This window comes from Rhipicephalus microplus, chromosome X (assembly GCF_043290135.1).
Source record: "Rhipicephalus microplus isolate Deutch F79 chromosome X, USDA_Rmic, whole genome shotgun sequence".
Classification (NCBI taxonomy): Eukaryota; Metazoa; Arthropoda; class Arachnida; order Ixodida; family Ixodidae; genus Rhipicephalus; species Rhipicephalus microplus.
Window position 1 is genome coordinate 511,874,578 of NC_134710.1, and position 144,179 is coordinate 512,018,756.

At 44.3% G+C, this 144,179-nt stretch overlaps 2 protein-coding genes across 2 annotated transcripts; one reads left to right on the forward strand and one right to left on the reverse strand.

Annotated features, from left to right (window-relative positions):
* The first annotated feature begins 22,924 nt into the window (after window positions 1–22,924).
* LOC142776780 (protein argonaute-4-like) lies at window positions 22,925–38,813 on the forward strand. The gene is made up of 7 exons (XM_075881139.1): window positions 22,925–23,487; window positions 31,541–32,344; window positions 32,884–33,446; window positions 35,020–35,689; window positions 36,090–36,317; window positions 36,953–37,290; window positions 38,715–38,813. The coding sequence occupies exons 1-6, from the start codon at window positions 23,308–23,310 to the stop codon at window positions 37,262–37,264; spliced, it is 2,757 nt and encodes a 918-aa protein (XP_075737254.1). The 5' UTR covers window positions 22,925–23,307; the 3' UTR covers window positions 37,265–37,290; window positions 38,715–38,813.
* A 13,582-nt stretch (window positions 38,814–52,395) lies between these two features.
* On the reverse strand, window positions 52,396–98,844 carry LOC142775572 (uncharacterized). The gene is made up of 4 exons (XM_075877029.1): window positions 98,497–98,844; window positions 93,302–93,613; window positions 88,188–88,413; window positions 52,396–52,550 (listed from the first exon to the last, which is right to left on the reverse strand). The coding sequence occupies exons 1-4, from the start codon at window positions 98,842–98,844 to the stop codon at window positions 52,396–52,398; spliced, it is 1,041 nt and encodes a 346-aa protein (XP_075733144.1).
* Between the last annotated feature and the right edge of the window lie 45,335 nt (window positions 98,845–144,179).

The window sequence follows — 144,179 nt, forward strand, 5'->3', positions numbered from 1 at the left end:
ACTCCTCAAAGAGTTTTGCCGTCATCCATGCTTTGGTGTTGCTGCGATAGATGACCCCTGATGGCAACCGGGTGCCTTTGAAACATCCAGGCTTCGTCGACTTTCCAATCACGAGGAGCGGAGTTTCGTCGGTTCCAGTCATGTTTACGCAAAACGCCGCTTATATTCTGTCTTTTGCATGCTTGCCGCCGGTGCACGTCTCGCCTTTCAACGCGAGCGTTTTGTCTGGTAGCAGCTTAAAGAATAGCACCGATTCATCCATATTAAAGATGTCATCAGGTGCGTAGTCTTCCAAGATGTTCTTCAGCTGACCATTTTGCCACTGCTCTACGCCATTCACGTCAGCAGCAGCACCTTCTCCCGAAACAGTCCTCGTGGTAAGGCCGTGCCTCGCCCTAAATCTGGCCAGCCAGCCATAGCTGCACACGAAGTTGTCATGGTTGAGCTGCGAGGCAAAAACCAGGGTCTTCTCCACAAGCAGGGGTCCGCTGATAGGCAGATTTTATTACCTTGCAGCTTTTAGCCACTTCACCAGCGCCTCCTCTACATCCGAAAACGCCGAACCGCGCAGCCGGCACCTTTTCGCAGTTGCAGCAGCACTGCCGAGCAACTTCTCTCTGGAATTCCAAATTCCACACACCGTGGTTAACGGCAAGTCCTTTTCGCGTGCCAGCGCCGATTTTTTCGTGCCACTTTCAATAGCACGAATTATGTCCAATTCCTCCTGTTTCAGCACTCGATGCTTTTGTTCCAGCTTCGGCATGACGCAAGTACGAAGCAGCACAAGCACACATACACAACACGTGAAAAACGACGCGAGAGCTGTACGGCACGGATCGACCAGAGAACACCTATGCACGGCGCCAAAGGAACAAAGAAAGCAAAGCAAGCGCGCACCGTGTTTGCGTGTTTGTGCAAAGCGCCATCGCATGGACAACACCAGAAGCCTAGCCGGCTGAGTGCTTCTTGTTGCAGAAAAATCCAAGAGATAGCGCTCACCAACACAGCCGCCATCATCATCGACACAAACAAGCGAGGCGTGTTTCGATCTCTGGGGCTTGCTGTTCTGTCGGGATGCCCAGTGGGGGACGACATGCCGCGGCGAGTGCGCAACGAAAATTGGAAAAACTACTTATTAACTGATACATACGCGATAAGCTGGTACGGCTTATGCGGATACAAAATGCACTATGATCAATGGCCGTCGAGTCGGGGAGTTGACTTCACTACTTTTAAAACGAAACTACTGTTTACGCGGGTACGGTTTAACGAGGTTTCACTGTACTTGCTATTTTGTTTCTGTGTCGTATGGGGAATGTCGTATATCATGGTTGTTCTAATGTGTCACTAGTGACATACTTCATTCGTCTGATGATTTCGTAATTTGTTATAATAGTTTAATCATTGTACTCATAATTTTTTTTACTGTCTACTGTGTCCGTGTGTTCCAAGTGAGCGGCGTTCTTATTTCAAGACCCCATCCTGAATAATGCGATTACTCAAATCGGCCTCGCACAGTCCCCCAACAAGAAGTATCGGAGTGAAGCGGCCACAGCAACTGTAATACTGCTGTTCTTTCTCTTTCTCTCCCTCTTTTGTGAGGGTAACTTTTGCTTGGCGTAGTTGGTGAGATACTGACGCTGCTAAACAAACCGGGTTTTGTGTGCGACTGTGTCGACGTCCTGAATACCAAGGAACCTAGAAATGAAGAGCTTTACTCTACTGAGCACAACGTCGCTGAACTTGGTGGTCATACATGAATGACCTTATATGGCTGGTCATGTATTATTTTCTATTGTTTTTACAGAAGTTGTTTGCATAACATGCACGAGCTTTTTACAACATGACTGTGTGCTACCCACAATGCGCTTGTGCTCCTGCAGGGAAAGGAGGACTGCCTTGAGGCCCTTCACTGAAAGTGACGAGTGCACCCTATTTTTTTTTCCTTATAAAATCAAAAAGATTTGACCGTTCTTAAAATAAAACTGTAGTCTACGGAAAACAGAGTTCTGTGTAGTTCAATACAAACTAGTCCACCAAGATTAAACCGTGTGTCGGCTGCATATGTGAATGGATTGTATTGTTTTGCAGGTGAGCCACATTGAAGCTGTGACGAAAGAAGAGGCCCGAGACTTTGTCGAAGACGACACAACGCATGGCTAATCCACGCACTGTCGGGCTTTATACATGCACTAAGTTATTTGGTTGTTGATTTCGTCAAGGGAAGCTGGTGCGCATTCAGAGAGCTCCTTGTACAGTTGTTTGTTTTGATAACACCTCCGAATCATGATTTACGTAAGCCATCATATCTTTTTTTGCAGAGTGCACCAATTCATCATGCTTCAAACCCGCATATATCAGGCTCTCAAGCGTAGAGAAATTAGTTCAATATATCATATAATTTTTTTATCATAATTCTCAGGATTTTATCATATTTCTGATGCATAAGCTGGCTTGACGGCTCTGCTTCACAAGTATGCTTTACTGGAGCCTTCATTTTTCGCAGTATGTAGCTTGACAGCGGGGGCGGGTGGTACATGACAAAATACAGTATGGGTGCGCCTCTGCAGCTACTTACGTGTAAATTACCGGCAGTCTTTTTCATGATCGTTCTTGGCGCGCTTCTTCGCACGCAGCATCGACGTAAGACTTGCATCTCCACACGGCAGCCCAACCAAGTGGGTGGAGAAAAAGTCCTTCTACACACAAGCATAATCATTACTCACTGATTTTAAGGTGGCAAAAGCACAAACGAAGACACGAGAGAGAGCGCCACTGACTGATTTATTTGCAGGAATACGCATGCATGTCAGCGCATGCACAGAGAACATTTTCGCATCCAGCGGTGGACGGATAATGCATGCTAAATTTTTGTCGCACAACACTATATGTAAGTATAGATCTGTCACTAACGCACAGGCCATCTTTTTTGTTGATATAAAAGGCTTATATCAGTTGTGTGGTTTGTCTTTCTTCTGATGAGGACCCGGACGTCACAAAAGCATGGTCTACAAGAGCTTCAAGTGCAGCTTCTAATATGCTTAGGCGAATTCGGGCTCCCTTATTCTTGCTCAAAATGCTCCCTGATACGCTCATTTACACATCTCCTAGTTTGTTCTTTGTAGGAGGAGCCACATGCGAGAGAAATCTCTTACACTACCCTTCGGCAAAGCTTGTGTAAGATAGCCCATGCTGAGATCGACATCCTCTTACATTGGCTGTCTCTTTTCGTATTTGAGGGCGAAGCCCTCCAAGGAGCTGAAAAGACGAGCAAAACGCGTTGTCTGCTCGCGACCTTCTTCAGCCTGGGGGCCAAAGGAGTACTGGAAGCCCCCCTTTTTTTTCATGTTCTGTTAGAATATTTCAACGACACCGTGCACGAGCGAACCAGGGAACCCATCTCCAGTACTAATTCGTCAGCGTGACGAATTAGTACTGGAGTGCATGTTATGGACACATTGCTTTCTGAGGCCAAATGCAAGACATAGTGATACAATACTCTGTTTTGATATCTTAGAAAGCCAGTAATCATATGGCAGAAGCGCCTTTGTATGCAGGGCGTAACCTCAACAGATCCGACTAGTATGTACAAAACTTGATATTCCAATCTGAAAACAGCAAGATGTTACTTTCAGCCAATTTACTACTGAATTCAAGCCTTTTCTATGTTGCCTGAATAGAGATAAAGCTTTGTCTACAGGCTTTGCGAAGTTCAGGCTTCAGTCCTAAAGTTAAAATGATAAAACAAAATTGGCAGATCCCACGTACAGTGGGGATTGATGATACGCAAAACACGAATGAGGAAGGTTGATATGTCACTTTAAAATCAGCACAATGTTAAGAGGAGGACGTAAATTATGAAACCCATATCATATGATTATCATGTTTGGACATGTCATTTACCTTTCTCGTCCATTCAAGTCACGTAATACCAAATTTGGCATATTTGGAGCTACCGAAAGGGCTGCGAGGGCGCTGAGCGTAGCATGTAGCTATGTTTTACATGACATGCATATCATGATTATCATATTTGGGCGTGTCATTTACCTTCGTCGTCTGTTTACGTAATGTGATACCAAATTTAGTACATGTGGAGTATAGTGAAATGGCCACGATTGGGCTATAAGCTTAGTGTGTAGTCATGTTCTACGTGACACGCCTGTCATGATTATCATGTTTGGACATTTCGTTTATCTTCGTTGTCCATTTACGTCGCATAATACTAAATTTGGTATATGTGAAGCTAGCGAAACGGCCGTGAGCGTATCATGAGCGTGGCCTGTCATGACATGCATGTCATGATTTCCACGTCACTTATGTTCGCCATGCAGTCATGTCACACCATACGAGTTTTGCAATATGTCATGTGAACAAAACCACCGCGAGAGCAGCAAGACCATGAAATGTAAATCTTGACATGTCATGATTTTTATGTTATGACTAGTCACTTATGCTCGTGAACAGTTATGTTATGCCGCACCAATTTTAATACTGATACCATTATTGAAACGGTCAGGACAGCTAAAAGTCGTAGGCGGCTAGATAGATTGATAGTTTCGCTCAATGTCGCCAAAGTTCGCTAAGAAATGCTTCGCATTTAAACCAATCGTCCACATATCTACAAACATTGTTAGTAGGCAGATGGTGATCAAGGACCTTGTGAAAGAAGGGTACAGCCATATCCATCCATCCATCCAATGTCACCCGAGGCGGCGATGCGCTGCGCCCAGACGGGAATCAACCGCGCGTGTGGGCAATGTGAAACATTTAAAATATATTTTGTTGCTTGTGCATGACGTTAAATGGCGACCGAGAAAATATGTTAATTAGCTTCTAAAAATACAGGATGTGCACGTTGGTGAGGCACTGAACTGAAATAGCGACAGGGTGCCGAAAGTGAGCGTGTGACGGCACTGAAAGCACTGAAACATGTTATCGATGTGAAGTGGTAGAAGTAGAGTGTACTAGAAGTGTTGAGTGGCGTGACCGCGCCTCGCCGCCTGATCCCTTCCGCGTGGCCTGCAGTGGCGGCACTGCAGTCGAATAGTACTGAAAGAGCCGCGTGCAAGAACTGATATGCGCTTCGGCTCCTCCGTCGTGATTTCTTGATGCAGATTTTTTTGCACCTGCCCATCATTCACGTCTAGCACATGATGCCATAGCCCTTGAAGTATGACACGCCCATCTACTGAACTTGAGTTCCATAAAGGCCCTTGTGAGAGATCGAAAATAATTCAGAAAGGGTGTGTCTTATTCTGATTTCTTCTCTCTGAACTCATTCTTCGTTGGTTAGGCGTCTACAATACTCAGAATAACTGAGCTGATTTATTGGAAGTTAGCTGTGCTCAGAAAGCTGTGAGAATAAAAAACAAATACTGTGTCACACGCACGCAGAACCAGAAAGCGACAAGGAAAGAGGGGAGAGGAAGGGAATCTGCACCCCATACACCTTGAAATGTTTTGTCAATTTAACTTTTCAGGGTATACTAAAATAGTTACAGGCATTTATAGCGACCACCAATCGCCAAAGTTATGCATTCTGCTGCACACCACACCCCTCAAAAAAAAATATTGTGTAGCCCTGCGCCAATAGTTTACAGTTGGCGAAACGGAACGTAGCGTGTTTCTAACAAATGCGCACTGTAGATTTGACCTTTTCGACAGTATTAGGTCTCAAAACTAGTTCAAGTGTAACATGGTCGGACGAGAAATGCACCGCCTAAAAAAAGTAGCTGTGCTAAGGTAGATTGACTATATATATATATATATATATATATATATATATATATATATATATATATATATATATATATATATATATATATCTATCTATATATATATATATATATATATATATATATATATACAGAGCATTAAACGCGTTATTCGAAGGTCGTAGGTTCGATTCCTGCTCACGGCAAGTTATCTTTTCACCCACTTTTCTTTCTTCTTATTTACATTACATTGGTGCTAACAACTTCCCCTATACATTCCTTGGCATTACTGTCTGTTTAATATGTAATAATTAATATTATTTAAGTTTAATATGTAACAAGCCTTTCGAAAAGCAATAATTATCTTCCACAACACTGGCATCATAAGTCGTCACCAATTAATGTTGTGACAACGTTACTTACTCTCGGGTTTCTCGTGAAACAGTCGAGCGTATGTAGGCTCATATGAGGAACACTGTGCTCTGGGTATCGAAGAGATTGCTGAGAAAACGAGCGCATGATTTAATCATAGTTTTGATACTTCTCCTCTTTTTGTAGTTCGCCAGTAGCCACCTATGATGTAACGCAGCTCAAAGCGCTGATTGAGTCAGGAGCTAGGCGGATCCGTGCAAATTTCGATTGACATTTTTTTTCTGGGTCGGCAGGCTCTTGAAACAGTGAATGTATCGACGCAATTTCGGCGTGCCTGCATATTCACTCGTGCACCATAGCGCGTAGCAGGTACGTCCTCTGATAAAGGCTCAGAAACGCATTAAACGCGCTGAAAATGCGCTATTACACGCTTTCGCAGGCTCAGGCGCGCGCGCTCCCAATGCAGACGCTCTTGCGATCTTTAGTATCATGTGACTACAGCGCCGCCGCTACTGTCACCCACCGGAGAATCAGCCGAGATGCGGCGCGGCCGCCTCGTTCACTCCACTTCCCGCTTCTAGTACACTGTAGTAGAAGAGCCGAACGATGAACTCAGTTGTGAGCCATTGCTTGCGACACCTTCCACGGTGAACCACCATTTCCTGAAGAACTAATCTGAATAAAGTCCCATCTTTCGGAACGTCAAACTCGGAGATAAGAGTCACGAGGGGTATCTGGATGAAACCCTTTCATTTTCTGCGCGCTAGTCATACAACGCATTTCCGAGTATAGTGACTCAAAATCTGTTTACGACAATGCATTTTTAATAACTGGTCGCGCGTCTCCCCCCCCCCCCCCCCAAAAAAAAGTATTTTAGTTCGCAAGCGCTCATAGAACATTGTTTCCCTTGGGCTGAAAACCTAGGTGACGCGCCTGAGCTTCAGGTACTTCCCCTTTTCACGGGAAGATGCTCGCTCCTTGTGGAGTGCCTTTGGGTGGCAAATGGGTTTGCAAAAAAAAAAAAACTTGTTTGCTTAATTGGTGAGGCTCGGACCGTGTTGTGCGCTGCCCAGTGTGACATATTTTTTTTTGAATGAGGAAACAATTAAGCTTTTTCAAGCTGTCACTGTGAAGCTTGTTGTAGCAAAACCACTTTGAAAAAGGGATCTCAAGGGCGTCTACAAATGCGAAGAGCTTCTCTGAAAGGCCTACCCATAGGTGTGCGCACGAAGGGGGCAAACGGGGCGGGTGCCCGCCACCCCCTTCTGGGGGGGCGCTAAATCTGCTCTATACATTGACTAGGCGGCGGGGCACTCTTTTATTCATCTAAAAGGGGGAAAACGCTGCCTCATACACTGAATTATAAGGGAGGAGGCGCCCTGCAATAAACCTCCAACCCCCCCCCCCCCCCCGAACAACAAGCAAGCACGCTTATGAGCCTATACCCCTTTCAATGCAGAAAATTTAGCCATTTACGGTGAGCTCGAAATGCCGGGAGATATGCCTCTCGTGAAAGTGCAGCTCGCCCACAGCCAAGTTTTCTTGGAGTAGTTGTCAGCGCGTGGGATCGCTCTCCGCCACCGCGCAGAGCTTCGTCCTTTGGAACGCCGAACAACCTGACTTGTAGCCTGTAGTGCACCACGAGACGAAGAAATGACATTGTTTTCGCGCCATGAGAGTGCATACAAAAGCATTGGTGCAAAAGTGCCACCGCCATGAAAAAAAAACGAGGACGAACGTGCCCGAAGGAACTGTCGGAAGCGTGCAAACAGCGTTGGATGGATGGATGGACGGATATGGCTGTACCCTTTAGATCGGGCGGTGGCTAACGTCACCAAGCCGTAATACTTAGTGAACCGAAAACTAGATTTATCTTTTTTTTACATTAAATAGCGAAGTTCAAGACTGGTACTTTGCAGTGAAGGGTTTAATTTTCACTCGTGCCTTGACTTTATCCACCAATCAGGTAACCTCCTTCGAGTTAATTCTACCCGCTTAAAGTCTATTTAGCCCTCCCGGTCCCTAAACTCCAGTGCTTTGAAAAACTCTGCGCCATCATCCTGAACTATAGGGTGAAGCCCTTTACAGAACATTATCGAGTGTTCGGCAGTTTCTTCTTCCTCTCCACACGCACTGCATACCGTGTCTGCCCCTTCGTATTTGGCCCGATATGTCTTTGTTCGCAATACTTCCGTCCTGGCCTCAAACAGTAGAGAACTACCCCGACTATTATCATAGATCCTTTTCTTGGCTATTTCCTGCTTAAGAGTTTGATAGATCTCTAGTGTGGACTTCTTAAGCATGCCAATTCTCCACATGTCGGTCTCAGCTTCCTTCACCGTTTTCTTAACCGATAATTCCTTTTGGTTTGGCCCCCTGCTGTTTTCCAAGTATTTACCAGTCAATTTTCTGGGTCGCTTCCTCCATTTTGTATCGACATTCTTTACGTACAAGTAGCTGAATATCTTCCTAGCCCAACGCTCTTCCCCCATTTTTCTCAATCGCTTCTCATGTTTTATCTTGCTGCTAGCTTCCCTGCCCTCAAATGATGTCCATCCCATATCACCTTGTACTCCCTGATTTGGTGTATTCCCGTGAGCTCCTAAGACAAGCCTACCTATTCCTCGTTGCTTAGTTTCTAATCTTGCTTGAACTTCTGATCTCATGCACAAGACCGCATTGCCGAACGTCAGACCAGGAACCATGACACCTTTCCATATTCCTCTCACAACATCATACCTATTGTAATTCCACAGTGCCCTGTTTTTCATTACCGCTGCATTCCTGTTAGCTTTTGTCGTCGCGTATATTTCGTGTTCCCTTAGGCACTTGGTCCCATTGCTTATCCATACGCCCAGATATTCGTATTTATCTGTTATCTCTAGCGTGACCTCCTGTATTCTAAGCTCACTACCTTCTTTGTCATTAAAATCATGACTGCTGATTTTTCCTTACTGAATCTGACATCTAACCTATCTCCCTCATTACCCCAGATGTCCAACAGATCTCCAAGCCTTCGTTGTTGTCGGCCATTAGCACTATAATGTCTGCGTACATCAATGCTGGTAGTGCCTGTTCAATGAGTTTTCCTTGTTTGACGAAAGAGAGGTTGAAGCCCAGACCACTTCCCTCTAATTTGGCCTCTAATCCGTGTAGGTTGTACCCATCGTGACGACTTAGCGTCCGAAACAACTTCGTAGTTTGCGTCACACACGCAGGGTAATACTTTATACGGACCGAAGTATCTGCTGAGCAACTTTTCGGAGAGGCCACGGCGACGAACAGCAGTCCAAACCCAAACTTGGTCTCCCGGACTGTAAGATACGTCATTGTGACGCATATTGTAACGTCGTGCATCGACCTGTTGCTGCTGACCAATGTGTAGCCGGGCGAGCTGGCGAGTTTCCTCGGCACGCTCTGCAAATTCTTCTGCGTCAGTTGTTAATTGATCGGCGCCTTCACAAGGAAGCATCGCATCCAGTATCGTCTGAACTTCGCGGCCGTAGAGAAGGCGAAACGGTGTAAATCGGGTTGTTGCTTTAACGGCGGTGTTATAAGCGAACGTCACATAAGGCAAAATGCGATCCGATCGCATTTGGCCTTATGCAACACAAAACATGGGCCATGTTTTGTGTTGGACGTCGATGTACATGGAGATCATGTTTGTGACTGTCTTATTTAGTCGCTCGGTTAAGCCACTGCTCTGCGGATGGTAAGCAGTCGTCGTTCGATGCCTAGTGTTACTTAGCCGAAAAACTTCATCCATAAGCTGTGCAGTGAACGCTGTTCCTCTGTCAGTTATCACTGTAGATGGAGCACCGTGGCGCAGAACAATGTGGTACATGAAGAACTGTACTACCAGAAGTTGTGGCTCGTGGTATCGCCTCTGTCTCAGCATTGCGGGTCAAATAATCAGTTGCAACAATAACCCATTTGTTGCCGTCGGACGATAAAGGAAATGGGCCGAGAATGTCCATGCCGACTTGGTCAAATGGCTTGTGGGGTGGATCAATTGGCTGAAGTAATCCAGCCGGCTTGCTTGGTGGCGACTTTCGACGATGGCATTCACGACAGCTTTTAACGTACTGCTTCACGCTTGCCGAGAGTCCGGGCCAGTAGTACGCCTCACTTACTCTGGCGAGCGTTCGCGAGTAACCTAGATGACCAGATGTGGGCTCGTCTTGACACGCGGAGAGGACTTCGTCCCTCCGCGTGTCTGTGTTTGTGGCTAGGAGATGTTTGTGTGGCTAGGAGTATCATACAGCTACGTGATGGCCGATCTCAACTGCTCGTTACAAATTTCAGCAACGAACACCGACACCTTTTTCGTGGCACTTCGTTAGCGTTTGCAGATGAATTAGGAACCGTTCGCATCTGCTTCTCGTCGGATGCAGTGGAGGCCGCCGATATGTCTCTAAACAACATCGATATTAATTCTAACTTCACACCAGAAAACCAGACAGCACTGCGAAAACTCTTGCTTGAATTCAAGCCATGCTTCGCTGTTTCCTCTAAGGTGCGCCAGACTTCGATCACTAGGCACAGAATCATCACTTACGACGACGCCCGCCCAGTACACCAACAACCTTACCACATGTCAGCGAAGGAACGAGAAGCCATTCGTACGCAAGTTCGAGAAATGCTTGACGACGGTATCATCGAGCCTTCCAACAGTGCGTGGTCCTCTCCGGTCGTCCTAGTCAAGAAGGAAGACGGAACGCTACGTTTTTGCGTCGATTACCGGAACCTGAACAGCGTGACTAAAAAAAACGTGTACCCGCTGCCACGCATCGACGACTCGTTAGACAGATTACGCCACGCCCAATATTTTTCCTCTTTGAATTTAAAAAGCGGGGCTGGCAGATTGAGGTTGACGAGCGAGACCGCGAAAAAACGGCCTTTGTTACCCCTGATAGCCGGTATGAATTTCGAGTCCTTCCTTTTAGTTTGTGCTCAGCGCCCGCAACTTTCCAGCGAATGATGGACACTGTGCTTACTGGTCTGAAGTGGCAAACTTGTCTCGTATACCTTGAGGATGTTGTCGTTTTTTCTGAAACCTTCCAGCAACATCTTCATCGCCTCAGGAGTGTGCTACAGGTTATTCAATCAGCAGATCTTACACTCAAACCGCAGAATTGTCACTTTGGTTATGAAGAGCTCAAAATCCTTGGCCATGTAGTCAACGCCAAAGGAGTCCGACCCGACCCAGACAAACTTGCCGCTGTAGCCGCGTTTCCGCATCCTACAGACAGAAAGACTATTCGGCGCTTTCTAGGCTTGTGCGCCAACTATCGACGATTTATTAGAGGGTTTTCGAAGATAGCGGAACCTTTGACTCGCCTTACACGCGACGACACGCCGTTTGTATAGGCTACCGAACAACAGGATGCTTTTGCCGAGCTACGACAGCGGATGCAGTCAGCTCCTGTTCTTGCGCATTTTGACGATGATGCTGACACAGAGGTGCACACTGACGCCAGTAACATCGGCCTCGGCGCAGTGCTCGTTCAGCATCAACACGGCAAGGAACGAGTCATAGCCTATGCCAGCCGCTCACTGTCCCGTACCGAGGTGAATTACACGAGCACAGAGAGAGTGTCTCGCAGTAGTGTGGGCGATCACCAAGTTTCGCCCGTACCTCTATGGTCGTCCATTTAAAGTGGTGACGGACCACAATGCCCTCTGCTGGTTGGTAAACATTCGTGATCCCTCTGGACGACTGGCCCGATGGAGCTTTCGTCTACAGGAATTTGATGTTACCATCGTATATAAGTCTGGACGGAAGCATGAAGACGCTGATACGCTGTCGCGTGCACCCACACCTTTAGTCAATCAAGAAGAATCAATAAGAATACCGAAGTGTTTATTACGCAACACTGACAAAGCGCAGCTATGAAAAAAATAAAGCGGTATGGTTTCGTATACGCATCGCTAAAAAAATCAGGGTAGAAGGAGGAGGAATAAACTTTATTTTTCAGAAAGGGGAGGGGGAATGGGTGAAACCAAGTTTGACGGGAGCTAGGTTGGGGACCAGAAGGCCGCAACACAAGCAGACCAGTCCGCCAGCTTGGCCTGTAGAAGCAAATACGGGCTTCTTAAGGTCCTCGCTTGGGCTTTCGCTGAGAGAGTCGGCTGCAGGAGCTCCTCGTGTGCAAGGTTGTTGGGGCAATCCCATAATACGTGGTCTCTTTCTGCATGTGCTATAGGCCGCAGTTGATAGACTTTTGTAGCTTTTCATCATTCATTATTGCGGCCGGCCTCCTCGGGCTGAGTATACAACGAGTCTGAGCCCTTCGCAGTGTAGCTACTTCAGTCTGGGTTAAGGTGTCATGTAGGGGTGGATAAAGCCTTCTTCATTCTCGGTGACGGCTGAGCCGGTCTCCATAGCTGGGCTTCACGTCATTCGGATTTGGTTCCTGCGATACTGCCCTGTTTAGGTTCCCTCGAGCTGTCTGGTGAGCGACCTCATTTTCCGCGTTACCACAGTGGCCCGAAACCCAAATGAGCTTCATTTGTTGTTGAGGTCTGGCGAATTTTGCAGTGTCGTTATATGTGTATACTCGGCAGCGCATGCCTTGATAGCCGACGTCCAATCCTACATAATAAATTTCGTGTCCTCAATGGTAGTTCCAATGGCAATCGCTGTTTTCTGCTACCTCAGTGTGGGAGCCGGCCTGAATGGTTTCTGTCCACATTGTGCGTCCAGAGCCATCAACTGCCGCAATAACATAATTCGTCCCGCCTGAGTGACGGACGTCCACATACGCTGCTGGTTTGTTATCCAGTGCTTTTATGAGTGCCTCCGCCCGCGCTTGCCGACGTCATTTCTTCAGACTACCATTGTTTTTGGGCAGCGGTAAGATTTTTATCTTAGCTCTGATTTAGTGTGGTCTCAGTGTGGGTCCAGTTAGTGGTTTTAAGTTTAGGAGCTTCAAGACGTCATGTCCTTGTCGAGTGCAGTATAGCCTTCATCATTGGGATGCTCGTTGTGCTTCAATTATTTCGGTTGCGGTGTTAAAGTTTACCTAGTTCCAAGAGTTTGCCGTTGCAGACCCAAGTGGGTAATCCTAAGGGCGCTCTGCAGACTGGCCTAATTAATATATCGACATTATTCATTGCGTTGCTCCTGAGGTACAAGAAGCGGCATGTGTTCGTTACCCAACAAATGAAGAAAGCCTGCACTAACTTGCAGGCTTGTTATTCTTGTAGACCACGCTTCCGTCCACTTATTCTTCTCAGGAGTCCGATGACTTGTCGCGAAGTGGTTCCCAAACAGAAATTGAGGGCCTTTAACTAAAATGACTTGGTGCTGCCACCTACCAGCGGCTCAGCGTTCTAAAAAAAAAACTTTCATTTCTTCACATTACGCAAAATGGCACCATACCTCCCGCAGTGCTTCCAGACAAATGACTACTCTTTTGAGGTCCTTTGCAGCAAAGCAGAGAGTTAAGCGGCAAATTTATTTTAGAGCCGAAGCTCCTTAGGCCGTGGGTCGTTCCCACTCTGTATGTAGAAACCACATCTAGATTAAGACTTGCTCAATAGATGGCGCTGCGTGTATATTTCCTTGGTAATAATATAATTAGGTGGCATTAGTGCTTTTCATAGCATATTCACGGAGTGAATGATGATGAGTGGGGCGAAGCGTCCGTCCGTCTATCCTTGTGTCCAACCGTCCATGCGTCCGTCCATTTGTGCTTCCATCCATCTGTCCGTCCATGCTTCTGTCCGTGCTTACGGCCATTTATGCGTACGCCAATCCGTCCATCCATGCGCCCGAGATGCTGTCCATCCGTACGTCTGTCTGTCCGCCCTTGCGCCCATGCATCCATCCATGCTTCCGTCAGTGCACAAGTCCATGCGCTCATCTGGACGCACGCAAGGATGGATGCACGGACGACCGCACGGACGGACGGACACTTCGCCTCACTCATATCGTCCTTCACTCGGCGAATATGCTGTGATTCTTGTTTTTTTTTCTTCTTTAAACTACTACCTCCGTCATCCTAGGGTCCATGGGTCGACCTCTCGTTGCAGACTGCTGAGTTGGCGTGTTAAAGAGCTATTGGCTCTTGTAATTTCTGTGCTGACTGGTGATTGGCTCACCTTCCTTCTTATTTTGTTGACATCGGGCCACGCGTCTTCGTGCTCTCGCACGCGACGTCTTCAACGTCGTCGTCATTTACACAACACCGCGCGTGCACTGAGTCATTTCTTCCTTTTTGTGACGCGCACTTTTTTAAGGCGCACACGTCAAACATGCACTACGTATCACCAACCCTCAGCTTTTCCGCAATGGCTATCAGCCGCTCCTTCTCTCCGTGCAGTCTGCCCCTCTCCCACCACAGCTTCACCTTTGCTCTCCTCTCATCTACCCTGCTTCTCTCTTTCCATGTCGCTACTCTTTCTCTACCACCCTAACCTCTCCCCCGCTTGGCTTTACCAACTGTCTCCCTCTCGCCAGGCTTTGCTCTCGCAGCTAGGCTGGAATGCCCTGACTACGGATGCAACTGAATTTAAAATTGACCTGACTTAGTGGTAGATTGCGGCCACATAATGAATGGGCAGACGTACAGTCGTCAGCAAGTTTAAGTAGAACACTCCGCGGCGTAGCCTGAACATATTTGACTGATGGCAGCCGCGAAGCGCTGAGCGTTGTCGCTGGACGAAATATCTCAGTATGCTTGATTAGTATGCCTTCATGTATTGTTAAACTCTCGGCAACAGAACCAAAAAAACTACATGGCGCTGGCTTCAATCAAACCATTTCAGGATACGTGGTGGAGTGTAGGGTAGCGAACGAGAAGCATCTGGTCGACCTCCTTGCATACCCTTCCAGTCAACCCTCCTCAAGTATACACTTTCCAAAACAAAAAAACACCGAGCGCTGAACATAGGATGCGGTCGATTCCCGTAGTGGAAAGAATTCCAATTATTAATAGTCGTAAGCTCCTGGTACAAAAATATGTGATATCAAAGTGGCGGTAAACTAAAGCACCCCGGATGGCTCTCTACCATGAACACATTTTCTCAATAAGGCGTTTTAAAAGCAATTAACTCTTCGAGTAAAGAATTGAGCACTGCAGGATCACACGCAAATGTCGAGTTGGCAAAAGTCTCCGACTTGGAAGTTACAACCGAAAGTTATTGGGAAGGCGATCCGACATTCGATGGGGCCACACCGCTATTTTTTCAACGTGTTTCAAATCTACTTCCGATAGCAGCTCCGACTTGCGTATTGCCTGTATAAACATACTAAAAAAGTTCGAAGTCCAAGGCAGGATAGAATCTCGAAGCGTCAAGAAATGCTCGCAACATGGAGTGTTCTTAAAGCCCCGAATTTAAGGATTTTTATTAGCATCGACATTTTCCAACACCTCCTGCGCCAACATGGCGACACTGCTAGTTTCGGTTCCTCATGCAGTTCCATGCCGGCACGCCCCCCCCCCCCCCCCCCACGCACACACACGAAAGCGCACGGCGTACCCCTTGGTTGTGGCAAGCCAATGAGGCTCGCACCTTGTGGTCACGTGATCAGTGCCGAACCAATTAACGAGCTCCACGAACAAAGCCAGCAGACGTTAGCAGGACAAAAAAGGGTGTCGGAGCTGGCAACGTTTAATTTGTGGCTGGCTGTTGTTACCAGGCGGTCTCGTCGTTAGTGGGCTCCGGCGTGTCGGCAGGTCTACCCTAACTACACCTGTGGGATTGGAGTGGCCACTCGATCTTCTGCCATCGCCAAGTGCACACGCACAGACGACGACGAAAAGCACCGGCTCACGTTTTCTCGGACAGCGTAGCCCGAGCCGTCGTACATTCGCACTACAAGTCTAGGAAGACGAACAGCATGACAACGAAAGATGCCGTGATGCGACCCCGCAGTGAGTGTCGTACATGTTCTCCTTTTTACGCGCTATCTTTCCTGTGTTTACATACAAGTTCCCCGCGCTATCTCTTTCGCGAGGGCCTTCTGTCTTTCGCAGAAGAGTTGGTCTAGTTAGTGGGCATTCATGTTCGCGACGGGGCATGCGAACACGAGAGAGAAGTCGAGAGCCCGAAAATGCTGTTTTGGTGCATCGACTTCACTCGCGTCCGTGTTCGAACGACGCCACCTTTTCAACTCTTTATCTGAAATCCCGCGGAAAAAATTTGGAAAGCGTAGCGCCCCTTGGAACCTGTTCTTCTTCGAAGGCAAAGCCCAGGTAACGTGCTGTAACACTTTCGCTCTCGCTTTCGATTCGTGTTCTGTTCAGAGAACTCCACTGACTGCTTTTCTTTTCAGAACTCAATTACCATACGCGACCGACACTCCGCAAGAAAGAAGGCGGTAGCCCGAGTGTTTGTTTTTTAAAGGAATGAAACGCACACAGCGTCTTCTTTTTCTTTCGCCGCGCGTGGCTTTATAGCCGTTCCATTTTGCGCTGCAGAGCTGTCACAAACAGTGTCGTGTTCTCGATCTATGCTAATCGCTTTTAATTGTTGAGGATTTACGTCTCGAAAACTACGATATGGTCAATCGTTCTTTTTTTTAGTTCGTTGTTTTGCTTGCGGAGTTTCGCTGATTTACCCTGTTTCAGGGAGTCTCGCTGGTTTTCGATGAGGAGGCGCGTCATTCATATAATTATGCGAACCAGGCGGCGCTTGCTGGTTAGGGATTTAGTCCTTCGTTGATATGATTAAGCATGATTGACTCGTAGGATGTTCTGCTGCCGTTTAGGTTTAATCGTTTGACGTCAGGTTCTATAGCTTTCTCGTTATTTTCTTTGTTTAGTTTCCCGCTTTCCGTGCAAGCGTTGCAAGGTAAACGTGTTCCGAGTTTTGCCTGTTCAGACGGGACTTGAGGTATATCGATCCTTTATTAGCATAGTTGCGCCAGTTTCCCACCTTACTAGTTAGTACGTGTTACCAGACCTGCTGGTGGGTTAGTTGCTTACTGGAGCCTGATGAGTTGGTTATTTTTGTCACGGTATACTGTGGTTCTTGCGCGTCATGTTATGGGCGGTTTGTCACGCAACTAGTTACACGCGGTCTTAACTCAATTACGGGAGTAGTTGCGTATAGTGTTAGGCGTGATTTCAGTCACGAGACCAGACCACTTGTTGCGCTTGGCGTTGCGCGTTTTTAATAACAGGACTATAGTTCTTGTTTGTAGTGTAACGTGACTTCAGTCACGGCCCGGCACTACATGCTGTGTAGTAATAATTGTTTTAGCTGCTTGACTGATTGCGCGTGGTGTTAAATTGGTAATGGGACTATAGTTGCTTGTAATGTTACGTGATATTTGTCTCGGGATTAGTTGTTGCCTGTGCTGTTACGTGATTTTAGTCACGACACTGTATGTTGCGCTTGGTGTTGTGCGATTTTGTTTATTTATTTATTTATCAATACTCTCTAGCGCACATAATTGCAGGGAGGGCATACATAATGCAAGTTGTAAGGAAATCAATAAATAAGATACAAAAAAGACAGAAAAGAAAACAGTTGAGTTCACAGAAACTCCTTAGCATGTACATATGATTCTATCATGTATAGACGATGTATAATAACCATGGATGACTCAGATGGTTCCGTTCTCTTATATTTTGGGGGAAGTGAGAATCAATTTGAATTACAAAAGTGTTCAATTAGTTTTTGTGAGGGCCTGTATCGTGTCAAGCTATAGCACGACTGAAAGAAACTAGCTTTGACGTGTCGATGTTTGTTACCACGAATTGATTGAAACAAAAAAGTGCCGCCATATCCATGAAGTGAATGATGATGAGTGGGCGAAGCTCCGGAGGTAAACCTGGTAAACCATGAATCCTGTGTACATTTTGCCCACTCGATTTTATTACATCGCTCCCCCTAGCGTACGTCGCCGCACTAAATCGAACGATTGCCTTCAAGCAATGACACGCGCCATATGTGACATCATTCCTATTTTATAAGATCTCGCGTCTTTCATCAACTACAAGTACCGCTTTCTAGTTTATAACATCTTGCATCTTTTCATCATCAGCTACAAGTACCACCATCTAGTAAACACTACAAGAACTAAATGAGAGGTGGCTACATTCAGGAGATGGTACCGCCATCTAGTGAACACTGCAAGAACTAAACTAGAGGTGGCTACATACAGCGGACGGTACCGCCATCTAGTGAACACTGCAAGAACTAAACTAGAGGTGGCTACATACAGGGGACGCACAGCCCACGCCCTAAGGAGCTTTGCCCCTAAAAAATGTTAGTCTTGCTTGTAGTGTTAATACATGAGCTATATTTAGTAACTCAGTGAGAGAATTCATTATCTTGTATTTATTAAAAAAACCTCGCTGCCTTTCTCTGCACCTCTTCAATCCTTGCGATGAGTTCCTTTGCATACGAAAAGCAAGCAATATATGCGTACTTCAACGCATGGTATAACAGGCATTTTGTATGCCAGCAGCTTTGCATCTGGTGCCAGATGAAGGCGTCTTCTTAAAAATTACAGCATTTCCACGGAGTGAATGATGATGAGTGGGGCGAAGCTTCGGACCATTTTATCGGTAAACCGTGAATCCTCCGCTCGTCTATCTGTCTGTTTGATTGATCGATATGTGGTCTGTCTGTCCGCCCGCCCATCTGTCTGCCTGTCTGTCTGTCTGTCTGTCTGTCTGTCCAACCGCCCATCTGTCGGTCTGTCTGTGTGTCCGTCTATCTGTCCACCCGTCCATCTGTCTGTCTGTCTGTCTGTCTGTCCACCCGCCCATCTGTCTGTCTGTCTGTGTGTCCGCCCATCTGTCTATCTGTCCACCCGTCCCTCTGTCTGTCTGTCTGTCTGTCTGTCTGTCTGTCTGTCTGTCTGTCTGTATTTGATTCAGTGATAATGGTTCACTGTGTTCACAGTCATTGGTTCTCGGAGGTGGTTCAGTGGCCATGGCTCATACGCAGTGCAGGGGAATAACCTTGTAGTCAAGGACTTTTTTTGATATCTATACGGAAAGTTTACGTTGTAGTTTTACCCAACTAAATGCATGCAACGATGACAACGAAGAACCCTCCATCCACGTGACCTCCCATTCGCTAGCCTGGGGCTGAATTTAACTATAGAAAAAATACTTTCCTTTGGTGCTTGCGATCTGGGCTTCAGCCACGAGAACGTTTTCTATACAGTTTGCAAGTACCTTAATGAAAGTAAAAGAATCAAGCTTTTAATTGCGTGATTAATATTTGTGCAAAAAAATTTTAACATACACAAGAGCACTGTTTAACCATGCTGATTCCTATTCAAGGTAATGAATAACTGTCTTATCTGAACGAGTGACAAACAACTATTGCACTCCTTTCATTCTGCCTAGGGTGTCTTTTCTTTTTTCTTTTTTTTTCTGGTGGGTGGTTTTAATATTAAAAATCTTACTTGAGTCATCGATTCTTGGCCGATCCCCCTCAGTGGGTACGAGCCATGGCTGTGGAATCATCATCATCATCATCACCACGTGATCATCCGTGCTCTCGTGGCGCTCTGCGGTGCCTTGTGTGATCGAGCGCGCGGTGCGTGGCTACGCCTCACGAGTGCCACTGAACAATAGAGCCGCTTTCCCATTGGCTGTAGCGTCTGCCCCAAAAGCACGCTTATCCCTTGGCGTTTTCCCATTGGTCGATCGCCCCCAACCCCACCCCTGGGTTGCGAGCATAAGTGCGTGGCTTGAGCCTCAGCCCAGTCCAAAAGGAGCTCGTTTGCAACCGGTGCCAGCAGGTCCCTCGCTGGCACGCTACACTCCACCGGCAGCCGCCCCCACCCACCGAACGGTCCCGAAGGCAGTTGTCCCCCTACCTTTCGTCGTAAATTGGCGTCGCAAACACGGTCTTTGATCCCGATGGAGGCCTTACTGCTTCAGAGACAGCCTCGTGGACGTGGCAGAGGTAAGCTCTTTTTGTTCGATGGCGATCCGCATTTGTTAGTGGTGTCTGGGACAGTCGGGGTTACTAGTACGAATGTTTACGAGGTCAAGACATTTCTCTGTATTTCCGATAGAGAAGAGCGGCGTATGCACTGTTGCGCTGTGACAAAAGGCGGCTTAGATTATCACGCTCACGTGAATTTTTCGCCGTCGCCATGACGTCTGCACAACGCTCCCGAGCGTCGTACGTTTGTGTGCGAGTGAGGGCATTGGAGATATGTGCATCGAGTTGAGGGAAAACGCGACGGTCGTGTATCGTTGCTAGAAAGACTCGCGATAGGTTCCGGAAGGGCGTGGTTAGGACAGGGACTGAGTCACTCGCTTTGATCGGCCGGGAGTGGTCGAGGCTTCCCAGCTTGCCGGGGATCGACAGAAGGCTACCATTCTGCGTGTGGCGTTTTCGCCTATGTTTGCTTAAAATCGATGGACAGCACGAAGGCAACTTGGACCGTGAAGGCGTATTCTCGATCGTATTGCGGTTTTCCGCGCCGCACGTTGCGTTATCGGGCGCCCAGTGCTTGACCCTCGGGTGCCACTCGACAATAGAGGCGCTTCCCCGTTGGCCGTAGCGTGTTCCATGAGGACGACCCCATTTACGGGGTGGTCTCCCATTGGGCGATATCCTCCGGGGTGCGAGTCTGAGTGAGTGGCTCGAGCTGCCGAACCCTGCCCAGATGGGGCCTAGTTAGCCAGATCCAGTTATACCAAAATCTGTCTCCCGAGTTCGTCGCTAGTCTTGTATACCTTATTTTACAGTTATCGCGGCTCACTTATAAGTCCCAGTATGGAAAACCCGTATATCACCAATGTCGCGTCTGCATTTACATGTCGTCCCCGCTGTAGCGGTAGATGACAAGAACACCACAGGTCGTGCCTATGTTCCAATGCATATGCTTCAGTGAACCTGACCTGGACGTTTAATGTCCTCAGTCACTACAACTGATACTGCCCGGGTTCTTTCGTACACCACACAGCAGATGTCAGTTTCATGAAGGCGATTCCGATCCTCTCTTGTAGATGTTGCTCGATTATCATTTTTGATGACATAGGTCATCCAAATCGGGCTGCTGCATGAGCGGCCTAGCTGTGCCCGCACGTGGCGGGACACCTGACGCACCCAAGTGGTGGGCGGAACAGTGTATCGGCGACGCCCTCCGCTTGTGCGTGCGGCAGGTGTCCCCGACACTTGCGGTGCGGCAGCTGCGTGGATAGCGTGTAGATAGGCCTTTAAAGCAATCTCGGGAGCATGAATTCGTTGATCGGGACACGACGACTCTCGCAGGGTCGCGAACACCACCTATATTTCCTCAACCTTTCTCTTGACCCTTGCGTAGGTAGCGAATTGGAGGCTGCTCTTTCGATTTCTTCACCATCAATGATTTGTCTCTCCGCCCTCCCTTCAGCCGAAGGCTTTTTACCTATACTACCCAAAGAAGAGGACACTGGCCGCACTGATAACCAATTATTTGTCGGTTACGTTTGTCTATCAAAGACGGTGCCAGCGGGGGTGACGGGGGGGGGGGTAGAGGAAGGACTGGGGCTTCCCAAAGTTCTGCCGGCTTCTGGCCCCTCCCCCCCCCCCAAAGAGCAAGCAAACCTCTCGACCCAGGGTACCCTACAAACCAAAACGAAATCCTGGAGCCGACCCTGTCACCTATCTTTGTTATTAACGTAATTATGGTGTCTTTTTACTTCCAGAGCCCGCAAAGCAATATAATGCCGACTGTGCAGTGCTGATGGTGATAGAACTCGATCAGGATAAAATTTCCCAACACTCACTGGCTCCTGTCTGCAGCTTGCGTAACACAGCCGATCGCGATAGTGAAATTAGTCTCGATCGTGACCAGTGACGCCGGTATAAGTAATAGATGCTTGTGGAGGAAAGGCCGAGCTGCCATCCCATTGCGAAGCAATGGGGATGGCGGTATTACGATGTGGTGCAGCTGCTGGAGGAACACAAACAAGTGCTAGTGACACCACAGCACAAATAGATAAAAAAATAGCTCGGGCCCTGTGGGAATCCCGAAAAGTAAACATGCGCGGGGGTCGTAAGACACTGAGCCAGAGGAACGGATGAGAAGCTTTCGTGTACATTCTTGCCGCAGCCGGGATTAACCTGCTCAGCATCGCGTGTAATCGAGGAGCATTGGGAGCATAAACGGAGAGTTTTCATATTCCCGGTGGGAACGGGGCGTATTTCCATAGATAGATAGGTAGATAGATACATAGATAGATAGATAAAGCGGGAAAGGGAGAAAAACCTATTCAAAGTATCAAACCGGTGATAGATATCCGTTAAATAAAAAATCATTTTTTTGATGCCTACGTATAAATCCCGTACCTCTTTTGCACAACAGCCGACCAAATGCCCCAATTTTCGTCATCCTGCGACTTCGTCCTCAAAGGGACCACTGCGCCAGGCTACCTTTTTATCGATACTCTACAATTCCGATTTCAGTATCATGAAAGGAAAAGGAACGGGCATAAAAAGTTCCCTCTAGAATACCTTCACGACAGGGTGGCCAACAGTGCTGTTGCGTAGGATAAAAGCCTAAGCCAAAGTCTGAAAATATACCCCGGGCGCATGCGAGGGGGTGGCGGGGATGGGGCTTTGCTTTTCATGATGCAGCCCGGTGGATGCCCGACCTCCAAGCCCCCCTCCCGTACTCTCCGCCAATTACTGGGAAAGAGGCCGTAGGGCTGCAGTGGACGTAGGTGCCAACCTTATTTTTAAAAGTTTGGCCACTCACACGCCACGCGGAATCGTTATGACGTAGATTAAAGCTAAGAAACACACAACTCGCAGTTCACAGCCGCGCTTGTGAAAGTTTGCACGTATTCTTATAAGATTTCAGTGTCCAACTTTTTTTCTGCCTTTAAGTGCGATGACTTCATGAGTGGAAAAACAATTGGTGTTTCTTGCAGTGGCTGCGGAGTGCACCGCCTCCGAGCTTCGCACCGTGGGGCGACCGGCGGTCGTCTCGGTGGCAGAAGCCACCAACGGCCAGGTCCCCCACGCCAACGGCCAGGTCCCCCACGGCAACGGCCAGGTTCACCACGCCAATGGCCAGGTCCCCCACGCCAACGGCCAGGTCCCCCACGACAACGGACGGCTCCCCAACGCCAACGGACGGGTCCCCCACGCCAACGGACAGGTCCACTACGCTAACGGCGCCCCCACTCAGCCATCGTTCGCACAAGTCATCTCGAAAAAGGTCGGCGTCGCGGCGGCAGTGCCGCCGTTCTAAGCGCAGCTCCAGCCTAACGCCACGGCTGCTGCTATTGTGCCGCCTACACTGGCCATGAACGGCGTGACCCACGGCGTTGTCGTTGGCGCCACAGCCAACGGGCCCTGCTGCGTGCCTCCCACTGAGGAGGGGTCGATACATGACTCCCCGCCACTGCCCCAGGTGCCCGGTGACATGCTCCCAAATGGCATATGCGGACCCAGGCAGAGGTCCAGCGACGAGCTCCGCCTACAAGTGAGCATAGTTTTGTAATAGTTATGCCCAGAAAGAAGTCTGCCGCTGGTGAAACTGCAAGTGCATTGAGAGTTGTAGAACAGCGCTACGCAAAGCTTTGCATTCGCGTCGCAAGCTACAGATGAGAATAGATTAACCACACGAGCTCCGTCTACAGGTAAGTATAGTTTCGTAATAGTACTGTAGCAAAGGAACTCTAATCTTATTAGATAGTTCTAAGAACAACGCAATGTATTGCGCTTGCGCTGCGTCGCATACAATCATCTCGTGTAGGCTCCCGTTCTGTGACAAAGGCTAAAACTACGCCCGCAAGCTTTGCGTACGGTATTCTATAGCTCTCAACTGCGATCTTATTTTGTGCACCAAAATTTAATGGGATGGGAAAGAAAGTAAGAATTGCCCTAATGCCTAAGTATTGAAACTAACCAAAAACTTTTTCTTCTCGTAGCGTGAAACCAAATAACGTGTCCTCAATCGGATATCTTTAAGATAGTGCGGACCATCGAGGATTAGGAAAAGCTAACCAATGCGTATTGTATGCACCCCGAGATTTATATTGTAAGCACCCATCGCGACACGCTAAGCCTACGAAATTGGTTTAGCGTGGCTCTCAAAGACGCGGTGCCGAATCAGCACGCACTCTGTGTGTTGAAGCTTAAGGACATGAATCTAAAGCAAATAGAAGCGCAGCTGCTTGATAAATTTTATGTGGGCGACAACTCCTTGCGGCAGTAAAGCCATGTTTTTCGCACTCAATGATGGTTATTCGGTGGTGCCGTTGAGCCTTTGTAACTTAGAGATGAAAACTTCATCCGTACGAGAAACAATTGCGTAATTTCTTCCGCCATTTGCAGCTTACCATACCCGAAAGGGAGAATTATTTTTCCGGTATCATAGAGTCACATTAAATTGGGCCAAAATCACTAGGCAGCTCGCAGTTCCAAAACGCAAGAAAGCCTTCAAGTAAAATTCTTCTGAGATGACCACTTCTAAAGTTCGTGAGGACACACAACGGGTTCAGAACGTGGGCGCTACTTTTGGATTCGCAAGAATCTGCGCTCGACAATCGCACATAGCGTTGACTTTCTGCCGGAACTTGTGAGCGCTTTTATCGGGACGAGAGATGAGAAATTGCTGATCGCACCGTGCAATAAATGTCCGCTTGAACTGTGAGAATTTTGAAAATTTGTGCGGTGGTGAACTCGTGAGGCAATAAGATCCTTTAAAGAGTCCGTTTTATGGCTTCTTGAAAAGGTTTTGCGGGACCCCTTTAAGGGAGTTCACTGCCTGGCGAATATATCGCTACAAAAACTGTCTTTTAAGTGTCTTACCAAGATTTGTTGTGTGCTGCCATTGCTTTCTCTACGCTCGTCCCGACTAAGGTCACTAGATTTTCCTTCTTCGGGTATAAGTACTGAAAACCATCGATCAAAGCTATCGATGAACGTCGCTGGCTAACGCTCGTTTTCGGCAGTCATGTTCGTCCTAACGCTTTGGTAGCACCCGGCTTAGGAGTGCATCGCTCAATAACGATGGCGGTTCGGACTGGAGGTGAAAGGTGTGTTGCGTCCGCTGAAAGATGCCTGGCAAATGCACTTAGACATTCAGTGTAAATCTTCCAAGTTATGAAGAAAATGGAGGCCTACACCGGCTGCGCGATCAACGGCAATTAGTCCCGATTATCGTTCCAGAAGCAAAATGTTGCCGGTAGGAACCTAAGCATGAAGGGATAGCGGGGGGCAAGTAAGTTATGTTACGCCCACGCCCTGTTTATAATGTAGTGCCATGCGCGTTGGCAGGACAGGGTTGGTGAAAAAGGGAAACTTGTCCCCCCTCAAGCCTGTGGGGTCCCCGCGAGGCGAACGAGCGCATCGCCACGGCACGCTCTTGGAGTGAACGGACGCCGCAGACGCGGTCGGTTCAAAGCACCCAACATGCACACATTTATTAACTAATTTAGACGACGATATTGATGAACACGCTACCATACAAACAACATAATGCAGTGACACACTAAACACACAATAACATGATAAACACACACTAACACATACTCAAGGCAGCGTCGCCAACGCCAGACTTTCCACGTGGGACCCCGGCGAGAAGCCCGCGGTGCCGAGCACCGGGAACCCACGCTACAGACAACCGTTGGCGGCAGCCGCCACGCGCAAAAGAGGCTCGCTCAACTCTCGCCCACCACCAAGGCCCGCATTCCGCCAGGGGCCACCGCCGGCGCTACCACTCTACCAACAGCGGTACTCACAGCGAAACAACGTCATCTATCGCCCGGCGGTGGTCACCACCGAAATAAAGCCTTGGGGCGAGACACGTGCGCCACGCGGCGCAGACAACTTTACAGGGGGGGGGGGGGGGGTGTCAGCACGCCCACATTCCCCCAACTTTAAATCAAACCATATCCCGAAATCAAAAATTAGCTACACAAGCTTTAACAAAAAAAATGATATCGCACGACCATAATGTCCTTGCACCACGACACCACCACTGGTCGACACTGCTGCACTGTCCGGCTAGGTTTGACCTCAGTACCATCCCCGCAACAGCAACGTTGCCGTCGGCGCGACGATCCGTCGCTAGTGCCAACACGTCTTCCAATTGCGACCAGCACTCGCCCGGGCGCCGGACTGCAGGCAGTTGCGCAGATCCCAGACATCTCCATCGCCCGACCTCAGGACCGCATTCCTGGCCAGCGACGCTGAAATTGTGCAGGACAGCCGGCCGTGGATGACATCCCTCCCCGCTGAATACATCAATAACAACAACAAAATTGAAAGAAAACAATCGAGCAGGTCCTCGGGAAGGGAGCTTCGAGCTTTTCGTCCACGTGGTACGTTGGTCAGTACTGCTAGCTAATACATCGGTGGCAGCCGAGACGCCCATCAAAATAAAACAAAAATCACTTTTCCTAACTCGTGCTCACAAGAAAAAAAAAGTGAGGGAAGCAGAGCGCAACACCTCAACGCCACGATTCACCTAGTTGTGCCACGTGCGACAGGCGGCTGCGCAGAGCATTAGGCCTAATGAGTCGTTCGGCAACAACCGGCATCCACCCAGCACCCAGCCTAGGCGCAGAAGAGGCAGCCGTGAGGAGACGTCCACTCTGTGAAGTTGCCCTATCGCTCGCCACACACAGCAGCTTACCGAGCGATCGGCGTCCACCGCCTCGGGCGGTGTCACGACGCCTCGGCCTCGAGCCGCAATACCAGACAGCAACGACGCCCGGCTCCCTGAGCTCAAAGATATAGAAGAAGCTATTTACAGAAATTCGGACCACCCACGAGGCTTCCGTACTCACTCGCTTCGGGCCTGGCCTACAAACCACGTGCTCTAGTCCTTGCTCACCCCAGGATGCGGACCGCATGGCTCCCGTCCTAATTCAACAACGTTTTTGAAAACTAACAACAACACAATATATCAACACTTGCGAGCAAAAAAAATAAATAGAAAGTCAACCTGCCGACAAATTCCAACACGTTACAAAACCAATCTCCTCGCTTCTCAACAAAGCACACCACCGACGCTAGCAAAGAAGCCCCCCTCAGCCTACTCTACTCCGGCTCTAACAAAATCCCTGTATCGAACCGCAAAAACTGTCATCCGATACTCCAAGAGCTCCACGTTGGGCAGCCGGTGTGGGGTCTCCGCGAGGTGAACGAGCGCATCGCCACGCCACGCTCTTGGAGTGAACGGACACCGCAGACGCGGTCGGTACAGCACCCAACATGCTTACATTTATTAACTAATTTAGACAACGATATCGTCCGCCGAATATACATCAATTTTGATTAGCACGTTACCATACAAACAACATAACGCAGTGACACACTAAACACACAATAACATGATAAACACACACTAACACATACCCAAGGTGGCATCGCCAACGCCTGACTTTCCACGTGGGACCCCGGCGCGAAGCCCGCGTTTCCGAGCACCGGGGACCCACGGTACAGGCAACCGTTCGCGGCAGCCGCCACGCGCAGAAGAGGCTCGCTCAACTATCGCCCACCACCAAGGCCTGCCTTCCGCCAGGGGCCACCGCCGGCGCTACCACTCTACCAACAGTGGTACTCAAAGCGAACACAACGCCATTTACCGCCCGGCGGTGGTCACCACCGAAATAAAGCCTTGGGGCGAGACACGTGTGCCACGCGGCGCAGAAAACTTTACAGGGGGGGGGGGGTGTCAGCACGCCCACATTCCCCCAACTTTAAATTAAACCATACCCCGAAATCAAAAATTAGCTACACAAGCTTTAACAAAAAAAATGATATCGCACGACCATAATGTCCTTGCACCACGACACCACCACTGGTCGACACTGCGGCACTGTCCGGCTAGGTTTGACCTCAGTACCATCCCCGCAACAGCAACGTTGCCGTCGGCGCGACGATCCGTCGCTAGTGCCAACACGTCTTCCAATTGCGACCAGCACTCACCTGGGCGCCGGACTGCAGGCAGTTGCGCAGGTCCCAGGCATCTCCATCGCCCGACCTCAGGACCGCATTCCTGGCCAGCGACGCTGAAATTGTGCAGGACAGCCGGCCGTGGATGACATCCCTCCCCGCTGAATACATCAATAACAACAAAATTGAAAGAAAACAATCGAGCAGGTCCTCGGGAAGGGAGCTTCGAGCTTTTCGTCCACGTGGTACGTTGGTCAGTACTGCTAGCTAATACATCGGTGGCAGCCGAGACGCCCATCAAAATAAAACAAAAATCACTTTTCCTAACTCGTGCTCACAAGAAAAAAAAAGTGAGGGAAGCAGAGCGCAACACCTCAACGCCACGATTCACCTAGTTGTGCCACGTGCGACAGGCGGCTGCGCAGAGCATTAGGCCTAATCAGTCGCTCGGCAACAACCGGCATCCACCCAGCACCCAGCCTAGGCGCAGAAGAGACAGCCGTGAGGAGACGTCCACTCTGTGAAGTTGCCCTATCGCTCGCCACACACAGCAGCTTACCGAGCGATCGGCGTCCACCGCCCCGGGCGGTGTCACGACGCCTCGGCCTCGAGCCGCAATAAAAGACAGCAACGACGCCCGGCTCCCTGAGCCCAAAGATATAGAAGAAGCTATTTACAGAAATTCGGACCACCCACGAGGCTTCCGTACTCACTCGCTTCGGGCCTGGCCTACAAACCACGTGCTCTAGTCCTTGCTCACCCCAGGATGCGGACCGCATGGCTCCCGTCCTAATTCAACAACGTTTTTGAAAACTAACAACAACACAATATATCAACACTTGCGAGCAAAAAAATAAATAGAAAGTCAACCTGCCGACAAATTCCAACACGTTACAAAACCAATCTCCTCGCTTCTCAACAAAGCACACCACCGACGCTAGCAAAGAAGCCCCCCTCAGCCTACTCTACTCCGGCTCTAACAAAATCCCTGTATCGAACCGCAAAAACTGTCATCCGATACTCCAAGAGCTCCACGTTGGGCAGCCGGTGTGGGGTCTCCGCGAGGTGAACGAGCGCATCGCCACGCCACGCTCTTGGAGTGAACGGACACCGCAGACGCGGTCGGTACAGCACCCAACATGCATACATTTATTAACTAATTTAGACAACGATATCGTCCGCCGAATATACATCAATTTTGATTAGCACGTTACCATACAAACAACATAACGCAGTGACACACTAAACACATAATAACATGATAAACACACACTAACACATACCCAAGGTGGCATCGCCAAAGCCTGACTTTCCACGTGGGACCCCGGCGCGAAGCCCGCGTTTCCGAGCACCGGGGACCCACGCTACAGACAACCGTTCGCGGCAGCCGCCACGCGCAGAAGAGGCTCGCTCAACTATCGCCCACCACCAAGGCCTGCCTTCCGCCAGGGGCCACCGCCGGCGCTACCACTCTACCAACAGTGGTACTCAAAGCGAACACAACGCCATTTATCGCCCGGCGGTGGTCACCACCGAAATAAAGCCTTGGGGCGAGACACGTGTGCCACGCGGCGCAGAAAACTTTACAGGGGGGGGGGTGTCAGCACGCCCACATTCCCCCAACTTTAAAGCAAACCATATCCCGAAATCAAAAATTAGCTACACAAGCTTTAACAAAAAAATGATATCGCACGACCATAATGTCCTTGCACCATGACACCACCACTGGTCGACACTGCTGCACTGTCCGGCTAGGTTTGACCTCAGTACCATCCCCGCAACTGCAACGTTGCCGTCGGCGCGACGATCCGTCGCTAGTGCCAACACGTCTTCCAATTGCGACCAGCACTCGCCCGGGCGCCGGACTGCAGGCAGTTGCGCAGGTCCCAGGCATCTCCATCGCCCGACCTCAGGACCGCATTCCTGGCCAGCGACGCTGAAATTGTGCAGGATAGCCGGCCGTGGATGACATCCCTCCCCGCTGAATACATCAATAACAACAAAATTGAAAGAAAACAATTGAGCAGGTCCTCGGGAAGGGAGCTTCGAGCTTTTCGTCCACGTGGTACGTTGGTCAGTACTGCTAGCTAATACATCTGTGGCAGCCGAGACGCCCATCAAAATAAAACAAAAATCACTTTTCCTAACTCGTGCTCACAAGAAAAAAAAAGTGAGGGAAGCAGAGCGCAACACCTCAACGCCACGATTCACCTAGTTGTGCCACGTGCGACAGGCGGCTGCGCAGAGCATTAGGCCTAATCAGTCGCTCGGCAACAACCGGCATCCACCCAGCACCCAGCCTAGGCGCAGAAGAGGCAGCCGCGAGGAGACGTCCACTCTGTGAAGTTGCCCTATCGCTCGCCACACACAGCAGCTTACCGAGCGATCGGCGTCCACCGCCCCGGGCGGTGTCACGACGCCTCGGCCTCGAGCCGCAATACCAGACAGCAACGACGCCCGGCTCCCTGAGCCCAAAGATATAGAAGAAGCTATTTACAGAAATTCGGACCACCCACGAGGCTTCCGTACTCACTCGCTTCGGGCCTGGCCTACAAACCACGTGCTCTAGTCCTTGCTCACCCCAGGATGCGGACCGCATGGCTTCCGTCCTAATTCAACAACGTTTTTGAAAACTAACAACAACACAATATATCAACACTTGCGAGCAAAAAAAATAAATAGAAAGTCAACCTGCCGACAAATTCCAACACGTTACAAAACCAATCTCCTCGCTTCTCAACAAAGCACACCACCGACGCTAGCAAAGAAGCCCCCCTCAGCCTACTCTACTCCGGCTCTAACAAAGTCCCTGTATCGAACCGCAAAAACTGTCATCCGATACTCCAAGAGCTCCACGTTGGGCAGCCGGTGTGGGGTCTCCGCGAGGTGAACGAGCGCATCGCCACGCCACGCTCTTGGAGTGAACGGACACCGCAGACGCGGTCGGTACAGCACCCAACATGCATACATTTATTAACTAATTTAGACAACAATATCGTCCGCCGAATATACATCAATTTTGATTAGCACGTTACCATACAAACAACATAACGCAGTGACACACTAAACACACAATAACATGATAAACACACACTAACACATACCGAAGGTGGCATCGCCAACGCCTGACTTTCCACGTGGGACCCCGGCGCGAAGCCCGCGTTTCCGAGCACCGGGGATCCACGCTACAGACAACCGTTCGCGGCAGCCGCCACGCGCAGAAGAGGCTCGCTCAACTATCGCCCACCACCAAGGCCTGCCTTCCGCCAGGGGCCACCGCCGGCGCTACCACTCTACCAACAGTGGTACTCAAAGCGAACACAACGCCATTTATCGCCCGGCGGTGGTCACCACCGAAATAAAGCCTTGGGGCGAGACACGTGTGCCACGCGGCGCAGAAACCTTTACATGGGGGGGGGGGATGTCAGCACCCCCACAAGCCTCACCCAGCACTTGCCCTCACGCAAGATCCCCTCCACCATCTGATATGCTGACTGGATTGCACCCCCCCCCCCCCACGAGAATATCCTGTCGGCGACCACGTGCACTGCTCGCTTATTTGCAAAGTAATCGTATGCATGCCGGTCACTACAAACTTCCGTCGCTCCCGTCGTCGGACAATCCCGCAGGAGATCCAGAAGACACTACCGTCCCACTTCCCGCGTCGACCCGCCCAGGGAAAGCTCGGCCGCCCCATCCAGCTCATGGCCAACCACTTTTCCGTCGAGATTCCGGCGGGCAACGTGTATCACTATGACGTGGAGATCTTCTCCGAGAACAACAAAGAGGCGAAGATACCCGAGAAGCGCAAGTACCGCTGCATTAGCACAAAGATCAATAGACTTGTCATCGAACAGCTAGTCAAGAAGTACCGTCTAGACTTGAGCAACTGCGTGCCGGCATTTGACGGCCGAAAGAACCTGTACACGCGTCGGGAGCTCAAGTTTCGCGAGCGGAACTTCGCGGTAGAGCTCGAGGAAGACCAGAGGGTGCAGAAGTTTGTCGTCAAGATCCAGTACGCGGCCACCGTGAACCTGGACGCCCTGCACGCAGTCTTCGTGAACAAGGTCAACACTGTCCCGCAGGAGGTCCTGCAAGCCGTCGACATTGTCCTGCGTCACGGCCCTTCCATCAGATTGACTCCCGTCGGCCGGTCCTTCTTCAAGCCACCGCTTCCGAACCAGGCGCACTCTCTGGGCGGCGGTCGCGAAGTGTGGTTCGGCTACTACACCAGCGTGCGACCGGCTCAGTGGAAGCCCATGCTGAACGTGGACATGTCGGCCACCGCGTTCTACGAGCCGCAGCCGGTCATATCGTTCATGTGCAAGATCTTGAGCGACGGACGCCGCGAGATGACCGCGGCCGACTTCCGCGACCTCCGGGACTTTCAGAATGTTCGGCTCAACAAGGAACTCAAGGGTCTGCGTATCAAGGTGAGTACACCGCTGTATTAATGGAGCTTGTGGGTGGTCAAGGAGATTTTGACCCCACTGTCGTGTTTTCTCCCATTTTCGAGGTAGATATCGAGTAGATGTGTAAATAACAGAAGCATAATGACGAATGGTTATTGATGAATGGGTATAGACGGATATCCAAAGCCTCAGAGGAACTGGGATATCCTACGAATATGCTTTTACAATATGTAGAAATGGTACCTACGAGCTTTGCTTTTTCCAGTGGCAGTATGCAGAATCTACAGTTGTTACGGAATTTAAAAAAAGACTTAAGATTTCTTGTAGGCAGATGTCGGTGAAAATGCTGTAGAGCAAGGTCTAGCTATGTAATGGCAACTTGACGCCACTATATTCCAGCTATTTGACCAACATTCGTGACGTCGTCAGCGACTCTGCTTAAATTCTTTGAAAGCGTGATTTTGGCATGATTGTTTTCAAGCCCATAAACAAAAATAACCAGCATGGCGACATGGTGTGGTCCCCTTTTGCGTTTCTTGTACTCAATTACTACTCATTAGGTGACCCACCTGCCCTACCCTCGGAAGTACAAGGTAGTGCGGGTCACCAAGGAGCCCGCCAAGAGGCTGTTATTCGACATGGAGGACGGCTCCCGTTGCTCGGTGGCCGACTATTTCCAGAACCGCTATGGCCGCCTAGTTTATCCGAACCTGCCCTGCATTCAGGTCGGAAACCTCGCGCACCCCGTCTACCTGCCCCTCGAGGTGTGCGAAATCGTCGAAGGCCAGCACTGCCGGAAGAAATTGGACGAGAACCAGACCTCGGAGATGATCAAGCGAACCGCTCAGCCTCCGGCCAAGCGCTTCAACGAGATTCGGCAGTCCGTCCGGGACCTGGTCGGCAGTAACGACCAGTGCCTGCGCGAGTTCAACAATAAGATCAGCACCGAGCAGACTCAGCTGAAAGGACGGGTGCTCGAGCCGCCTTCCCTGGTATTCGAGAACAACGCTGTGACCAAGCCTCGTGAGGGCACATGGGATCTACGCGGCAAACACTTCTTCAAGGCGGCCTCACTGACGCGCTGGACGCTGCTCAACCTGAGCCGCTTTGCTCAGCGGGACAGGTAGGTTTCTTTGTAGTTTTCCTTTACCTTAAAAGCTCACTTGCAATTGCGAGCATACGGAAGTGGTTCAAAATCTGCCGCATACTTCCCTCAGCCTGCCCAGTCATGATGACATTAGCTCATCGAAGGTTCCATTTTTTAAAAGACGATAGTCTTTCTTGGGGACCTCCGACAGAAAAATTTTAATGTCTGTCTGTCTGTCTGTCTGTCTGTCTGTCTGTCTGTCCGTCTCTCTGCCTGCCTGCCTGCCTGTCTGTCTGTACAATTGTCTGTTTGTGCGCCCTTAATGATACCTCAAACGGCACCAAACGGCCAACCACATCCGCAGTGTCCACAAATATTGCTCAAGCTTTAACGTTCATAGTTATGCGATTGTCATATAAGAAGTATTTATTGCGCATATCTGAGGAGCCATAACGACTTGTCAATGTTTTGTATGTCTGCCTTTATACTAGAAGAGGCACACACGTCACTCTAAAGACTGTAGCGTTTATCGCGCTGTGCTGACAGTGCAATGTGATGCTCAAAAGGGTGTTTCCAACGCTTTGCTACGACGACACGATGGAGGCACCTACCCGTTGCTTTGCGTTCTACACCTTATCACTACGGAGACTGGCGCGCATATTTCTCCACGGGCGCGCATGCCTTCGTTTTTGAAGATAACTGCCTCGTGTCTAATGTGCCTCGATGTGCTCGTTCGCCTTCGCTACACGCTCGAGGCACTCTAACGCAGCGCCTCCAGAATACCATTCACTGATTTTCTTGCGCAGAACATCAAATAAACGTTTTGTGCACTCTTACCAGGTGCATGACTATCGTCCTTTGACGACATTTGCAGTTTAACATGCAGATTCCGCCCATTTTTATAAAGGCGAATTTTCACACACATCTGTAATTCAAGTCCTGGCGAGGACGGCAACTCACAGACGTCTGCAAGACTTGGTTAGGTCATTTTAAATGGAATTATCTACGCAGCAGGGCTGGGCAGTACCTCAATGCAAGTTCGGTGGAGGATAGCATGTTGGAGGCCCGCTGGTCCATGACTATGCAATGGTGGTGAATGGCACTAACACTGTATATGTGGTAAAAGTGTTTGGTGCTGCTGACGGCGGAAGTGCCAGATACGATGTCGTCGGCTTCTGCCGATTTCTCGCTGCCACTCGTAGCCGGTGCACGCTTCAAAACTCCCAGTTGACCCGGGGGAGGTGTTGCAGCACTCTGTCTGTACCGATGGTATTGCTCTTCTCCGGCATGTGAAATATTCTTTCGCGAATCTTGTGTTGAAATGAAACCACTGCTGTCTGACAACCATATGAAGAGGAATCAAGCAAGGGTGGCATTTTCGGCTAGTTCTCTAATTGTTCTAGTAGCCAAAATCATGGCAGGAAACTTCCACTAGCTAGAGGGAGTGACCCGCCACCCAATCCTGGGATAAATCCCCCATCGATCCGTGCAGTCTAGCTAACTTTTTCATTGTTCTGGAAGCCGAAATCATGGCAAGTAATTGCCCTCTAGCTAAGGAGGCTTTGAACCACCGCCCAATCATGGGATACATCCCCATCTATCTGTGCAGTCTGGACAATTTTGTCAAGTTGCTGGTGCGTACGGGCAACGAGCTCGGCATGCACATCGAGCAGCCGGTGGACATCAGCTCGTCCGACACGAACCGCAAGCCGATCCGCACCACGCTGCTTGAGGAGCAGCGCAAGGTCCCCAACATCGAGATGGTCATCATCGTCCTGACCAAGAGCGCGAACTACGCCGAGATCAAGCAGGTGGCCGAGACAGAGATCGGCCTGCGCACCCAGTGTGTCATGGACAACAACCTCGTCAAGAAGTGCAACCCGGCGCTGGTCACCAACCTGTGCCAGAAGGTGAACGCCAAGCTGGGCGGCACCAACAACAGCCTCCTGTCCCAGGAGAAGCCGGCTATCTTCCTGAAGCCCATCATCATTATCGGTGCAGACGTCACTCACCCGGCGCCCGGGGACAAGCACCGCCCCTCCATCGCCGCCTGCGTCGGCAGCCTGGACTCGATCCCTTCCAGGTTCCACTCTTCTATTCGGGTCCAGATGGAGGACTTGACGGCCACGTCTCGGGTGGAGATAATCAGAGACCTGAAGGACATGATGAAGGAACTGCTCAAGGCCTTTTACCGGGCCACAAAACACAAGCCTGAGCGCATCATCTTCTATCGGGACGGAGTGAGCGAGGAACAGTTCATGGAGGTCCGCAACCGGGAGGTGAGCGCGCGTGGCTGTGGCCGCCTGAAACAATGCTCGTTGGTACTTTTCGCATCGTAATCAACATGGCTGCAGCTGGCCCATTACATAATTTACTGTGTAACTCGTAATAAGGCTGCCACATGCATGATACTTATGCCTGCACGGTGCTCGTGCTTCTATTTGCTTTCTTGCACGCCTGTTTGGTCTCATGCCCTCGTTTCGTAATCGATACGGCTGTCGTCGGCGTCATGCCAGGGCCTGATCTTTGTAATTGATATGGCTGCTGTTTGCTCTGCAGTGTAATCAGAATGACTTCGGTCTTTTAACCATCTAGCCCGGGAAACAAACCCTCATTTTCCCACCTTTCTGTCGGCCATTCACAGCCCTGTCTGTCGTCCCTCTCTGTGCGTAACCTCAGGTGAGCGCCATCCGGCTTGCCTGCCAGGAGATGTCTCCCAATGAGACGTACGAGCCGGCCCTTACTTTCATCGTCGTGCAGAAGCGACACCACACCAGGTTCATGCCCGCCAACGACCGTGACGGTGTCGGCAAGTGCAAAAACGTCCCGCCCGGCACCACCGTCGACTCCGTGGTCACTCACCCGCTGGACTTCGATTTTTTCTTGTGCAGCCACTTCGGCATACAGGTATACGAGCGCGATCATCAGTGCGCATAGTCCCACGCAGTAAGAAAATGATATACCGTATACAATAATCGCTACAGTTGTGGTTAGGCCCTCCGTCGTAGCTAAGCTGCCTCTAAGGTGTCGCGCTGCAAACTCCAAGGCTCCAATACGATAATGGGCAAAACGATTCCCGGCCAAGGTCACGCAATTTAGCTCACTTTAAAGAACCCCAGGTTCACGCCCCACAACGTACCTCGTGCTGTTAGTCTCCCAATTACCGCCGTTTTATTAGTTTTTCTTGTGATACTTCCATGCCCACTTGCTGAACGCCCAGCCATCTTGGTTTCGTTGAGGTGTAACACAATTGAGGCGCAACATCAGTACGTAACTATGAAGCAGTTCGTTTATTTCCTTTATTCATTACGCTTTGCTAAAAAAATAACACAGCTCTGCCAGTGCTCTACCGCTTCACAGAAACTTCCGTTTCTTTACATAACTGCCAGGTGGCGTCCATATCTCGTACGTGCAATCTCTCCAAACGGAAGACTGTAGTCTCTCGACGAGGACCTTTGCATCGCAGCAGGCAGACACGCGACCAACTTTTCCCAGAGTCTTTTTGCAATCTTGTCATTTCCTTTTTTTACGCACCGACGCAGGGCACGAGCAAGCCGTCCCACTACTACATCGTGTGGGACGACTCCGACTTCTCGGCGGACGACCTGCAGAAGCTCAGCTTCTACCTCTGCCACACGTACGCCCGCTGCTCGCGCAGCGTCAGCATCCCGGCTCCGGTGAACTACGCCCACCTGGCCGCGTCCCGCGCCAAGAACCACGTGATCAGCAAGGTTGACGTCTCCAGCTCGAGCAGTGACTCGTCCGGCGCCTCGGCCGACTCGATCACCACCAGCCAGTACGAGCAGGCCGTCAAGGTTCTCGACAACCTGCAGACGGCCATGTACTTCGTATGACCGTCGTCCTCGGGTTCCCGGATCAGGTTGGTGGACGCTACGATTTTTTACCCGTATTGATCATCATCATCAGCCGGCCACTGCAGGACAAACGCCTCTCCCACGTTCCGCCGGTCAACTCAGTCCTGTGCTTGATACTCCCCACTTGATATCCCAAATCTTTCTGGTCTCATCTGCCCACCTAACTTTTGTCTTTCCCTCATCCCCTTGCCTTCTCTGGGAATCCAGTTATTGACCAGTGGTTAATCCTGCCTACGCACTTTACGTGCCCGGTCTATGTTCATTTATTCTTATTTCAACTGATATCCCAGTAACCCCGGCTTATTCCCTGATCCACTATTCCCCCGTATTAGTATAGTACAATTTTCCAATCCCGAAAACGCCACTTTTGTCCACAACACGATGCTTACTAAGCGAAAAAATGTTAGGAAAAAAATCAATGAAATGAAAACGCTGCCTTTATTTTTTCTGCACTACGACGTCATGAACACTGAAGGTGTTTACTAGGTTTAATATAGCTTTCAATCGATAAAATTGAAAATTGTAATATGTCTCGCCATCGACCCGGCATACGAAGGATTGGAAAACTTCATCAAGCTAATGTCGCGAAAGCGTGAAAAATACATTTTGAAATTTTTGACTTCACCCCACCGCGGTGGTCTAGTGGATAAGGTACTCGGCTGCTGACCCGCAGGTCGCGGGATCGAATCCCGGCGGCGGCGGCTGCATTTCCAATGGAGGCGGAAATGTACGCCCGTGTGCTCAGATTTGGGTGCACGTTAAAAGAACCCCAGGTGCTCGAAATTTCCGGAGCTATCCACTACAACGTCTGTCATAATCATATGATGGTTTTGGGATGTTAAACCTCACATATCAAATTTCTGACTTCACGCACGGGGATTAATGCGCGTAATTTGAAAATAAAGCTGACGCTCCCCGATTGTTTCTTAACGATTTGGGAGCGTTCTTGCATTCAACAGCGCACCTCTTCTGAAACTGGTCGGGTCTGTAGCTCTTCGGTTCCCAGATACACCCACAGAAGGCGTCACTGCCGCGGTCGTTGATTGAGTGTGGCTATATCCACCCAGGCATACGTCTTGTCTATCAGCCTATTATTGAAGTGGCATTTCTATATCTTGGGATGAAACTTCGTCGCAATGGAGTGATAGCTACCAAGGCGAGGCTTTCCTCGGATCCCTTTTACCTCGCCAGTAGTACGGCATCGTGTGCCGAATTATTATCAGGACGTCAACGCACTTAGAAAAAAAAATCTGAAGTAAAAATTGCGATGGGAGCTGATTGACCTATATGTTTTCCTTTGAGCATTTAGTGTTATTAACAATTCGTCGACCGCCAACTGCGTTTAGCCGGCAAGATTTTTGTCACCGCCGTTTTCGCCAGAGGGTAGTTTGACTATGCATTAATTTCATGTTTTCCTGCTTCCTTTCAGGATTTTTTTTCAGAACTTCTCCGTCCGAGACGTTTATCTGGAGCCCCCCTCCTTTTTTTTCTTGAGCGTTTTGGCGGGTTTTGTTTTTGTTGTCCTTCAACAAGTCTCTTTGTTCTGTGTTAAAAATAAAAAAAGTATTCTTTTGATAATGTTCGTTCTTTGTATGCTTAGTACAATATTTTAAAGGCTACTGCACCTGCTGTCGTCTTTGTTCGTACTCCTACCTGCACTCTTGTTCCACTTGCGCCCCGCTGCGGTGGTCAAGTAGCTAAGGTGCTCGGCTGCTGACCCGCAGGTCGTGGGATCGATTTCCGGCTGCGGCGGCTGCATTTCCGATGGAGGTGCTGCTCAGATTTCGGTGCACGTTAAAGAACTTCAGGTGGTCAAAAATTCCGGAGCCCTCCACTACGGCGTCTCTCATAATTATATGGTAGTTTTGGGACGTTAAACCCCACAAATGTGTTCCACTTGCCAATCGCTCCAGGCAACGGTGCCATGTCGGGGAGATTGTGGCGTTAAAGCAGGGGCGTTGCCAAGATTACCGGGCCCGTGCCCCCACTCCGAAATTTTATTTCGCAATGGCATAGAGTGAAAAATACCTATTCAAGGAAGTGCCCCCACTAGAATAAAAAATGCACCCCCCCCATTTGCGCCGAAAAAAGTTTCTGGCTACGCCTGGCGTTCCAGTAAAAACTTCGCAAATATCTCCAGAGGTGCGGACAGTGAAAACGACAGTATGTACTTCAATTGTATCGTACATACTCTATGTACCATACCGTACGTTTTATGATCAAATTGAAGAGCCATCGACGAGTAACATTAACTAACGCTCATTTTCGGCGTCGATCATGTTCCCTATACGCTTTGCCAGCACCTGGTGAAACGAGGGCCCCACTCACTAGTGACGGAGATACTGACTAGAGGAGAAAGACTCTTCGCAATCGCTGAATGATGCGTGGCTAATGTAAAATGGCGGCAGACACTGGTTGTGTGTGAGGGGGGGAGCAGGAAAGGAGGCAGTGGTCGGTGAGAAGTAAAACTAGGGGACTACAGTTGAACTCTTATAGCTAGGAATGTTACCCCATTAGTCTCGGGGGGTGAATGGCCCGCTGCTGTGTCTGTCTGTCTGTCTGTCTGTCTGTCTGTCTGTCTGTCTGTCTGTCTGTCTGTCTGTCTGTCTGTCTGTCTGTCTGTCTGTCTGTCTGTCTGTCTGTCTGACCTGTTTGACCTGTTTGACCTGGCTCTCTGTCTGACCTGACTGTCTGACCTGTTTGACCTGACTGTCTTACCTGGCTGTCTGACCTGGCTGTCTGTCTTACCTGGCTGTCTGACCTGTCTGTCTGTCTGTCTGTCTGTCTGTCTGTCTGTACCGAGAGTTAGCGGTAGTGTCCCACTTGTGTATGAAGTCCTTCGTCCCATCCGCCAAGGATTGCACAGGACAGGCGAAGCTCTGGAATAATCAGGGGGACTGAGCATGTACGCTGTTTAAACATAGGGGGGTGTTGTCGACTCCTCCTTTCCAAGAGTACATGTTTGTCGCCTCACGAGCATTTATTTTGCAAGAATGACACACTGCGGTCAACAAAGGCTATACGGCCTTCGATATCAGCTTATGTTATCCATTAGAAACAGAGGTATTGTCTTTGTCATCAGTTTTCGCTATCCAGAGCCAGCTGTTGCTGTGGAGCCAGACTTGGATGCCACATCTAGGGCACTCCTCAAGTACGTCGTACCCTTTGGTGAGTTCTCCCCGCCACACACACCACGACGGTCAAGTGCATGGTTATGGTGTTGGTCTGCTGAGTCAAAGATCGCGGGTTCGAATCCCAACCTCCATTGCCGCATTTCAATAATTCTCAGAGCCCTGGTGCTGTGCGATGTCAGTCACAAGATGGTGAAATTTTCGAAAGCCATCCACTACGGCGTCTCTGATGATATTATCATGGCTCTGGGACATAAAACACTACCCGTCAACTGGGAAGTTTTTTATAGCGCCAAAACAAGAATCGTCATCCGGCGTGTTCGCGCTTGTTCAAGAAAACTTTGCTCTCACAAATTCCCCGTCCGGAATCGAACGCCAACTACATCACGCTGATAGCGCGCTTGTTTTCGTGCTATCTCCATGGCCCGCAAATGCTGGGCACATGCAGATAACACGAAGACGGGCACGCGAGATCGATGACGATAATCGTTGCTGGCTAAGAAGACTATACTAATGTTACGGTAGTGCTCTGTTTTTCGAGCGAAAGAAACTCGAGAAGAAGCTGCAGTTGTGCTTGTCCGTATTGCTGTCTGACAACATTAGTTTGACCACAGTAAGCCGTTGTGGGAAGCAGAGGCTGGGCTCTGTTTGAGTCGTAGTTACCGATTACCGGTTCCTCCCGTTTATGCTATGTCGAAATTCGCGTGGACGTGTATGCTCGGTGCAACTTGTGAACATGGTGCCCGTCAGATTTCACAAACAGCGTAATACCTTCGTTGCGTCGCCACAACGAACATGGGTGGTACTACAGATTGCCTCCGCCTGCCATAATGGGAAACATCGTTGGGAAGGGACGTAAGTCTCATTAAGTATTGCGTTTTACGTATACGAGCCGCACGCAAGTCGACTTTAAACGTAACTATGAAATTGATTAAAATAGCTCAGTAACTCAGAAGTTGATGGTGCGCTCCCGTGATATAAACAAGAACAACAATAGTTAGGCACGCTCGCACGGTTATAGTTAGCAGAAACGGGCGAAGTTTGTGTTGTCGGTTCTTGTTTTGTTTTCTGTGTGTGTGCTTACGCCTACGAGCATAGCGCATAAGTTCTTCACTAGCAAGGTGACCCAAAAAAAAAAAAAACGTTCGCCGTTCCTGTCGGCATGATGTGCCACATCATGCTCAACTAGGATGAGATCCTAGCGCACAGTCTGTCACACAATATGCCGGCCCACGCGAGCGTATCAGCAAAATGTCTTCTCTTGCTAGAGCTACGCTTTTCTAATCTGCTTTGTATAATACGCAAGGCGCGATGCCCGAAGAGGGGAAAGCGTACAGTAGGAATCGGACTTGGACTTGTCTGGAGCGGTAAAGCGCGTGGATGATGCGCGTGGATGAGCTTACTCATTTCACGGCCCTGTTACCTCTTTGTCCGCGACCGAGGTGGTTGCGCCACCTATTTGCGTACTTGCGAACTGAATTTGCGGGACTCCCTTTCTCATTTCACAGTGTGGTTACCGCTTCGACCACGACCGGGGAATTCGGGAACCCGAATGGGGCATGCAGGTGTCACGCAGCTGCAGAACAGCTTCTTTGTTAAAACTATATTCTACTTCACTAAAGTTAAAAAATTTAAGGAAGCTATTCAGCAAGCCTGGGTATGGAAAGACAGCAGTGTCAGCTCAACGCGTGACTTCTTGTTGCAAGAAGATTGTTATAACAGAAAGACGCCAAAGGGACAAAAGAAGACGTGCGCCAACTTCCAACTGAGTTGGAAGATAGCGGTGGTCTTCTTTTGTTCCTTTGCTGGAAGTTAGCGGTTCTCGCGCTATTACAAACGTGATGCCACACCAACTAGCCCAAACCGCCCCGCTTCTTGCTTCGATACCACGCAAGGAATGAGACTCCAAGAATTGATGGTTCCATTGGTGCCCTATAGCCTTTGTAACGCGCTTGCTTGGCGTAGTCCAGCCGCTCACGAACGAGGTTCGAAAACCGAACACCGCAAGTACTAAAGAGTAAAGACTAGCGCACGCTGTGACGCTTCGATCACTGGACGGCACCACCGTGAACTAGTTATGGAAGTGCAGCAGGGTGAATCGAATGGACCTTTAGCTCTCTATGGATGTGCCTCCGAGAGCATGAACGTGGACAAAGCCGTCCGTTTAACAAACACGCACAAAACTTCAATTATAAACGGAAACTAAGAAACACAGGTAAACACTTAAAAAGTTTACTTCACGCGTTGAAAGACTTTTAATTAGAAGCAATGTGATTGTCCAAAACCTTTAACAACAGAGCATAGTTCGGACGCGGCTGAGCGGTGAAGCAGAGAAAATTGTAAGTTCGGTCTCGCCAATTACGCTGGCTTGACGTAGGCTCACTGGTGACAACAGGAAAACGCTGGTGGTTGAGCTACCCCGCTTCTACTGTTTTCCTTTGATCATGGCAGTTGCGGGACGGCTTTATGCTCTGCCATAGTAGAGTACCCGGTACTCTAAATCGTCACCCCTTTTTCTAACTCCCCTATGGCACACAGCTCGGGCCCGTAGCCATCAAGAAACGTTGCCCGTAGCCCGACTGCTGCTGTTAAGGGCTCGTCAGCCCTTAAGTCCGCAGGCGTTGGGCTGTCGTTCATGACCGGTGAGCTACGGTTCTCTTAGCAGAAACGCGATGGCAGGAGGCCTCGGCTGGTTGAAGTCTTCGTGGCTCGGGTCCACAACCCGACGGCCCACCTTCAGCGCCCGCTCCGGTGGCAACCTTCCACTCGTCTCGTTCCCCAAGCTCGAACTCCCGTGCTGTTCTTTGGCCTAGGCATTCTCTGGACTTCGGGTGAAGGTGCTCGGTGTATTTCACGATTGACGGTCGTCCGCGACGTCCTCTATTGGACGACCGCTCACTGATCGGGGTCCAGTCCGAGAACTTTTGTAGTTGTCTCCCAGTCCTTACTTCTCTCTATCTCTTGCGATTCCGCCTGATCTTTTTGTGAAACACTAACGAGGTGTCCCACTTTGCTGGAGACAGCAGCGGGGTTCATTTTTTCTTTAAGACGGTAGTCTTGAGGTACTTTAACGCGAAAATTTTGGTTTGTCTGATAGTGTATGTACAACGATTCAATCACCCGGCGAAAGTTTAGGCCTGTGCTAAAGACCCACTAAAATTGATCTGGTGGCATGCATTCATACTTGTGAACATTGTAAATTAAAAAGCAAATATTACGCACTTTTGAGGTGGTTGACCATAACTACAGTGGCGAGCTTCCGCGGCGGTTACCAGCAGCGCAAATGTTATGAAAAGTGCTGTTGTGGAACGCGCCCACGCGCTGCCTTCCGTGGTCTCCCGGTCAGTGGCTCTGTGACGGAGCATAGAGTTCTTTCTGAACGATGAGCGACGCACAGAGGACAGTGAGACAGAAATTCGGTAAGCAGTGTCAGAAAACTACAGAAAATGTGCTGTCAATTGTACCTATAGCGCACACTGGGACAACCATAGATATGCATGTTACGCATTTACTAGTATTTCAAGAACCACCTTTTATGCATTACCACACAACTTTATCCATGAATACCATTAGGTCGATAGCGGGCTGCCCAGTGATGTGGATTTTTTAAAGATCCAATGACATTTCCATAACGTCTAAAAGCTGCTGCTTAATAACTGCGTTCTACACGAAATCCTTTATGAGATCCCAACAGGCGTTTCTGGCGCCGTTGTGACCGCCATCATAGCTCAGTGGTAGAACATTGGACGCGTTATTCAAAGGTCGCAGGTTCGGATCCTGCCCGATGCACGTTATCTTTTCGCTCACTTTTATTTGTTTACATTTATACAATAATAACTTCTAATAACATCCCCTATACTTTCCCTAACAACATTATCTGTTAGTTCTCAATAATATTGCGTCTGAGAAAAAAAAACGAGCCCTTAAATTCACACTTTCCTTGAGAATAGACCAAGGTAATTTAAGTGAGAGAGCGCCAAGAAAAACTGAAACCGGAAGTGCTGACCCGATGAAGGCAAAGAATATCAGGACCACATCAGGATCGAACTCGAGCATTCTACGTGGGAATGAAGTATTCTTTTACCAATCAAGGCTTGATCATGAATTTGAAAAAAAACATATGCAGGCGTAATGTTGCTGCAACGGCACTTGTTGCAGTGCTGGCTATCTTATTTTATAAGCATCAAATATGCATTCTAATGATACACGCGTCACGTCAGGTTTACGCGTTTACGTCAATGCGCCATCCACTGAAGTTGGTCTGCAATGCACTAGCCGGCTCTACCATCCTATAGCAAGCACAAGCGCTACATATCGGCTTACCGCTCCTGGTGTTAGTAATGCCGAGGTTGCTCTTGGCATCGTTACTCAACCATAAACCGTTTACATAAAGCCTATGCGACTGTTCGAAATAGGTCTGTGAGTAAAACATTAGCACGTGTTGTTAGCGTAATTTCATATTGTTTCGCCCAATAAAAAAATTACACAAGTCACTTTCATTTTGCATGCTTTGCATAACATCGATTCCCCTGGTACGTGGTATCTGCCGATTTTTTTTATTGCGATCGCAATTATATGGACAGTCTCAGCTGTTGTTTTTTTTTTTGCCGTCGCCGCCAGCATTATTCACCATATATGTATACGTATCTATATATATGAACACTCAAGAAGGGGGAAAAAAAGCCGCCCACGCTCGGCGCCCAGCTCGGCACCCAGCTCGTCGCCATGCGCCGACGCGCGCTTATCACGCGTACTTTGCCCCGCGGATGGGGGAGAATTTAAGGAGGGTCAGATGCTTGTGCGCGCGCTCATATGCTTTGGCGGAGAAAATCATGTGCCTTCGGCTTCCACTGGAACGATTGCGCTAGTTGGCGGGCCCACAAAGGTCACTTCGGTCTCTGCACAGGCCCCGTTTCTGGAAAGAGTGCGCGAGGTATAACAACTGGGACCCTGGTTAGTTTGCACTCATCTGTACATCTGATTACGTTTCGTGCATCATTTTTAGGGGCGAAGCTCCTTAAGGCGTGGATCTGTCCATCCTCGGCGTATGTATGTAGCCACCTCTAGTTTAGTTCTTGCATTGTTTACTAGATGGCATGGCAACCTCTAGTTTATTTCTTCGATTGTTTACTAGACGGCGGGGAGCATTGTAATAAAATAGGGTGCCTGGATGGGCGCGCCCCCGCTTAGGGTGGAGCCACTCTTTCACGGAGCAGTTGCCGCCACAACCGGTTCTCGGGGAGCTCCGACGCCATTTTCTTGCTTTCCGCTCGCGCCCACTCTCTCGCTCGATACGGAAAGCACCACTCTCCACGCCGTCTTTGCGCAGAATACCTGGGTGCTGCGTTCAGCAATTCAGTAACAGCGCTAAACATGGCTGCAGAACGTTTTCCTTTCCCCGTGACCCAAAAAAGACGGCTCCTATGGACCGCTAAAATCAAGCGGGACAAGTGGCAGCCGACGAACCATACCTGTATATGCAATGTGAGTGCCTGATTCGTAGCCGTGTGAAATACATATGCCAGCGTGTCTGCACCACTCTTTCTAAGACGCAGACTTGAAATTTTATGTGTTCAGATTGGTGGCAACGTAGCCTCTTACAGCGGGGACCAACATATGGAACCTCCGGTGCATTTACAGCTCCTTTTTTTTTCACCTGATATAATGAACATCACGCTTATTTTAAGAAAATTGTTCACTACCTATCTTTGCGCCTACATAGCAGTGTGAGGAGTAAATCTGAGAGCTCAAAACATGTGAAGCGCTATGGTTGTGTTTCGCAGTGTTGTTTATAAAGGTATTTTATACGTTATGTCGTGCAGGAAAATTATTATGCTATTTTGACAGTTATTCTAGCTTATCATGTTTGTAACGGAAGTTGGTGAAATAATTTAGGAGAATTGCACTTCTATGTTATGCTCGTGTGCGGAAGTCGTGCCGTATTCGTGCAGTTTGTTCGATTGCATTGATTTGTCGTACTTTGTTCTTATTGCTCGAAGGAACAAATCACGTATATTAACAACGTCAAATTTCCGTACAGGCTCACTTTGAAGAATGCTGTTTTGAGCAAAAGCGGGCAGATGGATGGAAGAAGCTGAAGCCAAATGCTTTACCAACGCTTTTCCCATTCAAAGATAGGCACTTTCCACCGTGTGCAGTGTCTTATTCAGTGTGAGGGCTCACCTTTGTTACCAAAGTAATGGCGGGCGCTCGAAAACACATAATATATATATATATATATATATATATATATATATATATATATATATATATATATTTTCATGGCACTGCTACTGAGACCAGAGCCGTACGAAATACTAATAGTTATACCACCTCCATGATATTGTGATATATTTTACCATTGTCTTCTCTCCGTTACAATGTCTGTTTTCCCTTTATTATTATTATTATTGTTGTTGTTGTTGTTGTTATTGTTATTTTCTTTTTATTTTTATCTATATTTTTTAACAATCACTGTTTCTACGCGTCCTCCCTCATACTTGCGTCACTTTTTCCGCAAATGGTCTTTTCCCAGAAAACTTCCAACACCCCACCTTTCATCCTTACGCACTTATATTTCTACGTACACGTGCGAGCTGCACATGTGAACCACGTGCCACCTAGAGACCAGCCGCAAGCAAGGAACTTTTAGACTATTTACAGCGTTAAGCTTTCTCAGAAACGCACCTATAGGAGGGTGGCACATGGGCGTTGCCCGCGAGATGGCTTGAGCGTCGAAAAGGCAGCGCGTCCATCTTTGTGGTTCCCCTCGCCCGGCCAGCCCGGCAAGCAGTCACATGAACGTGATCGCGGGTGCGCGTCTGTGCGAGATTCTTGAGGTCCAACAATGGTGAACTGTGCCGTATTTGGTTGCTACAACCACTCCAGAGAACGAGTATAGTTGTGGACTCCTATTCGACAACGGGGCCGGTCGGAAAAGTTGTTACGCCGCTATTTTGGTCCCTATAGAGTTATCCGTCGTCTCAGCGAAGTTGCTCAGCGAACTAACTCAGCGTCGTCTCAGCGAACTTACTCCTCATCAGCGCTACGAATCAACAACATACCTTCCCGCCATTTTAACATAATCAGGCAAAGCAAACGACTAACTTCTATTTTCGCGAAGCCACCTTACGTGGTGTACGGCAGGGATAAAAATCTGAAGGACATTCTCGTCAGAGCAAAAACACCCCCCCCCCCCATTAAATCAGGGTGCCATTGCTGCGGAAAATCTCGATGCAAGGTATGCCCACAAATGGTCACAACACGTGAATCCAAAGCGAACTTCTCGAATTTCAAATTCTGCATAACTAAAAGACCTAATTGTGACTCCAGTAACGTAATATACATGCTACATTGCAACATCTGCGGACAAGAATATATCGGCCAAACAGACACGCCATTTCGGCTGTGGTTCAATAATCACCGGTACCACGCCACTTCACTGCCGAAGCTATTTTTATCTAGTCATCTGCGCCTGCCAAACCACAGTTTTGAAAATATCAGCGTAACTCTTTTGCAGTCAGCTTTCTCAAACAGGCGTGAGCGCGAACAGCGGGAGGCATATTTTATTTTCATATTTAGAACATTAGTATCCGGCATCAACGAGGACCCCGGAAGACTCTCCTGCATCCGAGAAGTAAGCCAAGAGGAAATTGGTGACAAAGATTGATAGCTGGAGACCATGCTTGTTTTTTCTGACTGACTCGTACGTGTACACTGTCCTTTTTTCTTTTTTACCCATGCACATACAAAGTGTTTATGTTCGCCTACCACTTGATGACCATTGAAGGGAAACGGACGAAGATGAAAGAGAGCCGACCGACCCATTAAGGAAAAACCCTTTCCTTACGCACGCGGTCGCGGGCCCCTTCCGCCACCACAGCGACAATCTTGGGTGGCCCAACACACGTCGAGAACTGACCAGCACGGGATAAGAACCGGATGTGGACGTACACCGGAATTTGGTTTCGTTCTCAGTGTTCAGAGTGGTTCTTCCTCTTTTTTTTTCTTTTCTTCTTGTTTCTTCTCTTTCTTTCTTTCTTTTTTTAGTTCTTTCTCACTCTCGCAAACATCTTTCAAGGTGAGAGGGACGCGACAGCAACGAAGTATGGAAGTTCATGTTAGTATACCTCATCCCCTGATGAAGGGAGGACCCCTCCTGAAACTGTTGGGAAATAAATATATTTATCCTTGTTGACAACGCTCCTGTTGTGCCATACCCCATATATATATATATATATATATATATATATATATATATATATATATATAATGAAGATATAACAGACAGTAATGCCAAGGAATGTGTAGGGGAAGTCATTAAAACCAATGAAATGTAAATAAGAAGAAAGAAAAGTGGTTGAAAAACAGCTGTGAGCAGCTGCTCACGGCTCTCTCTCTCTCTCTCTCTCTCTATATATATATATATATATATATATATATATATATATATATATATATATATATATATATATATATACATATATACATAATCGGCTTGATCCAGCTCTGCAGCGTCCGCTTTAAAATCTTGAGGCGTCCAAGGGTTAGTGAGAAGCTACCGTTTCAAGTCATTGTCTGCAACAAGGTAAACGGGAACAATAAACGTTACATTAGCTAGCCTCGGTTCGTAATCGCCGTATCGTTGATCCCGCATTTACATTTCCTACGTTTCACTTGAAATTGTTACTGTACACGTAAACGCCTGAAATCCGTACATGGCGCCACTTTTAAAGCGTCATTTAGGAAAAACATCCAGTCGGTACGTGTTTACTGCAAGGCCAGTGATGCTCCACATGAAATGTAAAAATTAACTCAGTGCCATCCGGAAGTTTAGCGATCATTATGCAACCGAAGTTCTGAAAATATCTTATCAACCTTTTCTATGTGATCTTCACTATTGAATTCAATGATAGATATGCCTTGTTGAAACCGATATTCAGAGCCTTATAGAATAGGTCCGTCAACAGAGTTGCGAACAAGTTAAAGATACGAAATTGTACGCTCCTTTTTTTTTTAGAACTACAACTTCCATCCGTTTTCGCCTTCGGATGCAATCTTGGGTGTGGGAGAGAGACCGAATGGAGCTCGGTTGTCGTTGTTTGAGAACCTTTGGTACATTTTGGTCCCAGGGATTGTCAATAAAATTGTCGGTAGTTTTAACATAACCAAAAAAGTGTCTTTTGTCGACTAGAACAAAAAGTGGAGTCAATTAGAAAGTTCTTAAATAAGAACTAATAGTGAGAAATTTTCCACTTATTTCAGAAACTAAGTAAAGCAGTAATTGTCGCACTGCTTTGAATTAACTCATCCAATGAAAGTGCAGTACTGCGTATCGTGACTGCTGGGCCTTCCTTCATGAACAAGGATATCATACTCCTACGAAACTTTTATTTTAAACTATTACAGTGCATGCTGCAGTTTCTTTATGATGATCGCATCTTCATGACTACAGGTTGCAACATCTGGCTTACTGGTACGAGACCGATAGGACCATCTGCTACGCAATGTTAAAATTGAATTGCTAACTTTTTGTGAAGCTAGCCTTAATCTTGTTTACCACTTTAAGGGCCAAAACAAGGAGAACACTAAATAATCAACACAAAAGGCATGCATGTTGCCGGTTGGCTGGTCAATATAGCGGGACATGCTAATACCGGGGCCACGCAGAGTGGCTGTCCTCAAAGAGCAAGAAAAAAAAGCAAATATTCAATTTCGAATACCCTTTTTTTCTCGAGCTTTCGGTGTGCTCAAACGTTTTTTACGACCAAGACTGCTGTGTTGAAGCTTACCTGCGAGAGATGATTTGAGGGCGCAGCTGATGTCGAGAGGAAGGCTCCTCAAGTTCGGGCAAGGTGGTAGAAGTACCTTCGGATTCAAGATCGTGGTGCAGCTCACAAAATTGTATCTTCTTCATGGCTCATTGTCAGTATCAGCGTGTGATGAAGCTTCTGATGTCCATTTTTGCTTTGCGGTGGCACTGTACAACAGCTCCGCGATGCTCACGGACGCGCGCAGGAAGGCTGCGACCTTCCCTAGCGAAACTTTTCCCTTTTCTGTCGGGTGCAAGCTATTTCTTTCACCATGGCGGGTACACATTGTGGTAGTGAGGTTGAGAGGTTATTAGAGAAAGCGCTTTGAGAGTTGACACATTGCAGAAACCTGCAAGTTGGCTTGCTTCAAGAATGTTATTCACGTGGATTTTCTCGTTGGCAGACTTGTTTCCTCGTTCTAGGCACGTTCACCCCTGTAAACATTCCAGCGAAAGTGCACGAGAACCACCAAGGCGTCTTAAAAATTACTGCGTGAATGTCGCGCCTCATGAGCCGCGTTTACTGAATGCAACAGAACGCGAGACGCCTTTTCTCTCAAGCTTGCATCGTTTTCTTCCCCCTTGCTGCCACGTGGTGTCGGAGGGTGTGATCGCAGATAAGACCTTACTGTGTTATAAAAGCGATTTTTATCAATAATTTGATGAAGCTGAGATTTATGAATTATAACAAAAGTTAACTTTTTACAACTGGGTAGTGTTACGATCGGCCTCCCTGACATGGCGCCGCTTGGACGTGAGATGGTTGCGGGACAGCGCTCCCAGAGGTGAACCACCACAAGCGTGAACGACACGCAAGCCGTACTTGGAATTTCGCAGCGCAGCCACCTCCACTCGTAGAACCCGTTCAACTTACCCGACCGACTGGCGACCTATGAAGGGCTGTTGACAGTCAAAACGACTTAAAAAGGGTTGTTATCTCTGTACGACTCTGTTCGTCGGAGCGCCGTGGACAATACGCCCTGTGTCTGAGGGTGCCTTTCTCATGTTCTCCGTGGCGCCTTGATGCCGCTGTTTCCGCAATTTGTGGTCTGCCTGGCGCCACATACCCATCACTGCAACAGTCCACGAAATTGACTTCCACGTAAGGCTCAGCGTCTTCGTGCTGTGCTGTGTCGTGCGCGGTGTGCAGTGTTTTCTCCCTCGCCATGGGCTGAACTGGGCGTGCCTCTTCCCCCTTTCGTGGGTTGGGTTCCCTCTTTCGTGGATTGTGTTTCCTCCCGTTGTTGGACAAACGGGCTGGTGCCTGAATGAGCGTTTAAAGAAGCATCATTACAATGTATACTCAGCTGCGCAAGGTCATTTGGGCATCCATTGCAGGGATTCTGGTTGCAGACCGGAATTTGAAAAGTGCACTGTTGTAGCTAAACACCGCTAGCAGCTAACATGAGAGATTATGGAGGCCAATGAAATGCAAATGCTGGGTGATCGATGTATCAGCATGCCTTCACTTGCTCTGACTAAAAAAGAAATCGGGTTTCTGGCTTTGACACAATAGATTGTGAACTTGTCCTGAGCTGTGGCGTTGTAACCATATAATGAGATGATGATTATCTTGCTGTGATGCAATAGGTTGCGCGACTGCGCGGTGATGTTTTGTCACGAGTATATATTTCAAGCGTTTTCGCTAACAAAATTTCAGTTGAAGTTAGCGCTCTTTCTGTCCTTGTGTCTTCTTCTGTAGTTACGTCGTAACTACTGGTAGTCTTGCGCTGTGCAAGTATGTTGCGAAGGAGGCGGTGTTTCACATTCCCCTTTCGGGGTGGAGGTGAAGATGACAAACTTCATTGGACTGCCCTGGCCTCCATTTGTTTTTTCCTGTGGGGAATCATGGGAAGGTCAGGACATAAAATTCGAGTGCCGAGGCGCTCCCGACAAGCTCTCGCAAGCAGCGAGAAGCACACAGACGCTCGAGGGCTTCCATGATGCTAACCCCATCATGTAGCAACACGCTACCTGTAAATAAGGCAAATAAAAGTTACTGTTAACAGCTCCGGGCTCCTCTCCTCGACATCTCCCCGAGACGCTGACTGGCTACGGTCCTCAGAGCAGATCCCCGAACACATCAGTAGGCAGCTGGGCATGTTTCGTCCTTCGTTGTTATTTTTCACAACTGGGTTAGGCAGCTGAAAATGTTTCGTCCTTCACTGTTAGAATGTTTCTATTCTGTCGTTTTTGTTATCGGTGCTGTCCGGTTCAACAAGGGGCAGTACGAGCTTGGCCGTCATCCCTTTCACGGAAACATCACGCAGGTGTCCACATCGCCCAATCTTTCGCTTCGGAAGGCAAGTGTCGGCCAGGGACTCTGCGACAATTCGGACGAAATGAAAAATCTTAAACATACTCGAAGCAGCTGTGACGAAGGGCCGTCGTTACTCTCCCCTTGATTTAGGGTCCATGAGTTCAATTACCCCTCGAATTCCACCCCGCCTGGCGCGTTAGAACGATACGCCTTTCTTGCGCATATACTGATGATGAGTAGTTTTTAGTGGCGCAAGGGCCAATTGATGGCCAAAAAGCGCCATTTCAATTGACTACAGATATGAACAATGATATGGTGCGTGGCTGTAAAGGGGCCTTAAAATTCCTCGCTCTAACGCGGGCTAAAACATGAAAGTAATAAAATCATGACAGTGGCGTGACATATGTGTGGTGATAGCTGATGGCAAAATGTCATGATAATAAAACCATGATGAAGATATAGTCACCGCAGCCACGACCACTCCATGGAGGTCAGGCTACGGATGACCTCGAAATATCGGGTGAAAGCTTTGCACTTCTTTTAAAAATGTAAAAAGTGTTTGTAGTTTAAAAAGCGGATCCCTACCGATGAGCATCCCAGGGTGTAGAGGGAGCTGCTGTCGGTAGGGCAGTAAAAAGTGCTTTTTTCTTACAGCATCTAGCTCATTGCACTGGACGAGAATGTGGAGAACCGTAAGGGGCTCTCCACATCTCTCACAATATGGTGGATCACCGGTGGACAGAAGAAATGAATGTGTAGAATGTGTGTGTCCAGTCCTAAGCCTTGTTAGTATTACTTCCGTGTGTCGTGATTTTGATAGTGGCGGCCAATAACCTAGTTGCGGCTTAATAGCATGGAGTTTATTATCTGTTTGTTTATCCCACATGCTCTGCCAATACTCCCTGAGCTTTCGTTTTATAAAAGGTTTTAAGTCAAGTGCAGGGACTAGTGTTAGTGCATTGGCAGTAGTGACATTGGCGCAAGCAGCCAGATTGTCGGCCAAAACGTTCCCTTGTATTTCACGGTGCCCTGGAACCCAGCAGACAACGACATGCTGTTTTGATGCGTAGAGTGTGCACAGAAGTGAGTAGAGTGACACCAGCACGGGGTTCTTGTGTTTTTTAGGAGTTTTCAGGGCTTTGACCACGCTTAGGGAATCTGTGTATATTACCGCCTTTTGTAATTTTATCTGTTTAATGTGTTTTACGACCGCCAGTATTGCGTAAGCTTCTCCTGTGAAAATGCTTGCATTGGGATGAAGAACGCCGGCCTCAGAAAAGGATTGGCCTATTGCTGCATATGACACAGAAGTGTTTGACTTTGACGCATCAGTAAAGAACTCAGGGCATGTGTATTTATGTTGTAGTTCTAAAATGTATATATGTATGTGTGCAAGTGGTGCGTGCTTTGTGACATCAACAAAAGAAACATCACAGTCTATAAGCTGCCACTGCCACGGTGGCAGATATGTTGCAGGAGCCATCAAACTGGGTTCAAGAAGAGGCACACCTGTTTCTTCGGCCAGGCTCCTTACACGCAGCGCGTAGGGCTGCCTAAACGAAGGACGGTTCTCGAACAAGCCAGAACAAGACAAATCATTTATTGTGAAATGGGAAGGATGTTTCTTGTCTGCCTTCACCTTCAAAAAGTACAGAAAGGACAGGGAACATCTTTGTAGGTGGAGCGACCATTCATTCGAATCCACGTACAGGCTCTCCACAGGGCTGGTGCGGAAAGCACCCGTAGAGAGGCGAATGCCTAGATGGTGGACAGGGTCGAGAATTTTCAAGGCTGATGGTGTTGCCGACTGGTAGACTATAGCACCGTAATCTAGGCGTGTGCGTACGAGGCTTTTATATAAGTTAATTAAACATTTCCTGTCACTTCCCCATGTAGTGTGTGACAACACTTTCAAAATGTTCATTGTTTTTTAGCACCTGTCTCTTAAATACTTGATGTGTGGGATGAAAGTTAGCTTAGTGTCTAATATGAGACCGAGAAACTTGTGCTCGGTCTTCACTGACAGAGGTTGACCATGCAGGTCAATGTCGGGGTCAGGATGGAGGCCCCTCTTTCGGCTGAACAAGACACAAGTGCTCTTTTGCGCGTTGAGTATAAAACCATTCTCGTTTGCCCATTGAGATACCTTGTTCAACCCTAGTTGAACTTGACGTTGGCACATTGAGATGTTGCAAGATTTGTAACCAATCTGCACATCATCGACATATATGCAGTAAAAAATATTTCGTGGGAGAGACAGGTGCAAGGAATTCATTTTAACTATGAAAAGTGTACAGCTCAATACACCTCCTTGTGGCACTCCTGTTTCTTGGACAAATACTCGAGATAAGACAGTGCCAACTTGGACACGGAATGTACGGTTGGACAGGTAGCTTTCGATAACTGTCAGCATTCTACCCCGCACACCTAAATGTGACAGGTCTCGCAATATGCCGAAGCGCCATGCAGTGTCATATGCCTTTTCCATATCGAGAAACACAGAAAGAAAAAATTGCTTATGAACAAAAGCGTCGCGAATTTTTGCCTCGATACGGACTAGGTGGTCAGTGGTGGACCGAGCCTCTCGGAACCCACACTGGTATGGGTCAAGTAGGCCACTAATTTCAAGGAAGTGCATCAGGCGCCTGTTAATCATTTTTTCAAAGACTTTGCAAATACAGCTGGTTAATGCTATTGGCCTGTAGCTAGAAACTGAGGCCGGGTCCTTGCCTTGTTTTAGAATCGGGATAATGATAGCTTCCTTCCAGGCTGAGGGTAGCTCGCCAGAAGACCATATCGCATTATAGAGAGAGAGGAGAGATTTCTGGGTTTCAGTGGGCAGGTGCTTCAACATTTCATATGCCACACGGTCCGGGCCTGGGGCAGATTTATTGCAGATGGCAAGTGAGGCCTGCAGTTCAGCAAAACAGAAAGGTTCGTTGTATGCCTCATGTGTTCTGGGCTTGCGCTCTAATCTCTGTTTTCCTATTGCAATTTTGTATCGTCGGAACGCTTCACTATAGTGTGTTGAGCTGGAGACCTGTTCAAAGTGCGCTCCGAGAGTGTTTGCCTGGTCTTCCAAACTCTCCCCTTGTGTGTTCACTAGAGGAAGCGAATGTGCTTCTCGTCCTGCCACCTTGCCAACCATGCTCCAGACTCTCGACTCATCTGTGTATGAGTTAATGCCCGATACGAATTTGTGCCAACTTTCTCTTCTCGCCTGTCGGCGCGTCCTCCTTGCTTGCGACTTGACGTTCTTAAAGTTTACAAGATTCTCCGCTGTGGGCGAGTCTCTAAGCAACCTCCATGCCTTATTTTGTTTTTTTCGAGCATCACGGCACTCATTATTCCACCATGGGACTCGTCGTTTGCTTGACGGTCCACATGTTTGGGGAATACATTTTGTTGCTGCATCAACCAAGAAAGCTGTGAAGTAGCATACAGCATCCTCTATGCTCAATGTCGCCATGTCAGTCCAAGATAATAAAGTCATTTTTTGAAACTTTTCCCAATTGGCTTTGTCGGTGAGCCATTTGGGAACTTGTGCAGGACATGTATTTGCTATTGATGTGCTAATAACGATAGGAAAATGGTCACTACCATATGGATCATTAATGACTTCCCATTAAAGTAGAGGCAGGAGTGATGGGGATATTATGCTGAGGTCTATTGCTGAGTACGTATTGTTAGCGATGTTGTAATATGTTGGCTCTTTCCGATTCAGCAGGCACGCACCGGAAGAAAACAGGACCTGTTCAATCAGGCGACCTCGAGCATCGCAGCGGGAGTCACCCCATAGATTGCTATGTGCATTGAAATCTCCCAGGAGAATATAAGGTTCTGGAAGTTCCTCTATGAGGGACTCGAATTCATGCTTTTCAAGACGGTGTTGCGGAGGTATGTAGAGAGAGCAGATGGTGACGAGCTTATTCAAAAGAACTGCTCGAACAGCCACCGCCTCAAGGGATGTTTGTAGTGGTAGGTGTGTGCATGCAATCCCTTGATTGACTATAATGGCAACACCACCGGATGGCACTATGGCATCATTCCGGTCTTTTCGAAAGATAACGTAATGACGTAAAAAGTTGGTGTGTTTAGGTTTCAGGTGTGTCTCTTGTACGCACAGCACCTTAGGTGTATGTTTGTGTAAAAGTTCATGGATATCATCGAGGTTTCTCAACAGTCCTCTGACGTTCCACTGTAGTATTTGTGTCATTTTAATGTAGTGTGGTGCTGTGTGTACAGAGGTGTTGCGTTAGTTTACAGGGCCTTTTGAGGGTCCCGTGATTCGAGGTTTTTCTTTTTTGGCGCGCTCTAAGGAGTTGCGCCTATCCTTCGGCGTCTGAGGCGCCGGAAGAGTGGGACTTGTATCCATCACCTCTTGTGAGGTGGTGGATGTTGCCTGCTGGGCAGGCACATTCAGTGAACTTTTGGACCTAACTGCGCCTGCAGTGGTCCCAGGTTCGGCAGACACCGGGGTCTGCCGGCCCTGTTTGTCAGGTGGCGGAGCAGTACAGGCTGCTCCAGCCGGGGGCGCTGGCGGCACGACCGCGGCCACACACTGTGTGCCATTCGCGGGTGCCGAGGCATGTGGCGCGGCGCCCCGGCGCGTCACATCTGCAAAGGAGGGATAAGATGGGTTGTGTATTGCGAAACGTTGGCGTGCTTCTTGGAATGTGAGATTAAATTTAACCTTGAGTTCTACTATTTGTTTTTCTTTTTTCCATGCGGGGCATGATCGTGAGTAGGCAGCGTGATCTCCTTCACAGTTCGAACAATGAGATGTTTCTGAGGTGCAGTTGTCTGATATGTGTTGAATGGATGCGCACTTTGCGCAAGTGGCACGCCCTCTGCAACTCTGCGATCCATGACCGAAACGTTGGCACTTGAAACATCGACGAGGGTTGGGAATGTATGGTCTTACACGAAGCTTACAATAGCCGGTTTCGATTGATTCTGGTAGGTCACTTGTTCCGAAGGTAATTATTACGTGTTTTGTAGGGGTCAGTTTGTTGTTGCGCCTTATTGTTATTCGTTGGACTTTGACCACGTTCTGGTCCTGCCAACCTTCGAGCAGCTCACTTTCAGAAAGCTCAGTAAGATCATCATCAGAAATTACGCCACGGACAGTGTTCATGGACCTGTGTGGGCCCACCGAAACAGGGGTTTCCCCAAAGGCCACAAGCTTAGACAGCTTTTCATACTGAGCTTTGTCACGAACCTCCAGAAGAAGATCGCCACTTCCCATCTTTGTTACTTTGTAACCTGGGCCTATTGCTTCTGTGAGAGTTTTGGAGACGAGAAAAGGTGAAATAGCTCGGACTGTCTTCTTTTCGTTTTGACTGTGAATTACATGGTACTTTGGGAATGCGGGCTTTGGTGTGTTAGGCAAGAAAGTATCATCGGTGCGCCACCTTTTTAGGGAGCGATCAGGAAGGGGGGGAAAAGATTTTGCCATAAAATACAATAAAGTTCGGCGGCGATGGTGGCCACCCACCACCGAGCCCAACAAGGGGACGCTACAAGGTTGACTAGTGAACACTTGGAGACGCCAGCCATGCATCGCCGCTATAACCGAATATAACTACCCAAGGTTGGGTAACTACACAGGGCTAACCCTCGCCGCCAGGAAATTCGGAAGTAAACGGAAAAGAGAAGATGACAGGACAGATAAAAAGAGAGAGATAAAGACGAAGATGTAGGAAGAGAGTGATAGGAAAAGGCGACTGCCGATTTCCCCTGGGTGGGTCAGCCCAGGGGTGCCGTCTACGTGAAGCCGGGGCCAATGGGGTGTGTTACCTCTGCCGGGGGGCCTTAACGGTCCAATCACCCAGCGTCGGCTCAACCCCCAGGATCCCCTTTTCCCCGGACACGGCAAAGCCACGCACGGCTAGGCGTGGGAGGGAGTATAAACTCCCCCGTTAGCTCGGGTCCGTGGTGTCGCTACACACCAAACGCCTACTTGCGCAGGCGCCCCTGCGGGGCTTGCGCATATACTCGTGTGTAACTTTTTCCTGAACGAGTTGGTTCAGCAAACCCGTGTAAATAGATGCAATGCACCAGTAGTCGCATTCATGTAAACAGGTAATAGTATGGAAAGTTGGGCGAGTTGGTTTGAGGACATTCTTCGAAACATTTCGGTCCGCACACAATAGACGAGAAACGCGCCCGTCTGTTTTTTCGCCATTTGTTTTTTCGTCTATTGTGCGCGCCCAAAAATGCTACAAAGAATGTCATGTAAACAAGGATATGGTAGAGTTTTAGTGCCCGGGACCCCTAGCTGTTTGGGCCCCGCATACGTTTGTGCTCTTCCCATGTTTCTGCTGTTCAGAAGCTGCACCCAAGCAGAGTGGCAACTTTCTGCTAAGCTTCAAGGGGAGAGATTAAGGGAGCTACCAAAAAAAGAGAAAAGGCAGGATCGACTGCTAACTGATAAAAATACTTCGTTATTCTGGTCTGTGGTTAAGTTTCAGCAGTGCGAGCGCCCATAGAAAATACATGTGCACTTTTTAAAGTTCCAGCTCGTACAAATTTGGTCAGATTTACACCGGGTTTGCGGCACTGTATTCCTTTTTAGTGTATGAAGGAAATGTTGAGGACAGATTTTCTACTCAATTTTTTTTTACAAACCAGAGGCAAATATCCAGAAAAGTTGTACCTTTGTAGTCTCTCTCTTTTTTGTTGTATCCTCCAGACAATTACTCAATTATTAAATTATTTCCACAACATTTCCTTGCTTTTTCTTTCCTACGGTATAATTTTTATGCAGATCAGTCCAGTGGTTTGAATTTTACAGGCTCCAAAGTTTTGTGCGTGCTTTCTTTGTGTATTTAAATATAGCGCCAAATTGAACAGGCACGATGGATGGATGGATGGATGGATGTATACGGCTGTACCCTTTAGATTGGGTGGTGGCTAGTGCCACCAAGCCGTAATGCTTAATGAAACAAAAAGTACATTTTCCCCCCTTAAATAGTGATGTTGAGGATTCGTACTTTGCAGCGAAGGGTTCAATTTTCACTCGTGTCTTGACTTTAGCCACCAATAAGATAACCTCCTTCTAGTTAATTCTACCCGCTTTAAGTCTATTTTGCCCTCACTGTCCCTAAATCCCAGTGCTTTGATAATCTCTGCGCCATCATCCTGAACTATAGGGTGAAGCCCTTTACAGAACATTATCAAGTGTACGGCAGTTTCTTCTTCCTCTCCACACGCACTGCATACCGTGTTCACCCCTTCGTATTTGGCCCGATATGTCTTTGTTCGCAATACTCCCGTCCTGGCCTCAAACAGTAGAGAACTACCCTGACTATTATCATAGATGCTTTCCTTGGCTATTTACTGCTTAAAAGTTCGATAGATCTCTAGTGCGGACTTCTTAATCATGCCGATTCTCCACATATCGGTCTCAGCTTCCTTCACCTTCTTCTTAAGCGATAATTCTTTTTGGCTTGGCCCCCTGCTGTTTTCCAAGTTTTTACCAGTCAATTTTCTGGTTCGCTTCCGCCATTTTGTATCGACATTCTTCATGTACAAGTAGCTGAATACCTTCCTAGCCCAACGCTCCTTCCCCATTTCTCTCAATTGCTTGTCAAGTTTTATCTTGTTGCTAGCTTCCCTGCCCTCAAATGATGTCCATCTCATATGATGTCCATTCCATCCAATCATATGGGATTTTCCATCCCATATGATGTCCATCCCATCCATATTTGGTGTATTCCCGCGAGCTCGTAAGGCAAGCCTACCTATTCCACGTTGCTTAATTTCTAATCTTGCTTGAACTTCTAATCTCATGCACAAGACCGCATTGCCGAACGTCACACCAGGAACCGTGACCCCTTTCCATATTCCTCTCACAACATCATACCTATTGTAATTCCACAGTGCCTTGTTTTTCATTACCGCTGCATTCCTGTTACCTTTAGTCGACACGTATATTTCGTGTTCCCTTAGGTACTCGGCCTCATTGCTTATCCATACGCCCAGATATTTGTATTTATCTGTTATCTCTAGCGTGACCTCCTGTATTCTAAGCTCACTACCTTCTTTGTCATTAAAATCATGACTGCTGATTGTTCCTTACTGAATGTAAAATCTAACCTATCTCCCTCATTACCGCAGATGTCCACCAATCTCTGCGAGCCTTCCTTGTTGTCGGCCATTAGCACTGGATCATCTGCGTACATCAATGCTGGTTGTGCGTGTTCAATGAGTTTTCCTTGTTTGACGAAAGAGAGGTTGAAGCCCAGTGCACTTTCCTCTGATTTGGCCTCTAATCCTTGTAGGTACATCAAGAATAATAAGGGTGACCGGGGACACCCCTGCCTAAGCCCCCGTTTTACCTCTCCAGGCTTGGGTATCTGTTTTTCCCACTTTATAATTACCTTGTTACCTTTATAGATATCCTTTAAAAGATTAGTGACTACATCTTGCACGCCTAGTGTGTCCAGTATTCCCCACAATTCCTCTTGAACCACGCTATCGTACGCTCCCTTGATATCCAAAAATGCTAGCCACAGGGGCCTGTGTTCCTTTTCTGCTATTTCGATGCACTATGTCACTGAGAAAAGAACGACGTGGTTTCACCTGGTGCCACCTATGCTCAGCGATACTACACCCTACCACCAACGACTCATGTGGATATATTCGTGCGCCACGAAGAGAAGAAATGGCTGCGCTGGCGGCGCTTGAATGAGTTTTTTTGTGTGTGTGGGATGGGAGAGGCGGGGAAAGTTGTAATAGTTTATTTCTTCTCGTTTTTGTACTTTAATGCCATCTGTCGAGCGTGGGCCACGCGACAATCAAGAGGAATGCTGTGTGTGCGCCTCTAAACACAAAGCAGCGTTTGGATGAACACTTTCTCGAAGCAGGGTCACCCTAGCAGGTTGTCCAGAAATGCTCGGTGTTCAGAGATGATTTTTAACAAAGTAGTTATTCCCTGACCATGCCTAATCGTCGTATTCAGCGACGCAGGGGCTTGCTGTGGTATGTTGTGATATTCTTGCTTAAGCGCATGCAAGCATCGTGAAACCTTAAAGAATGATCTCATTTAGCGAGATACAGCGTACTGTACTGTAATAAGTTGGTGAAAAACTGTTAGGTCATGCAAGTATCGTAAATGTGAACGAAACAGTGTAATAGAGCGTTTTTAGATACAAGTGCAAATGTTAGGTTATGTTAAGGTATGAACCGTCGTAAAACCACATTAAACAATGTCACTTAGTGAGATGCAGTGTTTTTCACCATTACAAGTCGGGAACTGCAATATCTTATGTTAAATCGCATGAAACTGTTGTAATGTTGGAGAAAGCATTGTAAAGTAGCGAGCAAAAAACGTTTTCTAACAATAGAAGTGCGAAGGTTATGTTAGGTTGAGTTAGTTTAAGCTAGGTAGCGTCGTGAAACCACCAAAAACGACGTCATCTAACGAGATAGTGTTGTTTTATTGCGACTACGAAACTGCGATACGTGAAATATTGTGAAAGGACACAAAACGGCATGTACTAGTCAGGTACTGCGTGTTGTACCGTTACAAGTGCGAAACTGCTATATTGTGATACTCTCGTTAAAGCGCATGCAAGCATCGTGAAACCTTAAAAAACGATGTCATTTAGCGAGATACAGCATTCTGTACTGCAATAAGTTGGTGAAAAACTGTGAGGTTATGCAAATATCTTAAATGTGAACGAAACAGTGTAATAGAGCGTTTTTAGATACAAGTGCGAATGTTAGGTTAGGTTAAGATATGAACCGTCGTAAAACCGCATTAAACAATGTCACTTAGTGAGATGCAGTCTTTTTCACCTTTACAAGTCGGGAACTGCGATATCTTATATTAAATCGCATGAAACCGTCGTAATGTTGTAGAAAGCATTGTAGAGTAGCGAGTAAAACGTTTTCTAACAATAGAAGTGCGAAGGTAATGTTAGGTTGAGTTAGTTTAAGCTAGGTAGCGTCGTGAAACCACCAAAAACGACGTCATCTAACGAGGTAGTGTTGTTTTATTGCATGTACGAATCTGCAATAGGTGAAATGTTGGTAAAGCACACACAACGGCATGAACAGGCCAGATACTGCGTGTTGTACCGTTACAAGTGCGAAACTGCTATATTGTGATACTCTCGTTAAAGCTCATGCAAGCATCGTGAAACCTTAAAGAATGACGTCATTTAGCGAGATACAGCGTTCTGTACTTTAATAAGTTGGTGAGAAACTGTGAGGGTATGCAAATATCGTAATTGTGAACGAAACAGTGTAATAGAGCGTTTTGAGATATAAGTGAGAATGTTAGGTTAGGTTAAGATATGAACCGTCGTAAAACCGCATTAAACAATGTCACTTAGTGAGATGCAGTGTTTTTCACCATTACAAGTGATAAACTGCGATATCTTATGTTAAATCGCATGAAACCGTCGTAATGTTGTAGAAAGCATTGTAAAGTAGCGAGTAAAACGTTTTCTAACGATAGAAGTGTGAAGGTTATGTTAGGTTGAGTTAGTTTAAGCTAGGTAGCGTCGTGAAACCACCAAAAACGACGTCATCCAACGAGATAGTGTTGTTTTATTGCGACTACGAAACTGCGATAGGTGAAATATTGTGAAAGGACACAAAACGGCATGAACTAGCCAGGTACTGCGTGTTGTACCGTTACAAGTGCGAAACTGCTATATTGTGATATTCTCGTTAATGCGCATGAAAGCATCGTGAAACTTTAAAAGAACGATGTCATTTAGCGAGATACAGCATTCTGTACTGCAATAAGTTCGTGAAAAACTGTGAGGTTATGCAAATATCGTAATTGTGAACAAAACAGTGTAATAGAGCGTTTTTAGATACAAGTGCGAATGTTAGGTTAGGTTAAGATATGAACCGTCGTAAAACCGCATTAAACGATTGCAGTGTTTTTCACCATTCCAAGTGGGGAACTGCGATATCTTATGTTAAATCACATGAAACCGTCGTAATGTTGTAGAAAGCATTGTAAAGTAGCGAGTAAAACGTTTTCTAACAGTAGAAGTGCGAAGGTTATGTTAGGTTGAGTTATGTTAGTTTAAGCTAGGTAGCCTCGTGAAACCACCAAAAAGGACGTCATCTAACGAGTTAGTGTTGTTTTATTGCATGTACGAAACTGCAATAGGTGAAATGCTGTGAAAGCACACAAAACGGCACGAACAAGCCAGATACTGCGTGTTGTACCGTTACAAGTGCGAAACTGCTATATTGAGATATTGTCGTTAAAGCGCATGGAAGCATCGTGAAACTTTAAAAGAACGATGTCATTTAGCGAGATACAGCATTCTGTACTGCAATAAGTTCGTGAAAAACTGTGAGGTTATGCAAATATCGTAATTGTGAACGAAACAGTGTATTAGAGCGTTTTTAGATACAAGTGCGATTGTTAGGTTAGGTTAAGATATCAACCGTCGTAAAACCACATTAAACAATGTCACTTAGTGAGATGCAGTTTTTTTCACCATTACAAGTGGGGAACTATGATATCTTATTTTAAATCGCATGAAACCGTCGTAATGTTGTAGAAAGCATTGTAAAGTAGCGAGTAAAACGTTTTGTAACGATAGAAGTGCGAAGGTTATGTTAGGTTGAGTTAGTGTAAGGTAGGTAGCGTCGTGAAACCACGAAAAACGACGTCATCTAACGAGATAGTGTTGTTTTATTGCGACTACGTAACTGCGATAGGTGATATACTGTGAAAGGACACAAAACGGCATGAACTAGCCAGGTACTGCGTGTTGTACCGTTACAAGTGCGAAACTTTTATATTGTGATATTCTCGTTAAAGCGCATGCAAGCATCGTGATACTTTAAAGAACGAAGTCATTTAGCGATATACAGCGTTCTGTACTGTAATAAGTTGGTGAAAAACTGTGAAGTCATGCAAATATCTTAAATGTGAACGAAACAGTGTAATAGAGCGTTTTTATTTACAAGTGCGAATGTTAAGTGTTAAGATATGAACCGTTGTAAAGCCGCATTAAACAATGTCACTTAGTGAGATGCAGTGTTTTTCACCATTACAAGTCGGGAACTGCGATATTTAATGTGAAAGCGCCTGAAACTGTCGTAATGTTGTAGAGAGCATTGTAAAGTAGCGAGTAAAGCGTTTTCTAATGATAGAAGTGCGAAGGTTATGTTAGGTTGAGTTATGTTAGTTTAAGCTAGGTAGCGTCGTGAAACCACCAAAAACGACGTCATCTAACGAGATAGTGTTGTTTTATTGCGAGTACGAAACTGCGATAGCTGAAATGTTGTGAAAGGACGCAAAACGGCATGAACTAGCCAGGTACTGCGTGTTGTACCGTTACAAGTGCGAAACTTTTATATTGTGATATTCTCGTTAAAGCGCATGCAAGCATCGTGTAACCTCAAAGAACGATATCATTTAGCGAGATACAGCGTTCTGTACTGCAATAAGTTTGTGAAAAACTGTGAGGATATGCAAATATCGTAATTGTGAACGAAACAGTGTAATAGAGCGTTTTTAGATACAAGTGCGAATGTTAGGTTAGGTTAAGATATGAACCGTCGTAAAACCGCATTAAACAATGTCAGTGAGATGCAGTGTTTTTCACCATTACAAGTCGGAAACTGCGACATCTAATGCGAAAGCGCATAAAACCGTCGTAATGTTTCAGAAAGCATTGTAAAGTAGCGAGTGAAACGTTTTGTAACGATAGAATATCGAAGGTTAGGTTAGGTTGGGTTGTGTTAGTTTAAGGTTAGTAGCTTCTTGAAACCACCAAAAACGACGTCATCTAACGAGATAGTGTTGTTTTATTGCGACTGCGAAACTGCGATAGGTGAAATATTGTGAAAGGACACAAAACGGCATGAACTAGCCAGGTACTGCGTGTTGTACCGTTACAAGTGCGAAACTGCTATATTGTGATATTCTCGTTAAAGCGCATGCAAGCATCGTGAAACCTCAAAGAACGATGTCATTTAGCGAGATATAGCGTTCTGTACTGCAATAAGTTGGTGAAGAACTGTGAGGTTATGCAAATATCGTAATTGTGAACGAAACAGTGTAATAAAGCGTTTTTAGATACAAGTGCGAATGTTAGGTTAGGTTAAGATATGAACCGTCGTAAAACCGCATTAAACAATGTCAGCTATTGAGATGCAGTGTTTTTCACCATTACAAGTCGGAAACTGCGATATCTTATGTGATATCGCACGAAACCGTCGTAATGTTGCAGAAAGCATTGTAAAGTAGCGAGTAAAACGTTTTCTAACGATCGAATTGTGAAGGTTAGGTTAGGTTGGGTTATGTTAGGTTAAGCTAGGTAGCGTCTTGAAACCACCAAAAACGACCTCGTCTAACGAGATCGTGTTGTTTTGTTGCGAGTACGAAACTGTGATACCTGAAATATTGTGAAAGCACACAACACGGCGTGAACTGGCCAGATAGTGCTACTTGTTCCGTTACAATTGCGAAACTTTTATATTGTGATATTCTCGTTAAAGCGCATGCAAGCATCGTGTAACCTCAAAGAACGATGTCATTTAGCGAGATACAGCGTTCTGTACTGTACTAAGTTGGTGAAAAACTGTGAGATCATGCAAATATATTAATATTGAACGAGTGTAACAGAACCTTTTACGTACAAGTGCGAAGGTTAGGTTAGGTCAAGACTTGAAGCATCATAAAACTGCTATAAACAATGTTAGCTATTGAGATGCAGTGTTTTTCACCATTACAAGTCATAAACTGCGACATCTAGCGCGAAAGCGCATAAAACCGTCATAATGTTACAGAAAGCATTGTAAAGTAGCGAGTAAAACGTTTTTTAACGATAGAATTGCGAATGTTAGGTTAGGTTTGGTTGTGTTAGTTTAAGCTAGGTAGCGTCGTGAAACCATCAAATACGACCTCATCTAACGAGATAGTGTTGTTTTGTTGCGAGTACGAAACTGCGATAAAAGAAATATTGTGAAAGCACACAACACGGCGCGAACTAGCCAGATAGTGCGTCTTGTACCGTTACAAGTGCGAAACTGCTATATTGTGGTATTCTCGTGAAAGCGCATTCAAGCATCGTGAAACCTTAAATAAGGATGTCATTTAGCGAGATACAGCGTTCTGTACTGTACTAAGTTGGTGAAAAACTGTGAGATCATGCAAATATATTAATTGTGAACGAAACAGTGTAACAGAGCCTTTTACGTACAAGTGCGAAGGTTAGGGTAGGTCAAGTCTTGAAGCATCATAAAACCGCATTAAACAATGTTAGCTATTGAGATGCAGTGTTTTTCACCATTACAAGTCGGAAACTGCGACATCTAATGCGAAAGCGCATAAAACCGTCGTAATGTTTCAGAAATCATTGTAAAGTAGCGAGTAAAACGTTTTCTAACGATAGAATTGCGAAGGTTAGGTTAGGTTGGGTTGTGTTAGTTTAAGCTAGGTAGCGTCGTAAAACCATCAAATACGACCTCATCTAACGAGATAGTGTTGTTTTGTTGCGAGTACGAAACTGTGATAGCTGAAATATTGTGAAAGCACACAACACGGCGTGAACTAGCCAGATAGTGCATCTTGTATCGTTACAAGTGCGAAACTGCTATAGTGTGATATTCTCCTGAAAGCGCATGCAAGCATCGTGAAACCCTAAATAACGATGTCATTTAGCGAGATACAGCGTTCTGTACTGTACTAAGTTGGTGAAAAACTGTGGGGTGATGCAAATATATTAAGTGTGAACAAAACAGTGTAAGAGAGCCTTTTACGTACAAGTGCGAAGGTTAGGTTAGGTCAAGACTTGAAGCATCATAAAACCGCATTAAACAATGTTAGCTATTGAGATGCAGTGTTTTTCAACATTACAAGTCGAAAAATGCGACATCTAATGTGAAAGCGCATGAAACCGTCGTAATGTTGCAGAAAGCATTGCAAAGTAGCGAGTAAAACGTTTTCTAACGATAAAATTTTGAAGGTTAGGTTAGGTTGGGTTCTGTTAGTTTAAGCTATGTAGCGTCGCTAAACCACCAAAAACGACCTCATCTAGCGAGATAGTGTTGTTTTGTTGCTAGTAGGAAACTGTGATAGCTGAAATATTGTGAAAGCACACAACACTGCGTGAACTATCCAGATAGTAGTCTTGTACCGTTACAAGTGCGAAACTGCTATATTGTGATATTCTCGAGAAAGCGCATGAAAGCATCGTGAAACCTTAAATAACGATGTCATTTAGATACAGCGTTCTGCACTGTACTAAGTTGGTGAAAAACTGTGAGATCATGCAAATATATTAATATTGAACGAGTGTAACAGAACCTTTTACGTACAAGTGCGAAGGTTAGGTTAGGTCAAGACTTGAAGCATCATAAAACTGCTATAAACAATGTTAGCTATTGAGATGCAGTGTTTTTCACCATTACAAGTCATAAACTGCGACATCTAATGCGAAATCGCAGAAAACCGTCGTAATGTTACAGAAAGCATTGTAAAGTAGCGAGTAAAACGTTTTCTAACGATAGAATTGCGAAGGTTAGGTTAGGTTTGTTTGTGTTAGTTTAAGCTAGGTAGCGTCGTGAAACCATCAAATACGACCTCATCTAACGAGATAGTGTTGTTTTGTTGCGAGTACGAAACTGCGATAAAAGAAATATTGTGAAAGCACACAACACGGCGTGAACTAGCCAAATACTGCGTCTTGTACCGTTACAAATGCGAAACTGCTATATTGTGATATTCTCGTGAAAGCGCATGCAAGCAGCGTGAAACCTTAAATAACGGTGTCATTTAGCGAGATACAGCGTTCTGTATTGTACTAAGTAGGTGAAAAACTGTGAGGTCATGCAAATATCGCAGTTTTGAGCTAAACAGTGTAACAGAGCGTTTATTAGATAGAAGTCCGAAGGTTAGGTTAGGTTAAGTTATGAAGCGTTGTAAAAGCGCATTAAGCAATGTCAGCTATTGAGATGCAGTGTTTTTCACCATTACAAGTCGGAAACTGCGATATCTTATGTTAAATCGCACGAAACCATCGTAATGTTGCAGAAAGCATTGTAAAGTAGCGAGTAAAACGTTTTCTAACGATCGAATTGTGAAGGTTAGGTTAGGTTGGGTTATGTTAGGTTAAGCTAGGTAGCGTCTTGAAACCACCAAAAACGACCTCGTCTAACGAGATCGTGTTGTTTTGTTGCGAGTACGAAACTGTGATACCTGAAATATTGTGAAAGCACACAACACGGCGTGAACTGGCCAGATAGTGCGTCTTGTTCCGTTACAATTGCGAAACTTTCATATTGTGATATTCTCGTTAAAGCGCATGCAAGCATCGTGTAACCTCAAAGAACGATGTCATTTAGCGAGATACAGCGTTCTGTACTGTACTAAGTTGGTGAAAAACTGTGAGATAATGCAAATATATTAATTGTGAACGAAACAGTGTAACAGAGCCTTTTACGAGCAAGTGCGAAGGTTAGGTTAGGTCAAGTCTTGAAGCATCATAAAACCGCATTAAACAATGTTAGCTATTGGGATGCAGTGTTTTTCACCATTACAAGTCGGAAACTGCGACATCTATGTGAAAGCGAATAAAACCGTCGTAATGTTGCAGAAAGCATCGTAAAGTAGCGAGTAAAACGTTTTCTAACGATAGAATTGCGAAGATTAGGTTAGGTTGGGTTATGTTAGTTTAAGCTAGGTAGCGTCGTAAAACCATCAAACACGACCTCATCTAACGAGATAGTGTTGTTTTGTTGCGAGAACGAAACTGTGATAGCTGAAATATTGTGAAAGCACACAACACGGCGTGAACTAGCCAGATAGTGCGTCTTGTATCATTACAAGTGCGAAACTGCTATAGTGTGATATTCTCGTGAAAGCGCATGCAAGCATCGTGAAACCCCAAATAACGATGTCATTTAGCGAGATACAGCGTTCTGTACTGTACTAAGTTGGTGAAAAACTGTGGGGTGATGCAAATATATTAAGTGTGAACGAAACAGTGTAAGAGAGCCTTTTACGTACAAGTGCGAAGGTTAGGTTAGGTCAAGACTTGAAGCATCATAAAACCGCATTAAACAATGTTAGCTATTGAGATGCAGTGTTTTTCAACATTACAAGTCGAAAAATGCGACATCTAATGTGAAAGCGCATGAAACCGTCGTAATGTTGCAGAGAGCATTGCAAAGTAGCGAGTAAAACGTTTTCTAACGATAAAATTGTGAAGGTTAGGTTAGGTTGGGTTATGTTAGTTTAAGCTAGGTAGCGTCGCGAAACCACCAAAAACGACCTCATCTAGCGAGATAGTGTTGTTTTGTTGCTAGTAGGAAACTGTGATAGCTGAAATATTGTGAAAGCACACAACACGGCGTGAACTATTCAGATAGTAGTCTTGTACCGTTACAAGTGCGAAACTGCTATATTGTGATATTCTCGTAAAAGCGCATGAAAGCATCGTGAAACCTTAAATAACGATGTCATTTAGATACAGCGTTCTGCACTGTACTAAGTTGGTGAAAAACTGTGAGATCATGCAAATATATTAATATTGAACGAGTGTAACAGAACCTTTTACGTACAAGTGCGAAGGTTAGGTTAGGTCAAGACTTGAAGCATCATAAAACTGCTATAAACAATGTTAGCTATTGAGATGCAGTGTTTTTCACCATTACAAGTCATAAACTGCGACATCTAATGCGAAATCGCATAAAACCGTCGTAATGTTACAGAAAGCATTGTAAAGTAGCGAGTAAAACGTTTTCTAACGATAGAATTGCGAAGGTTAGGTTAGGTTTGTTTGTGTTAGTTTAAGCTAGGTAGCGTCGTGAAACCATCAAATACGACCTCATCTAACGAGATAGTGTTGTTTTGTTGCGAGTACGAAACTGCGATAAAAGAAATATTGTGAAAGCGCACAACACGGCGTGAACTAGCGAAATACTGCGTCTTGTACCGTTACAAGTGCGAAACTGCTATATTGTGATATTCTCGTGAAAGCGCATGCAAGCAGCGTGAAACCTTAAATAACGGTGTCATTTAGCGAGATACAGCGTTCTGTATTGTACTAAGTAGGTGAAAAACTGTGAGGTCATGCAAATATCGCAGTTTTGAGCTAAACAGTGTAACAGAGCGTTTATTAGATAGAAGTCCGAAGGTTAGGTTAGGTTAAGTTATGAAGCGTTGTAAAAGCGCATTAAGCAATGTCAGCTATTGAGATGCAGTGTTTTTCACCATTACAAGTCGGAAACTGCGATATCTTATGTGAAATCGCACGAAACCATCGTAATGTTGCAGAAAGCATTGTAAAGTAGCAAGTAAAACGTTTTCTAACGATCGAATTGTGAAGGTTAGGTTAGGTTGGGTTATGTTAGGTTAAGCTAGGTAGCGTCTTGAAACCACCAAAAACGACCTCGTCTAACGAGATCGTGTTGTTTTGTTGCGAGTACGAAACTGTGATACCTGAAATATTGTGAAAGCACACAACACGGCGTGAACTGGCCAGATAGTGCGTCTTGTTCCGTTACAATTGCGAAACTTTTATATTGTGATATTCTCGTTAAAGCGCATGCAAGCATCGTGTAACCTCAAAGAACGATGTCTTTAGCGAGATACAGCGTTCTGTACTGTACTAAGTTGGTGAAAAACTGTGAGATAATGCAAATATAATAATTGTGAACGAAACAGTGTAACAGAGCCTTTTACGAGCAAGTGCGAAGGTTAGGTTAGGTCAAGTCTTGAAGCATCATAAAACCGCATTAAACAATGTTAGCTATTGGGATGCAGTGTTTTTCACCATTACAAGTCGGAAACTGCGACATCTATGTGAAAGCGAATAAAACCGTCGTAATGTTGCAGAAAGCATCGTAAAGTAGCGAGTAAAACGTTTTCTAACGATAGAATTGCGAAGATTAGGTTAGGTTGGGTTATGTTAGTTTAAGCTAGGTAGCGTCGTAAAACCATCAAACACGACCTCATCTAACGAGATAGTGTTGTTTTGTTGCGAGAACGAAACTGTGATAGCTGAAATATTGTGAAAGCACACAACACGGCGTGAACTAGCCAGATAGTGCGTCTTGTATCATTACAAGTGCGAAACTGCTATAGTGTGATATTCTCGTGAAAGCGCATGCAAGCATCGTGAAACCCTAAATAACGATGTCATTTAGCGAGATACAGCGTTCTGTACTGTACTAAGTTGGTGAAAAACTGTGGGGTGATGCAAATATATTAAGTGTGAACGAAACAGTGTAAGAGAGCCTTTTACGTACAAGTGCGAAGGTTAGGTTAGGTCAAGACTTGAAGCATCATAAAACCGCATTAAACAATGTTAGCTATTGAGATGCAGTGTTTTTCAACATTACAAGTCGAAAAATGCGACATCTAATGTGAAAGCGCATGAAACCGTCGTATTGTCGCAGAAAGCATTGCAAAGTAGCGAGTAAAACGTTTTCTAACGATAAAATTGTGAAGGTTAGGTTAGGTTGGGTTATGTTAGTTTAAGCTAGGTAGCGTCGCGAAACCACCAAAAACAACCTCATCTAGCGAGATAGTGTTGTTTTGTTGCTAGTAGGAAACTGTGATAGCTGAAATATTGTGAAAGCACACAACACGGCGTGAACTATCCAGATAGTAGTCTTGTACCGTTACAAGTGCGAAACTGCTATATTGTGATATTCTCGTGAAAGCGCATGAAAGCATCGTGAAACCTTAAATAACGATGTCATTTAGATACAGCGTTCTGCACTGTACTAAGTTGGTGAAAAACTGTGAGATCATGCAAATATATTAATATTGAACGAGTGTAACAGAACCTTTTACGTACAAGTGCGAAGGTTAGGTTAGGTCAAGACTCGAAGCATCATAAAACTGCTATACACAATGTTAGCTATTGAGATGCAGTGTTTTTCACCATTACAAGTCATAAACTGCGACATCTAATGCGAAAGCGCATAAAACCGTCGTAATGTTACAGAAAGCATTGTAAAGTAGCGAGTAAAACGTTTTCTAACGATAGAATTGCGAAGGTTAGGTTAGGTTTGGTTGTGTTAGTTTAAGCTAGGTAGCGTCGTGAAACCATCAAATACGACCTCATCTAACGAGATAGTGTTGTTTTGTTGCGAGTACGAAACTGCGATAAAAGAAATATTGTGAAAGCACACAGCACGGCGCGAACTAGCCAGATAGTGCGTCTTGTACCGTTACAAGTGCGAAACTGCTATATTGTGGTATTCTCGTGAAAGCGCATTCAAGCATCGTGAAACCCTAAATAACGATGTCATTTAGCGAGATACAGCGTTCTGTACTGTACTAAGTTGGTGAAAAACTGTGGGGTGATGCAAATATATTAAGTGTGAACGAAACAGTGTAAGAGAGCCTTTTACGTACAAGTGCGAAGGTTAGGTTAGGTCAAGACTTGAAGCATCATAAAACCGCATTAAACAATGTTATCTATTGAGATGCATTGTTTTTCACCATTACAAGATGGAAATTTGGACATCTAATGTGAAAGCGCGTAAAACCGTCGTGATGTTGCAGAAAGCATTGTAAAGTAGCGAGTAAAACGTTTTCTAACGATAGAATATCGAAGGTTAGGTTAGGTTGGGTTGTGTTAGTTCAAGGTAGGTAGCTTCTTGAAACCACCAAAAACGACCTCGTCAAACGAGATAGTGTTGTTTTGTTGCGAGAACGAAACTGCGATAAAAGAAATATTGTGAAAGCACACAACACGGCGTGAACTAGCCAAATACTGCGTCTTGTACCGTTACAAGTGCGAAACTGCTATATTGTGATATTCTCGTGAAAGCGCATGCACGCATCGTGAAACCTTAAATAACGATCTCAATCAGCGAGATACAGCGTTCTGTACTGTACTAAGTTGGTGAAAAACTGTGAGGTCATGCAAATATCGTAATTTTGAGCTAAACAGTGTAACAGAGCGTTTATTAGATAGAAGTGCGAAGGTTAGGTTAGGTTAAGTTATGAAGCGTTGTAAAACCGCATTAAACAATGTCACTTAGTGAGATGCAGTGTTTTTCACCATTACAAGTTGGGAACTGCGATATCCTATGTTAAATCACATGAAACCGTCACAATGTTGTAGAAAGCATTGTAAAGTAGCGAGTAAAACGTTTTCTAACATTAGAATTGCGAAGGTTAGGTTAGGTTGGGTTGTGTTAGGTTAAGCTAGGTAGCGTCTTGAAACCACCACAAAAACGACGTCATCTAACGAGATAGTGTTGTTTTATTGCGACTGCGAAACTGCGATAGGTGAAATATTGTGAAAGGACACAAAACGGCATGAACTAGCCAGGTACTGCGTGTTGTACCGTTACAAGTGCGAAACTGCTATATTGTGATATTCTCGTTAAAGCGCATGCAAGCATCGTGAAACCTCAAAGAACGATGTCATTTAGCGAGATATAGCGTTCTGTACTGCAATAAGTTGGTGAAGAACTGTGAGGTTATGCAAATATCGTAATTGTGAACGAAACAGTGTAATAAAGCGTTTTTAGATACAAGTGCGAATGTTAGGTTAGGTTAAGATATGAACCGTCGTAAAACCGCATTAAACAATGTCAGCTATTGAGATGCAGTGTTTTTCACCATTACAAGTCGGAAACTGCGATATCTTATGTGAAATCGCACGAAACCGTCGTAATGTTGCAGAAAGCATTGTAAAGTAGCGAGTAAAACGTTTTCTAACGATCGAATTGTGAAGGTTAGGTTAGGTTGGGTTATGTTAGGTTAAGCTAGGTAGCGTCTTGAAACCACCAAAAACGACCTCGTCTAACGAGATCGTGTTGTTTTGTTGCGAGTACGAAACTGTGATACCTGAAATATTGTGAAAGCACACAACACGGCGTGAACTGGCCAGATAGTGCTACTTGTTCCGTTACAATTGCGAAACTTTTATATTGTGATATTCTCGTTAAAGCGCATGCAAGCATCGTGTAACCTCAAAGAACGATGTCATTTAGCGAGATACAGCGTTCTGTACTGTACTAAGTTGGTGAAAAACTGTGAGATCATGCAAATATATTAATATTGAACGAGTGTAACAGAACCTTTTACGTACAAGTGCGAAGGTTAGGTTAGGTCAAGACTTGAAGCATCATAAAACTGCTATAAACAATGTTAGCTATTGAGATGCAGTGTTTTTCACCATTACAAGTCATAAACTGCGACATCTAGCGCGAAAGCGCATAAAACCGTCATAATGTTACAGAAAGCATTGTAAAGTAGCGAGTAAAACGTTTTTTAACGATAGAATTGCGAAGGTTAGGTTAGGTTTGGTTGTGTTAGTTTAAGCTAGGTAGCGTCGTGAAACCATCAAATACGACCTCATCTAACGAGATAGTGTTGTTTTGTTGCGAGTACGAAACTGCGATAAAAGAAATATTGTGAAAGCACACAACACGGCGCGAACTAGCCAGATAGTGCGTCTTGTACCGTTACAAGTGCGAAACTGCTATATTGTGGTATTCTCGTGAAAGCGCATTCAAGCATCGTGAAACCTTAAATAAGGATGTCATTTAGCGAGATACAGCGTTCTGTACTGTACTAAGTTGGTGAAAAACTGTGAGATCATGCAAATATATTAATTGTGAACGAAACAGTGTAAGAGAGCCTTTTACGTACAAGTGCGAAGGTTAGGTTAGGTCAAGACTTGAAGCATCATAAAACCGCATTAAACAATGTTATCTATTGAGATGCATTGTTTTTCACCATTACAAGATGGAAATTTGGACATCTAATGTGAAAGCGCGTAAAACCGTCGTGATGTTGCAGAAAGCATTGTAAAGTAGCGAGTAAAACGTTTTCTAACGATAGAATATCGAAGGTTAGGTTAGGTTGGGTTGTGTTAGTTCAAGGTAGGTAGCTTCTTGAAACCACCAAAAACGACCTCGTCAAACGAGATAGTGTTGTTTTGTTGCGAGAACGAAACTGTGATAGCTGAAATATTGTGAAAGCACACAACACGGCGTGAACTAGCCAGATAGTGCGTCTTGTACCGTTACAAGTGCGAAACTGCTATATTGTGATATTCTCGTGAAAGCGCATGCAAGCATCGTAAAACCTTAAATAACGATCTCAATCAGCGAGATACAGCGTTCTGTACTGTACTAAGTTGGTGAAAAACTGTGGGGTGATGCAAATATATTAAGTGTGAACGAAACAGTGTAAGAGAGCCTTTTACGTACAAGTGCGAAGGTTAGGTTAGGTCAAGACTTGAAGCATCATAAAACCGCATTAAACAATGTTAGCTATTGAGATGCATTGTTTTTCACCATTACAAGTCGGAAACTGCGATATCTTATGTGAAATCGCACGAAACCGTCGTAATGTTGCAGAAAGCATTGTAAAGTAGCGAGTAAAACGTTTTCTAACGATAGAATTGCGAAGGTTAGGTTAGGTTTGGTTGTGTTAGTTTAAGCTATGTAGCGTCGTGAAACCATCAAATACGACCTCATCTAACGAGATAGTGTTGTTTTGTTGCGAGTACGAAACGGCGATAAAAGAAATATTGTGAAAGCACACAACACGGCGCAAACTAGCCAGATAGTGCGTCTTGTACCGTTACAAGTGCGAAACTGCTATATTGTGGTATTCTCGTGAAAGCGCATTCAAGCATCGTGAAACCTTAAATAAGGATGTCATTTAGCGAGATACAGCGTTCTGTACTGTACTAAGTTGGTGAAAAACTGTGAGATCATGCAAATATATTAATTGTGAACGAAACAGTGTAACAGAGCCTTTTACGTACAAGTGCGAAGGTTAGGTTAGGTCAAGTCTTGAAGCATCATAAAACCGCATTAAACAATGTTAGCTATTGAGATGTAGTGTTTTTCACCATTACAAGTCGGAAACTGCGACATCTAATGCGAAAGCGCATAAAACCGTCGTAATGTTTCAGAAAGCATTGTAAAGTAGCGAGTAAAACGTTTTCTAACGATAGAATTGCGAAGGTTAGGTTAGGTTGGGTTGTGTTAGTTTAAGCTAGGTAGCGTCGTAAAACCATCAAATACGACCTCATCTAACGAGATAGTGTTGTTTTGTTGCGAGTACGAAACTGTGATAGCTGAAATATTGTGAAAGCACACAACACGGCATGAACTAGCCAGATAGTGCGTCTTGTACCGTTACAAGTGCGAAACTGCTATAGTGTGATGTTCTCGTGAAAGCGCATGCAAGCATCGTGAAACCCTAAATAACGATGTCATTTAGCGAGATACAGCGTTCTGTACTGTACTAAGTTGGTGAAAAACTGTGGGGTGATGCAAATATATTAAGTGTGAACGAAACAGTGTAAGAGAGCCTTTTACGTACAAGTGCGAAGGTTAGGTTAGGTCAAGACTTGAAGCATCATAAAACCGCATTAAACAATGTTATCTATTGAGATGCATTGTTTTTCACCATTACAAGATGGAAATTTGGACATCTAATGTGAAAGCGCGTAAAACCGTCGTGATGTTGCAGAAAGCATTGTAAAGTAGCGAGTAAAACGTTTTCTAACGATAGAATATCGAAGGTTAGGTTAGGTTGGGTTGTGTTAGTTTAAGGTAGGTAGCTTCTTGAAACCACCAAAAACGACCTCGTCAAACGAGATAGTGTTGTTTTGTTGCGAGTACGAAACTGTGATAGCTGAAATATTGTGAAAGCACACAACACGGCGTGAACTAGACAGATAGTGCGTCTTGTACCGTTACAAGTGCGAAACTGCTATATTGTGATATTCTCGTGAAAGCGCATGCAAGCATCGTGAAACCTTAAATAACGATGTCATTAAGCGAGATACAGCGTTCTGTACTGTACTAAGTTAGTGAAAAACTGTGAGGTCATGCAAATATCGTAATTTTGAGCTAAACAGTGTAACAGAGCGTTTATTAGATAGAAGTGCGAAGGTTAGGTTAGGTTAAGTTATGAAGCGTTGTAAAAGCGCATTAAGCAATGTCAGCTATTAGGATGTAGTGTTTTTCACCATTACAATTCGGAAACTGCGATATCTAAGGTGAAATTGCACGAAACTGTCGTAATGTTGCAGAAAGCATTGTAAAGTAGTGAGTAAAACGTTTTCTAACGATAGAATTGCGAAGGTTAGGTTAGGTTGGGTTGAGTTTTGTTAGTTTAAGCTAGGTAGCGTCGTGAAACCACCAAAAACGACCTCATCTAACGAGATAAAGTTGTTTTTTTGCGAGTACGAAACTGTGATAGCTGAAATATTGTGAAAGCAGACAACACGGCGTGAAGTAGCCAGATAGTGCGTCTTGTACCGTTACAAGTGCGGAACTGCTATATTGTGATATTCTCGTGAAAGCGCATGCAAGCAGCGTGAAACCTTAAATAACGATGTCATTTCGCGAGATACAGCGTTCTGTACTGTACTAAGTTGGTGAAAAACTGTGAGGTCATGCAAATATATTAAGTTTGAACGAAACAGTGTAAGAGAGCCTTTTACGTACAAACGCGAAGGTTAGGTTAGGTCAAGACTTGAAGCATCATAAAACCGCATTAAACAATGTTAGCTATTGAGATGCATTGTTTTTCACCATTACAAGTCGGAAACTGCGATATCTTATGTGAAATCGCACGAAACCGTCGTAATGTTGCAGAAAGCATTGTAAAGTAGCGAGTAAAACGTTTTCTAACGATAGAATTGCGAAGGTTAGGTTAGGTTTGGTTGTGTTAGTTTAAGCTATGTAGCGTCGTGAAACCATCAAATACGACCTCATCTAACGAGATAGTGTTGTTTTGTTGCGAGTACGAAACGGCGATAAAAGAAATATTGTGAAAGCACACAACACGGCGCGAACTAGCCAGATAGTGCGTCTTGTACCGTTACAAGTGCGAAACTGCTATATTGTGGTATTCCCGTGAAAGCGCATTCAAGCATCGTGAAACCTTAAATAAGGATGTCATTTAGCGAGATACAGCGTTCTGTACTGTATTAAGTTGGTGAAAAACTGTGAGATCATGCAAATATATTAATTGTGAACGAAACAGTGTAACAGAGCCTTTTACGTACAAGTGCGAAGGTTAGGTTAGGTCAAGTCTTGAAGCATCATAAAACCGCATTAAACAATGTTAGCTATTGAGATGTAGTGTTTTTCACCATTACAAGTCGGAAACTGCGACATCTAATGCGAAAGCGCATAAAACCGTCGTAATGTTTCAGAAAGCATTGTAAAGTAGCGAGTAAAACGTTTTCTAACGATAGAATTGCGAAGGTTAGGTTAGGTTGGGTTGTGTTAGTTTAAGCTAGGTAGCGTCGTAAAACCATCAAATACGACCTCATCTAACGAGATAGTGTTGTTTTGCTGCGAGTACGAAACTGTGATAGCTGAAATATTGTGAAAGCACACAACACGGCATGAACTAGCCAGATAGTGCGTCTTGTACCGTTACAAGTGCGAAACTGCTATAGTGTGATATTCTCGTGAAAGCGCATGCAAGCATCGTGAAACCCTAAATAACGATGTCATTTAGCGAGATACAGCGTTCTGTACTGTACTAAGTTGGTGAAAAACTGTGGGGTGATGCAAATATATTAAGTGTGAACGAAACAGTGTAAGAGAGCCTTTTACGTACAAGTGCGAAGGTTAGGTTAGGTCAAGACTTGAAGCATCATAAAACCGCATTAAACAATGTTATCTATTGAGATGCATTGTTTTTCACCATTACAAGATGGAAATTTGGACATCTAATGTGAAAGAGCGTAAAACCGTCGTGATGTTGCAGAAAGCATTGTAAAGTAGCGAGTAAAACGTTTTCTAACGATAGAATATCGAAGGTTAGGTTAGGTTGGGTTGTGTTAGTTTAAGGTAGGTAGCTTCTTGAAACCACCAAAAACGACCTCGTCAAACGAGATAGTGTTGTTTTGTTGCGAGTACGAAACTGTGATAGCTGAAATATTGTGAAAGCACACAACACGGCGTGAACTAGACAGATAGTGCGTCTTGTACCGTTACAAGTGCGAAACTGCTATATTGTGATATTCTCGTGAAAGCGCATGCAAGAATCGCGAAACCTTAAATAACGATGTCATTTAGCGAGATACAGCGTTCTGTACTGTACAAAGTTAGTGAAAAACTGTGAGGTCATGCAAATATCGTAATTTTGAGCTAAACAGTGTAACAGAGCGTTTATTAAATAGAAGTGCGAAGGTTAGGTTAGGTTAAGTTATGAAGCGTTGTAAAAGCGCATTAAGCAATGTCAGCTATTAGGATGTAGTGTTTTTCACCATAACAATTCGGAAACTGCGATATCTAAGGTGAAATTGCACGAAACTGTCGTAATGTTGCAGAAAGCATTGTAAAGTAGCGAGTAAAACGTTTTCTAACGATAGAATTGCGAAGGTTAGGTTAGGTTGGGTTGAGTTTTGTTAGTTTAAGCTAGGTAGCGTCGTGAAACCACCAAAAACGACCTCATCTAACGAGATAAAGTTGTTTTTTTGCGAGTACGAAACTGTGATAGCTGAAATATTGTGAAAGCACACAACACGGCGTGAACTAGACAGATAGTGCGTCTTGTACCGTTACAAGTGCGAAACTGCTATATTGTGATATTCTCGTGAAAGCGCATGCAAGCATCGTGAAACCTTAAATAACGATGTCATTAAGCGAGATACAGCGTTCTGTACTGTACTAAGTTAGTGAAAAACTGTGAGGTCATGCAAATATATTAAGTTTGAACGACCGTGTGCTCAGATTTGGGTGCACGTTAAAGAACCCCAGGTGGTCGAAATTTCCGGAGCCCTCCACTACGGCGTCTCTCATAATCATATAGTGGTTTTGGGACGTTAAACCCCACATATCAATCAATTAAGTTTGAACGAAACAGTGTAAGAGAGCCTTTTACGTACAAACGCGAAGGTTAGGTTAGGTCAAGACTTGAAGCATCATAAAACCGCATTAAACAATGTTAGCTATTGAGATGCATTGTTTTTCACCATTACAAGTCGGAAACTGCGATATCTTATGTGAAATCGCACGAAACCGTCGTAATGTTGCAGAAAGCATTGTAAACTAGCGAGTAAAACGTTTTCTAACGATAATAATTGCGAAGGTTAGGTTAGGTTGGGTTGGGTTATGTTAGTTTAAGCTAGGTAGCGTCGTGAAACCACCAAAAACGACCTCATCTAACGAGATAGTGTTGTTTTATTGCGATTACAAAACTGCGATAGCTGAAATATTGTGAAAGCACACAACACGGCGTGAACTGGCCAGATAGTGCGTCTTGTACCGTTACAAGTGCGAAACTGCTATATTGTGATATTCTCGTGAAAGCGCATGAAAGCATCGTGAAACCTTAAATAACGATGTCATTTAGATACAGCGTTCTGCACTGTACTAAGTTGGTGAAAAACTGTGAGATCATGCAAATATATTAATTGTGAACGAAACAGTGTAACAGAGCCTTTTACGTACAAGTGCGAAGGTTAGGTTAGGTCAAGTCTTGAAGCATCATAAAACCGCATTAAACAATGTTAGCTATAGATGTAGTGTTTTTTACCATTACAAGTCGGAAACTGCGACATCTAATGCGAAAGCGCATAAAACCGTCGTAATGTTTCAGAAAGCATTGTAAAGTAGCGAGTAAAACGTTTTCTAACGATAGAATTGCGAAGGTTAGGTTAGGTTGGGTTGTGTTAGTTTAAGCTAGGTAGCGTCGTAAAACCATCAAATACGACCTCATCTAACGAGATAGTGTTGTTTTGTTGCGAGTACGAAACTGTGATAGCTGAAATATTGTGAAAGCACACAACACGGCATGAACTAGCCAGATAGTGCGTCTTGTACCGTTACAAGTGCGAAACTGCTATAGTGTGATATTCTCGTGAAAGCGCATGCAAGCATCGTGAAACCCTAAATAACGATGTCATTTAGCGAGATAGAGCGTTCTGTACTGTACTAAGTTGGTGAAAAACTGTGGGGTGATGCAAATATATTAAGTGTGAACGAAACAGTGTAAGAGAGCCTTTTACGTACAAGTGCGAAGTTTAGGTTAGGTCAAGACTTGAAGCATCATAAAACCGCATTAAACAATGTTATCTATTGAGATGCATTGTTTTTCACCATTACAAGATGGAAATTTGGACATCTAATGTGAAAGCGCGTAAAACCGTCGTGATGTTGCAGAAAGCATTGTAAAGTAGCGAGTAAAACGTTTTCTAACGATAGAATATCGAAGGTTAGGTTAGGTTGGGTTGTGTTAGTTTAAGGTAGGTAGCTTCTTGAAACCACCAAAAACGACCTCGTCAAACGAGATAGTGTTGTTTTGTTGCGAGTACGAAACTGTGATAGCTGAAATATTGTGAAAGCACACAACACGGCGTGAACTAGACAGATAGTGCGTCTTGTACCGTTACAAGTGCGAAACTGCTATATTGTGATATTCTCGTGAAAGCGCATGCAAGCATCGTGAAACCTTAAATAACGATGTCATTTAGCGAGATACAGCGTTCTGTACTGTACTAAGTTAGTGAAAATCTGTGAGGTCATGCAAATATCGTAATTTTGAGCTAAACAGTGTAACAGAGCGTTTATTAGATAGAAGTGCGAAGGTTAGGTTAGGTTAAGTTATGAAGCGTTGTAAAAGCGCATTAAACAATGTTAGCTATTGAGATGCAGTGTTTTTCACCATTACAAGTCGGAAACTGCGACATCTAATGTGAAAGCGCATGAAACCGTCGTAATGTTGCAGAAAGCATTGCAAAGTAGCGAGTAAAACGTTTTCTAACGATAGAATTGCGAAGGTTAGGTTACGTTGGGTTATGTTAGGTTAAGCTAGGTAGCGTCTTGAAACCACCAAAAACGACCTCATCTAACGAGATAGTGTTGTTTTGTTGCGAGTACGAAACTGTGATAGCTGAAATATTGTGAAAGCACACAACACGGCGTGAACTAGCCAGATAGTGCGTCTTGTACCGTTACAAGTGCGAAACTGCTATATTGTGATATTCTCGTGAAAGCGCATGCCAGCATCGTGAAACCTTAAATAACGATCTCATTTAGCGAGATACAGCGTTCTGTACTGTAATAAGTTGGTGAAAAACTGTAAGATCATGCAAATATATAATTGTGAACGAAACAGTGTAACAGAGCCTTTTACGTACAAGTGCGAAGGTTAGGTTAGGTCTAGTCTTGAAGCATCATAAAATCGCATTAAACAATGTTAGCTATTGAGATGCAGTGTTTTTCACCAATACAAGTCGGAAACTGCGATATCTAATGCGAAAGCGCATAAAACCGTCGTAATGTTTCAGAAAGCATTGTAAAGTAGCGAGTAAAACGTTTTCTAACGATATAATTGCGAAGGTTAGGTTAGGTTGGGTTGTGTTAGTTTAAGCTAGGTAGCGTCGTAAAACCATCAAATACGACCTCATCTAACGAGATAGTGTTGTTTTGTTGCGAGTACGAAACTGTGATAGCTGAAATATTGTGAAAGCACACAACACGGCATGAACTAGCCAGATAGTGCGTCTTGTACCATTACAAGTGCGAAACTGCTATAGTGTGATATTCTCGTGAAAGCGCATGCAAGCATCGTGAAACCCTAAATAACGATGTCATTTAGCGAGATACAGCGTTCTGTACTGTACTAAGTTGGTGAAAAACTGTGGGGTGATGCAAATATATTAATTGTGAACGAAACAGTGTAACAGAGCCTTTTACGTACAAGTGCGAAGGTTTGGTTAGCTCAGGTCTTGAAGCATCATAAAACCACATTAGGCAATGTTAGCTATTGAGATGCAGTGTTTTCACCATTACAAGTCGGAAACTGCGACATCTAATGTGAAAGCGCATGAAACTGTCGTAACGTTGCAGAAAGCATTGTAAAGTAGAGAGTAAAACGTTTTCTAACGATAGAATTGTGAAGGTTAAGTTAGGTTGGGTTATGTTAGTTTAAGCTAGGTAGCGTCGTGAAACCACCGAAAACGACAGCATCTAGCGAGATAGTGTTGTTTTGTTGCGAGTAAAAACACTGCGATAGGTGAAATATTGTGAAAGCACACAACACGGCGCGAAATAGCCAGATAGTGCGTCTTGTACCGTTACAAGTGCGAAACTGCTATATTGTTATATTCTCGTGAAACCGCATGCAAGCATCGGGAAACCTTAAATAACGATGTCATTTAGCGAGATACAGCGTTCTGTACTGTACTAAGTTGGTGAAAAACTGTGAGGTCATGCAAATATCGTAATTGTGAGCGAAACAGTGTAACAGAGTGTTTATTAGATAGAAGTGCGAAGGTTAGGTTAAGTTATGAAGCGTTGTAAAACCGCATTAAGCAATGTCAGCTATTTTGATGCAGTATTTTCACCATTATTTATTTATTTATTTATTCATAACACCCCTAAAGGCCCTCGTCAGAGGGTATTACATAGGGGGGGTTACATAAGCAAAATTACAACAATAAACGTCAAAAACAGAAAAAAGGTCAAAAAAATTCAAATTAAATACAGACTAAGGTTGAGATAAATGTTATAACACGTAATTGGTAAAGACAGCAAAAATAGAGAAAAGAATAGGCAAAAAATCATTGGAAAACAGATAAGTACACAGTGAACAACCTATATAAATGCAAGAAAAAGTAATCAATACACTTGATAAAAAAAAGAAAACAAATAAAGCGTACTCAAAAACGAATAAAAAGTGTACACTCACTCATCACACCTCAAATAGGCTGAATCAAGGTAAAAATACTACACGTGTGCTCTGCACGTTATAGAAAAGAGGGAAAAACAAGTAAAAGAACAAAAGTTAGATGATGTCAGTATTTTGAATTAGTTCTTGAAATTTCGTGGCGTTTTTTTCTAAGGCATTGTGGGATGGTAGATTATTCCAATCGATTGTGGTACGCGGAATGAATGACTTGGAAAAAGCAGATGACTTACAGTTTAAGCGTTTAACTTTGTAGGGGTGATCGCGGCGAGGAAAAAGAACGGCAGCTGGCTCGAAGAAATCGCTGTGAAGTGACACGTGGTGATAAAGTTTATGGGAAAGTGATAGGCGTGCAAGTTTGCGACGATGGAATAGTTCGGGTAGCTCTGCTCGGCGTTTTAGTGCTGTGACGCTGGAATGACGTGAATAATCTGAAAATATGAAGCAAGCGGCACGATTTAGACGTGCTTCAATGTCGTTTATGATGTAAGCATATTCGGGATCCGAAATGGCTGATGCATATTCTAATTTTGGACGTATTAGTGTAGTAAATGCAAGTTTGCGTATGTATGCCTGTTTAAGGTTACGCTTGAGAAATCCGAAAGACCAGTTAGGATCCGCCAAGGGTGAGTTTTATATGGTAGTGCCATGTCAGATGAGGTTGCAAATAAATTCCAAGATATTTATAAGTAGAGACGAAGTCAACAGTAGTATTATTCAACACGTAGGAGGTAGGAATCCGGGTCACGTGTTTTCTAAAAGACGTAGACTTCGTTTTAGAGCAGTTTAGGGTCATTAGCCAAGATGAGCACCATGCATTAATAGCATTTAGATCAGTTTGCAAAGCTTTCTGGTCATTGTCAGAGGAAATTATTTGGTAAATCACACAGTCGTCAGCGAAAATTCTAATTCGGGATGAGACACAGAATGGCAAGTCGTTAATGTAGATTAGAAACAGTAGTGGTCCAAGTACGCTACCCTGTGGGACTCCAGAAGTTACTGGTCTGAAGGAAGAGTTACAATTGTTAGCGGACGTGAACTGTGTTCTAGAAGAAAGGAAATCTTTTACCTATGCCAAAATGTTAGGGTGAATGTTAAGCCTAGACAGTTTGGTTAGAAGCCGGTGATGAGGGACACGGTCAAAAGCTTTAAAAAATTTGAGGAAAATAGCATCAACCTGGGATCCACCGTCGAGAGCTGAATGTATGTCATGAATGAAGCCGGCGAGCTGCGTGTCATATGAGTATCACCAGCGAAAGCCATGCTGAAATTTGTGTAGTATGTTATGATCTTCCAGGTAGGTAATTAATTACTTGGGTGTGGAATAAATGTTCAAGAAGTTTACAAATGGTACTGGTTAATGAGATGGGACGATAGTTTAATGGCGATGAGCGTTCACCAGACTTGAAGATGGGAATTACTTTAGCGATTTGCCAGTCATGTGGGATGCAGCCTAACGATAACGATTGTGAAAAAAGGGCGGACAGCATGGGACAAATGCTAGCTGATATATTCTTTAGTATCTTATTATTAAAGCCGACATGATCAGAAGCAGTAGAAATTTTGAGTTTATTTAGTAAGGAGAATATACCCGCTTCACTGACTACTATTTCTGGCATGCTGATATCAGGAATGAGGTTAACTTTCGGGCATGACGGAATGTCTTCACACGTGAATACCGAAATGAATGCGTCGTTTAAAACTTGTGCGCACTGAGGCGTGGGAATGACGCTGTTATTACTGATGGTAAGGACTATATCAAGATGATCAACAGGATTGGTGACACGCCAAAATTTTCGAGGTTTATTTAATAGCATAGATGTTAAGTCATGTTTGAAGAAATGACGTCGAGTTGATGTGAGCAGTGACTGATATTCCTTATCACAAGTTTTGTAGCGTAACCAGGAAACTGAAAGTGGGTCTATTTTATTGGCGTGGCGGTAAAGTCTTTTCTTTTTGTTATTGAGGCGTCGAAGCTGTTGGTTATACCATGGAGCGGTGTTTACAGTTTTGATGGTGATAAGGGGAATGAACCTGCTGATTAAGTTGGTAAGTGCATTTTTAATCATAAGCCAATTATCTTCAACGGATCGGGATAAATACCCTCCTAAAAAGTTATTTGAGAATGACAGGAGTTCATTATTATTGCTATCGTAATCAGCTCTAATATAGCACCTTATTTGCTTATTGGTAGTTTTGCGCTTATTAGGGGAAATTCGCACGCTTCCAGTAAGGACGACGTGATCAGAAAGCCCGTCAAGATGAGAAATTTCAGAAAAAATATCAGGGTTGTTGGTAAATACTAGGTCTAGAATATTAGCTGATGTGGCGGAACACAGCATGGGATGAGTAATTAGCTGAGCCAGGGAAAAGTCGAGAGAAGACTGGACGAAATTATGAGCTTCACTTTGACCATCCCTAACGGATAGAGTTCACCAGCAAATGCTCGGAAAATTAAAATAGCCAAAAATTATTAAGAGAGGAATAGGAAAACGAGAACACAGTAGCGTCAAGACACGGGTAAATTCATTAGAAAAGTCAGTATTTGCATCTGGGGGGCAGTAAAAAACACCAATAAGTATGACGTGGCCGCCACACTTCAGGGATACCCATACAAATTCCAAAAACGAGGTAACCGGAAAGGGTACTGCAAGCACATCATTTTTTATCGCCAGAAGTACGCCACCTCCCCTTCTATGTTTCCTATCACAACGAAAAAATTTGTAATCTGCCCACGTGAGAAAAATACTGCAGTCAGGAATGTCATCGTTTAGCCACGTTTCAGTTAGTGCGACGATGGTTGGTGTGCAAGAATCAACGAGGGATCACAGAAGTTAAACCAACCAGCCCAAATGCGTACGCTTCTGCAACGAGGGATGACAACGGAATGCTTTTGGACTGAACGCTTCTAATGTTCGTGTACAAAAAACGAACACCACCCAAACTTCTTTGGTGCGATGATAAGTAATGGTTAATTGTTGAACGGGGGGGTAGGGTCGGGCTGCAGTCATACCGTAGCGGAAGAGGATTGAGATAGCGCAGCGTGATTAGTGATGGGTGCGGCTTGAATGGTATTGGGGTCCCATACATAAACGTCATCATTGATGTGAAGCCTGTCAAAAACAAGCCTCACACGGTCACTTTCCTTTTTTGTTGTTTTCGAGAACTGCAGTAAGTTACGCCGCTTTTCCCGAACTGGTTTAGAAAAGTCACGTGACAGGCCGAACAACGTATTTTTCAGCTTACTGCCACAACTTAATATTGCCTCCACCTCTTTATCATTGAAGAACTTGGCAATGATAGGCCGAGTATCATCGGGTAAAAAACGCCCCAAGCGATGTGCACGGACGATAGAAGTGACAGTGAGCCCGAGCTGATTCTGACAAAAATCAGTTACGATTTTTGAACGGCCTCCCACGATTCCGTTGGGTCAGCGTCCGCTATCCCATAAAATAAAACATTTGACCTTCGCGACCGATTTTCAAGATCATCGATCTTGTCCCGGATAATTGAAATATTGTTGCGGCTAGTGGTGGCCTCCGAAGAACCACACGAATGAATTTTAGACTGCAGGACGACAATATGGTTTTGCATTTCAGACAGTTTCGCGTCATTGTTTGCGGGGATTAGTGCAGAGATAGAGGACTCTAACCTGGATTCAAGTTCAGTAACCCGTTTCAAAAGCGATTCGTAATCATTTTTCAAGGTAATATGAAAGTGCAAATCTTTATTTACGGATTCAAGCAGAGAAATATTTGAGGCTTCCATCTGCTTAACTGCATTGAAGACAAAGTCAAGTTTCTCTTCCTGAGGCGTAGACATGGGCCCTGGATTTGACTCAATGTCACCATGAAGTAATAACAGGCGCCAGAGGTACATTGCAGCCGCGCGAACACGCTTCAAAAAACAACAAGGGGGCCACGACACCGCAATTACACAAACATCAATGACACGGTAGCCATGCACGTCAAAATAACTGACCTGCAGAAGTGCGAACGGTGAGTGTCGCTGCGTCATCGCGGCGTCGTGGCCCGAAGTGGCGTCAAAATGCGCGCGCTTATGAGCACCCCACGAAGTGGCCGGAACAGCGGAAGCAGTCCCTTGTTGCCGGGCAGGAAACCGGATGGCGGCCGAAAGCGACGGTGCTGCCACAAAGACTGCAGAGAGGCCGTCGCCGAACGATGGCCCGTCGAAGACGGGACACAACCCAGTACGCCAGTCACGCTCGAACGGCACGAACAGCTGGGCAGAGGTGACAAGCGGCGACTGGCCCAGGGCAGCGAGGAGCAGTATCTGCAGAAGTGCGAACGGTGAGTGTCGCTGCGTCATCGCCGCGTCGTGGCCCTTTACAAGTCGGAAACTGCGACATCTAATGTGAAAGCGCATGAAACTGTCGTAACGTTGCAGAAAGCATTGTAAAGTAGCGAGTAAAACGTTTTCTAACGATAGAATTGTGAAGGTTAGGTTAGGTTGGGTTATGTTAGTTTAAGCTAGGTAGCGTCGTGAAACCACCGAAAACGACAGCATCTAGCGAGATAGTGTTGTTTTGTTGCGAGTAAAAACACTGCGATAGGTGAAATATTGTGAAAGCACACAACACGGCGCGAAATAGCCAGATAGTGCGTCTTGTACCGTTACAAGTGCGAAACTGCTATATTGTTATATTCTCGTGAAACCGCATGCAAGCATCGGGAAACCTTAAATAACGATGTCATTTAGCGAGATACAGCGTTCTGTACTGTACTAAGTTGGTGAAAAACTGTGAGGTCATGCAAATATCGTAATTGTGAGCGAAACAGTGTAACAGAGTGTTTATTAGATAGAAGTGCGAAGGTTAGGTTAAGTTATGAAGCGTTGTAAAACCGCATTAAGCAATGTCAGCTATTTTGATGCAGTATTTTCACCATTATTTATTTATTTATTTATTCATAACACCCCTAAAGGCCCTCGTCAGAGGGTATTACATAGGGGGGGTTACATAAGCAAAATTACAACAATAAACGTCAAAAACGGAAAAAAGGTCAAAAAAATTCAAATTAAATACAGACTAAGGTTGAGGTAAATGTTATAACACGTAATTGGTAAAGACAGCAAAAATAGAGAAAAGAATAGGCAAAAAATCATTGGAAAACAGATAAGTACACAGTGAACAACCTATATAAATGCAAGAAAAAGTAATCAATACACTTGATAAAAAAAAGAAAACAAATAAAGCGTACACTAAAAAACGAATAAAAAGTGTACACTCACTCATCACACCTCAAATAGGCTGAATCAAGGTAAAAATACTACACGTGTGCTCTGCACGTTATAGAAAAGAGGGAAAAACAAGTAAAAGAACAAAAGTTAGATGATGTCAGTATTTTGAATTTGTTCTTGAAATTTCATGGCGTTTTTTTCTAAGGCAACGTGTGATGGTAGATTATTCCAATCGATTGTGGTACGCGGAATGAATGACTTGGAAAAAGCAGATGACTTACAGTTTAAGCGTTTAACTTTGTAGGGGTGATCGCGGTGAGGAAAAATAACGGCAGCTGGCTCGAAGAAATCGCTGTGAAGTGACACGTGGTGATAAAGTTTATGGAAAAGTGATAGGCGTGCAAGTTTGCGACGATGGAATAGTTCGGGTAGCTCTGCTCGGCGTTTTAGTGCTGTGACGCTGGAATGACGTGAATAATCTGAAAATATGAAGCGAGCGGCACGATTTAGCAGTGCTTCAATGTCGTTAATGATGTAAGCATGTTCGGGATCCGAAATGGCTGATGCATATTCTAATTTTGGACGTATTAGTGTAGTAAATGCAAGTTTGCGTATGTTAGGAGGAGCCTGTTTAAGGTTACGCTTGAGAAATCTGAAAGACCGGTTAGGATCCACCAAGGGTGAGTTTTATATGGTAGTGCCATGTCAGATCAGGTTGCAAATAAATTCCAAGATATTTATAAGTAGAGACGAAGTCAACAGTAGTATTATTCAACACGTAGGAGGTAGGAATCCGGGTTACGTGTTTTCTAAAAGACGTAGACTTCGTTTTAGAGCAGTTTAGGGTCATTAGCCAAGATGAGCACCATGCAATAATAGCATTTAGATCAGTTTGCAAAGCTTTCTGGTCATTGTCAGAGGAAATTATTCGGTAAATCACACAGTCGTCAGCAAAAATTCTAATTCGGGATGAGACACAGGATGGCAAGTCGTTAATGTAGATTAGAAACAGTAGTGGACCAAGTACGCTACCCTGTGGGACTCCAGAAGTTACTGGTCTGAAGGAAGAGTTACAATTGTTAGCGGACGTGAACTGTGTTCTAGAAGAAAGGAAATCTTTTACCCATGCCAAAATGTTAGGGTGAATGTTAAGCCTAGACAGTTTGGTTAGAAGCCGGTGATGAGGGACACGGTCAAAAGCTTTAGAAAAGTCGAGGAAAATAGCATCAACCTGGGATCCACCGTCGAGAGCTGAATGTATGTCCTGAATGAAGCCGGCGAGCTGGGTGTCACATGAGTATCCTCTGCGAAAGCCATGCTGAAATTTATGTAGTATGTTATGATCTTCCAGGTAGGTAATTATTTACTTGGGTGTGGATTATATGTTCAAGAAGTTTACAAATGGTACTGGTTAATGAGATGGGACGATAGTTTAATGGCGATGAGCGTTCACCAGACTTGAAGATGGGTATTACTTTAGCGATTCGCCAGTCATGTGGGATGCAGCCTAACGATAACGATTGTGAAAAAAGGGCGGACAGTATGGGACAAATGCTAGCTGAAATATTCTTTAGTATCTTAATATTAAAGCCGACATGATCAGAAGCAGTAGAAATTTTGAGTTTATTTAGTAAGGAGAATATACCCGCTTCACTGACTATTATTTCTGGCATGCTGATATCAGGAATGAGGTTGACTTTCAGACATGACGGGATGTCTTCACACGTGAATACCGAAATGAATGCGTCGTTTAAAACTTGTGCGCACTGAGACGTGGGAATGACGCTGTTGTTACTGGTGGTAAGGACTATATCAGGATGATCAACAGGATTGATGACGCGCCAAAATTTCCGAGGGTTATTTAATAGCATAGATGTTAAGTCATGTTTGAAGAAATGACGTCGAGTTGATGTGAGCAGTGACTGATATTCCTTATCACATGTTTTGTAGCGTAACCAGGAAACTGAAAAGAGGTCTATTTTATTGGCGTGGCGGTAAAGTCTTTTCTTTTTGTTATTGAGGCGTTGAAGCTGTTGGTTATACCATGGAGCGGTGTTTACAGTTTTGATGGTGATAAGGGGAATGAACCTGCTGATTAAGTTGGTAAGTGCATTTTTAAACATAAGCCAATTATCTTCAACGGATCGGGATAAATACCCTCCTAAAAAGTTATTTGAGAATGACAGGAGTTCATTAATATTGCTATCGTAATCAGCTCTATTATAGCACCTCATTTGCTTATTGGTAGTTTTGCGCTTATTAGGGGAAATTCGCACGCTTCCAGTAAGGACGACGTGATCAGAAAGCCCGTCAAGATGAGAAATTTCAGAAAAAATATCAGGGTTGTTGGTAAATACTAAGTCTAGAATATTAGCTGATGTGGCGGAACACAGCGTGGGATGAGTAATTAGCTGAGCCAGGGAAAAGTCGAGAGAAGACTGGACGAAATTATGAGCTTCACTTTGACTATCCCTAACGGATAGAGTTCACCAGCAAATGCTCGGAAAATTAAAATAGCCAAAAATTATTAAGAGAGGATTAGGAAAACGAGAACACAGTAGCGTCAAGACACGGGTAAATTCATTAGAAAAGTCAGTTTTGCATCTGGGGGGCAGTAAAAAACACCAATAAGTATGACGCGGCCGCCACACTTCAGGGATACCCATACAAATTCCAAAAACGAGGTAACCGGAACAGGTACTGCAAGCACATCATTTTTTATCGCCAGAAGTACGCCACCTCCCCTTCTATGTTTCCTATCACAACGAAAAAATTTGTAATCTGCCCACGTGAGAAAAATACTGCAGTCAGGAATGTCATCGTTTAGCCACGTTTCAGTAAGTGCGACGATGGTTGGTGTGCAAGAATCAACGAGGGATGACAACGGAATGCTTTTGGACTGAACGCTTCTAATGTTCGTGTACAAAAAACGAACACTACCAAAACTTCTTTGGTGCGATGATAAGGAATGGTTAATTGTTGAACGGGGGGGTAGGGTCTGGCTGCAGTCATACCGTAGCGGAAGAGGATTGAGATAGCGCAGCGTGATTAGTGATGGGTTTGGCTCAATTGGTATTGGGGTCCCATACATAAACGTCTTCATTGATGTGAAGCCTGTCAAAAACGAGCCTCACACGGTCACTTTCCTTTTTTATTGTTTTCGAGAACTGCAGTAAGTTACGCCGCTTTTCCAGAACTGGTTTAGAAAAGTCACGTGACAGGCCGAACAACGTATTTTTCAGCTTACTGCCACAACTTATTATTGCCTCCACCTCTTTATCATTGAAGAACTTGGCAATGATAGGCCGAGTTTCATCGGGTAAAAAACGCCCCAAGCGATGTGCACGGACGATAGAAGTGACAGTGAGCCCGAGCTGATTCTGACAAAAATCAGTTACGATTTTTGAACGGCCTCCCACGATTCCGTTGGGTCAGCGTCCGCTATCCCATAAAATAAAACATTTGACCTTCGCGACCGATTTTCAAGATCATCGATCTTGTCCAGGATAATTGAAATATTGTCACGGCTAGTGGTGGCCTCCGAAGAACCACACGATTGAATTTTAGACTGCAGGACGACAATCTGGTTTTGCATTTCAGACAGTTTCGCGTCATTGTTTGCGGGGATTTGTGCAGAGATAGAGGACTCTATCCTAGATTCAAGTACAGTAACCCGTTTCGAAAGCGATTCGTAATCATTTTTCAAGGTAATATGAATGTGCAAATCTTTATTTACGGATTCAAGCAGAGAAATATTTGAGGCTCCCATCTGCTTAACTGCATCGAAGACAAAGTCAAGTTTCTCTTCCTGAGGCGTAGACATGGGCCCTGGATTTGACTCAATGTCACCATGAAGTAATAACAGGCGCCAGAGGTACATTGCAGCCGCGCGAACACGCTTCAAAAAACAACAAGGGGGCCACGACACCGCAATTACACAAACATCAAGGACACGGTAGCCATGCACGTCAAAATAACTGACCTGCAGAAGTGCGAACGGTGAGTGTCGCTGCGTCATCGCGGCGTCGTGGCCCGAAGTGGCGTCGAAATGCGCGCGCTTATGAGCACCCCACGAAGTGGCCGGGACAGCGGAAGCAGTCCCTTGTTGCCGGGCAGGAAACCGGATGGCGGCCGAAAGCGACGGTGCTGCCACAAAAACTGCAGAGAGGCCGTCGCCGAACGATGGCCCGTCGAAGACGGGACACAACCCAGTACGCCAGTCACGCTCGAATGGCACGAACAGCTGGGCAGAGTTGACAAGCGGCGACTGGCCCAGGGCAGCGAGGAGCAGTATCTGCAGAAGTGCGAACGGTGAGTGTCGCTGCGTCATCGCGGCGTCGTGGCCCTTTACAAGTCGGAAACTGCGACATTAAATGTGAAAGCGCATGAAACCGTCGTAACGTTGCAGAAAGCATTGTAAAGTAGCGAGTAAAACGTTTTCTAACGACAGAATTGTGAAGGTTAGGTTAGGTTGGGTTATGTTAGTTTAAGCTAGGTAGCGTCGTGAAACCACCAAAAGCGACAGCATCTAGCGAGATAGTGTTGTTTTGTTGCGAGTAAAAACACTGCGATAGGTGAAATATTGTGAAAGCACACAACACGGCGCGAAATAGCCAGATAGTGCGTCTTGTACCGTTACAAGTGCGAAACTGCTATATTGTGATATTCTCGTGAAAGCGCATGCAAGCATAGGGAAACCTTAAATAACGATGTCATTTGGCGAGATACAGCGTTCTGTACTGTACTAAGTTGGTGAAAAACTGTGAGGTCATGCAAATATCGTAATTGTGAGCGAAACAGTGTAACAGAGTGTTTATTAGATAGAAGTGCGAAGGTTAGGTTAAGTTATGAAGCGTTGTGAAACCGCATTAAGCAATGTCAGCTATTTAAATGCAGTATTTTCACCATTATTTATTTATTTATTTATTCATAACACCCCTAAAGGCCGTCGTCAGAGGGTATTACATAGGGGGGGTTACATGAGCAAAATTACAACAATAAACGTCAAAAACGGAAAAAAGGTCAAAAAAATTCAAATTAAATACAGACTAAGGCTGAGGTAAATGTTATAACACGTAATTGGTAAAGACAGCAAAAATAGAGAAAAGAATAGGCAAAAAATCATTGGAAAACAGATAAGTACACAGTGAACAACCTATACAAATGCAAGGAAAAGTAATCAATACACTTGATAAAAAAAAGAAAACAAATAAAGCGTACACTCAAAAACGAATAAAAAGTATACACTCACTCATCACACCTCAAATAGGCTGAATCAAGGTAAAAATACTACACGTGTGCTCTGCACGTTATAGAAAAGAGGGAAAAACAAGTAAAAGAACAAAAGTTTGATGATGTCAGTATTTTGAATTAGTTCTTGAAATTTCGTGGCGTTTTTTTCTAAGGCAATGTGTGATGGTAGAATATTCCAATCGATTGTGGTACGCGGAATGAATGACTTGGAAAAAGCAGATGACTTACAGTTTAAGCGTTTGACTTTGTAGGGGTGATCGCGGCGAGGAAAAATAACGGCAGGTGGCTCGAAGAAATCGCTGTGAAGTGACACGTGGTGATAAAGTTTATGGAAAAGTGATAGGCGTGCAAGTTTGCGACGATGAAATAGTTCGGGTAGCTCTGCTCGGCGTTTTAGTGCTGTGACGCTGGAATGACGTGAATAATCTGAGAAAATGAAGCGAGCGGCACGATTTTGCAATGATTCAATGTCGTTTATGATGTAAGCATGTTCGAGATCCCAAATGGCTGATGCATATTCTAATTTTGGACGTATTAGTGTAGTTAATGCAAGTTTGCGTATGTTAGGAGGAGCCTGCTTAAGGTTACACTTGAGAAGTCCGAAAGACCGGTTAGCAGCCGCCAGGGTGAGTTTTATATGGTAGTGCCATGTCAGAACAGGTTGCAAATGAATTCCAAGATATTTATAAGTGGAGACGAGGTCAACAGTAGTATTATTCAACAAGTTGGAGGTAGGAATCCGGGTTACGTGTTTACTGAGAGACGTAGACTTCGTTTTAGAGCAGTTTAGGGTGATTATCCAAGATGAGCACCATGCAATAATAGCATTTAGATCAGTTTGCAAAGCTTTCCGGTCATTGTCAGAGGAAATTATTCGGTAAATCACACAGTCGTCAGCAAAAATTCTAATTCGGGATGAGACTCAGGATGGCAAGTCATTAATGTAGATTAGAAACAGTAGTGGACCAAGCACGCTACCCTGTGGGACTCCAGAAGTTACTGGTCTGAAGGAAGAGTTACAATTGTTAGCGGACGTGAACTGTGTTCTAGAAGAAAGGAAATCTTTTACCCATGCCAAAATGTTAGGGTGAATGTTAAGCCTAGACAGTTTGGTTAGAAGGCGGTGATGAGGGACACGGTCAAAAGCTTTAGAAAAGTCGAGGAAAATAGCATTAACCTGGGATCCACCGTTGAGAGCTGAATGTATGTCATGAATGAAGCCGGCGAGCTGCGTGTCACATGAGTATCCTCAGCGAAAGCCGTGCTGAAATTTATGTAGTATGTTATGATCTTCCAGGTAGGTAATTACTTGGGTGTGGATTATATGTTCAAGAAGTTTACAAATGGTACTGGTTAATGAGATGGGACGATAGTTTAATGGCGATGAGCGTTCACCAGACTTGAAGATGGGTATTACTTTAGCGATTCACCAGTCATGTGGGATGCAGCCTAACGATAACGATTGTGAAAAAAGGGCGGACAGTATGGGACAAATGCTAGCTGATATATTCTTTAGTATCTTAATATTAAAGCCGACATGATCAGAAGCAGTAGAAATTTTGAGTTTATTTAGTAAGGAAAATATACCCGCTTCACTAACTATTATTTCTGGCATGCTGATATCAGGAATGAGGTTGACTTTCAGACATGACGGGATGTCTTCACACGTGAATACCGAAATGAATGCGTCGTTTAAAACTTGTGCGCACTGAGACGTGGGAATGACGCTGTTGTTACTGGTGGTAAGGACTATATAAGGATGATAAACAGGATTGATGACACGCCAAAATTTCCGAGGGTTATTTAATAGCATAGATGTTAAGTCATGTTTGAAGAAATGACGTCGAGTTGATGTGAGCAGTGACTGATATTCCTTATCACATGTTTTGTAGCGTAACCAGGAAACTGAAAGGGGGTCTATTTTATTGGCGTGGCGGTAAAGTCTTTTCTTTTTGTTATTGAGGCGTTGAAGCTGTTGGTTATACCATGGAGCGGTGTTTACAGTTTTGATGGTGATAAGGGGAATGAACCTGCTGATTAAGTTGATAAGTGCATTTTTAAATATAAGCCAATTATCTTCAACGGATCGGGATAAATACCCTCCTAAAAATTTATTTGAGAATGACAGGAGTTCATTATTAATGCTATCGTAATCAGCTCTATTATAGCACCTTATTTGTTTATTGGTAGTTTTGCGCTTATTAGGGGAACTCCGGACGCTTCCAGTAAGGAAGACGTGATCAGAAAGCCCGTCAAATGAGTAATTTCAGAAAAAATATCAGCGTTGTTGGTAAATACTAGGTCTAGAATATTAGCTGGTGTGGCGGAACACCGCGTGGGATGAGTAATTAGCTGAGCCACGGAAAAGTCGAGAGAAGACTGGACGAAATTATGAGCTTCACTTTGACCATCCCTAACGGATAGAGTTGACCAGCAAATACTCGGAAAATTAAAATCGCCAAAAATTATTAAGAGAGAATTAGGAAAACGAGAACACAGTAGCGAGAAGAGACGGGTAAATTCATTAGAAAAGTCGGTATTTGTATCTGGGGGGCGGTAAAAAACACCAATAAGTATGACGCGGCCGCCACACTTCAGGGATACCCATACACATTCCAAAAATGAGGTAACCGGAACAGGTACTGCAAGCACAACATTTTTTATCGCCAGAAGTACGCCACCTCCCCTTCTATGTTTTCTATCACAACGAAAAAATTTGTAATCTGCCCACGTGAGAAAAATACTGCTGTCAGGAATGTCATCGTTTAGCCACGTTTCAGTTAGTGCGACAATGGTTGGTGGGCAAGAATCAACGAGGGATGACAACGGAATGCTTTTGGACTGAACGCTTCTAATGTTCGTGTACAAAAAACGAACACCACCAGAACTTCTTTGGTGCGATGATAAGGAATGGTTAATTGTTGAACGGGGAGTAGGGTCGGGCTGCAGTCATACCGTAGCGGAAGAGGATTGAGATAGCGCAGCGTGATTAGTGATGGGTGTGGCTTGATTGGTATTGGGGTCCCATACATAAACGTCATCATTGATGTGAAGCCTGTCAAAAACGAGCCTCACACGGTCACTTTCCTTTTTTATTGTTTTCGAGAACTGCAGTAAGTTACGCCGCTTTTCCTGAACTGGTTTAGAAAAGTCACGTGACAGGCCGAACAACGTATTTTTCAGCCTACTGCCACGACTTACTATTGCCTCCAACTCTTTATCATTGAAGAACTTGGATATGATAGGCCGAGTTTTATCGGCTAAGAAACGCCCCAAGCGATGTGCACGGGCGATAGAAGTGACAGATAGCCCGAGCTGATTCTGACAAAAATCAGTTACGATTTTTTGAACGGCCTCCCACGATTCCGTTGGGTCACCGTCCGCTATCCCATAAAATAAAACATTTGACCTTCGCGACCGATTTTCAAGATCATCGATCTTGTCCCGGATAATTGAAATATTGTCACGGCTAGTGGTGGCCTCCGAAGAACCACACGACTGAATTTTAGACTGCAGGACGACAATACGGTTTTGCATTTCAGACAGTTTCGCGTCATTGTTTGCGGGGATTTGTGCAGAGATAGAGGACTCTAACCTAGATTCAAGTTCAGTAACCCGTTTCAAAAGCGATTCGTAATCGTTTTTCAAGGTAATATGAATGTGCAAAACTTTATTTACGGATTCAAGCAGAGAAATATTTGAGGCTTCCATCCGCTTAACTGCATCGAAGACAAAGTCAAGTTTCTCTTCCTGAGGCTTAGACATGGGCCCTGGATTCGACTCAATGTCACCATGAAGTAATAACAGGCGTGAGAGGTACATTGCAGCCGCGCGAACACGCTTCAAAAAACAACAAGGGGGCCACGACACCGCAATTGCACAAACATCAATGACACGGTAGCCATGCACGTCAAAATAACTGACCTGCAGAAGTGCGAACGGTGAGTGTCGCTGCGTCATCGCGGCGTCGTGGCCCGAAGTGGCGTCGAAATGCGCGTGCTTATGAGCACCCCACGAAGTGGCCGGGACAGCGGAAGCAGTCCCTTGTTGCCAGGCAGGAAACCGGATGGCGGCCGAAAGCGACGGTGCTGCCACAAAAACTGCAGAGAGGCCGTCGCCGAACGATGGCCCGTTGAAGACGGGACACAACCCAGTACGCCAGTCACGCTCGAACGGCACGAACAGCTGGGCAGAGGTGACAAGCAGCGACTGGCCCAGGGCAGCGAGGAGCAGTATCTGCAGAAGTGCGAACGGTGAGTATCGCGTCGTCATCGCGGCGTCGTGGCCCTTTACAAGTCGGAAACTGCGACATCTAATGTGAAAGCGCATGAAACCGTCGTAACGTTGCAGAAAGCATTGTAAAGTAGCGAGTAAAATGTTTTCTAACGATAGAATTGTGAAGTTTAGGTTAGGTTGGGTTATGTTAGTTTAAGCTAGGTAGCGTCGTGAAACCACCAAAAACGACAGCATCTAGCGCGATAGTGTTGTTTTGTTGCGAGTAAAAACACTGCGATAGGTGAAATATTGTGAAAGCACACAACACGGCGCGAACTAGCCAGATAGTGCGTCTTGTACCGTTACAAGTGAGAAACTGCTATATTGTGATATTCTCGTGAAAGCGCCTGCAAGCATCGTGAAACCTTAAATAACGATGTCATTTAGCGAGATACAGCGTTCTGTACTGTACTAAGTTGGTGAAAAACTGTGAGGTCACGCAAATATCGTAAATGTGAGCAAAACAGTGTAACAGAGCGTTTATTAGATAGAAGTGCGAAGGTTAGGTTAGGTTAAGTTATGAAGCGTTGTAAAACCGTAGTAAGCAATGTCAGCTATTGAGATGCACTGTTTTTCACCATTACAAGTCGGGAACTGCGATATCTATTGTGAAAACGCAGGAAATTGTCGTAATGTTGCAGAAAGCATTGTAAAGCAGCGAGTAAAACGTTTTCTAACGATAGAATTGCGAAGGTTAGGTTAGGTTGAGTTATGTTCAAGCTACGTAGCGTCGTGAAACCACAAAAAACGACCTCGTCTAAGAGAGTGTGTTGTTTTGTTGCGAGTAAAATAACTGCGATAAGTGAAATATTGTGAAAGCACACAACACGGCGCGAACTAGCCAGATAGTGCGTCTTGTTCCGTTACAAGTGCGAAACTGCTATATTGTGATATTCTCGTGAAAGCGCATGCAGGCATCTTAAAACCCTAAATAACGATGTCATTTAGCGAGACAGCATTCTGTACTGTACTAAGGTGGTGAAAAACTGTGAGGTCATGCAAATATCGTAATCTTGAGCGAAACAGTGTAACAGAGCGAGAAGTTCGAAGGTTAGGTTAGGTTAAAGTATGAAGCGTTGTAAAACTGCATTAAGCAATGTCAGCTAATAGATGCAGTGTTTTTCACCATTACAAGTCGGAAACTGCAATATCTAATGAGAAAACGCACGAACCCCTCGTAATGTTGCAGAAAGCATTGTGAAGTAGCGAGTAAAACGTTTTCTAACGATAGAATTGCGAAGGTTAAGTTAGGTTGGGTTATGTTAGTTTGTGCTAGGTAGCGTCGTGAAACCACAAAAAACGACCTCGTTTAACGAGATAGTGTTGTTTTGTTGCGAGTACGAAACTGTGGTGAGTGAAACATTTTGAAAGCACACAACACGGCGCGAACTAGCCAGATAGTGCGTTTTGTACCGTTACAATTGCGAACCTGCTATATTGTGATATTCTCGTGAAAGCGCATGCAAGCAACGTGAAACCTTAAATAACGATGGCGTTTAGCGAGATACAGCGTTCTGTACTGTACTAAGTTGGTGAAAAACTGTGAGGTCATGCAAATATCGTAATTGTGAGCGAAACAATGTAACAGGGCGTTTTTTAGATAGAAGTGCGAAAGTTAGGTTAGGTTAAGTTATGAAGCGTTGTAAAACCGCATTAAACAATGTCAGCTAATAGATGCAGTGTTTTTCACCATAACAAGTCGGAAACTGCGACATCTAACGTGAAAGCGCTTGAAACCGTCGTAATGTTGCAGAAAGCACTGTAAAGTAGCGAGTAAAATGTTTTCTAACGATAGAATTGCGAAGGTTAGGTTAGATTGGGTTATGTTAGTTTAGGCTAGGTAGCGTCGTGAAACCACCAAAAACGACCTCATCTAACGAGATTGTGTTGTTTTGTTGCGAGTACGAAACTGTGATAGCTGAAATATTGTGAAAGCACACAACACGGCGCGAACTAGCCAGATAGTGCGTCTTGTAGCGTTACAAGTGCGAAACTGCTATATTGTGATATTCTCGAGAAAGCGCATGCAAGCATCGTGAAACCTTAAATAACGATGTCATTTAGCGGGATACAGCGTTCTGTACTGTACTAAGTTGGTAAAAAACTCTGAGGTCATGCAAATATAGTAATTCTGAGCTAAACAGTGTAACAGAGCGTTTATTAGATAGAATTGCGAAGGTTAGGTTAGGTTATGAAGCGTTGTAAAACCGTGTTAAGCATAGTCAGCTATTGAGATGCAGTGTTTTTCACCATTACAAGTCGGAAACTGCGATATCTAATGTGAAAACGCACGAAACCGTCCTAATGTTTCAGAAAGCATTGTAAAGTAGCGAGTATAACGTTTTCTAACGATAGAATTGCGAAGGTTAGGTTAGGTTGGGTTATGTTAGTTTAAGCTACGTAGCGTCGTGAAACCACAAAAAACGACCTCGTCTAACGAGATAGTGTTGTTCTGTTGCGAATAAAATAAGTGCGATTGGTGAAATATTGTGAAAGCACACAACATGGCGCGAACTAGCCAGATAGTGCGTCTTGTTCCGTTACAAGTGCGAAACTGCTATATTGTGATATTCTCGTGAAAGCGCATGCAAGCATCTTGAAACCCTAAATAACGACGACATTGAGCGAGACAGCGTTCTGTACTGTACTAAGGTGGTGAAAAACTGTGAGGTCATGCAAATATCGTAATTGTGAGCGAAACAGTGTAACAGAGCGTTTATTAGATAGAACTGCGAAGGTTAGGTTAGGTTAAAGTATGAGGCGTTGTAAAACCGTATTAAGCATAGTCAGCTATTGAGATGCAGTGTTTTTCACTATTACAAGTCGGAAACTGCAATATCTATTGTTAAAACGCACGAAACCGTCGTAATGTTGCAGAAAGCATTGTGAAGTAGCGAGTAAAACGTTTTCTAACGATAGAATTGCGAAGGTTAAGTTAGGTTGGGTTGTGTTAGTTTAAGCTAGGTAGCGTCGTGAAACCAACAAAAACGACCTCGTCTAACGAGATAGTGTTGTTTTGTTGCGAGTACGAAACTGTGATAGCTGTGTGGTAAAGGCTTTGAACAGTGGGTCATCCTCTTCAGTGCCTTCTAGTGGGTCGCCCTTTTCTTAAGAAGAAGAGCAGCTCGTGCAGAGAGTCGATCCCCGCATTGACTGTCGCTGTCGTGAATCATCGCTGAGTGTCCGTCAATAAACCGCTTAACAATTTGGTGGAGAGTGCTGTGCCCTTCAAACACCTTCGGTCAGCATTCGATGCCCTTGGAGCTTCGATCCCGTACCGTGCCTCCAACCATGTACCAAGACGCCGCCCAGCAAACGCTTCCTCCTACACCGACGCCATGTCCCGGTGTCCCCCGCATCCGCGACCCTCCTGTCTTCACCGGCGCGGATGGCACTGACGTCGAGGACTGGCTTGCCATGTACGAACGTGTGAGCGTCCCCAATCATTGGGATGAGGCAGCTAAACTCGGCAACCTGTTCTTCTATCTTGCGGGTGTGGCCGGAATGTGGAACAATAACCACGCATCCGATTTTCCGACTTGGTCCGCTTTTAAAACCGCTGTCGTCGACGTGTTCGGCCGCCCTGCCGTTCGTAAGCTGCAAGCTGAACAGCGTTTACGTGAACGAGCCCAGCAGACCGGTGAGTCCTTCACAAGTTATATCGAGGACATCCTTGACTTGTGCAAGAAGGTCGACCTGAACATGTCAGAGGCTGACAAAATCACGCATGTTCTAAAAGGCATCGCCGACGATGCCTTCACCATGCTCCTGTCAAAGAACCCCCGCACTGTGGCAGAAGTCATCATGTTATGCCAAAGTTACGACGAGCTGCGGCGGCAGCGCTTGATGACCCGTCGCCCGCCACCACGTGATGCTGATCTCTCGGCCTTGTCAGCAGTTCCAGACAACGCAACCTTGCTCGCCGAAATCAAGTCGTTCGTGCGTGAGGAAGTTGCCCGCCAGGTCTCTCTACTGGCTTTTGCTTCCCCACAACAAGCTCAACAGCCATCAAGTACACTTCCACCTCCGCTGCGCCGAGCCATTGAGCAGGAAATCGCGGAGGTCGTCCCTGAATACCACCAGCCACCTACTGCATCTGTGCCACTCAGCTACGCCCAAGTTGTTGCCAGGCCGCCCCCACCGATTTCTGTCACTGTTCCACTAAATTACACCGAAACCGTCGCGAGGCCCCAGGCCTTTGGAGAACCTGTCTCGCCTACATACGCCGGCGTCACCCACGTGCCCCAAGTGCCGCCTACCATGCACTCATATCAGCAGCCGGCTCGCCAATCGCGTTCTGCGACATGGATGCGACCAGCAAACCAATGGCGCACTGCTGATAATCGCCCCATCTGCTTTGCTTGTGGTTGCGTCGGTCATGTGGCACGATATTGCAATCGTGTGCAGCAACCGCAGGTCGCCTCCAACTTTCCCAGCCAGTCAAGCCGCTTTTATGACCAACCGCCGCCTATGTCAGCGTCGTCCCGCCCCGTTCCGTCTACCCGCCGTTCACCATCTCCACGACGTCGCTCACTGTCACCGATGCGGCCACGTCCACTCGAGGGCGACCAGGAAAACTAGTCGTCGCAGTCCACGAGGCAAGGGCTGCGACGCTGTCGAACTGCGGAAGCCCTCAGGAAAGCCCGTCGAACGTGATAGACGTGCTTGTGGATGGCGTTCGTGCATCTGCCCTTGTAGATACTGGAGCCGCCGTATCCGTGATGGACGAAAAACTTTGCCGATTACTGCGCAAAGTGACCACGCCGCTTTGCGGGCTCTCCCTCCGTACAGCCAGCGCCCAAAGCATTCACCCTACAGCGATGTGCACAGCCCGCCTTATGATTCAGGACGTGATGTATGCGGTAGAATTCATCATAATTTCTTCATGCTCTCACGACGTCATCCTAGGATGGGATTTTCTCTCCCGCCACGACGCCGTCATTCATTGCGCACCAGCAGAAATAGAACTCGCGCCATTCTCTTCTTTGACGCCGGCCGACAGTCCATCCGCTGCAAGCAAGTTACTCGTCAGAGACGACACTCAAGTGCCTGCAAACTCGTCTGTTGCGGTGTCGCTCTACTGCGCAAGCCTTTCTGACACCGCTGCACTCCTCTCGCCATCTCATCGAGTTTTCATAAGAAAAAGCTTGCTGGTTCCTTTCGCGGCCGTGCAACTCACTCACGGCAGCACCACTATTTTTGTTGTGAACTCATCTCCGTACAGCGTTACGTTGGTGCGAGGAGAATGTCTCGGCAGCGTGGAACCCATCGAAGACGCGCAAGTTATGGATGAACCCGATGACAAGCACTGCCCAAGTTCCTGTACGCTTGGTGCTGTTTCGACATCTGCTTCATCATCCGATGATATATTCGGTCCCTGCATACCCAACGACCTTACGCAGGGCCAGCGTTCCCAGCTTTTGGGCCTGTTGGAAGAATTCCGCTCTTCTTTCGATGTCGCTCAACCTTCTCTCGGCCGCACATCCACCGTTACGCATCGTATCGACACAGGCGCACAGCCACCGCTGCGGCAACGTCCATATCGCGTATCTCCCACAGAACGCCGTGTAATCAACGAGCAAGTCGACGACATGCTTCGCCGCGATGTTATTCGCCCCTCTAGCAGCCCCTGGGCATCTCCTGTCGTTCTCGTCACGAAGAAGGACGGTTCTGTGCGGTTCTGTGTGGACTACCGACGCCTCAACAAGATCACTCGTAAGGACGTGTATCCACTACCGCGGGTAGATGACGCGATTGACAGCCTGCAAGGAGCAGAATTCTTTTCATCCCTCGATTTGCGCTCAGGGTACTGGCAAGTACCTATGGCTGAGGACGCTCGACCAAAGACCGCTTTTGTCACCCCTGACGGCTTGTACGAGTTTAACGTTATGCCGTTTGGGCTGTGCAATGCGCCCGCCACCTTTGAGCGCATGATGGATACAGTTCTGCGTGACCTGAAATGGCACACGTGCCTGTGCTACCTCGATGACGTCGTCGTTTTCGCTCCTGACTTCTCGACGCACCTTCAACGCCTTCGGCATGTTTTAACGCGTCTGAGAAACGCCAGTCTGCAACTGAACCTAAAGAAGTGCCAATTTGCAGCTCGGCAGCTGACAATACTCGGCTACGTCGTGTCCAAGGACGGAATTCTCCCTGATCCAACCAAGCTTCGGGCCGTGACCGAGTTCCCCAAGCCGACATCCGTGAAGGAACTGCGCAGTTTCGTAGGACTGTGTTCCTACTTTCGGCGCTTCATTCGAAACTTCGCGACTATCATATCGCCGCTGACGAAGCTTCTCGGAAGTAACGGGCCTCTCCATTCGTGGTCATCACAGTGCGACGACGCTTTCAGAACACTTCGTCGTTTGTTGACGTCGCCTCCCATACTCCGCCACTACGACCCTACGGCCCCTACAGAGGTACACACGGATGCCAGTGGTGTCGGCCTCGGCGCTGTCCTTGCGCAGCGCAAGCCAGGGTTCCCGGAATATGTCGTGGCGTACGCGAGCCGTACGCTTACTAAAGCCGAGACTAATTACACAGTCACCGAGAAGGAATGTTTGGCAATCGTCTGGGCCCTTGCAAAGTTCCGACCTTATTTGTATGGTCGCCCATTTGATGTCGTCACCGACCACCACGCACTATGCTGGTTGTCGTCATTGAAAGATCCCTCAGGCCGTCTCGCCCGGTGGGCACTTCGCCTGCAAGACTATGACATCCGCGTGCTGTACCGCAATGGAAGGCAACATGCTGACGCCGACGCCCTGTCGCGCTCTCCCTTGCCTGACGACAATGCCAACAACTCAGTGTCTCACCTTGCCATTTCTTCGATTAGCATTCATGTCATTGCTACTGAACAGCCCAAGGATCAATGGATTGCCTCACTGATAGACTTGCTGACTGATCCATCCACTCAATCCACTCGCGCGTTGCGTCGTCAAGCCCACCATTTCGCCGTTTGCGACGACCTCCTCCATCGACGCAATTACAACGGTGACGGCCGCCAGTGGCTACTAGTCATACCTCGCAGTCTGCGCTCGGACATATGCGAATTCTTTCATTCTGATCCGCAGTGTGCGCACTCCGGGGTATTGAAGACTTACCACCGCATTCGCCAACGGTACTTTTGGCGTGGCATGTACCGCTACGTGCAGAAATTCGTTCGCTCCTGCATAGAATGTCAGCGCCGCAAAACTTCAACGCACCTGTCGCCGGTAGGTCTGCAACCTCTACCTTGCCCTGCCAGGCCGTTTGGGCGCGTTGGCATCGATTTGTATGGACCACTTCCACTAACGTCGGCTGGTAACCGCTGGGCCATTGTTGCTGTGGACCACCTCACGCGATACGCCGAAACGGCCGCTCTTCCCGCGGCTACAGCGAGCGATGTGGCTTCCTTTCTGCTCCAACGATTCATTCTGCGACACGGCCCACCCCAGGAACTGCTCAGTGACCGAGGCCGTGTCTTCCTGTCTGAAGTCGTTCAAGCCATTCTCAAAGAGTGCAACGTTGTTCACCGCAAAACTGCTGCTTACCACCCGCAGACGAATGGCCTCACAGAACGCTTCAACCGTACGCTGGGCGACATGCTCTCCAAATACGTCGCCGCCGATCACACAAATTGGGATTCCATTCTACCCTTCGTCACCTACGCATATAATACCGCCCCTCAGAGCACTACTGGCTTTTCACCTTTCTTTTTATTATATGGAAGGCACCCGTCACACACCATCGACACGATACTTCCGTACAGGCCAGATCCGTCTGAGTGGGCACCTATTTCTGCTACAGCCAAGCTTGCTGAAGAATGTCGAGAGCTTGCAAAGACCTTTACTGCGCATGATCAAGAGCGGGAAAAAAGCATTCGCGCTGACGCCAGTACTACTGCGCCCACATTCCTCCCTGGAGCGCTCGTCTGGCTCTCGATCCCTACTACTGCAACTGGCCTATATTCAAAACTATTGCCTAAATACGAAGGCCCCTACCGTGTCGTCAAATGCACTTCCCCAGTCAACTACTTGATTGAACCCATCGAACAATCTTCGGACATGCGTCGTCGAGGACGCGACATTGTTAACGTGGAGCGCCTCAAGGCCTACCATGATCCACTCATTGTAACCAGCTGTTAGGTCGCCAGGCGGCTCCCTTTTCGTACCCGGGGTAGTTGTGGTAAAGCCTTTGAACAGTGGGTCATCCTCTTCAGCGCCTTCAAGTGGGTCGCCCTTTTCTTAAGAAGAAGAGCAGCTCGTGCAGAGAGTCGATCCCGGCATTGACTGTCGCTGTCGTGAATCATCGCTGAGTGTCCGTCAATAAACCGCTTAACAGCTGAAACATTTTGAAAGCACACAACACGGCGCGAACTAGCCAGATAGTGCGTTTTGTACCGTTACAACTGCGAACCTGCTATATTGTGATATTCTCGTGAAAGCGCATGCAAGCAACGTGAAACCTTGAATAACGATGTCATTTAGCGAGATACAGCGTTCTGTACTGTACTAAGTTGGTGAAAAACTGTGAGGTCATGCAAATATCGTAATTGTGAGCGAAACAGTGTAACAGAGCGTTTTTTAGATAGAAGTGCGAAGGTTGGGTTAGGTTATGAAGCGTTGTAAAACCGCATTAAACAATGTCAGCTATTGAGATGCAGTAATTTTCACCATGACAAGTCGGAAACTGCGACATCTAATGAGAAAGCGCATGAAACCGTCGTAATGTTGCAGAAAGCATTGTAAAGTAGCGAGTAAATTGTTTTCTAACGATAGAATTGCGAAGGTTAGGTCAGGTTGGGTTATGTTAGTTTAAGCTAGGTAGCGTCGTGAAACCACCAAAAACGACTTCATCTAACGAGATAGTGTTGTTTTGTTGCGAGTACGAAACCATGATAGCTGAAACATTTTGAAAGCACACAACACGGCGCGAACTACCCAGATAGTGCGTTTTGTACCGTAACAATTGCGAACCTGCTATATTGTGATATTCTCGTGAAAGCGCATGCAAGCAACGTGAAACCTTAAATAACGATGTCATTTAGCGAGATACAGCGTTCTGTACTGTACTAAGTTGGTGAAAAACTGTGAGGTCATGCAAATATCGTAATTGTGAGCGAAACAGTGTAACAGAGCGTTTTTAATATAGAAGTGCGAAGGGTAGGTTAGGTTAAGTTATGAAGCGTTGTAAAACCGCATTAAACAATGTCAGCTATTGAGATGCAGTGTTTTTCACCATAACAAGTCGGAAACTGCGACATCTAATGTGAAAGCGCATGAAACCGTCGTAATGTTGCCGAAAGCATTGTAAAGTAGCGAGTAAAATGTTTTCTAACGATAGAATTGCGAAGGTTAGGTTAGGTTGGGTTATGTTAGTTTAAGCTAGGTAACGTCGTGAAACCACCAAAAACGACCTCATCTAACGAGATAGTGTTGTTTTGTTGCGAGTACGAAACTGTGATAGCTGAAATATTGTGAAAGCACACCACACGGCGCGAACTAGCCAGATAGTGCGTCTTGTAGCGTTACAAGTGCGAAACTGCTATATTGTGATATTCTCGTGAAAGCGCATGCAAGCATCGTGAAACCTTAAATAACGATGTCATTTAGCGGGATACAGCGTTCTGTACTGTACTAAGTTGGTGAAAAACTGTGAGGTCATGCAAATATTGTAATTGTGAGCGAAACAGTGTAACAGCGCGTTTTTTTAGATAAAAGTGCGAAGGTTAGGTTAGGTTATGAAGCAATGTAAAACCGCATTAAACAATGTCAGCTATTGAGATGCAGTGTTTTCACCATAAGTCGCAAACTGCGACATCTAATGTGAAAGCGCATGAAACCGTCGTAATGTTGCAGAAAGCATTGTAAAGTAGCGAGTAAAATGTTTTCTAACGATAGAATTGCGAAGGTTAGGTTAGGTTGGGTTATGTTAGTTTAAGCTACGTAGCGTCGTGAAACCACAAAAAACGACCTCGTCTAACGAGATAGTGTTGTTTTGTTGCGAGTAAAATAAATGCGATAGGTGAAATATTGTGAAAGCACACAACACGGCGCGAACTAGCCAGATAGTGCGTCTTGTACTGTTACAAGTGCGAAACTGCTATATTGTAATATTCTCGTGAAAGCGCATGCAAGCAGCGTGAAACCTTAAATAACGATGTCATTTAGCGAGATACAGCGTTCTGTATTGTACTAAGTTGGTGAAAAACTGTGAGGTCATGCAAATATCGTAATTTTGAGCTAAACAGTGTGACAGAGCGTTTATTAGATAGAAGTGCGAAGGTTAGGCTAGGTTAGGTTATGAAGCGTTGTAAAAGCGCATTAAGCAATGTCAGCTATTGAGATGCAGTGTTTTTCACCATTACAAGTCGGAAACTGCGATATGGAATGTGAAATCGCACAAAACCATCGTAATTTTGCAGAAAGCATTGTAAAGTAGCGAGTAAAACGTTTTCTAACGATAGAATTGCGAAGGTTAGGTTAGGTTGGGTTATATTAGGTTAAGCTAGGTACGTCTGAAAACCACTAAAAACGACCTCGTCTAAAGAGATAGTGTTGTTTTCTTGCGAGTACGAAACTGTGATAGCTGAAATATTGTGAAAGCACACAACACGGCGTGAACTAACCAGATAGTGCGTCTTGCACCGTTACAAGTGCGAAACTGCTATATTGTGATATTCTCGTGAAAGCGCATGCAAGCATCTTGAAACCCTAAATAACGATGTCATTTAGCGAGACAGCATTCTGTACTGTACTAAGGTGGTGAAAAACTGTGAGGTCATGCAAATATCGTAATTGTGAGCGAAACAGTGTAACAGAGCGTTTATTAGAAGCTCGAAGGTTAGGTTAGGTTAAAGTATGAAGCGTTGTAAAACTGCATTAAGCAATGTCAGCTAATAGATGCAGTGTTTTTCACCATTACAAGTCGGAAACTGCAATATCTAATGAGAAAACGCTCGAACCCCTCGTATTGTTGCAGAAAGCATTGTGAAGTAGCGAGTAAAACGTTTTCTAACGATAGAATTGCGAAGGTTAAGTTAGGTTGGGTTATGTTAGTTTGTGCTAGGTAGCATCGTGAAACCACAAAAAACGACCTCGTTTAACGAGATAGTGTTGTTTTGTTGCGAGTACGAAACTGTGATGAGTGAAACATTTTGAAAGCACACAACACGGCGCGAACTAGCCAGATAGTGCGTTTTGTACCGTTACAATGGCGAACCTGCTATATTGTGATATTCTCGTGAAAGCGCATGCAAGCAACGTGAAACCTTAAATAACGATGTCGTTTAGCGAGATACAGCGTTCTGTACTGTACTAAGTTGGTGAAAAACTGTGAGGTCATGCAAATATCGTAATTGTGAGCGAAACAGTGTGACCGGGCGTTTTTTAAATAGAAGTGCGAAAGTTAGGTTAGCTTAAATTATGAAGCGTTGTAAAACCGCATTAAACAATGTCAGCTAATAGATGCAGTGTTTTTCACCATAACAAGTCGGAAACTGCAATATCTAATGAGAAAACTCACGAACCCCTCGTATTGTTGCAGAAAGCATTGTGAAGTAGCGAGTAAAACGTTTTCTAACGATAGAATTGCGAAGGTTAAGTTAGGTTGGGTTATGTTAGTTTGTGCTAGGTAGCATCGTGAAACCACAAAAAACGACCTCGTTTAACGAGATAGTGTTGTTTTGTTGCGAGTACGAAACTGTGATAGCTGAAATATTGTGAAAGCACACAAAACGGCATGAACTAGCCAGGTACTGCGTCTTGTTCCGTTACAAGTGCGAAACTGCTATATTGTGATATTCTCGTGAAAGCGCATGCAAGCATCTTGAAACCCTAAATAACGATGTCATTTAGCGAGACAGCGTTCTGTACTGTACTAAGGTGGGGTAAAACTGTGAGGTCATGCAAATATCGTAATTGTGAGCGAAACAGTGTAACAGAGCGTTTATTAGATAGAACTGCGAAGGTTAGGTTAGGTTAAGTTATGAAGCGTTGTAAAACCGTATTAAGCATAGTCAGCTATTGAGATGCAGTGTTTTTCACTATTACAAGTCGGAAACTGCAATATCTAATGTTAAAACGCACGAAACCGTCGTAATGTTGCAGAAAGCATTGTGAAGTAGCGAGTAAAACGTTTTCTAACGATAGAATTGCGAAGGTTAGGTCAGGTTGTGTTATGTTAGTTTAAGCTAGGTAGCGTCGTGAAACCACCAAAAACGACTTCATCTAACGAGATAGTGTTGTTTTGTTGCGAGTACGAAACTGTGATAGCTGAAATATTGTGAAAGCACACAACACGGCGCGAACTAGCCAGATAGGGCGTCTTGTAGCGTTACAAGTGCGAAATTGCTATATTGTGATATTCTCGTGAAAGCGCATGCAAGCATCGTGAAACCTTAAATAACGATGTCATTTAGCGATATCCAGCGTTCTGTACTGTACTAAGTTGGTGAAAAACTGTGAGGTCATGCAAATATCGTAATTGTGAGCGAAACAGTGTAACAGAGCGTTTTTTAGATAGAAGTGCGAAGATTAGAATTGGTTAGGTTATGAAGCGTTGTAAAACCGTGTTAAGCATAGTCAGCTATTGAGATGCAGTGTTTTTCACCATGACAAGTCGGAAACTGCGAGATCTAATGTGAAAGCGCATGAAACTGTCGTAATGTTGCAGAAATCATTGTAAAGTAGCGAGTAAATTGTTTTCTAACGATAGAATTGCGAAGGTTAGGTCAGGTTGGGTTATGTTAGTTTAAGCTAGGTAGCGTCGTGAAACCACCAAAAACGACCTCGTCTAACGAGATAGTGTTGTTTTGTTGCGAGTACGAAACCATGATAGCTGAAACATTTTGAAAGCACACAACACGGCGCGAACTACCCAGATAGTGCGTTTTGTACCGTAACAATTGCGAACCTGCTATATTGTGATATTCTCGTGAAAGCGCATGCAAGCAACGTGAAACCTTAAATAACGATGTCATTTAGCGAGATACAGCGTTCAGTACTGTACTAAGTTGGTGAAAAACTGTGAGGTCATGCAAATATCGTAATTGTGAGCGAAACAGTGTAACAGAGCGTTTTTAATATAGAAGTGCGAAGGTTAGGTTAAGTTACGAAGCGTTGTAAAACCGCATTAAACAATGTCAGCTATTGAGATGCAGTGTTTTTCACCATAACAAGTCGGAAACTGCGACATCTAATGTGAAAGCGCATGAAACCGTCGTAATGTTGCCGAAAGCATTGTAAAGTAGCGAGTAAAATGTTTTCTAACGATAGAATTGCGAAGGTTAGGTTAGGTTGGGTTATGTTAGTTTAAGCTAGGTAGCGTCGTGAAACCACCAAAAACGACCTCATCTAACGAGATAGTGTTGTTTTCTTGCGAGTACGAAACTGTGATAGCTGAAATATTCTGAAAGCACACAATACGGCGCGAACTAGCCAGATAGTGCGTCTTGTAGCGTTACAAGTGCGAAACTGCTATATTGTGATATTCTCGTGAAAGTGCATGCAAGCAGCGTGAAACCTTAAATAACGATGTCATTTAGCGAGATACAGCGTTCTGTACTGTACTAAGTTGGTGAAAAACTGTGAGGTCATGCAAATATCGTAATTTTGAGCTAAACAGTGTAACAGGGCGTTTAATAGATAGAAGTGCGAAGGTTAGGTTAGGTTAAGTTATGAAGCGTTGTAAAACTGCATTAAGCAATGTCAGTTATTGAGATGCAGTGTTTTTACCAATACAAGTCGGAAACTGCGACATCTATTGTGAAAGCGCATGAAACCGTCGTAATGTTGCAGAAAGTATTATAAAGTAGCGAGAAAACGTTTTCTAACGATAGAATTGTGAAGGTTAGGTTAGGTTGGGTTATGTTAGTTTAAGCTAGGTAGCGTCGTGAAACCACCAAAAACGACCTCGTCTAACGAGATAGTGTTGTTTTGTTGCGAGTACGAAACCATGATAGCTGAAACATTTTGAAAGCACACAACACGGCGCGAACTACCCAGATAGTGCGTTTTGTACCGTAACAATTGCGAACCTGCTATATTGTGATATTCTCGTGAAAGCGCATGCAAGCATCTTGAAACCCTAAATAACGATGTCATTTAGCGAGAAAGCGTTCTGTACTGTACTAAGGTGGTGAAAAACTGTGAGGTCATGCAAATATCGTTAGTGTGAGCGAAACAAAGTGACAGAGTGTTTATTAGATAGAAGTGCGAAGGTTAGGTTAGGTTAAGTTATGAAGCGTTGTAAAACCGTATTAAGCATAGTCAGCTATTGAGACGCAGTGTTTTTCACCAATACAAGTCGGAAACTGCAATATCTAATGTGAAAACGCACGAAACCGTCGTAATGTTGAAGAAAGCATTGTAAAGTAGCGAGTAAAATGTTTTCTAACGATAGAATTGCGAAGGTTAGGTTAGGTTGGGTTATGTTAGTTTAAGCTAGGTAGCGTCGTGAAACCACCAAAAACGACCTCGTCTAACGAGATAGTGTTGTTTTGTTGCGAGTACGAAACCATGATAGCTGAAACATTTTGAAAGCACACAACACGGCGCGAACTACCCAGATAGTGCGTTTTGTACCGTAACAATTGCGAACCTGCTATATTGTGATATTCTCGTGAAACCGCATGCAAGCAACGTGAAACCTTAAATAACGATGTCATTTAGCGAGATACAGCGTTCTGTACTGTACTAAGTTGGTGAAAAACTGTGAGGTCATGCAAATATCGTAATTGTGAGCGAAACAGTGTAACAGAGCGTTTTTAATATAGAAGTGCGAAGGTTAGGTTAAGTTACGAAGCGTTGTAAAACCGCATTAAACAATGTCAGCTATTGAGATGCAGTGTTTTTCACCAATACAAGTCGGAAACTGCGACATCTATTGTGAAAGCGCATGAAACCGTCGTAATGTTGCAGAAAGTATTATAAAGTAGCGAGAAAACGTTTTCTAACGATAGAATTGTGAAGGTTAGGTTAGGTTGGGTTATGTTAGTTTAAGCTAGGTAGCGTCGTGAAACCACCAAAAACGACCTCGTCTAACGAGATAGTGTTGTTTTGTTGCGAGTACGAAACTGTGATAGCTGAAACATTGTGAAAGCACACAACACGGTGCGAACTAGCCAGATAGTGCGTCTTGTACCGTTATAACTACGAACCTGCTATATTGTGATATTCTCGTGAAAGCGCATGCAAGCAACGTGAAACCTTAAATAACGATGTCATTTAGCGAGATACAGCGTTCTGTACTGTACTAAGTTGTTGAAAAACTGTGAGGTAATGAAAATATCGTAAATGTGAGCGAAACAGTGTAACAGAGGGTTTTTTAGATAGAAGTGCGAAGCTTAGGTTAGGTTAAGTTATGAAGCGTTGTAAAAGCGCATTAAACAATGTCAGCCATTGAGATGCAGTGTTCTTCACCATAACAAGTCGGAGACTGCGACATCTAATGTGAAAGCGCACGAAACCGTCGTAATGTTGCAGAAAGCATTGTAAAGTAGCGAGTAAAACGGTTTCTAACGATAGAATTGTGAAGGTTAGGTTAGGATGGGTTATGTTAGTTTAAGCTAGGTAGCATCGTGAAACCACCAAAAACGACCTCGTCTAACGAGATACTGTTGTTTTGTTGCGAGTACGAAACTGTGATAGCTGAAACATTGTGAAAGCACACAACACGGCGCGAACTAGCCAGATAGTGCGTCTTGTACCGTTACAATTGCGAACCTGCTATATTGTGTTATACTCGAGAAAGCGCATGCAAGCAACGTGAAACCTTAAATAACGATGTCATTTAGCGAGACAGCGTTCTGTACTGTACTAAGTTGGTGAAAAACTGTGAGGTCATGCAAATATCGTAATTGTGAGCGAAACAGGTTAACAGAGCGTTTATTAGATAGAAGTGCGAAGGTTAGGTTAGGTTAAGTTATGAAGCGTTGAAAAACCGCATTAAGCATAGTCAGCTATTGAGATGCAGTGTTTGTCACCATTACAAGTCGGAAACTGCGATATCTAATGTGAAAACGCACGAAACCGTCTTAATGTTTCAGAAAGCATTGTAAAGTAGCGAGTATAACGTTTTCTAACGATAGAATTGCGAAGGTTAGGTTAGGTTGGGTTATGTTAGTTTAAGCTACGTAGCGTCGTGAAACCACCAAAAACGACCTCGTCTAACGAGATAGTGTTGTTTTGTTGTGAGTACGAAACTGTGATAGCTGAAACATTTTGAAAGCACACAACACGGCGCGAACTAGCCAGATAGTGCGTTTTGTACCGGTACAATAGCGAACCTGCTATATTGTGATATTCTCGTGAAAGCGCATGCAAGCAACGTGAAACCTTGAATAACGATGTCATTTAGCGAGATACAGCGTTCTGTACTGTACTAAGTTGGTGAAAAACTGTGAGGTCATGCAAATATCGTAATTGTGAGCGAAACAGTGTAACAGAGCGTTTTTTAGATAGAAGTGCGAAGGTTGGGTTAGGTTATGAAGCGTTGTAAAACCGCATTAAACAATGTCAGCTATTGAGATGCAGTGTTTTTCACCATGACAAGTCGGAAACTGCGACATCTAATGTGAAAGCGCATGAAACTGTCGTAATGTTGCAGAAAGCATTGTAAAGTAGCGAGTAAATTGTTTTCTAACGATAGAATTGCGAAGGTTAGGTCAGGTTGGGTTATGTTAGTTTAAGCTAGGTAGCGTCATGAAACCACCAAAAACGACTTCATCTAACGAGATAGTGTTGTTTTGTTGCGAGTACGAAACTGTGATAGCTGAAATATTGTGAAAGCACACAACACGGCACGAACTAGCCAGATAGGGCGTCTTGTAGCGTTACAAGTGCGAAATTGCTATATTGTGATATTCTCGTGAAAGCGCATGCAAGCATCTTGAAACCCTAATTAACGATGTCATTTAGCGAGAAAGCCTTCTGTACTGTACTAAGGTGGTGAAAAACTGTGAGGTCATGCAAATATCGTAAGTGTGAGCGAAACAAAGTAACAGAGTGTTTATTAGATAGAAGCGCGAAGGTTAGCTTAGGTTAAGTTATGAAATGTTGTAAATCCGTGTTAAGCATAGTCAGCTATTGAGATGCAGTGTTTTTCTCCATTACAAGTCGGAAACTGCGATATCTAATGTGAAAACGCACGAAAACGTCTTAATGTTTCAAAAAGCATTGTAAAGTAGCGAGTATAACGTTTTCTAACGATAGAATTGCGAAGGTCAGGTTAGGTTGGGTTATGTTAGTTTAAGCTACGTAGCGTCGTGAAAGCACAAAAAACGACCTCGTCTAACGAGATAGTGTTGTTCTGTTGCGAGTAAAATAACTGCGATAGGTGAAATATTGTGAAAGCACACAACACGGCGCGAAGTAGCCAGATAGTGCGTCTTGTTTCGTTACAAGTGCGAAACTGCTATATTGTGATATTCTCGTGAAAGCGCACGCAAGCATCTTGAAACCCTAAATAACGATGTCATTTAGCGAGAAAGCGTTCTGTACTGTACTAAGGTGGTGAAAAACTGTGAGGTCATGCAAATATCGTTAGTGTGAGCGAAACAAAGTAACAGAGTGTTTATTAGATAGAAGTGCGAAGGTTAGGTTAGGTTAAGTTATGAAGCGTTGTAAAACCGTATTAAGCATAGTCAGCTATTGAGACGCAGTGTTTTTCACCAATACAAGTCGGAAACTGCAATATCTAACGTGAAAACGCACGAAACCGTCGTAATGTTGAAGAAAGCATTATAAAGTAGCGAGTAAAATGTTTTCTAACGATAGAATTGCGAAGGTTAGGTTAGGTTGGGTTATGTTAGTTTGAGCTAGGTAGCGTCGTGAAACCACCAAAAACGACCTCGTCTAACGAGATAGTGTTGTTTTGTTGCGAGTACGAAACCATGATAGCTGAAACATTTTGAAAGCACACAACACGGCGCGAACTACCCAGATAGTGCGTTTTGTACCGTAACAATTGCGAACCTGCTATATTGTGATATTCTCGTGAAAGCGCATGCAAGCAACGTGAAACCTTAAATAACGATGTCATTTAGCGAGATACAGCGTTCTGTACTGTACTAAGTTGGTGAAAAACTGTGAGGTCATGCAAATATCGTAATTGTGAGCGAAACAGTGTAACAGAGCGTTTTTAATATAGAAGTGCGAAGGTTAGGTTAAGTTACGAAGCGTTGTAAAACCGCATTCAACAATGTCAGCTATTGAGATGCAGTGTTTTTCACCATAACAAGTCGGAAACTGCGACATCTAATGTGAAAGCGCATGAAACCGTCGTAATGTTGCCGAAAGCATTGTAAAGTAGCGAGTAAAATGTTTTCTAACGATAGAATTGCGAAGGTTAGGTTAGGTTGGGTTATGTTAGTTTAAGCTAGGTAGCGTCGTGAAACCACCAAAAACGACCTCATCTAACGAGATAGTGTTGTTTTCTTGCGAGTACGAAACTGTGATAGCTGAAATATTCTGAAAGCACACAATACGGCGCGAACTAGCCAGATAGTGCGTCTTGTAGCGTTACAAGTGCGAAACTGCTATATTGTGATATTCTCGTGAAAGTGCATGCAAGCAGCGTGAAACCTTAAATAACGATGTCATTTAGCGAGATACAGCGTTCTGTACTGTACTAAGTTGGTGAAAAACTGTGAGGTCATGCAAATATCGTAATTTTGAGCTAAACAGTGTAACAGGGCGTTTAATAGATAGAAGTGCGAAGGTTAGGTTAGGTTAAGTTATGAAGCGTTGTAAAACTGCATTAAGCAATGTCAGTTATTGAGATGCAGTGTTTTTACCAATACAAGTCGGAAACTGCGACATCTATTGTGAAAGCGCATGAAACCGTCGTAATGTTGCAGAAAGTATTATAAAGTAGCGAGAAAACGTTTTCTAACGATAGAATTGTGAAGGTTAGGTTAGGTTGGGTTATGTTAGTTTAAGCTAGGTAGCGTCATGAAACCACCAAAAACGACCTCGTCTAACGAGATAGTGTTGTTTTGTTGCGAGTACGAAACTGTGATAGCTGAAACATTGTGAAAGCACACAACACGGTGCCAACTAGCCAGATAGTGCGTCTTGTACCGTTACAACTGCGAACCTGCTATATTGTGATATTCTCGTGAAAGCGCATGCAAGCAGCGTGACACCTTAAATAACGATGTCATTTAGCGACATACAGCGTTCTGTACTGTACTAAGTTGGTGAAAAACTGTGAGGACATGCAAAAGTTGTAATTGTGAGCGAAACAGTGTAACAGAGCGTTTATTAGATGGAATCGCGAAAGTTAGGTTAGGTTATGAAGCGTTGTAAAACTGCATTAAGCAATGTCAGCTATTGAGATGCAGTGTTTTCACCAATACAAGTCGGAAACTGCGACATCTATTGTGAAAGCGCACGAAACCGTCTTAATGTTTCAGAAAGCATTGTAAAGTAGCGAGTATAACGTTTTCTAACGATAGAATTGCGAAGGTCAGGTTAGGTTGGGTTATGTTAGTTTAAGCTACGTAGCGTCGTGAAAGCACAAAAAACGACCTCGTCTAACGAGATAGTGTTGTTCTGTTGCGAATAAAATAACTGCGATAGGTGAAATATTGTGAAAGCACACAACACGGCGCGAAGTAGCCAGATAGTGCGTCTTGTTTCGTTACAAGTGCGAAACTGCTATATTGTGATATTCTCGTGAAAGCGCATGCAAGCATCTTGAAACCCTAAATAACGATGTCATTTAGCGAGAAAGCGTTCTGTACTGTACTAAGGTGGTGAAAAACTGTGAGGTCATGCAAATATCGTTAGTGTGAGCGAAACAAAGTAACAGAGTGTTTATATAGAAGTGCGAAGGTTAGGTTAGGTTAAGTTATGAAGCGTTGTAAAACCGTATTAAGCATAGTCAGCTATTGAGATGCAGTGTTTTTCACTATTACAAGTCAGAAACTGCAATATCTAATGTTAAAACACACGAAACCGTCGTAATGTTGCAGAAAGCATTGTGAAGTAGCGAGTAAAACGTTTTCTAGCGATAGAATTGCGAAGGTTAGGTCAGGTTGGGTTATGTTAGTTTAAGCTAGGTAGCGTCGTGAAACCACTAAAAACGACTTCATCTAACGAGATAGTGTTGTTTTGTTGCGAGTACGAAACTGTGATAGCTGAAATATTGTGAAAGCACACAACACGGCGCGAACTAGCCAGATAGGGCGTCTTGTAGCGTTACAAGTGCGAAATTGCTATATTGTGATATTCTCGTGAAAGCGCATGCAAGCATCGTGAAACCTTAAATAACGATGTCATTTAGCGATATCCAGCGTTCTGTACTGTACTAAGTTGGTGAAAAACTGTGAGGTCATGCAAATATCGTAATTGTGAGCGAAACAGTGTAACAGAGCGTTTTTTAGATAGAAGTGCGAAGGTTAGAATTGGTTAAGTTATGAAGCGTTGTAAAACTGTATTAAGCTTAGTCAGCTATTGAGATGCAGTGTTTTTTACCATTACAAGTCGGAAACTGCAATATCTAATGAGAAAACGCACGAACCCCTCGTAATGTTGCAGAAAGCATTGTGAAGTAGCGAGTAAAACGTTTTCTAACGATAGACTTGCGAAGGTCAAGTTAGGTTGAGTTATGTTAGTTTAAGCTAGGTAGCGTCATGAAACCACAAAAAACGACCTCGTCTAACGAGATAGTGTTGTTTTGTTGCGAGTACGAAACTGTGATAGCTGAAATATTGTGAAAGCACACAACACGGCGTGAAGTAGCGAGATAGTGCGTCTTGTACCGTTACAAGTGCGAAACTGCTATATTGTGATATTCTCGTGAAAGCGCATGCAAGCATCTTGAAACCCTAATTAACGATGTCATTTAGCGAGAAAGCCTTCTGTACTGTACTAAGGTGGTGAAAAACTGTGAGGTCATGCAAATATCGTAAGTGTGAGCGAAACAAAGTAACAAAGTGTTTATTAGATAGAAGTGCGAAGGTTAGGTTAGGTTAAGTTATGAAGCGTTGTAAATCCGTGTTAAGCATAGTCAGCTATTGAGATGCAGTGTTTTTCTCCATTACAAGTCGGAAACTGCGATATCTAATGTGAAAACGCACGAAAACGTCTTAATGTTTCAAAAAGCATTGTAAAGTAGCGAGTATAACGTTTTCTAACGATAGAATTGCGAAGGTCAGGTTAGGTTGGGTTATGTTAGTTTAAGCTACGTAGCGTCGTGAAAGCACAAAAAACGACCTCGTCTAACGAGATAGTGTTGTTCTGTTGCGAGTACGAAACTGTGATAGCTGAAATATTGTGAAAGCACACAACACGGCGCGAACTAGCCAGATAGGGCGTCTTGTAGCGTTACAAGTGCGAAATTGCTATATTGTGATATTCTCGTGAAAGCGCATGCAAGCATCGTGAAACCTTAAATAACGATGTCATTTAGCGATATCCAGCGTTCTGTACTGTACTAAGTTGGTGAAAAACTGTGAGGTCATGCAAATATCGTAATTGTGAGCGAAACAGTGTAACAGAGCGTTTTTTAGATAGAAGTGCGAAGGTTAGAATTGGTTAGGTTATGAAGCGTTGTAAAACCGTGTTAAGCATAGTCAGCTATTGAGATGCAGTGTTTTTCACCATTACAAGTCGGAAACTGCGATATCTAATGTGAAAACGCACGAAACCGTCTTAATGTTTCAGAAAGCATTGTAAAGTAGCGAGTATAACGTTTTCTAACGATAGAATTGCGAAGGTCAGGTTAGGTTGGGTTATGTTAGTTTAAGCTACGTAGCGTCGTGAAAGCACAAAAAATGACCTCGTCTAACGAGATAGTGTTGTTCTGTTGCGAGTAAAATAACTGCGATAGGTGAAATATTGTGAAAGCACACAACACGGCGCGAAGTAGCCAGATAGTGCGTCTTGTTTCGTTACAAGTGCGAAACTGCTATATTGTGATATTCTCGTGAAAGCGCATGCAAGCATCTTGAAACCCTAAATAACGATGTCATTTAGCGAGAAAGCGTTCTGTACTGTACTAAGGTGGTGAAAAACTGTGAGGTCATGCAAATATCGTTAGTGTGAGCGAAACAAAGTAACAGAGTGTTTATATAGAAGTGCGAAGGTTAGGTTAGGTTAAGTTATGAAGCGTTGTAAAACCGTATTAAGCATAGTCAGCTATTGAGATGCAGTGTTTTTCACTATTACAAGTCAGAAACTGCAATATCTAATGTTAAAACACACGAAACCGTCGTAATGTTGCAGAAAGCATTGTGAAGTAGCGAGTAAAACGTTTTCTAGCGATAGAATTGCGAAGGTTAGGTCAGGTTGGGTTATGTTAGTTTAAGCTAGGTAGCGTCGTGAAACCACCAAAAACGACTTCATCTAACGAGATAGTGTTGTTTTGTTGCGAGTACGAAACTGTGATAGCTGAAATATTGTGAAAGCACACAACACGGCGCGAACTAGCCAGATAGGGCGTCTTGTAGCGTTACAAGTGCGAAATTGCTATATTGTGATATTCTCGTGAAAGCGCATGCAAGCATCGTGAAACCTTAAATAACGATGTCATTTAGCGATATCCAGCGTTCTGTACTGTACTAAGTTGGTGAAAAACTGTGAGGTCATGCAAATATCGTAATTGTGAGCGAAACAGTGTAACAGAGCGTTTTTTAGATAGAAGTGCGAAGGTTAGAATTGGTTAGGTTATGAAGCGTTGTAAAACCGTGTTAAGCATAGTCAGCTATTGAGATGCAGTGTTTTTCACCATTACAAGTCGGAAACTGCGATATCTAATGTGAAAACGCACGAAACCGTCTTAATGTTTCAGAAAGCATTGTAAAGTAGCGAGTATAACGTTTTCTAACGATAGAATTGCGAAGGTTAGGTTAGGTTGGGTTATGTTAGTTTAAGCTACGTAGCGTCGTGAAACCACCAAAAACGACCTCGTCTAACGAGATAGTGTTGTTTTGTTGCGAGTACGAAACTGTGATAGCTGAAATATTGTGAAAGCACACAACACGGCACGAACTAGCCAGATAGGGCGTCTTGTAGCGTTACAAGTGCGAAATTGCTATATTGTGATATTCTCGTGAAAGCGCATGCAAGCATCGTGAAACCTTAAATAACGATGTCATTCAGCGATATCCAGCGTTCTGTACGTTACTAAGTTGGTGAAAAACTGTGAGGTCATGCAAATATCGTAATTGTGAGCGAAATTGTGTAACAGAGCGTTTTTTAGATAGAAGTGCGAAGGTTAGAATTGGTTAAGTTATGAAGCGTTGTAAAACTGTATTAAGCATAGTCAGCTATTGAGATGCAGTGTTTTTTACCATTACAAGTCGGAAACTGCAATATCTAATGAGAAAACGCACGAACCCCTCGTAATGTTGCAGAAAGCATTGTGAAGTAGCGAGTAAATCGTTTTCTAACGATAGACTTGCGAAGGTTAAGTTAGGTTGAGTTATGTTAGTTTAAGCTAGGTAGCGTCTTGAAACCACAAAAAACGACCTCGTCTAACGAGATAGTGTTGTTTTGTTGCGAGTACGAAACTGTGATAGCTGAAATATTGTGAAAGCACACAACACGGCGTGAAGTAGCGAGATAGTGCGTCTTGTACCGTTACAAGTGCGAAACTGCTATATTGTGATATTCTCGTGAAAGCGCATGCAAGCATCATGAAACCCTAATTAACGATGTCATTCAGCGAGAAAGCCTTCTGTACTGTACTAAGGTGGTGAAAAACTATGAGGTCATGCAAATATCGGAAGTGTGAGCGAAACAAAGTAACAGAGTGTTTATTAGATAGAAGTGCGAAGGTTAGCTTAGGTTAAGTTATGAAGCGTTGTAAATCCGTGTTAAGCATAGTCAGCTATTGAGATGCAGTGTTTTTCTCCATTACAAGTCGGAAACTGCGATATCTAATGTGAAAACGCACGAAAACGTCTTAATGTTTCAAAAAGCATTGTAAAGTAGCGAGTATAACGTTTTCTAACGATAGAATTGCGAAGGTCAGGTTAGGTTGGGTTATGTTAGTTTAAGCTACGTAGCGTCGTGAAAGCACAAAAAACGACCTCGTCTAACGAGATAGTGTTGTTCTGTTGTGAGTAAAATAACTGCGATAGGTGAAATATTGTGAAAGCACACAACACGGCGCGAAGTAGCCAGATAGCGCGTCTTGTTTCGTTACAAGTGCGAAACTGCTATATTGTGATATTCTCGTGAAAGCGCATGCAAGCATCTTGAAACCCTAAATAACGATGTCATTTAGCGAGAAAGCGTTCTGTACTGTACTAAGGTGGTGAAAAACTGTGAGGTCATGCAAATATCGTTAGTGTGAGCGAAACAAAGTAACAGAGTGTTTATTAGATAGAAGTGCGAAGGTTAGGTTAGGTTAAGTTATGAAGCGTTGTAAAACCGTATTAAGCATAGTCAGCTATTGAGACGCAGTGTTTTTCACCAATACAAGTCGGAAACTGCAATATCTAATGTGAAAACGCACGAAACCGTCGTAATGTTGAAGAAAGCATTGTAAAGTAGCGAGTAAAATGTTTTCTAACGATAGAATTGCGAAGGTTAGGTTAGGTTGGGTTATGTTAGTTTAAGCTAGGTAGCGTCGTGAAACCACCAAAAACGACCTCGTCTAACGAGATAGTGTTGTTTTGTTGCGAGTACGAAACCATGATAGCTGAAACATTTTGAAAGCACACAACACGGCGCGAACTACCCAGATAGTGCGTTTTGTACCGTAACAATTGCGAACCTGCTATATTGTGATATTCTCGTGAAAGCGCATGCAAGCAACGTGAAACCTTAAATAACGTTGTCATTTAGCGAGATACAGCGTTCTGTACTGTACTAAGTTGGTGAAAAACTGTGAGGTCATGCAAATATCGTAATTGTGAGCGAAACAGTGTAACAGAGCGTTTTTAATATAGAAGTGCGAAGGTTAGGTTAAGTTACGAAGCGTTGTAAAACCGCATTAAACAATGTCAGCTATTGAGATGCAGTGTTTTTCACCATAACAAGTCGGAAACTGCGACATCTAATGTGAAAGCGCATGAAACCGTCGTAATGTTGCCGAAAGCATTGTAAAGTAGCGAGTAAAATGTTTTCTAACGATAGAATTGCGAAGGTTAGGTTAGGTTGGGTTATGTTAGTTTAAGCTAGGTAGCGTCGTGAAACCACCAAAAACGACCTCATCTAACGAGATAGTGTTGTTTTCTTGCGAGTACGAAACTGTGATAGCTGAAATATTCTGAAAGCACACAATACGGCGCGAACTAGCCAGATAGTGCGTCTTGTAGCGTTACAAGTGCGAAACTGCTATATTGCGATATTCTCGTGAAAGTGCATGCAAGCAGCGTGAAACCTTAAATAACGATGTCATTTAGCGAGATACAGCGTTCTGTACTGTACTAAGTTGGTGAAAAACTGTGAGGTCATGCAAATATCGTAATTTTGAGCTAAACAGTGTAACAGGGCGTTTAATAGATAGAAGTGCGAAGGTTAGGTTAGGTTAAGTTATGAAGCGTTGTAAAACTGCATTAAGCAATGTCAGTTATTGAGATGCAGTGTTTTTACCAATACAAGTCGGAAACTGCGACATCTATTGTGAAAGCACATGAAATCGTCATACTGTTGCAGAAAGTATTATAAAGTAGCGAGAAAACGTTTTCTAACGATAGAATTGTGAAGGTTAGGTTAGGTTGGGTTATGTTAGTTTAGGCTAGGTAGCGTCGTGAAACCACCAAAAACGACCTCGTCTAACGAGATAGTGTTGTTTTGTTGCGAGTACGAAACTGTGATAGCTGAAACATTGTGAAAGCACACAACACGGTGCGAACTAGCCAGATAGTGCGTCTTGTACCGTTACAACTGCGAACCTGCTATATTGTGATATTCTCGTGAAAGCGCATGCAAGCAGCGTGACACCTTAAATAATGATGTCATTTAGCGACATACAGCGTTCTGTACTGTACTAAGTTGGTGAAAAACTGTGAGGTCATGCAAAAATTGTAATTGTGAGCGAAACAGTGTAACAGAGCGTTTATTAGATGGAATCGCGAAAGTTAGGTTAGGTTATGAAGCGTTGTAAAACTGCATTAAGCAATGTCAGCTATTGAGATGCAGTGTTTTCACCAATACAAGTCGGAAACTGCGACATCTATTGTGAAAGCGCATGAAACCGTCGTAATGTTGCAGAAAGCATTGTAAAGTAGCGAGAAAACGTTTTCTAACGATAGAATTGTGAAGGTTAGGTTAGGTTGGGTTATGTTAGTTTAAGCTAGGTAGCGTCGTGAAACCACCAAAAACGACTTCGTCTAACGAGATAGTGTTGTTTTGTTGCGAGTACGAAACTGTGATAGCTGAAACATTGTGAAAGCACACAACACGGTGCGAACTAGCCAGATAGTGCGTCTTGTACCGTTATAACTACGAACCTGCTATATTGTGATATTCTCGTGAAAGCGCATGCAAGCAACGTGAAACCTTAAATAACGATGTCATTTAGCGAGATACAGCGTTCTGTACTGTACTAAGTTGTTGAAAAACTGTGAGGTCATGAAAATATCGTAAATGTGAGCGAAAGAGTGTAACAGAGGGTTTTTTAGATAGAAGTGCGAAGCTTAGGTTAGGTTAAGTTATGAAGCGTTGTAAAACCGCATTAAACAATGTCAGCCATTGAGATGCAGTGTTCTTCACCATAACAAGTCGGAGACTGCGACATCTAATGTGAAAGCGCACGAAACCGTCGTAATGTTGCAGAAAGCATTGTAAAGTAGCGAGTAAAACGGTTTCTAACGATAGAATTGTGAAGGTTAGGTTAGGATGGGTTATGTTAGTTTAAGCTAGGTAGCATCGTGAAACCACCAAAAACGACCTCGTCTAACGAGATAGTGTTGTTTTGTTGCGAGTACGAAACTGTGATAGCTGCAACATTGTGAAAGCACACAACACGGCGCGAACTAGCCAGATAGTGCGTCTTGTACCGTTACATTTGCGAACCTGCTATATTGTGTTATTCTCGTGAAAGCGCATGCAAGCAACGTGAAACCTTAAATAACGATGTCATTTAGCGAGACAGCGTTCTGTACTGTACTAAGTTGGTGAAAAACTGTGAGGTCATGCAAATATCGTAATTGTGAGCGAAACAGGTTAACAGAGCGTTTATTAGATAGAAGTGCGAAGGTTAGGTTAGGTTAAGTTATGAAGCGTTGAAAAACCGCATTAAGCATAGTCAGCTATTGAGATGCAGTGTTTTTCACCATTACAAGTCGGAAACTGCGATATCTAATGTGAAAACGCACGAAACCGTCTTAATGTTTCAGAAAGCATTGTAAAGTAGCGAGTATAACGTTTTCTAACGATAGAATTGCGAAGGTTAGGTTAGGTTGGGTTATGTTAGTTTAAGCTACGTAGCGTCGTGAAACCACCAAAAACGACCTCGTCTAACGAGATAGTGTTGTTTTGTTGCGAGTACGAAACTGTGATAGCTGAAACATTTTGAAAGCACACAACACGGCGCGAACTAGCCAGATAGTGCGTTTTGTACCGTTACAATTGCGAACCTGCTATATTGTGATATTCTCGTGAAAGCGCATGCAAGCAACGTGAAACCTTGAATAACGATGTCATTTAGCGAGATACAGCGTTCTGTACTGTACTAAGTTGGTGAAAAACTGTGAGGTCATGCAAATATCGTAATTGTGAGCGAAACAGTGTAACAGAGCGTTTTTTAGATAGAAGTGCGAAGGTTGGGTTAGGTTATGAAGCGTTGTAAAACCGCATTAAACAATGTCAGCTATTGAGATGCAGTGTTTTTCACCATGACAAGTCGGAAACTGCGACATCTAATGTGAAAGCGCATGAAACTGTCGTAATGTTGCAGAAAGCATTGTAAAGTAGCGAGTAAATTGTTTTCTAACGATAGAATTGCGAAGGTTAGGTCAGGTTGGGTTATGTTAGTTTAAGCTAGGTAGCGTCGTGAAACCACCAAAAACGACTTCATCTAACGAGATAGTGTTGTTTTGTTGCGAGTACGAAACTGTGATAGCTGAAATATTGTGAAAGCACACAACACGGCGCGAACTAGCCAGATAGGGCGTCTTGTAGCGTTACAAGTGCGAAATTGCTATATTGTGATATTCTCGTGAAAGCGCATGCAAGCATCGTGAAACCTTAAATAACGATGTCATTTAGCGATATCCAGCGTTCTGTACTGTACTAAGTTGGTGAAAAACTGTGAGGTCATGCAAATATCGTAATTGTGAGCGAAACAGTGTAACAGAGCGTTTTTTAGATAGAAGTGCGAAGGTTAGAATTGGTTAGGTTATGAAGCGTTGTAAAACCGTGTTAAGCATAGTCAGCTATTGAGATGCAGTGTTTTTCACCATTACAAGTCGGAAACTGCGATATCTAATGTGAAAACGCACGAAACCGTCTTAATGTTTCAGAAAGCATTGTAAAGTAGCGAGTATAACGTTTTCTAACGATAGAATTGCGAAGGTTAGGTTAGGTTGGGTTATGTTAGTTTAAGCTACGTAGCGTCGTGAAACCACCAAAAACGACCTCGTCTAACGAGATAGTGTTGTTTTGTTGCGAGTACGAAACTGTGATAGCTGAAATATTGTGAAAGCACACAACACGGCACGAACTAGCCAGATAGGGCGTCTTGTAGCGTTACAAGTGCGAAATTGCTATATTGTGATATTCTCGTGAAAGCGCATGCAAGCATCGTGAAACCTTAAATAACGATGTCATTCAGCGATATCCAGCGTTCTGTACGTTACTAAGTTGGTGAAAAACTGTGAGGTCATGCAAATTTCGTAATTGTGAGCGAAATTGTGTAACAGAGCGTTTTTTAGATAGAAGTGCGAAGGTTAGAATTGGTTAAGTTATGAAGCGTTGTAAAACTGTATTAAGCATAGTCAGCTATTGAGATGCAGTGTTTTTTACCATTACAAGTCGGAAACTGCAATATCTAATGAGAAAACGCACGAACCCCTCGTAATGTTGCAGAAAGCATTGTGAAGTAGCGAGTAAATCGTTTTCTAACGATAGACTTGCGAAGGTTAAGTTAGGTTGAGTTATGTTAGTTTAAGCTAGGTAGCGTCTTGAAACCACAAAAAACGACCTCGTCTAACGAGATAGTGTTGTTTTGTTGCGAGTACGAAACTGTGATAGCTGAAATATTGTGAAAGCACACAACACGGCGTGAAGTAGCGAGATAGTGCGTCTTGTACCGTTACAAGTGCGAAACTGCTATATTGTGATATTCTCGTGAAAGCGCATGCAAGCATCATGAAACCCTAATTAACGATGTCATTCAGCGAGAAAGCCTTCTGTACTGTACTAAGGTGGTGAAAAACTATGAGGTCATGCAAATATCGTAAGTGTGAGCGAAACAAAGTAACAGAGTGTTTATTAGATAGAAGTGCGAAGGTTAGCTTAGGTTAAGTTATGAAGCGTTGTAAATCCGTGTTAAGCATAGTCAGCTATTGAGATGCAGTGTTTTTCTCCATTACAAGTCGGAAACTGCGATATCTAATGTGAAAACGCACGAAAACGTCTTAATGTTTCAAAAAGCATTGTAAAGTAGCGAGTATAACGTTTTCTAACGATAGAATTGCGAAGGTCAGGTTAGGTTGGGTTATGTTAGTTTAAGCTACGTAGCGTCGTGAAAGCACAAAAAACGACCTCGTCTAACGAGATAGTGTTGTTCTGTTGTGAGTAAAATAACTGCGATAGGTGAAATATTGTGAAAGCACACAACACGGCGCGAAGTAGCCAGATAGCGCGTCTTGTTTCGTTACAAGTGCGAAACTGCTATATTGTGATATTCTCGTGAAAGCGCATGCAAGCATCTTGAAACCCTAAATAACGATGTCATTTAGCGAGAAAGCGTTCTGTACTGTACTAAGGTGGTGAAAAACTGTGAGGTCATGCAAATATCGTTAGTGTGAGCGAAACAAAGTAACAGAGTGTTTATTAGATAGAAGTGCGAAGGTTAGGTTAGGTTAAGTTATGAAGCGTTGTAAAACCGTATTAAGCATAGTCAGCTATTGAGACGCAGTGTTTTTCACCAATACAAGTCGGAAACTGCAATATCTAATGTGAAAACGCACGAAACCGTCGTAATGTTGAAGAAAGCATTGTAAAGTAGCGAGTAAAATGTTTTCTAACGATAGAATTGCGAAGGTTAGGTTAGGTTGGGTTATGTTAGTTTAAGCTAGGTAGCGTCGTGAAACCACCAAAAACGACCTCGTCTAACGAGATAGTGTTGTTTTGTTGCGAGTACGAAACCATGATAGCTGAAACATTTTGAAAGCACACAACACGGCGCGAACTACCCAGATAGTGCGTTTTGTACCGTAACAATTGCGAACCTGCTATATTGTGATATTCTCGTGAAAGCGCATGCAAGCAACGTGAAACCTTAAATAACGTTGTCATTTAGCGAGATACAGCGTTCTGTACTGTACTAAGTTGGTGAAAAACTGTGAGGTCATGCAAATATCGTAATTGTGAGCGAAACAGTGTAACAGAGCGTTTTTAATATAGAAGTGCGAAGGTTAGGTTAAGTTACGAAGCGTTGTAAAACCGCATTAAACAATGTCAGCTATTGAGATGCAGTGTTTTTCACCATAACAAGTCGGAAACTGCGACATCTAATGTGAAAGCGCATGAAACCGTCGTAATGTTGCCGAAAGCATTGTAAAGTAGCGAGTAAAATGTTTTCTAACGATAGAATTGCGAAGGTTAGGTTAGGTTGGGTTATGTTAGTTTAAGCTAGGTAGCGTCGTGAAACCACCAAAAACGACCTCATCTAACGAGATAGTGTTGTTTTCTTGCGAGTACGAAACTGTGATAGCTGAAATATTCTGAAAGCACACAATACGGCGCGAACTAGCCAGATAGTGCGTCTTGTAGCGTTACAAGTGCGAAACTGCTATATTGCGATATTCTCGTGAAAGTGCATGCAAGCAGCGTGAAACCTTAAATAACGATGTCATTTAGCGAGATACAGCGTTCTGTACTGTACTAAGTTGGTGAAAAACTGTGAGGTCATGCAAATATCGTAATTTTGAGCTAAACAGTGTAACAGGGCGTTTAATAGATAGAAGTGCGAAGGTTAGGTTAGGTTAAGTTATGAAGCGTTGTAAAACTGCATTAAGCAATGTCAGTTATTGAGATGCAGTGTTTTTACCAATACAAGTCGGAAACTGCGACATCTATTGTGAAAGCACATGAAATCGTCATACTGTTGCAGAAAGTATTATAAAGTAGCGAGAAAACGTTTTCTAACGATAGAATTGTGAAGGTTAGGTTAGGTTGGGTTATGTTAGTTTAGGCTAGGTAGCGTCGTGAAACCACCAAAAACGACCTCGTCTAACGAGATAGTGTTGTTTTGTTGCGAGTACGAAACTGTGATAGCTGAAACATTGTGAAAGCACACAACACGGTGCGAACTAGCCAGATAGTGCGTCTTGTACCGTTACAACTGCGAACCTGCTATATTGTGATATTCTCGTGAAAGCGCATGCAAGCAGCGTGACACCTTAAATAACGATGTCATTTAGCGACATACAGCGTTCTGTACTGTACTAAGTTGGTGAAAAACTGTGAGGTCATGCAAAAATTGTAATTGTGAGCGAAACAGTGTAACAGAGCGTTTATTAGATGGAATCGCGAAAGTTAGGTTAGGTTATGAAGCGTTGTAAAACTGCATTAAGCAATGTCAGCTATTGAGATGCAGTGTTTTCACCAATACAAGTCGGAAACTGCGACATCTATTGTGAAAGCGCATGAAACCGTCGTAATGTTGCAGAAAGCATTGTAAAGTAGCGAGAAAACGTTTTCTAACGATAGAATTGTGAAGGTTAGGTTAGGTTGGGTTATGTTAGTTTAAGCTAGGTAGCGTCGTGAAACCACCAAAAACGACTTCGTCTAACGAGATAGTGTTGTTTTGTTGCGAGTACGAAACTGTGATAGCTGAAACATTGTGAAAGCACACAACACGGTGCGAACTAGCCAGATAGAGCGTCTTGTACCGTTATAACTACGAACCTGCTATATTGTGATATTCTCGTGAAAGCGCATGCAAGCAACGTGAAACCTTAAATAACGATGTCATTTAGCGAGATACAGCGTTCTGTACTGTACTAAGTTGTTGAAAAACTGTGAGGTCATGAAAATATCGTAAATGTGAGCGAAAGAGTGTAACAGAGGGTTTTTTAGATAGAAGTGCGAAGCTTAGGTTAGGTTAAGTTATGAAGCGTTGTAAAACCGCATTAAACAATGTCAGCCATTGAGATGCAGTGTTCTTCACCATAACAAGTCGGAGACTGCGACATCTAATGTGAAAGCGCACGAAACCGTCGTAATGTTGCAGAAAGCATTGTAAAGTAGCGAGTAAAACGGTTTCTAACGATAGAATTGTGAAGGTTAGGTTAGGATGGGTTATGTTAGTTTAAGCTAGGTAGCATCGTGAAACCACCAAAAACGACCTCGTCTAACGAGATAGTGTTGTTTTGTTGCGAGTACGAAACTGTGATAGCTGCAACATTGTGAAAGCACACAACACGGCGCGAACTAGCCAGATAGTGCGTCTTGTACCGTTACAATTGCGAACCTGCTATATTGTGTTATTCTCGTGAAAGCGCATGCAAGCAACGTGAAACCTTAAATAACGATGTCATTTAGCGAGACAGCGTTCTGTACTGTACTAAGTTGGTGAAAAACTGTGAGGTCATGCAAATATCGTAATTGTGAGCGAAACAGGTTAACAGAGCGTTTATTAGATAGAAGTGCGAAGGTTAGGTTAGGTTAAGTTATGAAGCGTTGAAAAACCGCATTAAGCATAGTCAGCTATTGAGATGCAGTGTTTTTCACCATTACAAGTCGGAAACTGCGATATCTAATGTGAAAACGCACGAAACCGTCTTAATGTTTCAGAAAGCATTGTAAAGTAGCGAGTATAACGTTTTCTAACGATAGAATTGCGAAGGTTAGGTTAGGTTGGGTTATGTTAGTTTAAGCTACGTAGCGTCGTGAAACCACCAAAAACGACCTCGTCTAACGAGATAGTGTTGTTTTGTTGCGAGTACGAAACTGTGATAGCTGAAACATTTTGAAAGCACACAACACGGCGCGAACTAGCCAGATAGTGCGTTTTGTACCGTTACAATTGCGAACCTGCTATATTGTGATATTCTCGTGAAAGCGCATGCAAGCAACGTGAAACCTTGAATAACGATGTCATTTAGCGAGATACAGCGTTCTGTACTGTACTAAGTTGGTGAAAAACTGTGAGGTCATGCAAATATCGTAATTGTGAGCGAAACAGTGTAACAGAGCGTTTTTTAGATAGAAGTGCGAAGGTTGGGTTAGGTTATGAAGCGTTGTAAAACCGCATTAAACAATGTCAGCTATTGAGATGCAGTGTTTTTCACCATGACAAGTCGGAAACTGCGACATCTAATGTGAAAGCGCATGAAACTGTCGTAATGTTGCAGAAAGCATTGTAAAGTAGCGAGTAAATTGTTTTCTAACGATAGAATTGCGAAGGTTAGGTCAGGTTGGGTTATGTTAGTTTAAGCTAGGTAGCGTCGTGAAACCACCAAAAACGACTTCATCTAACGAGATAGTGTTGTTTTGTTGCGAGTACGAAACTGTGATAGCTGAAATATTGTGAAAGCACACAACACGGCACGAACTAGCCAGATAGGGGGTCTTGTAGCGTTACAAGTGCGAAATTGCTATATTGTGATATTCTCGTGAAAGCGCATGCAAGCATCGTGAAACCTTAAATAACGATGTCATTTAGCGATATCCAGCGTTCTGTACTGTACTAAGTTGGTGAAAAACTGTGAGGTGATGCAAATATCGTAATTGTGAGCGAAACAGTGTAACAGAGCGTTTTTTAGATAGAAGTGCGAAGGTTAGAATTGGTTAAGTTATGAAGCGTTGTAAAACTGTATTAAGCATAGTCAGCTATTGAGATGCAGTGTTTTTTACCATTACAAGTCGGAAACTGCAATATCTAATGAGAAAACGCACGAACCCCTCGTAATGTTGCAGAAAGCATTGTGAAGTAGCGAGTAAAACGTTTTCTAACGATAGACTTGCGAAGGTTAAGTTAGGTTGAGTTATGTTAGTTTAAGCTAGGTAGCGTCGTGAAACCACAAAAAACGACCTCGTCTAACGAGATAGTGTTGTTTTGTTGCGAGTACGAAACTGTGATAGCTGAAATATTGTGAAAGCACACAACACGGCGTGAAGTAGGGAGATAGTGCGTCTTGTACCGTTACAAGTGCGAAACTGCTATATTGTGATATTCTCGTGAAAGCGCATGCAAGCATCTTGAAACCCTAAATAACGATGTCATTTAGCGAGAAAGCTTTCTGTACTGTACTAAGGTGGTGAAAAACTGTGAGGTCATGCAAATATCGTAAGTGTGAGCGAAACAAAGTAACAGAGTGTTTATTAGATAGAAGTGCGAAGGTTAGTTTAGGTTAAGTTATGAAGCGTTGTAAATCCGTGTTAAGCATAGTCAGCTATTGAGATGCAGTGTTTTTCTCCATTACAAGTCGGAAACTGCGATATCTAATGTGAAAACGCACGAAAACGTCTTAATGTTTCAAAAAGCATTGTAAAGTAGCGAGTATAACGTTTTCTAACGATAGAATTGCGAAGGTCAGGTTAGGTTGGGTTATGTTAGTTTAAGCTACGTAGCGTCGTGAAAGCACAAAAAACGACCTCGTCTAACGAGATAGTGTTGTTCTGTTGCGAGTAAAATAACTGCGATAGGTGAAATATTGTGAAAGCACACAACACGGCGCGAAGTAGCCAGATAGTGCGTCTTGTTTCGTTACAAGTGCGAAACTGCTATATTGTGATATTCTCGTGAAAGCGCATGCAAGCATCTTGAAACCCTAAATAACGATGTCATTTAGCGAGAAAGCGTTCTGTACTGTACTAAGGTGGTGAAAAACTGTGAGGTCATGCAAATATCGTTAGTGTGAGCGAAACAAAGTAACAGAGTGTTTATTAGATAGAAGTGCGAAGGTTAGGTTAGGTTAAGTTATGAAGCGTTGTAAAACCGTATTAAGCATAGTCAGCTATTGAGGCGCAGTGTTTTTCACCAATACAAGTCGGAAACTGCAATATCTAATGTGAAAACGCACGAAACCGTCGTAATGTTGAAGAAAGCATTGTAAAGTAGCGAGTAAAATGTTTTCTAACGATAGAATTGCGAAGGTTAGGTTAGGTTGGGTTATGTTAGTTTAAGCTAGGTAGCGTCGTGAAACCAGCAAAAACGACCTCTTCTAACGAGATAGTGTTGTTTTCTTGCGAGTACGAAACTGTGATAGCTGAAATATTCTGAAAGCACACAATACGGCGCGAACTAGCCAGATAGTGCGTCTTGTAGCTTTACAAGTGCGAAACTGCTATATTGTGATATTCTCGTGAAAGTGCATGCAAGCAGCGTGAAACCTTAAATAACGATGTCATTTAGCGAGATACAGCGTTCTGTACTGTACTAAGTTGGTGAAAAACTGTGAGGTCATGCAAATATCGTAATTTTGAGCTAAACAGTGTAACAGGGCGTTTAATAGATAGAAGTGCGAAGGTTAGGTTAGGTTAAGTTATGAAGCGTAGTAAAACTGCATTAAGCAATGTCAGTTATTGAGATGCAGTGTTTTTACCAATACAAGTCGGAAACTGCGACATCTATTGTGAAAGCGCATGAAACCGTCGTAATGTTGCAGAAAGTATTATAAAGTAGCGAGAAAACGTTTTCTAACGATAGAATTGTGAAGGTTAGGTTAGGTTGGGTTATGTTAGTTTAAGCTAGGTAGCGTCGTGAAACCACCAAAAACGACCTCGTCTAACGAGATAGTGTTGTTTTGTTGCGAGTACGAAACTGTGATAGCTGAAACATTGTGAAAGCACACAACACGGTGCGAACTAGCCAGATAGTGCGTCTTGTACCGTTACAACTGCGAACCTGCTATATTGTGATATTCTCGTGAAAGCGCATGCAAGCAGCGTGACACCTTAAATAACGATGTCATTTAGCGACATACAGCGTTCTGTACTGTACTAAGTTGGTGAAAAACTGTGAGGTCATGCAAAAATTGTAATTGTGAGCGAAACAGTGTAACAGAGCGTTTATTAGATGGAATCGCGAAAGTTAGGTTAGGTTATGAAGCGTTGTAAAACTGCATTAAGCAATGTCAGCTATTGAGATGCAGTGTTTTCACCAATACAAGTCGGAAACTGCGACATCTATTGTGAAAGCGCATGAAACCGTCGTAATGTTGCAGAAAGCATTGTAAAGTAGCGAGAAAACGTTTTCTAACGATAGAATTGTGAAGGTTAGGTTAGGTTGGGTTATGTTAGTTTAAGCTAGGTAGCATCGTGAAACCACCAAAAACGACCTCGTCTAACGAGATAGTGTTGTTTTGTTGCGAGTACGAAACTGTGATAGCTGAAATATTGTGAAAGCACACAACACGGCACGAACTAGCCAGATAGGGCGTCTTGTAGCGTTACAAGTGCGAAATTGCTATATTGTGATATTCTCGTGAAAGCGCATGCAAGCATCGTGAAACCTTAAATAACGATGTCATTTAGCGATATCCAGCGTTCTGTACTGTACTAAGTTGGTGAAAAACTGTGAGGTCATGCAAATATCGTAATTGTGAGCGAAACAGTGTGACAGAGTGTTTTTTAGATAGAAGTGCGAAGGTTAGAATTGGTTAAGTTATGAAGCGTTGTAAAACTGTATTAAGCATAGTCAGCTATTGAGATGCAGTGTTTTTTACCATTACAAGTCGGAAACTGCAATATCTAATGAGAAAACGCACGAACCCCTCGTAATGTTGCAGAAAGCATTGTGAAGTAGCGAGTAAAACGTTTTCTAACGATAGACTTGCGAAGGTTAAGTTAGGTTGAGTTATGTTTGTTTAAGCTAGGTAGCGTCGTGAAACCACAAAAAACGACCTCGTCTAACGAGATAGTGTTGTTTTGTTGCGAGTACGAAACTGTGATAGCTGAAATATTGTGAAAGCACACAACACGGCGTGAAGTAGCGAGATAGTGCGTCTTGTACCGTTACAAGTGCGAAACTGCTATATTGTGATATTCTCGTGAAAGCGCATGCAAGCATCTTGAAACCCTAATTAACGATGTCATTTAGCGAGAAAGCCTTCTGTACTGTACTAAGGTGGTGAAAAACTGTGAGGTCATGCAAATATCGTAAGTGTGAGCGAAACAAAGTAACAGAGTGTTTATTAGATAGAAGTGCGAAGGTTAGGTTAGGTTAAGTTATGAAGCGTTGTAAATCCGTGTTAAGCATAGTCAGCTATTGAGATGCAGTGTTTTTCTCCATTACAAGTCGAAAACTGCGATATCTAATGTGAAAACGCACGAAAACGTCTTAATGTTTCAAAAAGCATTGTAAAGTAGCGAGTATAACGTTTTTTAACGATAGAATTGCGAAGGTCAGGTTAGGTTGGGTTATGTTAGTTTAAGCTACGTAGCGTCGTGAAAGCACAAAAAACGACCTCGTCTAACGAGATAGTGTTGTTCTGTTGCGAGTAAAATAACTGCGATAGGTGAAATATTGTGAAAGCACACAACACGGCGCGAAGTAGCCAGATAGTGCGTCTTGTTTCGTTACAAGTGCGAAACTGCTATATTGTGATATTCTCGTGAAAGCGCATGCAAGCATCTTGAAACCCTAAATAACGATGTCATTTAGCGAGAAAGCGTTCTGTACTGTAATAAGGTGGTGAAAAACTGTGAGGTCATGCAAATATCGTTAGTGTGAGCGAAACAAAGTAACAGAGTGTTTATTAGATAGAAGTGCGAAGGTTAGGTTAGGTTAAGTTATGAAGCGTTGTAAAACCGTATTAAGCATAGTCAGCTATTGAGACGCAGTGTTTTTCACCAATACAAGTCGGAAACTGCAATATCTAATGTGAAAACGCACGAAACCGTCGTAATGTTGAAGAAAGCATTGTAAAGTAGCGAGTAAAATGTTTTCTAACGATAGAATTGCGAAGGTTAGGTTAGGTTGGGTTATGTTAGTTTAAGCTAGGTAGCGTCGTGAAACAACCAAAAACGACTTCGTCTAGCGAGATAGTGTTGTTTTGTTGCGAGTACGAAACTGTGATAGCTGAAACATTGTGAAAGCACACAACACGGTGCGAACTAGCCAGATAGTGCGTCTTGTACCGTTATAACTACGAACCTGCTATATTGTGATATTCTCGTGAAAGCGCATGCAAGCAACGTGAAACCTTAAATAACGATGTCATTTAGCGAGATACAGCGTTCTGTACTGTACTAAGTTGTTGAAAAACTGTGAGGTCATGAAAATATCGTAAATGTGAGCGAAACAGTGTAACAGAGGGTTTTTTAGATAGAAGTGCGAAGCTTAGGTTAGATTAAGTTATGAAGCGTTGTAAAACCGCATTAAACAATGTCAGCCATTGAGATGCAGTGTTCTTCACCATAACAAGTCGGAGACTGCGACATCTAATGTGAAAGCGCACGAAACCGTCGTAATGTTGCAGAAAGCATTGTAAAGTAGCGAGTAAAACGGTTTCTAACGATAGAATTGTGAAAGTTAGGTTAGGATGGGTTATGTTAGTTTAAGCTAGGTAGCATCGTGAAACCACCAAAAACGACCTCGTCTAACGAGATAGTGTTGTTTTGTTGCGAGTACGAAACTGTGATAGCTGAAACATTGTGAAAGCACACAACACGGCGCGAACTAGCCAGATAGTGCGTCTTGTACCGTTACAATTGCGAACCTGCTATATTGTGTTATTCTCGTGAAAGCGCATGCAAGCAACGTGAAACCTTAAATAACGATGTCATTTAGCGAGACAGCGTTCTGTACTGTACTAAGTTGGTGAAAAACTGTGAGGTCATGCAAATATCGTAATTGTGAGCGAAACAGGTTAACAGAGCGTTTATTAGATAGAAGTGCGAAGGTTAGGTTAGGTTAAGTTATGAAGCGTTGAAAAACCGCATTAAGCATAGTCAGCTATTGAGATGCAGTGTTTTTCACCATTACAAGTCGGAAACTGCGATATCTAATGTGAAAACGCACGAAACCGTCTTAATGTTTCAGAAAGCATTGTAAAGTAGCGAGTAAATTGTTTTCTAACGATAGAATTGCGAAGGTTAGGTCAGGTTGGGTTATGTTAGTTTAAGCTAGGTAGCGTCGTGAAACCACCAAAAACGACTTCATCTAACGAGATAGTGTTGTTTTGTTGCGAGTACGAAACTGTGATAGCTGAAATATTGTGAAAGCACACAACACGGCACGAACTAGCCAGATAGGGGGTCTTGTAGCGTTACAAGTTCGAAATTGCTATATTGTGATATTCTCGTGAAAGCGCATGCAAGCATCGTGAAACCTTAAATAACGATGTCATTTAGCGATATCCAGCGTTCTGTACTGTAATAAGTTGGTGAAAAACTGTGAGGTGATGCAAATATCGTAATTGTGAGCGAAACAGTGTAACAGAGCGTTTTTTAGATAGAAGTGCGAAGGTTAGAATTGGTTAAGTTATGAAGCGTTGTAAAACTGTATTAAGCATAGTCAGCTATTGAGATGCAGTGTTTTTTACCATTACAAGTCGGAAACTGCAATATCTAATGAGAAAACGCACGAACCCCTCGTAATGTTGCAGAAAGCATTGTGAAGTAGCGAGTAAAACGTTTTCTAACGATAGACTTGCGAAGGTTAAGTTAGGTTGAGTTATGTTAGTTTAAGCTAGGTAGCGTCGTGAAACCACAAAAAACGACCTCGTCTAACGAGATAGTGTTGTTTTGTTGCGAGTACGAAACTGTGATAGCTGAAATATTGTGAAAGCACACAACACGGCGTGAAGTAGCGAGATAGTGCGTCTTGTACCGTTACAAGTGCGAAACTGCTATATTGTGATATTCTCGTGAAAGCGCATGCAAGCATCTTGAAACCCTAATTAACGATGTCATTTAGCGAGAAAGCCTTCTGTACTGTACTAAGGTGGTGAAAAACTGTGAGGTCATGCAAATATCGTAAGTGTGAGCGAAACAAAGTAACAGAGTGTTTATTAGATAGAAGTGCGAAGGTTAGTTTAGGTTAAGTTATGAAGCGTTGTAAATCCGTGTTAAGCATAGTCAGCTATTGAGATGCAGAGTTTTTCTCCATTACAAGTCGGAAACTGCGATATCTAATGTGAAAACGCACGAAAACGTCTTAATGTTTCAAAAAGCATTGTAAAGTAGCGAGTATAACGTTTTCTAACGATAGAATTGCGAAGGTCAGGTTAGGTTGGGTTATGTTAGTTTAAGCTACGTAGCGTCGTGAAAGCACAAAAGCGACCTCGTCTAACGAGATAGTGTTGTTCTGTTGCGAGTAAAATAACTGCGATAGGTGAAATATTGTGAAAGCACACAACACGGCGCGAAGTAGCCAGATAGTGCGTCGTGTTTCGTTACAAGTGCGAAACTGCTATATTGTGATATTCTCGTGAAAGCGCATGCAAGCATCTTGAAACCCTAAATAACGATGTCATTTAGCGAGAAAGCGTTCTGTACTGTACTAAGGTGGTGAAAAACTGTGAGGTCATGCAAATATCGTTAGTGTGAGCGAAACAAAGTAACAGAGTGTTTATTAGATAGAAGTGCGAAGGTTAGGTTAGGTTAAGTTATGAAGCGTTGTAAAACCGTATTAAGCATAGTCAGCTATTGAGACGCAGTGTTTTTCACCAATACAAGTCGGAAACTGCAATATCTAATGTGAAAACGCACGAAACCGTCGTAATGTTGAAGAAAGCATTGTAAAGTAGCGAGTAAAATGTTTTCTAACGATAGAATTGCGAAGGTTAGGTTAGGTTGGGTTATGTTAGTTTAAGCTAGGTAGCGTCGTGAAACCACCAAAAACGACCTCGTCTAACGAGATAGTGTTGTTTTGTTGCGAGTACGAAACCATGATAGCTGAAACATTTTGAAAGCACACAACACAGCGCGAACTATCCAGATAGTGCGTTTTGTACCGTAACAATTGCGAACCTGCTATATTGTGATATTCTCGTGAAAGCGCATGCAAGCAACGTGAAACCTTAAATAACGATGTCATTTAGCGAGATACAGCGTTCTGTACTGTACTAAGTTGGTGAAAAACTGTGAGGTCATGCAAATATCGTAATTGTGAGCGAAACAGTGTAACAGAGCGTTTTTAATATAGAAGTGCGAAGGTTAGGTTAAGTTACGAAGTGTTGTAAAACCGCATTAAACAATGTCAGCTATTGAGATGCAGTGTTTTTCACCATAACAAGCCGGAAACTGCGACATCTAATGTGAAAGCGCATGAAACCGTCGTAATGTTGCCGAAAGCATTGTAAAGTAGCGAGTAAAATGTTTTCTAACGATAGAATTGCGAAGGTTAGGTTAGGTTGGGTTATGTTAGTTTAAGCTAGGTAGCGTCGTGAAACCACCAAAAACGACCTCATCTAACGAGATAGTGTTGTTTTCTTGCGAGTACGAAACTGTGATAGCTGAAATATTCTGAAAGCACACAATACGGCGCGAACTAGCCAGATAGTGCGTCTTGTAGCGTTACAAGTGCGAAACTGCTATATTGTGATATTCTCGTGAAAGTGCATGCAAGCAGCGTGAAACCTTAAATAACGATGTCATTTAGCGAGATACAGCGTTCTGTACTGTACAAAGTTGGTGAAAAACTGTGAGGTCATGCAAATATCGTAATTTTGAGCTAAACAGTGTAACAGGGCGTTTAATAGATAGAAGTGCGAAGGTTAGGTTAGGTTAAGTTATGAAGCGTTGTAAAACTGCATTAAGCAATGTCAGTTATTGAGATGCAGTGTTTTTACCAATACAAGTCGGAAACTGCGACATCTATTGTGAAAGCGCATGAAACCGTCGTAATGTTGCAGAAAGTATTATAAAGTAGCGAGAAAACGTTTTCTAACGATAGAATTGTGAAGGTTAGGTTAGGTTGGGTTATGTTAGTTTAAGCTAGGTAGCGTCGTGAAACCACCAAAAACGACCTCGTCTAACGAGATAGTGTTGTTTTGTTGCGAGTACGAAACTGTGATAGCTGAAACATTGTGAAAGCACACAACACGGTGCGAACTAGCCAGATAGTGCGTCTTGTACCGTTACAACTGCGAACCTGCTATATTGTGATATTCTCGCGAAAGCGCATGCAAGCAGCGTGACACCTTAAATAACGATGTCATTTAGCGACATACAGCGTTCTGTACTGTACTAAGTTGGTGAAAAACTGTGAGGTCATGCAAAAATTGTAATTGTGAGCGAAACAGTGTAACAGAGCGTTTATTAGATGGAATCGCGAAAGTTAGGTTAGGTTATGAAGCGTTGTAAAACTGCATTAAGCAATGTCAGCTATTGAGATGCAGTGTTTTCACCAATACAAGTCGGAAACTGCGACATCTATTGTGAAAGCGCATGAAACCGTCGTAATGTTGCAGAAAGCATTGTAAAGTAGCGAGAAAACGTTTTCTAACGATAGAATTGTGAAGGTTAGGTTAGGTTGGGTTATGTTAGTTTAAGCTAGGTAGCATCGTGAAACCACCAAAAACGACCTCGTCTAACGAGATAGTGTTGTTTTGTTGCGAGTACGAAACTGTGATAGCTGAAACATTGTGAAAGCACACAACACGGCGCGAACTAGCCAGATAGTGCGTCTTGTACCGTTACAATTGCGAACCTGCTATATTGTGTTATTCTCGTGAAAGCGCATGCAAGCAACGTGAAACCTTAAATAACGATGTCATTTAGCGAGACAGCGTTCTGTACTGTACTAAGTTGGTGAAAAACTGTGAGGTCATGCAAATATCGTAATTGTGAGCGAAACAGGTTAACAGAGCGTTTATTAGATAGAAGTGCGAAGGTTAGGTTAGGTTAAGTTATGAAGCGTTGAAAAACCGCATTAAGCATAGTCAGCTATTGAGATGCAGTGTTTTTCACCATTACAAGTCGGAAACTGCGATATCTAATGTGAAAACGCACGAAACCGTCTTAATGTTTCAGAAAGCATTGTAAAGTAGCGAGTATAACGTTTTCTAACGATAGAATTGCGAAGGTTAGGTTAGGTTGGGTTATGTTAGTTTAAGCTAGGTAGCGTCGTGAAACCACCAAAAACGACTTCATCTAACGAGATAGTGTTGTTTTGTTGCGAGTACGAAACTGTGATAGCTGAAATATTGTGAAAGCACACAACACGGCACGAACTAGCCAGATAGGGCGTCTTGTAGCGTTACAAGTGCGAAATTGCTATATTGTGATATTCTCGTGAAAGCGCATGCAAGCATCGTGAAACCTTAAATAACGATGTCATTTAGCGATATCCAGCGTTCTGTACTGTACTAAGTTGGTGAAAAACTGTGAGGTCATGCAAATATCGTAATTGTGAGCGAAACAGTGTAACAGAGCGTTTTTTAGATAGAAGTGCGAAGGTTAGAATTGGTTAAGTTATGAAGCGTTGTAAAACTGTATTAAGCATAGTCAGCTATTGAGATGCAGTGTTTTTTACCATTACAAGTCGGAAACTGCAATATCTAATGAGAAAACGCACGAACCCCTCGTAATGTTGCAGAAATCATTGTGAAGTAGCGAGTAAAACGTTTTCTAACGATAGACTTGCGAAGGTTAAGTTAGGTTGAGTTATGTTAGTTTAAGCTAGGTAGCGTCGTGAAACCACAAAAAACGACCTCGTCTAACGAGATAGTGTTGTTTTGTTGCGAGTACGAAACTGTGATAGCTGAAATATTGTGAAAGCACACAACACGGCGCGAAGTAGCCAGATAGTGCGTCTTGTTTCGTTACAAGTGCGAAACTGCTATATTGTGATATTCTCGTGAAAGCGCATGCAAGCATCTTGAAACCCTAAATAACGATGTCATTTAGCGAGAAAGCGTTCTGTACTGTACTAAGGTGGTGAAAAACTGTGAGGTCATGCAAATATCGTTAGTGTGAGCGAAACAAAGTAACAGAGTGTTTATTAGATAGAAGTGCGAAGGTTAGGTTAGGTTAAGTTATGAAGCGTTGTAAAACCGTATTAAGCATAGTCAGCTATTGAGACGCAGTGTTTTTCACCAATACAAGTCGGAAACTGCAATATCTAATGTGAAAACGCACGAAACCGTCGTAATGTTGAAGAAAGCATTGTAAAGTAGCGAGTAAAATGTTTTCTAACGATAGAATTGCGAAGGTTAGGTTAGGTTGGGTTATGTTAGTTTAAGCTAGGTAGCGTCGTGAAACCACCAAAAACGACCTCGTCTAACGAGATAGTGTTGTTTTGTTGCGAGTACGAAACCATGATAGCTGAAACATTTTGAAAGCACACAACACGGCGCGAACTACCCAGATAGTGCGTTTTGTACCGTAACAATTGCGAACCTGCTATATTGTGATATTCTCGTGAAAGCGCATGCAAGCAACGTGAAACCTTAAATAACGATGTCATTTAGCGAGATACAGCGTTCTGTACTGTACTAAGTTGGTGAAAAACTGTGAGGTCATGCAAATATCGTAATTGTGAGCGAAACAGTGTAACAGAGCGTTTTTAATATAGAAGTGCGAAGGTTAGGTCAAGTTACGAAGCGTTGTAAACCGCATTAAACAATGTCAGCTATTGAGATGCAGTGTTTTTCACCATAACAAGTCGGAAACTGCGACATCTAATGTGAAAGCGCATGAAACCGTCGTAATGTTGCCGAAAGCATTGTAAAGTAGCGAGTAAAATGTTTTCTAACGATAGAATTGCGAAGGTTAGGTTAGGTTGGGTTATGTTAGTTTAAGCTAGGTAGCGTCGTGAAACCACCAAAAACGACCTCATCTAACGAGATAGTGTTGTTTTCTTGCGAGTACGAAACTGTGATAGCTGAAATATTCTGAAAGCACACAATACGGCGCGAACTAGCCAGATAGTGCGTCTTGTAGCGTTACAAGTGCGAAACTGCTATATTGTGATATTCTCGTGAAAGTGCATGCAAGCAGCGTGAAACCTTAAATAACGATGTCATTTAGCGAGATACAGCGTTCTGTACTGTACTAAGTTGGTGAAAAACTGTGAGGTCATGCAAATATCGTAATTTTGAGCTAAACAGTGTAACAGGGCGTTTAATAGATAGAAGTGCGAAGGTTAGGTTAGGTTAAGTTATGAAGCGTTGTAAAACTGCATTAAGCAATGTCAGCTATTGAGATGCAGTGTTTTCACCAATACAAGTCGGAAACTGCGACATCTATTGTGAAAGCGCATGAAACCGTCGTAATGTTGCAGAAAGCATTGTAAAGTAGCGAGAAAACGTTTTCTAACGATAGAATTGTGAA

Bases quoted from the DNA above. Each gene is read 5' to 3' on its own strand.
- LOC142776780 (XM_075881139.1), top strand. From the start codon at position 23,308: ATGAACGGCGTGACCCACGGCGTTGTCGTTGGCGCCACAGCCAACGGG. The intron at 33,447-35,019 runs GTAGGTTTCTTT...CTATCTGTGCAG, and splicing joins CGCTTTGCTCAGCGGGACAG to TCTGGACAATTTTGTCAAGT. The intron at 35,690-36,089 runs GTGAGCGCGCGT...GCGTAACCTCAG, and splicing joins TGGAGGTCCGCAACCGGGAG to GTGAGCGCCATCCGGCTTGC.
- LOC142775572 (XM_075877029.1), bottom strand. From the start codon at position 98,844: ATGACGACGCGATACTCACCGTTCGCACTTCTGCAGATACTGCTCCTC. The intron at 93,614-98,496 runs GTCAGTTATTTT...GCACTTCTGCAG, and splicing joins CACCGTTCGCACTTCTGCAG to ATACTGCTCCTCGCTGCCCT. The intron at 52,551-88,187 runs GTGCTCATAAGC...GAATTGTCGCAG, and splicing joins TGTTCCGGCCACTTCGTGGG to AGTCCCTGGCCGACACTTGC.